Below are 144,179 nucleotides of genomic sequence, written 5' to 3' on the forward strand. Positions count from 1 at the left end.
ATCACATGGATGTTAAATCAACCTTTCTAAATGGAATCTAGAAGAATAAGTATATATTGAACAACCAAGAGGATTTAAATTGTCAAAAAATGAGGATCATGTATATAAAATGAATAAATCACTTTATCAACTAAATCAAGATCCCAAATCTTGGTATTTAAGACTTGACAAATACCTACAAAAACAAGGTTTCAAAAGATGAGTTGTAGACAACAACCTTTATATCACAACATAAAATGGAAATCTATTAATCATTGTGGTTTATGTGGATGGTATCATTTTTGTAAGTAATGTTGACAAAATGAGTCAAAGGTTTGGACAAGAAACGTGGAAAGAAATTGAGGTGCCCATGATTGGAGAATCGTCATTCTTTATAGGTTTACAAATTTCTCAGTCCAGTAAAGGCATATTCATTTCTCAAAGCAAGTAAATCAAGGAGATGTTGAAGAAATTCAAAATGAACTATTGCGCGCATGTCAATACACCCATGATCACAGGATGTTAATGGAGAAAAGATGATGAATGCCTTTGTCTACAATAATGATGAATCAATTCTACAATAATATTGATTCATCAGTTGGGCCATTATCCCAGGAGGGAAGCCCAAGTAATTTCTAAAATTTAATGAAGAGCTATGATTAGGTAGAATCTGTTGTGTCATCTATTTTGTGATTGAGATTGATATATTTTGCTTCTGCTAAATTTATTGTGTTAGGAACCTAGCCAAGAAATTAACTATTAGATCAATAATCCACTAGGAATTAAGTATTTGGTGCTAGTTTAGGAATAATTCTAACAATGACAATTATCATAAACTATTATGCAAGAAATCAATTAAAAACAAGTCGCTAAAATTGATCTCGCTATAGAGTTAAAGCATAACACTAGAGAATAAATGTTTGACAATTATTATGAAATAATATAAGTGACACATATATACAATGGTTAATGAAAAGACAAAAATCACTCACAAAGCTAAAAAAAAATTAAAATTAGATAATCTATTATCTATAAACTAGTGTGGATATTCCACTAGTGTAGTTTGTCGCAATACATCTCACAAAATTTTGCAATCTATTAGTATGCAATTTTTTACTATATATTCAAATTAAACGTTACTCGCTTAACACATGAACATATTGAAATAACTAAAATTAAAATGAAAAATTTAAGAAATTACCAAACTATCCACATAATGAACACAAGTTGTGCCCTGGGATGTAACACCCTTGGGCTAGACCTTGAGTGTTTGTATTGTTAGATGGACTCCTCTATTAGGATGACCCATTGTCGAAACTTAATTACCATAGGACAAATATGTTATCTAATGAATGTATCCTTGATGGTTGATGATCGACTATCATGGACCTAGCCTCTCATGTGACTATCTAGATAATAGTTATTGATATTTCTTAATGATAGAATTAAACATTTTTGATAATGGCTATGAAGTAAGGATGACCTTTGATGATGATTTATTGTGACATGTCATTGTGAGGAGATGATTGATAATGTATACATATGTTGGTGATTTTTCCACTTAATTTTGTACATGTTGTGATTTATGATATATCCATGCCTTTCTATGATGTAAACTCATATCACATACCTTTTCTTTGATGTGGTTCATGATATATGCATGGATTGGATGCCTTGCCATGATGTATAATGGTGTTGGATATATTTCCTTTGATGTGGTTCTTGATATATGTGTGTGTGTGTGTGTGTCTGTGATGACGATGATTAACATCCATGAAGACAAAATGGTCTATTGAACCTTAAGAAGGTAAGAGATTACTTGAAAAAATTATTTCTATAGTTAAAAAGAATTAAAGGAAGTGTTACAAAATCACCATAGTTTTGTTGAGTTAAAGGGCATGACGGTTGGCAGTTTAATAAATATTATGGAATTTAGATCTAATCTGATTATAATCTAAATAGTCCAAGAGAATGATTTTCGTATTCAACCCTCTTAATGTCACAAAGGTGACAAACTCTTTCATCTCATGGTGTTTTTGGAATAAACCAACGCCCAAATTCACTATGGAGATCATGCAAATTTGTTCTTATTTTAGTAATGTTTATTTTTCTCCTAACACTAGTCAAGACAAATATTTCATATTTTCGAGATTTACATTGATCACCTCATTATAATATCTTTGTTTTATTTTTCCCTTTAACTCCATATCTCCCCACAATTCCTCCTCAAACTTTGATGTAATAATATTTTTAGTATTATACTTAATCTACAAAATGATCTCATCCTTTATCCCCCAATCATCTTTCCAAGGCTAGGCATCGTTATGCCATCCCCGTTTGAGTCGAAGCTGGTGGTTTTAGCAAGAGTTAGAAGATTTTTTAGAAAACCTCTTGTCTTCCATGTTGTTTAACATCTTCTTATGCATAATCTACCTAGTAATATTCATGCTTTCAATGGGAAAATGTTTGCTTCTATGAGGTTGATAGGATAGGGTGTATTTCCTTTAATCTTGAGATTATAGGTTATAAATTGCTTTTGGATCTTCTTTATTTGTTGGCATTATGGTTCAGGTGTTGTCCTTGATGGCAACCCATTCAGGTGGTAGATTACTATTCTTCATGTCAGCAGCAAAGATTGATGATCCGCTCTCATTTTATTGAAAAATTATGAAGGACGCAGGTACACCTTACAGAAAGTGCGTACCCGCAGGTAAACCATGCAGCACCCGCGTCCAGGGACGCAGCCCATCCGTTCAGGAGGTGCGTCCACCCAGTGCACACTTTTTAAGGCAGAGAAAAGCACACGTGGGGGTTTCTTGTGATTTACTCCTGGTATCTAGCCGACGGTTTTGTGTTCTTTGGTGTGACTGTCTGTTTTCTTTGTTCATGCTCATTATTTTATGGTACTGATATGCAAGAATAATTCAAAAGATCAAATAAGGAAGATTTGTTAAATTGCTAGATAATACTGATTCACCCCCCCCTCTCAGTATTATTTCCAACAATTGGTATCAGAGCAGGTCCTTCAGAGAAGCTTGATCGCTTGAAGGTAGATCGTTCATCATGAGCAACTACGAGAGAGAAGCATCAATCAGGCCACCCGTTTTTGATGGGACAAACTTCAATTATTGGAAGGTAAGAGTTACTGCATATCTTCAATCTCTTGGTACAGAAGTTTGGGACATTGTAGAAACAGGCTATGCTTTTCCTTCAGCTACTCCTACAGATGCAGCAGAGAAGAAGAAGTATGAAACAAATGCGAAAGCAGTCAGTACTCTATTAGGAAGTATATCCCAAACGGAATTCATGAAGGTAATGCACTTCAAATCCGCAAAAGAGATATGGGACAAAATGGTCACAAGCTATGAAGGAGATGAACAGGTAAAGCGTGCTAAACTTCAAACTCTCAGGATTCAGTATGAGACTCTCAAGATGTATAATGATGAAAGTGTGGCTAATTATTTTCTTCGGGTAGATGAGATTGTTAATTGTATGAAAATTTTGGGTGAAGAAATAAAAGAGGCTAGCAGTTGAGCAGAGTGCGTCCGGACTCAGGCCAGCAGTTGAGCAGGGTGCGTCTGGGACTCAGGCCAGCAGTTGAGCAGGGTGAGTCCAGGGACTCAGGCTAGCAGTTGAGCAGGGTGAGTCCGAGACTCAGGCTAGCAGTTGAGCAGGGTGCTTCCTTCTCTTAAAATCTTTGTTTATCATTGTTGTATTCTGGGTTTGGTCCTATTATTGTTGATCTGGTTACTACAGTTGATTGGGTGATTCTCTTACACTTGATGATCAATTGATGCTTATGGATCCAGTTTGAAAAGTGGTCCTTGTATGAAAAGAAGTAGGGGGTTGTAGCTCCCTTCCAGGAGAGACTGGAAAACAAGAGAGAGTTGTAGCTCTCTGCAGGTTGCAGCCTGCGTACTGGTAAAGGACTGCACCAGTACAAAATCATTGTAAAAAGAATCTCTATCTCTTTCATGGTGGATTATGGTTCTTTGTTGCAGATCTGGTTCATATTCAGGGGGAGCATGTCCTAAGGGGGAGCATACCCCTTTGCCCTTGATGTCAAAGGGGGAGAATGAAGCTGAAGTTTGTGAGGTTGCCATCAAGTCCAAAGGGGGAGATTGTTGGCATTATGGTTCAGGTGTTGTCCTTGATGGCAACCCATTCAGGTGGTAGATTACTATTCTTCATGTCAGCAGCAAAGATTGATGATCCGCTCTCATTTTATTGAAAAATTATGAAGGACGCAGGTACACCTTACAGAAAGTGCGTACCCGCAGGTAAACCATGCAGCACCCGCGTCCAGGGACGCAGCCCAGCCGTTCAGGAGGTGCGTCCACCCAATGCACACTTTTTAAGGCAGAGAAAAGCACACGTGGGGGTTTCTTGTGATTTACTCCTGGTATCTAGCCGACGGTTTTGTGTTCTTTGGTGTGACTGTCTGTTTTCTTTGTTCATGCTCATTATTTTATGGTACTGATATGCAAGAATAATTCAAAAGATCAAATAAGGAAGATTTGTTAAATTGCTAGATAATACTGATTCACCCCCCCCCTCTCAGTATTATTTCCAACATTATCTTCCTCTTTGACTCTCTGAAGACATTTCATTCCCAAACCTCACATTCATTTAAAATAGCAAGGACGATTAGAGTCTCAAATAGTAGTTCCTTTTATCCCGTATCAATAGATCTATTGACTTCTAATTGTTTTCAAGTCCATAACAAGCTTTCCATCCTCCATTTATCATTTTTCTCAATGCTATCATTCCAATTGAGCTTGTGATTGATAGTTATTGCAAGATATTTGTGTGAACAAACTTCCACCAAGTTGTTGTCATATATGAAAATATCATATGTGATATTTCTGGATTTAATTATCATGACTTTTGTTTTTTTATTATTAACAGACATACCCATCTTGGAATAGAAATATTGGAGGATTCGTAGTTTCTTTCCAAGATCGTAAGGACTCCTCACCAAAGGAACAATATCATTGGCACAAGGAAGAAGAGTGGTGACTATAATGGTGAATGTGGGGCCAATGCAATATGCTTCTTCCAAACTCTCTTCTAACTTATCAATGTATGTGCCAAAATGGGTAAGGTACAAGGGACACCCTTTCTTGACTCAATATTGCATTTAATTTCTTTCGACCAACCTTGAATGGTCCTAAACTTTTCAAAAACATTCTCATGCAACCTTGTCACATCAACCCTCAAATCAAGAGGAACCATTATCTCTTCCAACCTTTTCCAAATGTTTGTCCTAGCAATGGTGTCAAAATATTTTCTAAAGTCAATAAAACAACAAAAGAGATTAGTCTTATTATTTGTGACACTCCTCCGCAATGATTATGAGAGTAACAAGGTGGTCCCCAATTGAATGATATCTCCTAAACTTGGCTTGGCCTTTAGCTCTTTTATCATGTATTTCTAGCCATAAAATAATCTTCTTTTCCAAAATGTTTTTTTACAGCTTGGCTAAAATGGGACTAATCATGAATGGTCATATAATTAGAGTGAATTCTTTTATCCCCATTTTTAAAGATACATACAATGAGGCTTTGCGTCCAAGGCTTAGGGAAGCCTTGCTTCATTGCCAAATTAAAAGGCTTACATATGTGATCGATGAGGATAGGCTCCTTTCTCTTAAAAATTTCAGCTTGGTAGCCTTCAGTATCCTTAGATTTCCCATTTGAAAGTTGCTTAACCCCAAACTCTATGTCTTGCAGGAAATATATATATATATATATATACACATATATATATACATACATATATATATATCTATATATATCTATATATATATATATATATATATATATATATATATATATATATATATATATTCTTTATAGGGACATTCAAAATGGTGTACATGATGTTAGGGGATTCATAATGGTTTTTAAAGTATAAATTCTAGTTTTTCACGGAAAGCATATTATTTTCTTAGTTTTACATATTAGAATTTTCCTCCAAACTTCCTAGGGTCTGATTTAGATGATGAAACAATTGCTCTTGCTTTCTATTTATATAGTGCATTTTTTTAATAAGGGATTTGTATATATTTATCTTATCAAGCATTAAAGTAATTTCCTTGGAAGTAACCCTAATTACTCTTCTAGAAATTTTATAATCATTATCATTAAGGGCTAGTTATTCTATTATTCCTTTTACAAGACACCTCAATAGAGAACTTGTTAATGGAAGTAGAGAGGATTGTAATAAAATTATGTTATAGGTCTTCGATGTTGTCCTTATAAGTTAAGAGGTTTAAATACCTATTTAAATCCTTTAAGAATAGATCAACTTTACTTTTGTCAAAAAGTAGGTGCCGTTGATTCTCACAATTCTCTTGCATGAGGTGTTTTTGCATAAAAAAGGTTTAGATTTAAGGTTAAAGGTCTATGATCAAAATGAGGCTCATGGTTATTTAAGAAGTTAAAATTTACTATTTGGTTAGAAATAGGGATATCAAATATCACATAATCCATGATATTGTTGTCAATCCCATAAATACATGTCATCTAGTTGGAGTTTAGCCACTTAGTTATGCCATTGAAAAGTATTAGTTCTTGAGAAATAAAAAGCTTGACTATCTTGGTACCAAATAATTTCTCGATCAGGTCTTCAAAGTTTCTTTTATATATACTAGCTAAAACACGTTCCCCATCTAGCCATAAAGGACTAGGGTTGGAATCATTTCTTAGAAGCATGGCTTGGTTAGTTGTAGATTTAGCATTAAGTCTCCTAACAAGAGGATAATACTTTCATTCCTCTACTTGTGTATATCTTGTTTTAGGGTATTATAAAGAAAATTTTATCTAGATTGTTTTGATTATAAAAGGTATAATTTTTAGGCACAAAATAACAATTTGCAATATAAATCTTTTTAGAATTAATTTCAGATATTTATACCCAAATGTATTGATTGATAGGGTCTCTCTTATTAAGCAGAATGTGAGGAGAAACATGGTTTTTTATATAACATGTTATTCCTCCAATCCCTCTATGATAGGATTTCATGTTCCAGGTGAACCACAAGATGAATCCATTTATGTGAGGGACCTTACACCCATCATGCTCCCACTTTTCAACTATAAAAATAATATCAATTTCACTCGAGATCCAACTTAATGTAGGACCTTTACCTCATGGAAAGCCATGATAGTTCAATAAAAGGATCTAGAGTGTTCCAAATTCCTATTTATTATTATCATTTTGGTCTCTATCCCCAATAATATTATAATTATTGCCCATTTCCTTCCTTTATAGCTTCATTTACCTTTTGAACCTCCTTTGTGTTAATCGTTGGGGCTATATAAAATATCAAAGATAACATTTGAGGGAAAAACTTCCCCCCCCCCCCCCCCCCCCTTGTTTTTATAGAGTTGGCACTCCTCTTTAATAAAGCATGTAAAATAAAAAAAAATGAAAAGGAAAGGTCACAGAGAGGACTAGGCTTGAATATTCACAATGATATGATACAACATCATATAATAATGAATAAAGTTAAATATCATCAAATTTTCAATACAGTGTGTTGATGGGGAAAAGGGTAATGTCGACGGTAAGGGGATCCGGTGTGAAGTCCAAATTAGACCTCACACTGTTTTGGAGAGGAGTCTCATCCAGTATGTGGGTCCAATTGCCATCATGTTTGTTTCTTTCTCTTGGGTTTCAAGTGAAGAGATGTTAACACGAGGGAAAGTGTGAAATACCCAAAGAATGACAACAAAATCAACCCAAAAATAATAAACATGTAATACACAACATAAAATCAAAATAGCACATCAATAAGAAGAAGTATGCCTCAAAAGGAACCAGTTAGCTAACACCATCTAAGACATACAAGAATTAGAAGCATTAGAATTTAATTGCAAATTAGTTCACAATTGGTTACTAGTGTTAGTGTGGAATGGAAGAGCAAAGATTCTAGCAAACATATGAGCAGTAAGCCATGAATTAGTTCATCAACATATATCTTGTATAAAATAAAACATACACACATAATAGGAGTAACAGATAGCCATTACAACCATTAGAAGAGTGCACGGGAATCTATGCTAAGAGTGAAGAGATTCTTATTGATAATGATGCCATCTCAAATACATGTGCTACAGGCCCATCAAAATACAATAGTGGAAGGTGGACTGCTCATATGATCTCCAACATAATCCCCTAGCCTCACCAAAACTCAACCTTAAATTACTAAGAGCAAGAATGCTCAGAGCTCACTAAGTTCCAAAAGACTCAATTACTAAAATCCCCTTTTCTTAGAGGCATGAGGGCATCTTTATACAAGTGGGTGTGTGACTCTTCAATTACCCCATCCCATTTGACTCTTAATAACTTTTCATATTCCTAACAACTCTGGCATGGCTTTTGCATTTTCTTTTTCATGACAAAATAATATTTACAACATATTTTTGATGTCGCAGCATGGAATGGCATGTGTTGTATCTTGGAATATATTCTCTCGTATCTTAGCCAAACTTATTATAGATTATTTGATTCAGTATTTGGTTTCAAAGTTGTTGCTTGGTTTGAGCTTAATGTTGGAAGTGGGTCCAGAATGAAAATATGATGAAAGGTGGACTACAAGTTTCGATGTTTTGAGTAAGGTGGATCCAACATGAAATATTATGAAGCATGGTCCATAAGAGGTGCTTAGGGTTAGAGCCTTGAGTGAGGGAGTCAAAGCTTCCTTCTAATGGTAACTAGTAAATTTGGGTAGAGGGTAGGTGCTCCCTTCTAGTAGGAGTCGGTAAACGTGATCAGGGGGTTGGAGCTCCCTTCCAGTAGGTGTTGGAGAACGATTGGGGGTTGTAGCTTCCTATAGGTGGGGGCGCATGTTGGTAAGAGTTTGCGCTAGTACAAGATTGTAAGAAGATTTTCTTTATATAGTAAGAATTAAGACAGAGACAACGACAACGATGCTTTTCTCCCACATTGGGTTTCCACCTAAAATCACGATGTTCTTGTGTGTTGATATGTTTCTTGTGCGTTCTTTACGGCTCATGGTTTCTTCTTAATGAATTAATAATGAAGTAATGATGCATTGGTTAAAGATAAAAATATGATGGAATTTATGAAGAATTAGTTAACTGTATATACGTTGTTTGCTTTCACTAAAGTTGCGTACATACGTGGGTTTCATGAATAACAATAATGTATAGAAATCAAATGAAAATTTAAAGTGATTTTAAAATATTGATTCACACCTTCACACCCCAACCCCCCCCCCCCCCCCCCCCCTCCCCCCCAAGTATTTTTCCCAACAATTGGTATCAGAGCAGGTCACTTCAGTTGAAGCTTAACCACTTGAAGTGGATCAGGGACAATGGGAAAGAAGCAAAGAAGAAGGCAACTCAAAGGAAGAAGTCAATTTAGGAAAGCAGTGACAGTGATGCGTTTAATGAAGTAGCAATATCTGTGTTTATGGGTCAATGCAGCAAAAGAACAAGGCAAGTCAGAAACAATGGACAATAAAGGTGAAGAAATACAAAAGAATAATAAGGCATTAAGTGACACCATTAATAACATACCTGATTCAACATTAAAAAGGGTTATGCATTATGCAACTGCAAAGGAAGTATGGGATGATCTACAGGCAATCCATGAAGGAAAAACAAAGGAAGATTGTTCATCAGGAGAACCAACAAGTAATCTTGTTTCTAAAGAAAATAATGATGTATCAAAAGATGAGTATGTTATGTCATATGGAGCTACTGATTCAGAAGAAGACAGGTTAAAGGAAGCTCTTAATCTTAGAATTAAACTCGCTTTTGCCTTGAAAAGGATTAACAATATTAAGGATAAGTTGCAGGCATATGATAACATGGATCATGTTAAATCGATAAATGTTGCAGTAGAATATAAACAATATTGTGAAGGACTTGAAGCTGAGATCGTCTCTCTAAGAGAATATTTTGAAAATTCAAACAAGCTAAATGAAGAGCTACTTAAATTATTTGAAGAACATGAGAATGGGTTGAAGGAAGAGAGTATCAAATTAAGGCAACAAGTGGAAGAAGGAAGAAAGGTTTAAGAAGAAATGAGGAAGCAACATGTGGAAAAGGAAGAACAATACTAAGGATTGGAGGTTGAGGTAAACATTCTAAAAGATAAATTAGAAGAAAAGGATAAACATTTGAGATTTCAAGATAGTAGTAAGATTTTGGATAACATTCTTAGTAGTCAAAGATATCCTTCCATTAAATCTCGTCTTGTTTTTTATGAAACTATAAAAGGAGAATCTAGTTCATAAGCTCATGCAAGGAACTTGAAGGATAAAGCAATAACAAGTCAACCAGATCAACATCCAAAGAAAATGATTTTTCAAAGGAAATCATTTGCCCCTAATTAGAAATATCAATCAATTCTCTCCTTTCATCAATGATGTTGAATGTTTTACATGTCATAACTATGGACACATTGAAGGAAATTGCAGAAGCAAATTTTGATCTCAAGCAAATAACCACTTCACAGGAAGATCATCAACTCCCAAGTACTCAAGTTTCTTTAAGGGATATTGCTTTGCTTGCAACATATTTGGTCACAAAGTTATTGATTGCAATAGGAGGAATATGAAACAGAAATATTATAATTCCTCTGCTCCCTTTTTTGGTCATATAAGATGTTATACTTGTAACAAGTTTGGGCATGTAGCAAAAGAATGTAGGAATAAGTCAATGGATCTCCAAAGACAACATGGCAAGCAACCATATGAGAATATTGTTACGAACAAACCTGGGAAAGACTGATCCACCAAAACTTCTCATAATAAGCAAAAAGAAGATAAACAGATAAGGTGTGGCTTTGTTCTTTGCACATTTGAGGATGAAGATGAATGGTATATAGACAACGGATGCTCTCATTACATGACTAGAGATAAGGAAAATTTTGAGCCTCTCAAGAAAAACAAATATGGTAAGGATATTCTTGGAAATAGTTCTCCAAAAAAAGTACTCGAAAAAGGTAGAATCAATCTTGATAAGTATGCAAAAGCAATTGATGCATTATTAGTTCAAGGGCTAAAGCAGAATATTCTAAGTGTAGGTCAAATGGCTGACAAAGGACGTATAATTATATTTACATCAACTAAATGCAAAGTTATAGATGAAGAAGCTAGAAAGGTTATAGCAAAAGGATACGGAAATCCAATCGAATTATATGTATTAGCAAAGAAGAATTCAGGCAGAAATAAGAGGCATAGTTCCTCTTCTTCAGATTCAGAGTAAAAGAAGACATTTTGTACTGCAGTCTATTGTACTCAATGCATACTTCTAACAACAACTGCAGAAGTGAATGTGAGGTACATAACCTTATGGAGAACAAGTGATGATTATCGTGTCCATAAGATCATTGATGCATGATCTCAGGGGGAGTTATGCATGTGTATCTAAATGATGATTCCCTATGATGTTTTGATAGTTTGATGATGTTTATATTACTAATAGTGTATATGATAAAGTAGCAGTGAACAAGAACATATATGATATATTCAGGGGGAGCTGTTGTTATGAAAAGTTTAACATTTTACTTTATGTGCGTGGATCTTATGAAGGACAGTCGCGTGTATACGTTGTTTTTGGTCTAGAAAGTCGCGTATGTCTCTCAATGATGAAAAAGGAGTAGCACATATTCAGGGGGAGCCTCTCATATGCTTTTATCAGTTGGTTATTGGCATCCTGGCACTAACATTGGTTTACTGCAAACTGTTAATAATATGATGCTTAGGAATGATGTTGGTTCATGATGGTTCATGAGTTGTTGCAAAATGTTATAGCTGCTATGGTTCTTTGATGCATTTTTTATTAATGAGATGGATATGATTAGATTTGACGATGAAGAGTTGGCACAGGTTCAGGGGCAGCATTCGCTAAGCTTCTAATAGTGCATTTTTGGTATGGTTTCTTCAGTGTTTCTTGTTGGTTTATGATAAGTACATATCATTGCTAATGTATAGTTATTGTTGTTGTTATTACTGAAGATACATATCTGTTGTTGTCATTATGTCATGGGTTATCAATAAGGCATAGCTTGCATATGGTGAAGAGATAGATGTTGTCTATATGTTGCTTGAGTTGCATTTGGAGAAGTTGTTGTTGTCAAACATTGATAAGGAAGATACATATGTTGTGTTCATTGAAGATGTTGGTTGAGGATGTTGTTGCTCAATTGTATGCTTTGTGATACCGGAGGTACTCTTGGTTCTCACCTATGTTGTTGATTCATGGAAAGAATATGTATATGCTACCTATGGTATTGTGATACAGGATATTGATATGTCCTTGGTAATTGAGGGTTGTGGCTCTTCCTACAAATGGAGAGAGCATATTTGTAACAACCCTGGTGAAAATTCCATGTAATAAAAGTGAATAAAGGCAAAAATAAGACCACGGTTAAGGGACACTTATTCCAAGCTGAATGTTGGGCAAAGATATCCTAGTGGGCATCACTGGATGTGTTTATGGCTAAAGGAAATTGGCAAAGGCAAAGGCATTAAAATGGAAAAAGGGAATTTTTGGCACACTTATTTATGAAAATAAAGGAAAATAAGAGAAAAAGGAGGTGAAAGGTCACAGGTTGCATGTGAGGAGGAAAATGAAGGAAAATAATGGAAAATGAAGAAAATAAAGGCCTCATTGATAGAAAGGCTTCCGAGGATCAGTGGGCAGGATTTGGTCAGTGTAAGCTTGGCCAGTTTAATTTTGGAGATCTCTAGCTTTGGAGCAAGGAAGGAAAAGCAAGCAAAGGAAAGGAAGGAAAGCAAGGAAAAGCAGGATCAAGTAGCTTCAATACGAATACTTGCAGGTGACATATTGCATGTTTGATTTCCTAGCTGGTTTTGAGATGCATGGCTTTGCATGTTGGTGTATGGTTCTCTTGTTTTCGGTGGCATGGTTTTCTCGGGTTATGATAATGATTTTCAGCCTAGCCTTGCCTTTTTCTAAATGCCATGGTGTGTTGGGATGTTGATATTGGTTTTGGACTTTGGAATTGCTGAATGGATTTTGGAATCGGGGCGGAGGTGGTCTCAAGGTTCATTACCAAAGGCCTATGAATCCCTTGAATAGTTTTGGTGGGATACATGGTAAAGCCTAAGGGAGGAGTCTCAGTTTATGGCCAGGTGATTCGGTGTGGATTGTGGTAAAGCCTGAGAGACCGGTGTCTCAGTTTAGAGCCTAGTGATTTGGGATTGGATTGCGGTAAAGTCTGAGAGACAAGGAGATAGAAAATTCCTCAAGGATAGTGATGGATTTTGGATGACATTCCAAGTTCGGTTCGATTTTGTGATTGGAGCACTGGTTTTGGTGTGGTCACAGATTGGTGAGGGTGGAGGTGGTTTAACCTATGGATTCCCTTGGTTGTTTTTGGATAGGTTTTTCCATGAGATCCCACATTCATGCTTGGAATATGGCACAAGGGTGACTAACTGAAAGAAATATTTGGTTCAGCCATGTATACGGTCGGGTGGTACATGGAAGCCTCGAACCTGGTCGAATTTGCCTATGTTTAATAAAAGCTAAGTTCTCTTGCTTTTATACTCATTTATATGTGGATTTAATGGTTGTTATATCACTGTTATTTTCATGGTTTTATGCTAATTATAAGCATGGTTAAGTGGCTAGGTCATGTCATGGTTATTTCATGTATTTACTTGTAATTTTTAAAATGATGGATGCACGACCTAATTGATGTCATAACAATTCAAGGGAGAAGGTGCTAATCCTTCTTGTCATGTTTCGTAAGAGTTTTCAGTCACTCATGCTCTGTCTTGTATCCTAGACCGGTAGATTATATTGATTCCAAGTGTTTGACAGAATGTCAGTCCCGATTAGGGATGGTTAGGCTTAGTCCTGGAGTTAGTTTTTGGTTTATTAGTCTTTTCATCATGTGTTTAATGGATTTCGGAAGTTACAACAAGTTCTGGGCAGTGGGCGAAATTATGGGCTTGAAAAGTGCCTTAAATCTCATGGACTCTAGCACAAGTCTGTTAGAAATAGTCTATGGATGTAGACATGCAGACTTGTGGGAGCGTCCAAAGCTCTTTGGACGCTGACATGCCCATAGCATGGGAGCGTCTAGAGGTTTAATAACTTAAAAACTCAATGGGACCCAAGGGCATGATACTTGTGTAGTTGGGATGGCTCTTGGGAGTGTTGTAGATGATGTGGAAGGTATGTTTGATGGGTTTCCATTAATTCCACTTCCTTAAGGATGCCTAGGAGGTTGAATCATATCATAGTAGACTCTCGTCACATGTTTACCCCGATTTGATGATTACTTAGGTAGATATGGGAGGAGGGCATTATAGAGTGGTATCAAAGTGGGTTGCGCTCTCTTTGGGCCATATCTAATACCACAGAGTGGCATCAGAGAATGGTTCATCCCTAGGACTGGATGGGCGGTGTGTTGGTCATGCATTCATGTCAGTTGCATATGTGTTGCTTATGCTTGTAGTCCATGTGCATGTTGCATTTACATGGTGTTGATCATGGTTGTAGTGATGTCACCATGTGAAGGTTGAGGGCGTTGTTGTGGGATGTGTTGTCATGAGTGTATGGTTGTATATGCATTTGTTATGCATGTATGGTAGGTCGGACATGCATTGTGAGGTCATTGTATGCAATTAGGTCATCATGATGTTGTTGGTTGTTATGATGTTGATGTGTTGGCTGAGATAGAGCAGGAGATGCAGATCATTAAAGTGAAGTTGCAACATTGGACCTTGAGGCAAGAGCATGTCATCATACAAGTTTGGATGTTGGGCATGCAGGTATGTTAGTTAATGGATTGTTATATGCATTAGGGTTATATACATTAGGTTTATGTACATGTCTATTGATGTTATGGTTACATACATGATAGATGCTAGTTGATTAGTGTAGTCATATGCACATGTGTCAGATAGTCATGAGTGGTAGTAACCTGTGGTTGTATGCATTGCTCTTGTTGTTTTATGTTAGATAACTTGATGATTATGTTATATGTTGTTGATGAGTATGTTATAGGTTAACTTGTTGTTGTTATATGATAGTTAGCTTGATGATTAGGTTATATGTTGTTGATGAGCATGATATATAACTTGTTGTTGTTATATGCTAGTAACTTGATGATTAGGGTTATTACATTAAGATCTTGATGTTATATGTATCATGCTAAATTGGATTGGCCTATGCAGATGGTTAGGGTTATGACATTCAGGTATGAGTTGACTTATTTGTGACATTGTGTTGTACTAATCTAGATTGACTGTACATATGTGATTGCTATGCATAAATGACAAATGTTGATGAGTTTATGATGTCAACATGTTAGCTATGACTATTATGGATATCATGACCTTATTTATTTTTGAGCTGATATGTCGTGAAGTTATATCATGCTAATCTGGATCGATTGTGTAGATAAGATAGCCTCTCTTGAGATACATTAAGGTATGAGCTTGCTTATGTCATCTACTTTGTGCTTGAATGTTTGATTATGTCGTTTAGTTGGTGTTTGAGTGTTGGTGTCTACTATGCCGCCTATCTATTGTCTCAATGTTTGATTACTTGCATGATATGAGTATGTGTCTTTAATATTGCTTGAATGAACAATATTGTTTTAAGATGATTATACTAACTCATATGTGTTGAGATAAATGACATGTACTTGAGTGTAATAGGTGACAATTGTAGTATTATGTCTAATGACTATGAGTTGACTAATCCGGGAGCAAGAAAGATAAATCTGAAAACCCCCAACTGCTAATGCCTACCTTCCATATATTTGTGGAGTCACTGACAAGCTGACTAAAGTCCTCATGAAGAAGGATATCAAAACTTCATTCAAGCCCATGACAACCATCAAACAAAGAATGAAATCTGTCAAGGACAACCCGGAACACCTCCAACAGAAAGGTGTTTATAGGATCAATTGTTCTTGTGGAGAGTACTACATTGGGGAAACAAGCAGGTCTGTCAAGATCAGGCTTAAAGAGCATGGTGCAGATATCCGTAATGAAAGAACTTATTCTTCAGCTTTAGTTGAGCATGCAGGCAAGACAAAACACCATATCTGCCTCGAAGACACTAAGGTCATTGCCAATGTAAAACATCATTTCAAACACAAAGTGCGGGAGGCACTCAAAATCATCAAACACCTGCACAACCTCAACAAGGATGGAGGCCTGGAAGTTAGCAGAAATTGGATTTCCCTTCTCCCCCACAATGAATAAAATTCTCCCTTTCACATCATCCTTACCATTCTCCATCCTCCCACATCTTCCCCCCCTCCTCCTCCCAATTCTCGCATATATCACACCCCTCTTCTCCAAAAAACTTCCACTTTCACCCTCTCAGGCTCCACCCCTGAGAATTTTATTGGCCTAACCCTTTTGAACCCTCCCTTCTCTCACCTAATCCTTTGTTAACCCATCTCTACCTCTCTTACCCCTAGTAATAATACTAAGTAATATTATTTATACAAGAACATGATTTAATTTTAGGTATAGTTAAGATTCAAACTAAAACATAATACCAATAAGCTAATAACATAGACCTAAAAAATCAAAAATCAAATTATCAGTAAAATAATATTAATACTACTCTTCAACAAATAATAAAGAACTCATAATTTCATTAAAATGAAATTAAAAAGAAAAATATTCAAATTATTAGTAAAAAATTATTAATATTACTTCAACAAATTACCAAAAAAAATAAAAATTCATTAAAAATGGAATTAAAGTGTAATTTATTAAGGAAGACTAAAAATAAAATTATTACAATATATTGAAAAGTTCATTACAATACATTGAAAGCATTAAATTTAATAAAAAAAATTGCTATAAATTGAATAATACCAAGGTACATATTAAGTGAGTATAATATAACTTAGATTAAAATATATATTAACAAAAATCAACGCATTAATTTATAAAAATGATTATAAATAAAATAGAAACTTATAAATAAAATTTATTAATTATATGACATAATAATAATAAATGAAATAATTTTTTTGTTTTAATAAAATAAGTAATTATTCACTTTGCACTGATCGGCTCTCCACTTTGACAACACTCCTTATCATATTTATAACGCCTATTTCTCTTCTTTGTAGATTCAGTCCTGAGGATGAGTCTTGTTCTAGACTCAAAACGTAGACAACATAAAAATGCACACTGTGGAATATTTGAGCCCAGAATCTCAACAACCACACCACATAAATCTACAAACAATTATGATTACTAGTCTTGGTAAAGATGGATTTCAAATTGATAGATATGATTGTCTTGTTATTTGGAACATGTGTTTGACATGTGTAAACAGAGCAGGAAACATGCTTGGTATTAACATGACAAGGTAATAATTGATGTGTTTATATAACTAACAGTTAGGTGATGTGACAATGCATAGTAATAATCAATTGCAACAAGGAAAAGGTCAAAGAAAGGAATTAGGCAAGAATTCTTTTGGCTATGTTTGGAAACCCTAATTCCAAACGAAAGAGTGCTTTGCATACAGAAAGTCTTCTTAACCTTAATCTTGTCTGACATTATGTGGATATGTGTTAGAATCATGAACTTGTATTTGACAGGTATATTAGCTAGTCTCTAGTTACAGGTGGATCTGTCAAGGGAATTGGAGTCCCTTGAGAGATGACGTGGATGTGTTCAGTTGCAAGCAACGTGCTTGGCACAAAGTAAGCAGTGTATTGCTATGTTTATTTAAGCAATAATAATTATGAGTTGATGGCAGTATGATGCAAGGGATTGCATGGAAAAGAAATTGCCATGAAATCTTGAAGAAGGCTCAGGTTGAGCTTTCCCTTGGAGGCTTTAGGAACCATGGGGATGAAGTCATGGTGTTTGTTGCTAGTCTTGTGCTTTTGGTCTTTTGGTGATTTGTTGTGCTTGATTGTGGTTTTGTTTGCATCTTGTGCATGGCCATGCCACTTTGTTTGTGGTGTCGTATTGTTGTTGGTTTGCCATGGTTTTCTTCTTGTTTGCTTCTCGGCCTTGCCTTTATTATTTTCAGAGTCTTGGGATTTGGTTGGGGAAGGAGGAAGTTAATGGAGCTCAAAGAGTGCTGGTGGTACCCGAAAGGTAAGGTAAGACCTGGATGAAGCTCGGTGCATGTATAAGTGCAGCTGAAGGCAAGCGTATAACAACTAATTGGATTGGTTGGGTCCATTGGTGTAAATGGATGATGGAAGGACAATCACGAGAAAAGTAATTAGGAAAGGTAAAGTAAATAGATTTGAGGTGTCAGATGCCTTAGCTACGTTGGGAATTGTTGTTCTCGATGTTGTACATGCATTGCACGAATAAAGGAAGTTCTCTTAACCTTGACCTTATGATATCTAGTAATTATGTTGTGATCCTGATTGTGTCGGTATATGTGTGTGTGTGTGTGTGTGTGTGTGTAGGTATGTCGTTTTTTGATGATATCATGATTGTTTTGTGCTAATGTTATATATATGTATGTATATGTGTCATTGTCTGACAGGGTCATCAGGAATCATTCTTATGGAGGAATGATTGCTTATGTAGGTGAATGGCATGAAGAGATTCCTGGTTTATGAGGAATCAAGTGGGAAGAGTAGCCTAACAGATCTCTGAGGTCAGTATCATGTGGATATGAATTGATATTATGTGATTATACTATGTCTATGTTTATGTTATGGGCAAGCTAATGCTAAGAGATACATCAACCAAATGAAAACAATGTGATGCGCGACATGCTAGGATAAGCATGGATAGCGAAGAGACACTGGAATCAAGATTGTTTGATAGAGACAGTGTTGTTTTGGATGTGTGGTACTACCATTGTGCATATATTGTATATGTTGTACATGTTGCATCTGTGATGTTGTGCGCATGTGGTGTTGTGTATATATAGTGTGTGTACATGTTGTTATGCAATGTTATGTACAGGGTGGTACAGATAATGTTGTGTGAATATTGCATATGCAGTGTTGGGCATAGATGGTGCTATGTACATGTTGGATATGCGGCGTTGTGTGCATATGGTGTTGTGCACATGTTGGATATGCAATGTTGTGTATAAATGATGCTATGTACATGTTGGATATGTAGTGCTATGTACATGTGGTGTTGCATGCATGTTGTACATGTGGTGCTATGTACATATGGTGTTGTGTGCATGATTGTACAAGTGGTGTTGTGAGCATGTGGTGATGTGTACATGTTGTACATATGGTGTTGTGTGCAGGTGGTGTTGTGTACATGTCGTGCATATGGTATTGTGTATATGTGGTGTCGTGTACATGTTGTTCACATGGTGTTGTGTATGTCTAGCATTGTGTACACATTGTATAGGTGGTACAATGTACATGTGGTGTTGTGTACACGTTGTACAGGTGGTGCCATGTACATGTGATGTTGTGTAAACGTTATGCAGGTTGTGTCGTGTATAGGTGGTACTGTGTACATATTGCACATGTGATGTTATGTGCATGTCGTACATGTTGTATTGTGTACATGCGATATTATGTATTTGCATGGTGTAGTCGTGGTATCATGACATGTGTATTTTTTGTGTTGTACTCTGTGTATGTATATGTATTGTGTTGTACATCGGGCATAGGTGTATATATTGTGTTGTGGTGTACACCGAATGTAGGTGTATATATTGTGTTGTGGTACACTGGATGTAGGTGCATGTATTGCATGGTGTTGTATGTCGCTTGTGGTTATATGTGTGTGATGCACACTATGTGTATGTGCACATGGTCGAGGATAAGGCACTAGGTGTTTGTCAGGTGTGGCAATCGATCCGGTGTGCGTACAAAATAAAAACAAAGGTAGAAGCTAAGGATTAATTAAAGGATAAGTATCATCATTTTATTTCAGTTTTATTATGCATGTGATTTATGATTCTGGTCTATGTTGATTACATGTGATCTATGATTATGGTTTATGATGATTGCATGTGATTCATGATTTTGATCTATGATGGTTGTGTTTTGAGCTAACCTGATGTGATATTTTTATACATGTTGATTTGGTCAAAGATGCTAGTTTGACTTGTTGTGACAGGAAGTAAACAGGATTGCAAGTGTACCTTATTGACAAGCTACCAATGAGGTATGATTTGAAGTTATTTCAATTTATTTTAATCTAATGGAAGTTATGTGCTTGGTACATGAAGCACGGAAATGCCTGGTTGGGTGGTTGAAATCGACTGCAAGCATTAGTAGCAACGACAAAAGGAATTGGAACATGCAACAGTATGTTGGTAAAGCACTTCAGGAGCAGGGCCATTATGGGACACTGGTACCCAATAGTGTCCATTGATTTCCATGAGCATACTATGGTCGGTATGATGGTTTGAGGCAGGTAGATGCCTTGGTTGTTTGACTTTCAAATGCGAGGAAGTCTTGCAAAGGTATGGATCGCTCGGGATAGGGGATGCAGAGGAACTTGGAAGGCGAGTGGCTGCACGAAAGGGGTGAATGGATTGCCCGAGGGACTGTGTAGCAAAGAAGGGAAGGTCGCGTATATATTTGTTTTGGTCATTAGCATTGCCATATGGAATCAAATGCACATTGGGAGTGCGCCCTAGAACAATGAGCTGGTAACTGCTCACTAAGAGGAAAAGTCGCATAGGATTATAGCGTTGGACATTGGATGCAGTTTGACTGTGGCAGTGGATTCTAGACTTCTTGGGAAGGAGGTGAATCCTAGTATTACTTTAAGGGTGGGGGTGTGAGCCTCTGGATTCTCTTGTTGATTGATATAGGCATCATATCCTTTTATTTGTTGGTTTAGTAAATGTGCACATGTATATACGTGGTTATTGTAAATACTGTAATGAGTTGTGTTATAAAGCTCCAGTAAGCGGTATGGTTGTTATCTTGTCATGTTGTCATTATGTTTTGCTTTGAGCAGGTCATTCATTGTAAATACTGTAACGAGCTAAGTATAAAGCTCCATGGGCAGTATGTTTGCTTTTCACCGGCTTTGTTGAGGTCATGGTGTGGTTTAACACCAATGATGGTGTTCCCCAAGGGGGAGCGTTCTGTAACAACCCTGGTGAAAATTCCATGTAATAAAAGGTAATAGAGGCAAAAATAAGACCACGGTTAAGGGACACTTATTCCAAGCTGAATGTTAGGCAAAGATATCCTAATGGGCATCACTGGATGTGTTTATGGCTAAAGGAAATTGGCAAAGGCATTAAAAAGGAAAAAAGGAATTTTGGGCACACTTATTTATGAAAATAAAGGAAAATAGGAGAAAAGGGAGGTGAAAGGTCACAGGTTGCATGTGAGGAGGAAAAAGAAGGAAAATAATGGAAAATGAAGAAAATAGAGGCAGATTCCTATATGGTGCATGGTGGTTACTGATGACTATCATGGTCTTGTTGCCTCATTGTTGAGGTCCCTGGTTTTGGTTATAAGTGTCATATATGTCTCTTGATGTAAAGGTCATGAAAAGGACCCAAGTTGTAGTTATTGTAATACTTCGTCATGTATGGGCTATTGGGATTAAGTACACATGTAATCCCATTATTTTTGGAAATTGATGTAATGTTGGGTCAAATATGTAATCCCAATGTGTTGGGTGATTGATGTAATCATGAGTCATTGGTGACATGAAATGTCATATTTGTTTTAGTCTTAAAGACTCGTACTTTTATTGCATATCGTTAGAAGGTCCAACATATGCTCAAGGGGAGCATGGTCAAAATGCAGATTTCATGTTTTATATTCAACAGATAATACCTACAATAATCAACACTACAAGGGACATACTTCATTCAACCTGGTTCAACCCTATGCCCTTGATGTCAAAGGGGGAGAGAAGCTTGGTGTTTAGAGAAACATGTTTGGAGAGAAGCTCGATGTGTTTGGGATAAGACTTAGTGTTTGTAGGTGGTGTCTAAACACTAAAGTGGTTGCCATCAAGTCCAAAGGGGGAGATTGTTGACATTATGGCTAATGTGTTGTCCTTGATGGAAACATGTTTGATAAAAATGTACTTTATGTTAACATTGCGATAATATGATCTCATGTAGTTTGGTACATATACTACTGAGGACATGGACAAAGGAATGACAGGTTAGATAGAGATGGATGATAGATGTGAAGTTTGAGAAAGTATACGTGGATCCTAGGAAGAAGGGTTGTGTACATATGCATACCTGGCGAGTAAAAGTTGCTTACATAATCCGAACCATGGAAATCTAGATACCAAGGATCATTACCATGGTATTGGTCCATAGTAATGGTTGCGACAATGGTTATTTAATCTTGTCAAAGAAAACTAACGACATTACCAAGGGATTTACCTAACGTATTGGTTAAGGCAAAGACTGTATAAGGAGATGGACATCAAGGTGTTAAGGGAGTCAAAGATTCCTTTAGTGGTATCTGGTAAATTTGGGTAGGGGGTAGGTACTCCCTTCCAAGAGGAGCTAGTAAACGAGATCAGGTGGTTGGAGCTCCCTTCCAGTAGGTGCTGGAGAACGAGTGGAGGTTGTAGCCTCCTGCAGGTGGGTGCCTGCGTGTTGGTAAGAGTTTGCGCCAATACAAGATTGTAAGAAGATTTTCTTTATATAATAAGAAAGAAGACAAAGACGATGAAAACAATGCTTTTCTCCCACATTGGGTTCCCACCTAAAATCTGGGTGTTCATGTCTGTTGATATGTTTCTTATGTGTTGATGATTTATTTGCTCTTTACTGCTCATGGTTTCTACTTAATGAATGGATAATTTAGTAACAATGCACTAGTTAAAGATAAAGATATGATGGAATTTATGAAGAATTAGTTAGCTGGATATACACTGTTTGCTTTCACTGAAGTCGCATGCATGCGCGGGTTTCATGAATAACAATAGTGTATAGAAATCAAAATGAGTTTAAAATACTGATTCACGCGTTCCCCCCTATTTTTCCCAACGCCCTGAAAAATTGAGTGTCTTATGAAAATCTTAAGGCCAAGAGAGATTTGATACATTGTACCCAAAGTCAGGGAACGAGACTTTAACATTTAGGCTTAAGAAATTCCAATCCCCTTTGCCTTCAACTCACATAGACACAATGGGCTTCTAAACAATCAATGACAAATTTAGAAGGAAAAAGTAGTGGGTCTAAATTAAAACCACCCAACTTTTGAATGGAAAAGCACCAACATAATATGTCGTGTAATGGTGATAACAAAGTCCCAAGTTATCATTAAATTGTTGTAGAGTATCCCCAAGTCAAAGTGTTTTTCCTCCTTGCGAATTCCATTATTTGAATGCCTCAAATGCTCCAAATTATATTGGCTCAGAGAACAAGTGTTAAAGTAGGTCAAGACAAGCCAAAGAAGGGTGACAAGGAAGGCTCAAGGCATTTGGCTTCTCACACATATAGAAGGCTATCAAAACGGCAACTAAAACAACTTAATAGAATACCTAGGGCATGATGTTGGCCTAAAATTTCCTAACACTCAATCCTTGATTTTGTCATTACCCCACCTTGGATGTACCAATACATAAATTTGCATTCATTTACCATGAACCAAGGATTATTTACCATGGAAAGGAGGATGTTCAACATCCTTGGATTGCCCTTCCCAAGGCTTTACAAAGTTGCAATTTTTAGATTTAATGTGCATAAAAGCACACTTAAACATAAATTTAGGGGGTGACCTTATAGTCATGAACCCCATTTTTGTATCATGGTGTCAGGGTTAAACTCATTTGCTTGTTTGAATCATTGATATTCTTCCTCAATCAAATCTTTCTTAACATGAAAAGCAAGACTCCAACAAAGAAATTCACTTTTTACTTGATTCCGGAGACAATGTTTTTTAATTTTTATCACTTAGAATAGGATTTACCAATCATTACTTTAATGATGATTTTTTTGAATTTTCATCCCATAAAATAAGATTTACCAATCATTACTTTAATGATGGTCACCCCGTTCTCAAAAACAACAGAGAAGCCCTACTATAAAGTATATGCTATAACCAAATTATTTGAAATGTTTCCTCAAGTCTTGAAATGGAAAATTATTGGAATTGCTTCTTAAAAATTAACCACATCATCATGCATTTTTTCTCTCTTTTTTTTTCATATGGAAAAACCTTTATACTTCTATGAAGAATCTACATGTTGGGGTACTCTAGGGACTATTTATTCTCAACAATAATGTCCAAAGACATTACATCAAAATTCCTCATGTCACTTGCAAATATTAAACCTAGATGAAGAAGATCCCAATCATTCCTCCAACCATCTAAATAAACCCAATTTACCTATATACATATTTAGCAACACACCCTCCAACCATCGAGATAAACCCAATTTACCCATATACACATTTATGAACGTAATTCCTTTTTTTTAATAAAATTTGGTTATCAAAAATATAAATATATTATAATTTTTATATCAATGAAATGTAAAAATGACACAAGTATAACTATAATTATTGATTAGATGAATATTCCTATTAACATAATTGTTGATTAGCCTATATGCTTAACCTACCCTTCGGTCGATATACCAAAATATTTTTTAAATTTTATGAATTTAAAATTTAATCCCGTCTTCCCACGTCCTCTCCTCTTCGATTAAACAGCTTCCACCTGGCACTCGCAACTGCAAATAGTTACACACCGAAAAAAATCACCCTTTTGGCGGAAGCCCTTACACTCGACATTCTGCAGTACTTCAACTGTAATACCTGAACTTCATCCTCATGAGATTTGCAGTTGCAGGCTCCTTATGCTGTTATAATAGCTGAATCCTGAAAGAAGAAGGGGCCACTGCGCAGCAGGCTATTTTCCATTTCCTGTCTAGACGGTTTGAGCATCATCATCATCGAATCATTGAATCGGCAATGGGTAAACTCTTACAGTTCTTTCTTATTATATTCTTCGATGGCTGATGGTTGGTTGCTTATGATGTGAGCTGCTTCCGGCAATTCTATCTGGGTTTGTGCTTTCAGTTACAGAGTAGGGTTTTATCTTATTTTTTACACTATTCATTAGTTTCCCATGGCACGGTGGGCCTCATCATTTATTGAAGTGTGATAACGATACTTGGAGGACTGATTTAATAGGTTTTTAATACTGCCTGAAGGCTGTTTGATTAGCATAATTTTCATTTTGAATTCATGTTTTGTATGAGCGTTGTTGTGTATGTGTGACATAGTGCATTTCCCCATATAGCACCAGTGAAGTGGGGCGGTCGGGGAGAGGGGTGATATAGTAGTGGGGCGGTGGTGGAGAAGGGTGCTGTCGTGGAGCAACCTTATTTTAGGGTTAGCGCATGCTAGATACCGCGCCATGTCATTATTTTAACTTATCAGGGCCTCTGAAATATCGAACGAACTTGGGACTTTGACATTTTAATATGACACACCATCTCAACAACATGAAGTGTTTAATCATGAAATGTTGAGGCTTTGGGTGTTTTGGTAGTTAACTATGAGACGATTCTCTAAAGGATCACATATTGCTTGTTTGACAACACTACCAACGCTTCCACCCTCTCTTCCCCATTTGTAGTCGAGCGTGCCGCAAGTGTTTTGGCACATGGATGGTTGTGGTTAGTGGGCCGTTTACTAGCTGTTTCTTCTCCGAAACATTGGGCAAGTAGGAGTCCAATGTTTGATAATATTGTGATAATAACTGCAGTAATTATTGCAATAATTTAGGTAGGGGGAAATCTATTGTTTTCATTTCCCATGATTACCATCAATTGACTTAGGATTTTTGAGAGTGCTTTCAATCTTATTGGATTTCATGTGGAGAAAGTAGAATTTCAGATCCCACTCAAGATCCAGCAGATTCAACAGCTTTTAGGATTTCAGGATTGACGTGATTGCATCGTTTCAATTGGATTCTGTGATTTAGGAGCATATGGAAGTAACATTTAATCAAGATCACCAAGTCCTCTATGTCCTCTTTCATGACCCTAGTAAAATTGTACACTTCACTCTAGCAAAATCATTGATTAAGATGTTAAGGTTTTTCTATCCTATTTTAATGCTCAAAGGGTGATCTTGATAAGGAGGATCCTAAAATAGGCAATGATTTTGATGTTATGTAGCATGATTTTCTTTGGATTTCGGAGGCCATTTAGAGCCTTTCTATTGATCTATTTTGATTTAGAGCTATGTAACCTTGCTATATACATGATTTTTTTTTTTTGTATATTTGTGTATAATAATTTGGATTCATATGGATGCACATGAATTATATGTTCTCTTCAAAATTTGAATATTTTATGTCTTTTTTGGTCGATCAATCTTTTGGTTCAGTTCTAATAACGTTGTTGAGGGTGTTGTGACCATTTTTATATCAATTTTATTTTTATATTTATGTAGCAATGCGTTTGTTTGATGTTGATGTTGTTTAAGTTAAAAATGTTGGTTTTGAAAGTTTCCCGATAATCTCTGATATTTTCCGCAATATTGCCAATAATTTAAATTTTGGACCCCTCGTGATAATATGTCGATAACGACAAATGTAACGTTAAGTAGGACATCAACATCCAAGCCATGTTAAGTAACAAAACATTATGAGATCCTTCCTTGGACATCCCTTGCAGTGGTGTCCTTGTCCATTGCCTTTGGCCTCATTGTTCTCCTATTTAACACACATTAAAGCTATTTGAAAGACTTGATTTGGTGCTTGCAAATGGCGAGGAAATTTTACTCAAGCAAATGTTCTTCAAAAGACATAATTATTAGTCACAACACGCTTGTACTACTCTTACAAAATAGTTGTACATTTATTAGTTATACGAGTTAAAGTATGGCGAATGTTGTTAGTAATTTTGCTCATAATTAGCAAGTCCGAAACCACCTTATGGCTATCTTGATATATATTCATCATCCTAAGAAAAATATGATTAGTTATGTTGATCCTTAAAGGTGGTAATTGAAGGTTTGTACTATGTATTGTATTATCATGTGAATAAAATGATGAATGATGATTTGGCTTTGTGCCTTTCCACCAATTCTTGGTCTTCCTTATATCTTTCAATTGGTATTAGAGCAATGTATGATACTTGCTTGCCTGAATGTGATTGAATGAACTGAATCATTGCACGAGAGCAATCTTTGATCAGTGTTCTTGATCATTGTATGATAGCAATCCTTAATCAAGGGCCTACGGTGCATCAATTCATGGACAGTGAGGTGAGGTAATTGTGATAGTTTTTCTTGGATGTAGATTATGAATTAAGCTAAAATATGAAGAATTAAGTTGATGAATAGTTGTTAATTTTAGATAACAATGGTATGTTCTATGCTTAGCACAATTTACTTCAATGTTCCGTTAGAAACCCAATAACAATTTCCAATTATTTCCAGTAACAATCACATTAACCTTTAATCACATTGACAGTAAATGCAGATAAAACATAAAACAAGTGCAGAAGACAAGCCAAGACAAGAGAACACCAGATTTGGCAGATACCAGGGAGAAACACCAATATGGGGAAAACCCTTTGATCAATTCTTCTTCTTATTATTCAATAGTTCAGCAGAGAGAGTACAAAAGTCAAATTGACTAATCCAATACAAAGTCAAATCATCCCCGTCAAATTCTGCAGTCAAATTTCAGCCCTAACGAGAAAGTCAATGCTGGTCAAAACAACAGTCAAACACCTCCTTTGAAGCTCAGTCAAAGGCAGTCAAACTTGGCCTCCAACTATGGTCAAAGTCAACCTAAAACGGTCACAAAAGTTATGGTCAACCTGTGGTCAACTCTAGGGTCAATGCAGGTCAAACAACCCAAAAAACCTTGATTTTTGTGCTAGTCAATGTGGCCTAAGAAAATAGAAGTTTTGCCCCAAAAACCGCAGTGAAAACTAGTCAAAATCTCCTCGGTCAACGCTTGTCAAACTGTCCCTGAAGTCTGAAATTCGGCTTGTAATTTCTCCTCAAAAATTCTGTCCTCCTAGTCGCACATGTCAGAGAGAGAGAGGTTGCCCAAGCTGTACGAACCAATCTGATGAAGGGAGAGAAGAATGAGTGAGATGATGATGTCCAAATGAGGTGTGTGGTCTCTTGTATTTATACAATTCGTAGTGGGTGAAGAGACACATACAATGGGCTTCTTGAGCCTACATTTAGTTGAGGCTGACCTGAACAATTTGCACATGTGTGGTCATAAATTCAAAATCACACTTTTGCTTGTCTTAATGAGATGATCTTTAGATCAATTTTGGTCCTCTCGAAAAGAGGAATTTAATACAAACATCATCTCCATCAAATGAGCTATCCCAAAGTGGATTTGGCCCTAGTTGTCAATTTTAACACTCCCTCTCAACTAGGGAGAATGCCACTTGCCAATCCATCTGTCGTCGTGTACCATCTCTGTCATCTCTGCTCTATTGAACCATGAAGTAATAATGAAGAAGAATTGATCGAGAGTGAGTCACAAAAGCTTACCACTCTCCACTGACGAAGGGCAGTCCTCAGTTGATCCCAGATCAAGTTGTTGAACACCATGCATCCTAGACATAGGGAGTATGACAGTACATGATGCGTCCATCGGTAGTGCTATGGTCCCTATCCATGTTTCCCAACTCATTGGCCAGATGAGAGGTACTTCCCATGAGTCCTGGACTACATGGGTAGGATGTATGTTGGGGCATCAGCAGGAGAAGGTGAACCACTCATCTTGCTCATATGCCATAGGAGAAGGTGAACCACTCATCCTATGCATATGTCAATCGTAGGGGAAGGTGAACCACTCACCTTACATACATGTGTCCGCAATCGTAAGGGAAGGTGAACCACTCACCCTACACACATGTCAACCATCATGGGGTATCACAGGGGAAGGTGAACCACTCACCCTGTACATAACGCACCACTAGGGGAAGGTGAACCACTCACCCTATGGTCGCTCATAGCTCCAAGAAGTACCCCAAGCCCCCAGGAGCTCTTAGAGCTCAGTGTCCAACTCATGTGGGACCCTCATAGGAGGGTCTTTCCATGACTCCAAGTCTCTCACGGAAGCCTAAGAATTTGACCTTCCCTAAGGCTTTGTGAGAATGTCTGTGACTTGCTCATCCATCCTGATGTGATGGAGCCTTATTGCTCCCCACTGTACCATATTCCGGATAAAGTGGTACCTAATATGCTTGCAGCGGTCGTGGAACACGGGATTCTCTAAAAGGCGAATCTCGCTTTGGTTGTTGCAGTAGATCACGGTGTTTTCCAACACATGCTCAAATAGCTCACTAAAGAGCTTCCTCAACCAAACAACTTCACAATAGGCCATACTAGCAGCAATGTATTCGGTCTCTACGATGCTTAAAGCAACCGATTTCTGCTTCCTACTCATCTAAGATATTGAAGCAGACTCCAATGAGAAGTAACATCCAAATGTGCTTTTACGATCCACCACACTGCCAGCCCAGTCAGCATCAATATATCCATGTAGCCTCAAATTCTTGACAGTGTATCTCAAACCATAATTAATTGTGCCACGAAGATATCTCAAGAGATTCTTGGCAGCAATCCAATGTATGTGACGAGGCTTGACCATAAATTGACCCAATGTATTCACGACGAAGCATATGTTTGGACGAGAGCTTGCCAAGAACATCAAGGCCCCCACAAGTTGTCGATACTCGGAAGGATTTGCCAATTCAAGCCCAACAACACTTCCACATAGTTTCTTGAAATCAAGTTCTATCGGAGTAGACACAGAGTTGCATTCCACCATCCCAAATCTCTTGAGTAGCTTCACAATGTATTTTCCTTGAGAAAGGAAAATCTCACCTTACTTTTGCCAAACCTCCAATCCTAGGAAATAGTGCATCAAACGTAGGTCCTTCATCTCGAATTCGGAAGTCAACTCCCTCTTGCATTGATAAATGAGAGGGTCTGCACCTGTCAGAAAAAGATCATCCACATAAAGGACCAGAATGAGAGGCCTGTCCTTTTCAACCTTGAAGTATAGGTTCGGGTCAACTTCACTCTTTGTAAAACCCAGCGTCATAAGATAGCTATCAATCCTCTCATACCAAGCCCTAGGGGCTTACTTCAACCCATAGAGGGCTTTCTTCAACCTGCATACATGTGTCTTATGATCTTGAACTTCAAACCCCTCAGGTTGTTCTACATAGACTTCCTCCTTAAGCAAGCCATGCAAGAAAGCAATTTTGACATCCATTTGGTGTAGGCTCCATCCTTGAGAGGCAACAAGAGCAATGATGGATCGAATAGTGGTGTATCGGGCAACCGGTGCAAATATCTCATCATAGTCCACTCCTTCCTTTTGAGAGAAGCCTCGAGCAATGAACCTGGCCTTGAACTTTTCAACACTCCCATCAACTCCATGTTTGATTTTGTAAAGCCATTTTGAAGTGACCACTGACTTGTCCTTGGGTCTAGGAACCACATCCCAGACATCATTCTTCATGATGTTGAAAAGTAACTAGGTTTGGTTTTCATAATGACATGTGTAATTGTGATTTTATGTAATTGATGAAAAGAAGAAAAATAAAATTATTATTGTAATGCTTGTCTCATGGGTTTCATGAGAAAGGAATTTTATTTTAGTGATGGCTCCCATTGTGAGCCTTTAGGATTTGTCATCTAGTCATAAAAGTCAATTTGAGTCTATGTCATGTATGAAGGACCCTTCTTGGGCATATTACATTTTGTATGAGTCATTAGATAAGTATAATTAGCCCTCCAAGACCAAGCAAAGTCTCCTCCTCAAGTTGGCTTCAAAAGGAATAATAAAATCTCTACAAAAGACACGTTGGCTCATCCTCCTGTCATGTCGGCTTATTATGATGACAAACAACTATAAATAGGGTTGTTCATACTCCATTACAACACAGAATTTCAGAGATGAATTCGGTCAAGGTCTGAAATAGCAGGACTGCAATAAGTAGTGCAAAGTCACACAAAGGAAGCCTCTCTCCAAGCGAAGAAGGAAGGAATAAAAGATGAGTTGGTTTGGGTTGTTTAAGGGCTGATATATGTCACGTATACAAGAAGAAGGATCATATGTTGCAAGGAAAGCGGAGACCACATCAACCATCATAGAAGGACAAGTCATGCAAAAGGTCAAGTCTAAAGTGAAAGCCGAAGTATAGTAGAAGTAGTCTCCATCCTGTATGAAGGAATTAAGGGTACTTCTCACGTGCTAGGGCTTCTAAAGAAACCGAGAATTATAGATCTGCAACAAGAGGTCGATAATCTGAAGTATAGCTGAAGTGCAGAGGAAGGCAAGCTTTTGGACCGAGTGTTAACTTGAGCACAAAGGAGAAGCAACGAAAGAGAAGCTTTGTGTCTTGGTCTTGGTATTCATCAATTGGAATCTCTATAAGAAAAATAATTTATTTGGGTTTTGCTCTCAGAGTGAGAGGTTTTAGCCTTGGATGATAGTTTATATTCTGTGTCTCTTGTCTCTTTATGGTTTATGCATTGGTAGCTGTTTGATGAAGAAGAACACTAATAACTTAAGTAAAAGAAGATCCTAATCTAAAGAAGTAAAATGTACTCATAAGCAATTACTAATAGAAGAGAAATCACTTAATCTCTATGCCCTAGATTTCTCAACACATGATTGATTCATATTCCTCATTCATCTCATCCTTCCATACTTGGTGCTTCACAGCTTCTTGGAACATACATGGCTCAAATTAAACAATGGTACTCATAGCAGTAAGTACCCTTGGTACTTGTTCGACTTTTTGCTTTCACGAAATGTCCCCCTTGGTGCAACATGTCTTTCAGCGTCTTCAAAAGTATCTTTGAGCCACAAAGGTCTCTTCCTTGAAGTAGAGTGCTCACCAGGAGGTGGATCAATGGGATCCATCGGGCATTGGTTCATCTGTCGGAGATTCATCCTGCTTTCCTACATCATCATCATTGTCCTTCCTTGGGATAGGAAGATCTCTAACTTTTCCAAGGGCAGAATCTTCATCAAAGGTGACATCATGACTTATCTCTACTTCTCTTTGACCAGGCACATAGATTTTATATGCCTTCGAAGTTTCACTGTAGCCCACAAATGTTCCTTTCTTCCCAGATGCTTCTAGCTTGTTTCTTTTCTCTTTCGTCACATGAAAATACACAGGACAACCAAATATTCTAAAATGAGAAACATTAGGTTTCTTATCGGTGAAAACTTCTTCGGGTGTCTTGAAGTCCAATGCTTGATGCAGGCACCTATTTTGAACATATACAACAGTGTTGGCAGCTTCTCCCCATAAGAACTTCGGTAGGCCTTGGTCATGAAGCATAGCACGGGTAGCTTCTATGATTGTTCGATTCTTCCTTTCAACAACTCCATTTTGCTCAGGAGTATATGCAGTAGTGGTCTCCCTCTTAATGCCAGCTTCTCTACAATAGTCATTGAATTCATTTGACTCATATTCAGTTCCATTATCAGTCCTCAATATTTTGATCTTCTTCCTTGTTTGATTTTCGACCAAGGCTTTGAAAGAGTGAAACCATTTGAACACTTCGTCCTTGTTATTTAAGAAATAGATCCATGTTTTGTGAGAGATGTCATCCACAAAAATTGCATAGCATAAGTATCCTCCCAAAGATGTTACGGACAACATACCAAATAGATTAGAATGGACTAATTGAAGAATGTCGATAGGTTGACTTTCACTTGAAGGGAATGGTCCCCTAGTATGTTTTTCAGCCGCACAACCTTGACAAACTCCTTCACGATCTATGTTGATTTCGGGCATACCTGTGACCATCTTCCTTACATCAAGTAAGATTTTGTAATGAAGGTGAGCAAATCTTCGGTGCCATAATTTAGACTGAAGAGAAGTATCGCAAGTCATAGCTCCCATTGTAATTCTTCCAACCTGATAGAGACCTTCAACCCTAAATCCAAGTGTAAATGCATCTTTCGGGTTCCTTTGCCAAACACGTACCTTCCCATCAACGAATGTTACCTTGAAGCCTTTATCTTCCATTGCAGAAATAGATACCAGGTTCTTTTTCAAATCAGGTACATACAATACTTCTTGTAGATGAAGGATTTGACCTTGATTCAAGTGAAGAGTGACAGTCCCAATCCCTTTCACGGGGTAGGTGGCATTGTCCCCAAGTATGATCTCCAAATTTGTCTTCTTTTCAACCAAATTTGAGAGGGCCTCCTTGTACCCAGTGAAGTGCCTTGAGGCACCACTATCAATCAACCAATTATCCAAATGTCTGGAGGAGAGGCAGTGGTGAGGGTAGAAATAAGATAAAATTCTTTTTGCTTATCTACAACATTAGTTTCCTCATACCTGGAGTTTCTTGATCTTTTGGGAGGACGACCATTTCCATATCGAGCAGCGAGAGCATTCCTCTTTCCTTTGTTGTTGAACTTGTTGTTCCTTTGATTGCCATTGCCTTTGTAGTTGTTGTGGTTGTTGTTGTCATCATCCCTTGGAGTATCCTTCTTGTGAGGACACTCTCTAGCATAGTGGCCAAACTTGTTGCAATTGAAGCATCTTCCTTTTCTTCCTTCTTTGAATCCTGGCTTAAATCCTTGACCTTGTCTTCTTGGACTAGCATTGTTCTTCCTTTTAGCATGAGCGGAGAAAGTGGTAGGATTATTTCCATTTGAGGGCTTATCTCTTTCCATCATCCTTATTTCTTCTTGAGTGCATCTAGCCAATAATTCATCAAAACCCGGAATCCTGTCATTGTTGAGGATGGTGGTGTTAAACACATCCCATTCTCTTGTAAGACCTCCAAGTGCAATAAGAGTGAGCTCCCTGTCACCAACAACTTCTCCAATAGATAGAAGATCATTCTTGATTTTGGTAATCCTCATGAAGTAGGATTGAATGGACTCTCCTCTATCCATCTTGATGTCTTTCAACTTGTTCTTGAGAAAGAGGACTTGATTTGCATTGTTTACTTTGAACATCCCAACCAGCTTGTCATACATCTCCTTAGATGTTTCCAAATCAGAAATATAGGCAACCAAAGGCTTGTGAATGGAATCTACAATAATTTTCTTAGCTTTGACCTCACCTTTCTTGTACTTTGTTTTTGCAGCAGCAGGTGCATTTGAAGGAGGCTCCACCACTCTTCCCTTTACATAGTCCATAGCATCATTCTCTTCCAAAGTCAAATCTAGAGACATCTTCCATGCATGATAGTCGGATTTGTCCTTGAGCTTGTCCTCGGATTTGAAGTATGATGTAGTCGTCATTGAAGCTAGCTCAAAATTCTTGTCCAACAACTTTCCTTAGTGATTGCTTTTCTCACTCTTGCTTGGGCTTTGTCTTCACCTGAGCTCTAATACCATGTTAATTTTAGATAACAATGGTATGTTCTATGCTTAGCACAATTTACTTCAATGTTCCTTTAGCAGCCCAATAACAATTTCCAATTATTTCTAGTAGCAATCACATTAACCATTAATCACATTGACAGTAAATGCAGATAGAACATAAAACAAATGCAGAAGACAAGCCAAGACAAGAGAACACCGGATTTGGCGGATGCCAGGTAAAAATACCAATGTGGGGAAAACCCTTTGATCAGTTCTTCTTATTATTATTCAATAGTTCAGTAGAGAGAGAGAGTACAAAAGTCAAATTGACTAGCCCAATACAAAGTCTGTTGGCATTATGACTCAAGTGTTGTCCTTGATGGCAACTCACTCAGATGACAAATCTCAGTGCAGCAGGTTAACAACACAGAGTTACAGATCAGACTTCACAGAATGAAGAAAGAAAGGTATACACAGGTTCACCATTGTCCAAGCTGCGTAAACACGTGGGTTTACTGTATACAAGTTGCGTATACGTACACACACAGTTTCACAGAAGGAAAGGCGCGTATACCTTGGAAAATTAAATTGTTGGTCCTAAGTATTTGGTCCATGGTATTTTGATCCATGGTATTGGTCCTAAATGGTTTTGGTCCATGGTATTGGGAAAGGCCTAAAACTATAAAAGGAGGAGAAGATCATTAGGCCAAGACACTCAAGCATTGAATATCTGATGAAGGGTGAGATCTAGTATGTAGGTTATTGGGTTATGGTGCATTGCTGGATCTGAACCAAGGACGAACCTTAGCGCTTGATGAAGGATAAGATCTAATGATGTATCAAGATCTTAAGGCTTGAAGAGAATTATCTTTATGTGGTTTGATCATTTATTTGAATAACTGGCGCATGTTGTAGTCTGTAAATGTGATGATTTGGGTATGACTGAAGTCTGGAATTGTTGTAATATTTAAATCATCATTTATAGATCTGTACGCAGGTTCACTTTAGAAAAGGTGCGTACACACGCTGGTTCTACATATCGAAACAACGTATACATCATAAATTTGATTTGCAGATCTGTACGCAGGTTCGCCTTGAGGAAAGCGCGTATGCACGCAAGTTCGACACATGGAAGTAGCGTATACCTTATAAAATATGTTTTAGTTGCTTCTGTTTGCTGTTGCAGTGTTCTGGGTTCAGGCTTGGGTTCTGGTTACTGTATTCTAGTGATAGTATCTTGGATGTTCAGATTGATGGGTTGTCAAAGTGATTGATTGATTTGGTTGTGGTTGGTTCAATAGGAGATTGGTTGATGCAGATATACTTGATGATTGAATGATGTTGTTGATGGATCCAGTCTGAAAATTTATGAAACGTGGTCCCTGGAAGAAAGGAGAAGGTTGTAGCCTTCTGTAGGCCGACACCTACGTACTAGTAAACATATCAGCTAGTACAAGAGCTAGGGGGTTGTAGCTCCCTTCCAGTAGAAACTGGAGAACGAGAGAAGGTTGTAGCCTTCTGTAGGTAGAAGCTTGCGTACTGGTATAAGGCTGCACCAGTACAAAAATTGTAAACATAATTCTCTTATTATTAAAAGAAGACAGAGACGATTGCAACAGGTGGTTTTTCATCCACATTGGGTTTCCACCTTATATCTTGGTGTTTATGCGTGTTGCTTATGTGTGGTGCTTTATTCTGCCTTTACTGCATTGTCTAATGAATTGTTGATATATTGATTAAAGTTCACTACATGATAATTTGGGTAAATCAAAAGATCTTTGCATATACGCTGGTTTCATTAAATATAGTTGCGTATACACGCTAGTTCACTACGGTGAAGTAGCGCATACAAATCAGTTTTGAAAATTAAATTAATGATTTGATAATACTGATTCACCCCCTCTTAGTATTATTTCCAACAAAGTCAAATTAGCCCTGTAAAATTCTGTAGTCAACTGCAGTCAAACTTCAGCCCTAACCAAAAAGTCAATGTTGGTCAAAACAACAGCGAAACACCTCCTTTGAAGCTCGGTTAAAGGTAGTCAAACCCGCCCTCCAACAGTGGTCAAAGCCAACTTAAACAGTCACAAAAGTTCTAGTCAAACTTGGTCAACCTATGGTTAATGCAAGTCAAACATCCCAGAAAACCTCAATTTTTGTGCCAGTCAATGCGGCCTAAGAAAATCGAAATTTTGCCCCAAAAACCGCTGTCAAAATTGGTCAAAATCTTCTTAGTCAACGCTGGTCAAACTGTTTTTAAAGTCTGAAATTCGGCCTGTAATTTTTGCCCAGAAATTCTGTCCTCCTATGAGGTGTGAGGTCTCTTGTATTTATACAATTCATTGTGGGTGACGAGACACATCCATTGGGCTCCTTGAGCCTACATTTAGTTGAGGTCGACTTGAACAATTTGCACATGTGTGGTCATAAATTCAAAATCACACTTTTGCTTGTCCGAATGAGATGATCTTTAGATCAATTTTGGTCCTCTCGAAAAGAGGAATTTAATGCAAACATCATCTCCATCAAATGAGCTGTCCCAAGGTGGAATTTGGCCCTAGTTGCCAGTTTTAACAATAGCCCAATTTGAGATCAATCATAACCTTGGAAAATTGACAGTGATAAATATTGAATCTATGCCTTCTCGATACATCGTTGTTCAATTGATGTGAACCATGTTCTTATTCTTTACTATACCAATGAAACTGCTTGGATGTTTTTTTTTTTTTTGTTAATTTATTATTATTATTATTATTTTCTTTCTTTAGCACACAATTTGAGTTATAAAGATCTTTGATATCTTCATATTGTTAAAAAGCAATACGTATCAAGATGATTGTTGTGCAAATTTTAATGCAACCAAAATGCTATGAGTCATATGAGAGTAGCAACCATAGTAGAAGATGCTTGCAAATATCATATTAGATTAGGATATATTAAATTCAAGGTTTAAGTACCAATGATAATTGCTCAGAGATATTTTTTCGGAGGATGCCAACTCTGTCGGGAAAAATTCTAAGAGGGGGGTGAATCGGTGTTTTAAAAAACTCACTTAAACTTTTCTTTTCTTATTCAGATTTCTGTACGCGACTATACTGAAGTAAACTTGCATATGGACATGACTGTTATGCAGACAACTAGCATATATCCAATTAACTAACTTTTTCAAATAATTCATCATCTGTTTAACTTTAACCAGTGTATCAGTATTTCATTAGGCATTAATTAAACAATAACCATGTGTAGTAAGAACATAATAAACCATCACACATAAGCAACACATCAACACACATGAACACCAAGATTTTTTAGGAGGAAACCCAATGTGGGAGAAAACCTCTGCTGTTGTCGTCTTTTCTTCATCTTTTATTATAATGAAAAACTTCTTACAATATTGTATTGACGCAGACTCATACCAGCACGTAGGCACCCACCTGCAGAAGGCTACAACTTTCAGAAGGCTACAACCTTCTTTCGTTCTTCAGCACCCATTGGAAGGGAGCTCCAACCCCTTGATCTCGTTTACCACCGGAAGGGAGCTCCTAACCCCAATCTCAACACATACTGTAAAAGACACACATCATAACATCATCATCACAAATCTATCAACCCACAAACAAATTATTCAATATGTAGTCATTTCAGATCTATAAGATCTGATCCATCATCACATTCCCAGGTGCACACTTATTTAAGATCAAACAATTCATCAATAACCCATATCATACACAACCCAAAACACTTTGATCTCCATCTCCTTATATAGTTTAGGTCTTAGCCAATATATTAGGCCAATTCCATAGTTATGTCAATGGTATTCTTTGATGGGATCAAATATCTGTTGTCACGCTCATTACTATGGGCTACTACCATTGTAAAGACCTCTAGTATTAAGAATACTATGGTGCGAAAACTATACGGAACTTTTCTTCACCATAACTGCGTATGTACGAGGCTTTGCTTCACAGAACTTGCGTATACGCGACTTTGCTTCACCATACCTGCATATACGCGACTTTGCTTCACCATACCTGCGTATGTACACAACTTTACTTCACAGAACCCGCGTATACTTCTTCAAACTTCATCTTTATCAATCCTCTGTCTCTGAACTGATCAATCTTTCTGTCACATTTGTACTGGCCTGAATACTCATCCTGCTACCATCATGTTGGCATCTTTATTAAGTAGGTTGCCATCAAGGACAACACATTTTTCATAATGCCAACAATCTCCCCCTTTGGACTTGATGGCAACTACTTTGGTGTTTGGTCACCATCACTTGTAGATATCTGTAAACACATTCGTATATATACCAAGTTTCTCGCCCAAGTCACCAAGCATTCCCCAAACACCAAGCTTCTGGGCTGACCAAAGCTGAATGAAGGCTTCTCTCCCTTTGTTGACATGAGCGTGGTAGAACTGATCTGCTGAGAACTCTGAATACTGACCATTCTCCTCTTGATCACCTGCTGAATTTTTTGAAGATATACAAAGAAGTACACGACTCTATGACTCAACCAGACATGACCTTTCCTATTACCAATGAACTAAGTAATCGGATTCGTTATATAGGGGCCATGTGTCCGAATCCTGTGAATCGGACACGATTCGTTGGGGATTCGAATCCTAGAAGGGGACACGTCGTGTCCTAACGGGATTGGTATGAATCCCGTACAAATCCCGTTAGTACACAACGTGTCTCAATTCTGCAGGACATTAAGATTGATCTCATCACTTTAAACAGATATTATAAGACAAGAATAAGTGATAAGTATAAGACAAATGCAACCTGCAAGTGAATTAGAAAAGCTCACAAATCAATGAGAGATGACAAGGATGGATGAGATACAACAAGCTATCAAGAGAGAAATGGAAGAGGAGATCACAATTAGGATTTGCTTTAATGAAACTGCAAATGTGAAAAGTGCTTGTATCTAATTTAGCCAAATACCATTTGTCAATCAGGATTCAAATAATAAAACGGTGATAGCAATACTTCCTTGTTGCCTATGTGTGCTTTATTAGGATTTCTCTTTTACTTATCAGATTATCAAGTAGAACAAGAGAAGTCTTCAAGATTTCTTAAGCACAATCAATAGGATAAGCTAATCATGTAATGAAATGCAAGAGAGAAGAAATATGCAATTCAACTAGTGAAGAAATGAGAGAGGGACAAATAGTAATCCAACAAGGCTATCTTCAAGAATCAATGCAATCTGTTGTCTAATATATTTTCAACATGTCACAATAATGCATGAGAAAACCAATGAAGGACTAATGAATGCACCAGACTTTAAGATATACCAATGTTAGTCCACTGTCAATAAGAGATCAGAGTGCTACAGTTTATTGCCAAGTATATAACAGTCAATTAAATGATGAGATTAGCCTTAATGATGACTTGATGAGAAAACTACAGTTGCCAGTGTCTTTATCTTACTATCTTGTAGTTGTAAGTTGTCTTTCATTTATGAATCATGATTTATGTGACCACTGACATGTATTTGAATTTTGTATGTACTATGCATGCTATAGATGAAGATCTATGTTTGAAATCAATGAATTTGTATCATTAATTAGAATTTGTGTAAGAAATAGCTAATTTTTAATATATATATATATATATATATATATATATATATATATATATATATATATATTTAAAATATATATATATTTTTAATAAAATAATATATAACGAATCCTACGTGTCTTGTTCTGGGGGGTCAACGTGTCCGAATCCGACACTTGAATCCCCGTATCCTATGAAGCTCGAATCCCTGTGTCAGGTGACTTAGCCAATGACTCATGCTTACATTGATCACCCAACACAGTGGGGTTACATATTTGACTCAACATTACATCACATTCCCAAAATGATGGGATTACATGACTTGACCACAATAGTCCATACATGACTGAATTTTACAATGATTTATAACATAGGTCTTTACATGACCTTTACATCAAGAGACAAATATGGCATTTATAACCAAGTCCAAAGACCTCAATAAGACCATGATAGTCATCACCATATAGGATTTGCACCATAAGCATCTGTCAGCAACAACATGAACAACAATATGCACATTTTCATCATCAATTTGCAAGATAAGACAATGTAGCTTTAATATCATCAACCTGTGACCAAGTATGCAACATAAGATTTTCCATAGAGATTTGCTATCAACTCATCCTCTTGACCTCATCAAGGTCAACTTGCTCTTTCCCTTAGTAGGAAGAGCCTCAATCCATGTTCATCAAAGGCATATGGATCTTTTGTAGCATAGCAACATATCTTTTCATGCATCAATCAACATATGTGAGAACCAAGCATATCATCATAAAGTAAGATAGGGAAAAGTAGCATCATTCCTCAACATCATCAATATGTGACAAAATATGCCATGTCTCCAAGTATCATTTAGCAGATGTAGCAGTAGTATATTAATAACCATGTCTTCATGAAAACCTACAGTAACATCATTCTCTTGGCCCATTTTCTTCATGCAAGAAGAACTATCACACCAACACCACTTCATCAACATGCAACTTAAGTAATCATCCATAAGATCCTTATTTGTAAGTCACCCATCAATGATATCCCATGACATAGAGATAGTAGTATGTATCTAGCTTCTCATCAATGAGAAAAATAACAAACCATGAGATCACCATCATTTATCAAACTTTGTTAGTAACCCATCTCCTTGATACCATCAAGAGCAACAATCCTCAAACAATATACCATGTGCAACATATCATGTACATGTGAGAACCAAGCACTATAGGCATCATCATCCATAACTGCACCATATGCAACTTATGCATCTTTGAAGGCATAATGACAACAACATAAAAGTAATGAGTGACACTCATCATCATCAAATAATGAGGTTGTATAATCAAGCTCTGTTTATCTCCTTGAACTTATGAATATCAACATGTAAGCAACATAACATATGTACCATATGCATCATCAAAAGAATCTTCTATCATCATAAATTTGATCAGTAGCATCATAACAACTATGTGGCTCAAGCAATATATAAGTATCATCATAGGCAACCCATGATAGCAGCATAGCATGATGCAACATATAGTCATCATTCAAAAACTTCAACAACATGAGTATCTTCAGCAACATCATTATGTAACAAGAAATTCTCAAGCAATCATAATGCCAACAATGCACTATTAGAAGCATAGAAAATGCTCCCCCTGAACCTGTGTCAACTGTTCATTGTCAGGTCTGATCACATCAACTCATCCATCAATAAGGTCATCAAAGCAACTTCATCAATTAGTAAATCCATGTCATATTGCAGTAACTCATAAACTATTATAAGCCAATACCATTTCTAAGTAGCATCCACTGACTGTAACCAACCAAAGTCAAAACCAGAAAGCCAAATAATAACTAACTGAAGCATATCAAAAATTTTCCTCGGGACAGTCCTATTGTTTCTTCGTCATATAAAAACATACGCGACTGTCTGGATTTGAACTCGTGTATATACGCCACTGTCCTTCATAGGATCCGCATGCATAATGTAAATTGTTGAATTTTCATAACCACAGCTCCCCCTGAGCCTGTACTGTCTGTACCTGTTCACTGTTTCTACATCAGATGTATTGTTAGTAATCATGAATATTAAAACAACCATGGGAATCATCATCAACATATGTATTGCCCCCCTGAGATTATACATCACTGATCTTGAGGACCTGATAATCATCTTCTATTCTCATGAGGTCATGTACCTCACATCACTTTTGCAGTCACAGTTAAAACTTAGAAGTATTCTTTTAAGCATGATGGACTGCAATGGGCACGATCTTCTTTTACTTCGAGTCTGAATCCTCTTCATATCTACGAGAATTCAGTTCTTTAAGCACATATAATTTGTTTGGGTTTCTATATCCTCTTGCTATAACCTTTCCAGATTCTTCATCTATAACTTTGCACTTGGTTGATGTAAACACAATTACATTTCCTATATCCGCCATTTGACCTACACTTAAAATATTCTGCTTTAGCCCTTGAACTAATAAAGTATCAGCTTCTCCTCTATGTTTATTAATTCTGGCTCTACCTTTTCCCAAAACTTTTATTGGAGCATTATTTCCAAGAATAACCTTACCATATTGGTTTTTTAAGAGACTCCATCTTACTCTTATCTCCAGTCATACCTTTTCCCAAAACTTTTGTTGGAGCATTATTTCCAAGAATAACCTTACCATATTGGTTTTTCTTAAGAGACTCCATCTTACTCTTATCTCCAGTCATGTGATGAGAGCATTTGCTGTCTATGTACCATTCATCTTCTTCTTCAAATGAGCAGAGAGCAAGACCACACCTTATCTGTTCTTCTTCTTTCTGCTTATTATGAGAAATGTTGGTGGATCCATCTTTTTCAGGTCTTCTGACATCAATATTCTTATCTAATTGCTTGCCATGTTGTCTGAGGCGATCCATAGATTTGTTCCTGCATTCTTTTGCTACATGCCCAAACTTGTTACAAGTATAACATCTTATATGAGTAGAGGAATCATAATATTTTTGTTTCATATTCCTTTTATTGCAATTAATAGCTTTGTGACCAAATATATTGCAAGCAAAACAATATCCCTTAAAGAAGCCTGAGTACCTGGAAGCTGATGATCTTTCTATGAAGCAGTTATTTGCTTGAGATTGAAACAGTCTACTTCTGCAATTGGTTGCAACGTGTCCATAATTATGACATATAAAACATTCAACATTATTGATCAGAGGAGAGAATCGATTAACATTAGGAGTAAATGATTTTCTTTGAAGATTCACTTTCCTTGGTTGTTGATCAGGTTGACTTCTTATCTCTTTGTTGAGCATTTTAGGTTTTGCATTGTTATCCTTTAAATTCCTTGCATTAGTTTGTGAACTAGATTCTCCTTCAACAGTTTCATGAAAACCAAGACCAAATTTGATGGCGGGAGACCTTTGACTACTAAGAATATTATCCAAAATCTTAGTACTATCTTGAAATCTCAAATGTTTATCTTTTTCTTCTAATTTACCTTTTATAATGTTTACCTCAACCTCCATTCTTTGATATTGCTTTTCCTTTTCTAGATACTGCTTCTTCATACCTTCTTCAACCCTTCTTCCTTCTTCCACTTGCTCCTTTAATTTGAGAATCTCTTCTTTCAGCCCATTTTCTTGTTCTTCAAATGCTTGAAGTAGTTCTTCATTTCGCTTATTTGATTTTTCAAGATCTTCTCTTAGAGAGACGATCTTAGCTTCAAGACCTTCACAATATTGTTTAGATTCCATAGCAGCATTTACTAATTTAATATGATCCTTGTTATCATATGCCTGCAACTTATCTTTAAGATTAACAATCTTTTTCAAAGCAAGATCAAGTTTTGTTCTAAGATCAAAAATTTCTTCTAACCTGTCTTCTTCTAAATCAACAACTCCATCTGACATAACAAAGGTTGTTTTGTTATCATGTTCATTTTTTGACACATTGTTAGGGATAGGATTACTTGGTAGTTCCCCTGATGAGAAATCTTCCTTTGGGATTTATTCATGGATTGCTTGTAGCTTATCCCACACTTGCTTTGCAGTTGTATAATGCATAACCCTATTTAATGTTGAATCAGGTATGCTATTAATGATGTCACTTAATGCCTTACTGTTCTTTTGCACTTCCTTGTCTGATGGAGGAATTTTGGTGTAGCCATTGCATACTAGATACCAAACATCATGGTTCATTAGATTAGACTTCATCTTTTCTTTCCATTGGTGATAATTATCATTGCTTAGCATAGGTACCCCTTCATTGTCCATTGTTTCTGACTTGCCTTGTTCTTCTGCTTCTAGGACCATCATTTTTGAATCTGTTTTCTCTTTAAAATGCTTACTTTCACTTTTACCCATGAGTGCAAGTTCAGTTGTTTCACTGTCATCATCACTATCATTATTACATAGACAAGGAAATGGACCATAATTAGAACAAAAGCTCATACCTGATAATTCTTTGTTACTGTCTTCTTCATTCTTGATCAATAGAAAGCAGGGTGCTCCCAAACCTGAATATTTGTTGACATCTGTAACTGTCATTGCATCTAATATATCATTGTCACAGTTTTCTGAATCCCTCCTTCAAGCTATCTTCTTCTTTCCCATCATCTTGACGGATCTCCTTCAAGCGATCAAGCTTCTTTTAAAGGACCTGCTCTGATTCCAATGGTTGGGAAAAACACTGGGGGGGTGGATCAGTAATTTAAAAAGCTCACTTAAACTTTCTTTTTCTTATTCAGATTTCTATACGCGACTATAATGAAGTAAACTTGCATATGTACACGACTTTTATGCAGACAACTAGCGTATATCCAGTTAACTAACTTTTTTCAGTTAATTCATCATCTCTTTAACTTTAACCAGTGTATCCGTATTTCATTAGGCATTAATTAAACACTAACCATGTGCAGTAAGAACAAAATAAACTATCACACATAAGCAACACATCAACACACATGAACACCAAGATTTTTTAGGTGGAAACCCAATATGGGAGAAAACCACCGCTGCTGTCATCTCTATCTTCATCTTTTATTATAATGAAAAACTTCCTACAATCTTGTACTGGCGCAGACTCATACTAGCACGCAGACACCCACTTGCAAAAGGCTACAACCTTCTCTCGTTCTCTAACACCCATTAGAAGGAAGCTCCAACCCCTTGATCTTGTTTACCACTGGAAGGGACTCCTAACCCCTGATTTGATTTACCATCTACCACTGGAAGGAAGCTTCGATTCCCTTATTGAAGGCTCCAACCCTCAGCACTTCTGTGGACCACATTTCATAATTTTCATACTGGATCCATCTAACTCAAAGCTCGCAACCGGTAGGCGACCTTTCATCATATTTTTCAGACTGGACTCACGACCATCATTTAAGCCCAATATCAAATAACAAACTGAAACCAATAACTGTATCAAATCACTAAACCAACTTAATCGTCAAATCATTGAATAAACCAATTATCAAATCTCAAACATCCAAAGTAGCTAGATCATCTCAAATCATTGTATACTCTTCATTAGAATGTCAGACTACTTACTGTTCATCACAGAAACTAGATCCTGTCATTGCAAACCCTAGTCAATCAGAATATATATGCTACTATTATGAGACATACTCAAGTATGTATGCGCTTTCTCGTCAGATAACTCAAGTACAAAGCTCAAATTATTGAACCCTGAAATTGAATCACTACACTACTGAAATCAATCACTGAAACACATACTGACCTTGTCACAGATCTTTGAACCAAATACAGATCATCTCATAGCAACATCATTACTATTCAACATTTCATAACATAATCAGTTCAACCTCAATCAACACTATCAAACACAAATCATCATGGAAGACTTCATCGACAGACAATAGCAAACACAACAAGACTGATCAGACATCATATACAACAAAACCCTAACATATGTATGCGACCCTTATAAGATACTTCCGCATATGTACACGCCTTTCAAGAAGCATACCCGCGTATAGATCTCTCCATATTGCAGATTCGATATGCTACTACCCAAAAAGTTGATCTGCGTATGTACGCGACCTTTCTAAAGAAAAACTGTATATAGTTCTGTAACTACTAAATAATACCTTAGCTGCACAACAAATCATCAATCAAACCCAAATCTCGACACATACTGTAAAAGACACCTCTTAACATCATCATCACAAATCTATCAACCCATAAGCAGATTATATCATCCCAAATCTATCAACCCATAAGCAGATTATTCAATATGTAGTCATTTTAGATCTATAAGATCTGATCCATCATCACATTCCTGGGTGCACACTTATTTTAGATCAAACAATTCATCAATAACCGATATCATACACACCCCAAAACACTTTGATCTCCATCTCCTTATATAGTTTAGGCCTTAAGCCAATACCTTAGGCCAATTCCATAGCTATGTTGATGGTATTCTTTGACGGGATCAAATATCCGGTGTTGTGCTCATTACTATGGGCCAGTGTTACTTGGGAGCGGGAGCGAAAATGGGTGCGGGACCGACATTTTCAGAAGCTTCCGGTTTGGGAGTGAATCTCAGAGCGTTTTTTATATAATATATATATATTTTTATATTTTGATACATATATGTCAACAAAAACATGTAGAATGATGAATTAGATATAAAAAACATAAAAAAAACATAGATTGAACCATATAACAACAATCATCTAGAAGTTATAATCTTCATCAACGATGTCCACAAGTTAGTAACATAGTAACATACAACATATTGAGTCTCATGATTCATCAATCTTAAAGTTTCAAGCTTTCAAAATTCAATATATAACATTTATCATAATTGATCGCCAAAGTTGTACTTGTAAACTAAGTGTAACCATTACAACAAATAATATAACACTTTGATCTCCATCTCCTTATATAGTTTAGGCCTTAGCCAATACCTTAGGCCAATTCCATAGTTATGTCGATGGTATTCTTTGACGGGATCAAATATCCATTGTTGCGCTCATTACTATGGGCCAGTGTTACTTGAGAGCGAGAGTGAAAACGGGTGCGGGAGCGACATTTTCAGAAGCTCCCGGTTTGGGAGCGAATCTCGGAGCGTTTTATATATATATATTTTGATATATATATGTCAACAAAAACATGTAGAATGATGAATTAGATATAAAAAACATAAAAAAAACATAGATTGAACCATATAAAAACAATCCTCTAGAAGTTATAATCTTCATCAACCACGTCCACAAGTTAGTAACATAGTAACATACAACATATTGAGTCTTATGATTCATCAATCTTAAAGTTCAAAGCTTTCAAAATTCAATATATAACATTTATCATCATTGATCGCCAAAGTTGTACTTGTAAGCTAAGTGTAACCATTACAACAAATAATATCTAACATGAAATGAAATGTTATAAAATGAAATGAAACAAAACAACTTTCAACTTTCATGAAGCATCATATTCATAATTCATTACTAATGAGTTATAATTGCCAACTTCAAACTTAAATTGTCATATATTGTTAAAAAAAATAGCATAATAAATATGAAAGAGTCAATAGTTATAAAAACTACTAGAAACTAGAAAAGACAAGTAAATCTATTATCTATTGCTTATGCTTGGGCCTCTTGCCACCACGAGAAATGTCTAATTTTTTAGTCTTGTTGGAAAATCAGGATCTTTGTCATTAATATCACCCTCTAAGCATTAACATAAGATAGAAAAAGCAAAGCATGTCAAGTCAAGATTTTGTTTGAAGGATGCGTACATTTTTAGGAGGGTCATGATAGAGGAGTTCGACAACCAATGTCACTAACATGAAGGCACATAGAGGGATTGGTGCTCTTGATTAAATACGAGTTCCATACCCTAATACATGACAAAATTCAATGGAAACATTACAATCCCCCAATCCTGAAATCCTAAAAAACTGATAAGTTTGCTAGATTTTGAATGAAATCTAAAATTCTACTTTCTCCATATGAAATCCAATGAGTTTGGAACCACTCTCAAACATCCTGAGTCATTTCATGGTAATGTTAAAAATTTAAGTAAAAAGCACTTTTACTTTTAAGAATTTAACATTACCATGAATCGCATATCAATACTAGGGCCATAGGCTTGATCATTAAGCTGCCCCACTCAAAACTTATTTGTTTCTTTGAAAAAAATTTGCATTTCGAACATTACTGCAATTTTTTTTTTTTTTTTTTTGCAAAAAAGTCTAAACACTCCCGAAAAGACAGGGAGCGGTTTTTTTAGGGAGCTCGCTCTCGAGGCGCTCCGGAGCCACTCCCACTCGGAGCGCGAATTGGGAGCGGGAGCAAGAGGGGGGGGGGGCCCTCCCTCTCAACCCTGCTATGGGTGAATACCATGGTAAAGACCCCTGGTATTGAGAATACTATGGTGCAGAAACCGTACACGACTTTTCTTCACCATACCTGCGTATGTACGCGGCTTTGCTTCACAGAATCTACGTATACGCGACTTTGCTTCACACCTGCATATGTACGCGGATTTGCTTCACAGAACCTGCATATACACAACTTTGCTTCACCATACCTGCGTATGTACGTGGCTTTACTTCACAGAACTCGCGTATACTTCTTCAAACTTCATCTTTATCATTCCTCTATTTTTGAATTGATCAATCTTTCTGTCGCATTTGTACTGGCCTGAATACTCATCCTGCTACAATCATGTTGGCATCTTTATTAAGTAGGTTGTCATCAAGGACAACACATTTGTCATAATGCCAACAAACTCGTGCTTGGTATCTGCTGGCAATGTTGATTTCTCTTGCACTTGTTAATATCTGCAACATTATTTTTTGACCCTTGGAGTTGTTAGTAGATTTACAAATGTTGATGCTCTTGCACTCCTGAAGATTTTGCAACTGAAGGTTTAACTTTTTTTATTTTTTATTTATTTTATTTGGTTATAACAAAAAGATTTACAAAATTAATCCTAGTTTCATTGACCCTAGTACCCTACTTGATCATGTGATCATTTCTCACTTTTTTTCCACTCACTCCTTCAGTGTTCAAGCCATTGGCCAGTTTGTGAACATAAATTTCTAACCCTTGGCTATGTGGAAATTTCATGCACTTGGGCAATTAATCGAAAACTGAAATTTCATCTTCTTCCTAGAAGATTTTCCTTATCTTAGCCCTAGAATTTTCAGCCTTTAGGATTTTTGTAAATTAGAGTATAAAATGGTAGTGGAAAGATCATAATAATTCACTTCAAACAATGCCAAACTTTCTGGCATTTTCAGGAGAAAAGATACCAAACAAAGAGATAAGTTTCAATTCCTTTTAGGGCAACTTATCAGCAAATAATCAGATCTGAAAATGCACCTTTATAGTAGTAGTTACAACAGTATGATGACAGTAAAATCAGCCTCCTTTCTTCTTCCTTAGATGTCAAATCATGGAACAATTTGTCCTTTTACTTATGTCCAATCAACAGGACATAAGTGATTGTAAAAAAGCAAAGTATAAAGAACACATATAGCTGAAATTCAAATCTGAAAATAGCACAAGTTGTGGAAAATTAGAAACTTCATATACATGCTCAAGTCGAAGTATAAGTACACTTCATAACCTTCTCTCAAGGGTAATACAAAATCTTGAACTATCCAAAAGCCCTTGCTAGGATAAATCATCAAATCTTAGCTCAACCAAGCAGATCCGAGTGCAAGAATCTCTCAGACACAACCTCAAAGGAAATACAAGATGCTCTTCTCTTCCTTTTCTTTTTCACATATGCACCTTAGAGTTTTCTCTCGAAACTCTAATATTCAATCTCTAAGGGATAAATCCTAATCCTAGAACTCCAAGAGGCTTCGAAAAACTTCAAGAAGACCAAGAAACCTTGGTTTCCCAAGCGAGAGAGAATACAAGTACAAGTGAGCCTTTGAGAGAGAGAGAGAGAGAGAGAGCACTCTCGTCTTAGTCACATCTCATCACAAGAGTGTATAATTTATTCAACGGATATGTTATGGGAGATTCTCTCCTTCATCTATTTATATGAGAGGTAACAGGGGCCAATAATACTATGTAGATCTATGTCCTTACAAGCAACCTACATGAGCCTTATAGTGCACACAAATAAGATGTCCACTCTAGAGCACAAATGTCATGCTCCAATGGTGATGTGCATAATAATGACTAAGGTGATGTTGCTACGCAAGAAAATCCCATGCTAGTCCATCACGAGCCTCTACAGACTCCATCTATCCTCCAAAGCAGTGTACTCCATTGGGTCAGCTACTACATGCAAAAACACTGTTGAAGCCCTACTTCGAAAAAGAAACCAGGTTGTTACATCTCATTTAGGGCTTGAATCCCTCCTCCGTGATGCATAATGCTTTGCATCCCCATTAGGGCCTGCACTAAACAAGTGGCTCCTCCATGAGCCCTTAATGAAGGATGTCCACCAAATTGCCATGATATCTCAAAGATTCAAGGGAAGAACACCAAGTTTGCTGTCAACTAAGGTCAAGTAGCCTTTAAGCAAGCTATCTCAACCAAGCATTCCATTATGGATCACCGCTCATGTTGCAATCCATCTTAGACTGCAGGGGTTAAATATACACCATGTAAGCCAAATCTCATAAGCACTCCTAATTTTTTGGGGGTTACATTTCCAATGTGTTTTAGTTTTTGATACACGTTCCTTTTTCCCCATACTGTGCAACATAGACTTTGATAAATAAATTGGGGCACAATACTGTGGGCTTGTTACCCATCTGTAGATATGGGTAATCCTAAGAGATATTTTTTCTCATATGATGCAACTTACCAACTAGCAGCCCCTATTGTGATCCATATATAACCAACCTTAGATGCCTCTCGCCAATTCTTTGGCTAGTGCATTAATTGGTCTAACCTACTCTTCTGATGAAGGTGGGTCATCTATTGTGAGTTACATAACCAATTTTGCATTCAAGTGATTTTAGTTAATGTTTGAGGCATTCTTTTGTGGATCACAAGTTGAAATTGGATTATAGATCACTTTTGGTTGTGCACTTGTTCCCTTACTTCACCTTGGTGGTTATAATTTTCCCCTGGCCCAGTGTGACATTCTTGAGGGTCTTTCTTCTATTGTGTAGGAGAGGCACGAATAGGAGTTTGTGACGATGATAGCATTCCATGCTATTCATACTTGTCATGATTCCCCTCATTTCGTTATTCCTTCCTTGGGTTTTTGTTAATCGTTTGTTTTGGTTCTCGATTGGCCTTATACTATGAGTAGAGATTAGAAGTACTCGGGGTTGATGCAACTGCAAGAAAAGAAGAAGCATTTGACAAAAATCAAAATGCAAATGAATGGCAAGGATTGAAAACAATCAAAATCCAATTATAGCTTGAGCTCTACCCTCTCTTATATAGTCCGTCATCCTCGAGAATATCCATGTATATCACGACTATCAAAGTAAAAAGAACTCTCAAAGAGCTTCCTGATCTCGATGAAGTGATAAATTGCCCAACATTAAAGGGGGGTTATATTAGCATTATTACACAATAAATCAATGAAGCTTGTTAAACAAGCCAAATCAAGAAAGAAACAAGTAAGTATGGGGGCTTGGAATTACAAAGGTGAGGGAAGGTAACTCAAGCAACTGATGCACTCCCTTTGTAGAGGTGCTTGTGGACAATGGTTTTACATAACTCAATATATAAGATTGAGACACCTTTCATGAAGTAAACCCCAAGCCATAACACCTATCACTTGCACCTATCATTTGAAAGGGTTGGCTTAGGAACAATTCTTTAGGGTTGGAAGTACCTAATAGGGTCACATGATAACTCTCCCATAACTCGAGCAACTAATGCACAACCTCTGTAGAGGTGCTCATGGACAATGATTTTACATAACTCAGTAGTCAGTATATAAGGCTAAGACACCTTTCATGAAGTAAACCCCAAGCCATAACACTTATCACTTGCACCTATCATTTGAAAGGTTTGGCTTAGGAACGATTCCTCTCTTTAGGGCTGGCAGTACCTAATAGGGTCACATGATAACTCTCCCATACCCAAGTCTAGACATTTCAAGATGATACTTGTGTGAAGTACTTTGATGACTTTGGCATTGAATATGGTCAACCTTGACGCTCTTATGGTTCTTATACTTGTGATGTTGTTCTCACTTGATTCCTTGAGAATGTGCTAGATGGTTCTTCCAGGTACAACCACAATCCATTGAGGAATGACATGATATTTCTCCAATGCTTCATAGATGACGTTCAACCACTTTGATGATGATGCAAAGCACTTTGATACAGGACGTTGGGCACCTTTTGAGGGACATTGACCTTGAGGTTGACTTGGCATAGTTGACGAGACCGTCCCTCACCCTCAGGAACTTGGACATTAATGATCTAGTCTTGGTTGTTGCTTGGAGGTCAGGTGAAACTAGGAGATGATAAGACATCCCTAGGCTGGCATTATATCTTCTTGATGGATATTTCTCTTTTCTTGATCATGATAATGACTTGGAACCTGTTTGGAGGAGATTTTACACCTACCGTAGTAACATCATGCCCTAGCATAATGATGTTACCTTTGTGATGCATTTGAGGATGATGTGGCCTTTTTAGAGGATGACGTTGGTCTTGAGAGGATTTCTTTGGTGATGAGGCACCATTTTCATTTTGATGAGAAAACATGACTTTTAGGACGAGACAAACCCCTTGGGTTTCCCTTGCACCTTTTCATGGAGAGACATGCCGTTTGGGTGATGATGTCACCCTTGGAGGCTTTTCTACTCACACGTGTGGGTTAATTTAAGCTTATTTTTATGTTATTGCATTATTCTGGCTATCATTGTGGTTCGATGTGATGAACTATCCACCTTGCATCATGGATAATTTGTTTTTAGGGGCTCTTAGAGCAAAATAGAGCTAAATTGACTTGGTTGCCCTAGTATAAATAGGGAATTCGATTTGTCTCTTGGTTCATTGTCACACTTGGATCATAGTTTCTCTTGATTAGTAATTTCTCTCTTGTGCGCTATGGAAGCTTAGTTGAGCGACTTTCTTGGTTGGATTTGTGATGTGATGTGATATATTTTCACGGATGCTTATGGTGGATCTTGGATGCTGCATGGTGAAGTAACTTTATTTGCTTTATCTTGGTACTATGTTCCATGGTATTATATTATCATAGCTTCTCTTGGTTCATAATTTCTCTCTTCTGCACTATGGAAGCCTAGTTGAGTGACTTTCTTGGTTGGATTTGTGATGTAATGTTAATGATTTTCACGGATGCTTATGGAGAATCTTGGATGTTGCATGGTGATGTAAGTTCATTTATTTGCTTTATCTTGGTATTATGTTCCATGGAATTAATGTTCTTGTGCTAAGTGTATTTGGTATTTGCTTGATTGTCCTTTCTTGAGGTAAATCTTTCCTCCAAGTATTTGAGGAATACAGATAGGTTTTTCTTTCCCTTAATCATTGGGAAAATTGAGAACATAAATATCAAATCCTAGGGTAAGTCTATTATTTGCCCTAGTTTTGTTTGGATTTTGAAATACTCCAAAAGAACCCTAAAATTGTTTGTATCCTAGACTCCATATGCCCTACATTGAGAAGGCACTAAAGTTTATCTCAGTTGTGGCATTCTTGTAAATATAAAAATTGTTTTTCTTTTTATTTTATGGTAAATAGGGTTAAATCACAACAAAATTTTATATTTTCAGCATTTAATGACTTGTTGATTTATGCCCTAGCATTAGACATTGTTTAAAAGTGTATTAGAGAAGCAAAATTGAAGTTTTTCATGCATTTTCAGCATTTTTTAGGGCTGACGTTAAGGTGTTATATGCTGTTATATGCCTTATTAACCATCAGCATGTGTTGTAACTTTGTCCTTAGTTTGCTCTCAAATTAAGCCTTATTTCTGATAGTTAAATCACTATTTTTACGACCAAAGTTGCTGCTGTAATAAACTATTGTTTTGCTGCAATTTTTCTGGTATAAAACCCTATTTTATAGCAACCTTCAGTGTTTTCTTGATTTGATGTGTTTGCGAAACCTATTTGAGACTCTTTAGGTCAAACATAGCCTTTAGATCGATCCATAGCTCCCTTGAACCCAAATTTGGAATTTACTCCATCCACCTCAAACCCTAATTTGCTTTACCTTCATCTAGTGGATTTAAATTGTAGGATCCTTTGGGGGCACTTAGGTTAAGATCCTTTGGTAACTTGATCTCTAATCCCTACCAAGGAAGCCTCCCTTGTTTTGACTTGTCTCTTTCACTAAAAAGATGGGACTAGTTGCTATGGTGACACTATTGTTTGTTGCACATTGTCCAGGTTCATGAGGCTTTTTACTAGATGTTAGATTGTGCTGTAACAGGGCCCACATGGAAGAATGTAGTTTGTTATGATTTAAATTTTGGAGTTGGAAAGAGGGGGGCACACCCATCAAACATGCTTATTAGATACTTTTATGAACCTCATTTTGTTAAAAGGGTAATTTTGTTGGCCCAACTTCTAAAAGAGAGACCAAGATCTCTCTAGAAGCCATCCTCCCCCAACCCTCCCTTGTAGCTAGTTGTTGGAATCATCTATTTTAATATTTTGTGTCAGAAAATGATTATTTTATTTAAGGAGGATCTTTGGCTCATTTCCTATATAGGAATCTTCCCTCTTCTTTGTGTCTTATGGATAGCTAAGTAAGGCACACTTCTAGGGCTTTCTTCTCCAATTCTTTGTTGGGCACTTGCTATGCAAGTGTGATTTTCTAGCGCGGGCATATTTTAATTTGGGAACATCATTTTCATTTTTTGGGTTTTCCATTAGAAGTTCTTTGCAATGGTTTGTTTCTCAAAGAATGGTTCCAGATTTGAAGAAGAATTTCTTGGGCAAATGCAAAATCTCATACTAGATTGAGGGTTATTTACGTATGTAATTTTTTGTAAAATATCCAGAACCACAGGGCAACATTATTTGTATGATTTTAAACCTATGCTTTGTGGTTTTAGATCTGAAAAGAACTCTGGTAGTGCCCCAAATGGACCCGATGAGCTCAATGGATCAAACAAGCATTGAAATTGTCCCTATAGTCATGCCAATTTTTTATTTCAACTAAACTTTTATGGGCAGTGGATCTAAAAGTCGCCTTGAAAACCTTTTCTTGAGATCTGTTGCTTCAAATATTTGCATACATCTTGTTTGTAATAAACCTCAAGTTTGCGGTACCTTTGTATGACATGCTAGAAACAAAACTATAATATGTTGAAAAGTAGGCAATTACAGGGGGGAGGGGAGGGGGTGAATCAGTAATTGTATCTTTTAAACGACCGATTTTATATTATTTTACCATCCTTTTAATTCTTTCTTTAATGTATTAGCAGATCTATATATGTGTTCAACAATTAACCATGAATTCACAGGAAAACATACAAGCAGCTCATGCAACACATTGCAATATTATAGCTAGAGAAATACAGTAAATATCAAAACATGAACTAGCTACAGCAAGTAAAGAAGGCATGCAAATCTGAAACTTCACACTTGCAAATAACTTCAGAACACCATTGAGCAGAAATAACCAAGCTGAGCCATTTGATTAGATTTTCAATGCCAAATTTGAGTACAAAATAAGTGGAATGAATGCACCTGGGCTTGCTACAACAAGCATGCAAAACCCAGGTGAATATGAGGAAATTTCCATGCTGAAACTGGCACAACCTGCTGTATGCTCTGCTCAGAATTTTGTTGCTGCTGCTGCTCGAGGCAAATTGGGATTTGGGGCCTCAAATCTGCTCCAAAAATTCTGCAAAATTAGAGTAATGCTCTTTAGCCCCCAACTAACCAACCTAGAAATAATTTGGGCTACCTCCAACTCCCCGAAATTACCCAAATTAGTGCGAATTTCTCCAGCTGCCTAGCTCTGCATCCCACCCAGAAACACTGCTGCAATTCTGCTCCAAATTCTCCCTCAAATGGCTGGAATTTTCTCTGCAAAATATCTCTGGAATTGAGTGTGAAATTCATCCCCCACTCCGGCACAAATCCTGCTCCAACTTTGCTCTGCAATTTCTCCTACATAGACTGCTGCGCAGGCCCTAGAAGAGGCAATTTCGACCCTCCCAAAACCAGCAAACTCCAGTTCTGCAAATCACCAAGATAATTTGTCCTTCCTCAAGGAAGATTTCTGCATTTTTTCCAAGTGTTTCTTCCCCGACAGTCTCCTCAACCAAGCAATGCAAATTGCTGCCTCGGCGTCCTCCTCGAAACTCGCACTAGCTGATGCAAGGGATGGAATGGCTCACAATAATTGGAAATCAGTCCTCCAATCAACTCCAAATTCACTCTTAGGGTGACACTCTTGGTTCACCGAAAGAGAGTTGGGATTTTCTGCTTGGAAATCCCTATGCTAAGCAGTACTAGTTGACTTGGCTAAACAACTCAAGCAAACTCTGAAAATGCACAGTCCAAGAACCCCCAAAATGAGTTTGCTTCTCCTATTTATAATTGCTGCCCCTTCTCTTCCTTGTGGGCCCACTAGTTCATTCGAACTCTCCTTTTTCCTTCTTCCTCTTGTGGTGCGAATTTCTCCAAGGGGTTCAATTTCCCTCTTTGGGTGGCCCCCACAACCCACCAACTTTAGTTTTTCATTTTTCCTAAGTTGGTAACCTTTTCCTTGAAAAAATTTAGTTTATGCCTCCAACCCCTTTCTCCTAAGTCAAAAAATTGATCAATTAGCAAAATTGCAAAATTGTGAATTCTCCTAAGCAAAATTATTTGTTGGAGACATGACAGCCCTCCCCTCCCAAATGTTGCTTGTCCTCAAACAACTGTAGTGCTGGATGCTGCAAAATTTGCTCTCCCTCCCAGGTGGCATCCTCCTCAGGTAAGTCCTTCCATCTCATAAGAAACTCCTTGATTGTGCTGCTCTTGAGCTTCCTTTCTCTCTCCTATAAGATAGCTTTCAACACCAAAACTAAGTGCCCCTCATCATCCATGGGTGGTAACTCAGTAGTAGCTATCACTTGTTGTCCCAAGGCCTTTTTGAAGCAGGACACATGAAATACTTTGTGCACCTTACTCTCTTGTAGGAGCTCCAACTCATATGCTACTTCTCCTACCTGCCGAATCACCTTGTATGGTCCATAAAAGCATGGCTTGAGCTTTTTAGTTCTCTTCTGCTTCAGTGTGGACTACTTGTATGGCTAAAGTCTCAGAAAAACCAAGCCCCCCACTTGAAAATGCCGCTCAACTCTACCCTTGTCCGCATACAACTTTTGCTAGTTTTGAGTATTTTGCAAATTATTCTTAAGAGCTATAAGGATATGCTGACTTTCTTGTATCCAGTCCTTGGACCCTGGGGCCATGCTGTCTCCAAAGACCGTATCAGCAAAAATTAGTGCATCATAACCATTTAAAGCACGAAAGAGTGACATACCTATGGACAAATGATAAGTGGTGTTGTAGCAATACTCCCCAAGGTGTAGCCACTTCACCCACGCTCTCTGCTGCTCGGTCACATAGTTGTGCAGGTAGCCCTCCAACCACTTATTTACTATCTCTGTCTGTCTGGGGATGGTAGCTAGTGTTGGTGTTGGGGGTAAGCTTTATGCCCATAGGGCGAAATAGTTCTTGCCAAAATCCTCCCATGAATCTGCTGTCCTGGTCACTCATAATCGTCTCAGGCAGCCCATGCAACCTGAACACCTCTTGGAAAAAATATCAGGACTACTTGTGAAGCTTAGTATCTAGCAGGAATGGCAAAACAATGGGGAAATTTAGCCAATCTGTCAACCACCACAGAGATGCAATCTCGCCCTTGAATTGCCGACAACCCCATAATAAAGTCCATAGATATGCTCTCTCATTTTCCTCTCAGGAATAGGAAGAGGTTGTAGTAGACCAGCCGGATGAGTGTGCTCTCCCTTGTTCCTTTGGCAAACATCGCACTCCCTAACATGCCTCAAGACATCCTCCTTAAGACCCTGCCAAGTGAAACGCTCCCTAATGGTCGTGTATGTCTTGTAGAATCCTTGGTGCCCCGCCAATGGTGAGTCATGAGCTGCGCGCAAGATCTTCTCCCTCAACTATGAGCCTGGCACCAAGTAAATTTTGTCCTTGTAGTAAATAACCTCATCCATCACCCGGTACCTGTCATCTCCATGAGTACCATCCAAGATCTTGCATGCCTATCGATCCTTGGAGTACTCCACCAATCATTGTGCTCTCTAATCTTGCGTGATATCTATTGATGAGAGTGTAGCGGGCCTCTATGATAGTGCATCGACCACTATGTTTTGCTTGCCCTCGTACGCTCGGATTTTGCTGACGCATTTTTGTTGCCTCTCCTAAATGTTCTGCTGCTCCAAGAAAAAGTAAAGACTATTGTGGTCAGTCTTCACCTTGAACCTGTTTCCCACCAAGTACTGCTGGAACTTGGCCAATGCATGCATAACTGCCAACATCTTCTTGTCATAAAGGGAATACAACCTCTCATGTGGCTGCAATTTCTGACTCTCAAAAGCTATAGGGTGGCCTCCCTGTGTTGAAATTGCTCCAATGCCCTCTCCAGATGCATCACACTCTAGAACATATGTCAATGAAAAATGAAGTAAGGCCAAAACAGGACAACTACTCATCACCCTCTTAAGGTGCTCAAAGTCCTCCTGTACAACGTCCGTCAACTTGAAAGCCCCTTTCTTTGTCAGATCCGTGAGGGGTGCTGCTAACTAGGAAAACCCCTTCACAAATCTCTTGTAATATGCACAGATGCCTAAGAATCCTCGTAACTCTGTCACATTCCTGGGTGTAGGCCAATCTAGGATGGCCCTGATCTTTTCCTGGTGCACTTGTACTCCATCCCCTTGATCACATGTCCAAGGTACAACATTTCTATTATCCCAAACTCACACTTGGACATCTTAGCATACAACTGTTGCTCCTCCAGAATGCGCAGTACCTCCTCCAGGTGTTGGAGGTGCTCCTCCCATGTCCTGCTGTATATCAAAATATCATCGAAGAACACCAAAACACATCGGCGCAACTGCTTGCAGAACACATGGTTCATGCAAGACTGAAATGTGGCCGGTGCATTGGTTAGCCCAAAGGGCATCACCAAGAACTTGAAGTGTTCGGAGTGGCAACGAAAGGTAGTCTTCGGATGTCTTGCTTCCTCGTTGAATCTGGTGGTATCCCGAGCACAAATCTATCTTAGAGAAGTACTTAGCTCCTCTAAGCTCATCCATTAGCTCATCGAATCGCGGAATCAGGTATCTGTTCTTCAATGTCTTCTTGTTTAGGGCCCTGTAGTCTATGCACATTTGAAGGGACTAGAATTGGGCCTAATGTGCCCCAATCTTAGCAGCTCTTGTATCGCCCTCTCAATCTCATCCTGATATGCCTTGGGATGCCTATAGGGAGTGGTAATGATTGCATGTAGCAATGATGATAATATCGGTGATATATCGCTAAATATCGAAAATATCGCGATATTTTCGGCAAACTGAAATATCGTGATATTTTCGGCGAACCGAAATATCGCGATATTTTCGAGATATCGCCGATATCTTGGCAAAATATCGCTAGACGACAGAAAATATCGCCAGGCGTGTTATGCCGCAGCTAGAAAAAGGGAAAATCGTTTTTTTTCTTCATTTTTGTTTCTGAGTGTTGGAGAAGGAAGGGGAAGAGTTTTGTGGTGGTTGTCAAGGAGGAGGATCAAACAACGATTATCACCACCAAGATTTTTTTGTGGATCAAAGATTGAAGAACAATGACACAAACTTTATTTCTTCCATTAACAGGTATGTTCTTAAAAAACCTTATGTTAATGATTTTTTCATAGATTTAGGGTTATGCTTGCTTGCCTCTTTGCCTACCAACATTTTGTTTCTTTGTTTTTTTCCATTTGCTATGATTTTCATGCCCATGAGCCAATGCAAGGGTTTTCTCCATATTTGGACAATAAGCTTCATTTTTTTTTCAACTTTCTTATGCACCCTCTTATTGCCATTTTTCATTCACATTGCAAAATGCAAATAATGTAGTATTTTTTTTTTAAATGAGGTAGTTATTACTTATTATTTTTTGTGTTGGGGGGTTTAATGCCAATTTTTTGTTTTTTTTTTTTGTGCCCTAGGTTTGAATTAGTTCACTACAAATGTCAAATATGCCAAAAGCCTTGGACCCATTTTGGGAGTATGGGGAGGCTGTTGGTAGGGCAAATCGGGCATATATATCATGCAAATTGTGTGGGACCAAGATGTTAGGAGGGGTTACACGAGAAATACCATCTGGCTAGACTCCCTGCACATGATGCAGATGTAATGCCTTGTATGATTTCTAGTGCGGAGGTTATACAAAAAGCTCTTGAAGAAATTACTGAACAAGACAGAAAGAAAGTTGCTAGGGAGAGGCTAATGGTCTCAGATAGATCGCTGCTAGTTTTATTTGTTTTGCAACTTTTGTTACATATAAGTTTATAACTCATGATGATGAAATACTTTTAAAGTTTTATATATGTGATGTTATTTTGTTTGAGTCCTTGATTGGACAATTATCAGGGATCAACAAGATATGTGATGTTATTTTGTTTGAGTCCTTGATTGGACAATTATCAGGGATCAACAAGATATGTGATGTTATTTTGTTTGAGTCCTTGATTGGACAATTATCAGGGATCAGCAGGATTTGGTATCGCCTTTGAAGTTTGATGTATCATTTCTATTTGACATCATATGTATCAATGCTTTCTTCATATTTATGTGCCAATGTGTTTAGTTCATGTTGTTATTGCTTTATATGTTTAGAAATCTGAAAAAAATGAATATATTATGCATTTTTTAATGCTTGCCGATATTTGCCGATATTGCCGATAAGATGTTTTCTGGACTCTCGCCGATATTTTGTCGATACTGATATTTCAACACTGGCATGTAGCCCCTCCTCCAACTCGATCGCGTGCTCGAATCCTCTATCTGGTGGTCAACCTAGAGTGACCTCTCCAAATAGTGCCCGATGCTTGTCTAAGAGAGACATTATGTTTGGATGTGTTTGCTGCGCTGATCCCCCTATCTCAGAAGTCCTCAACTCTACAACCCAAGCTATATCACCATGCCTCAAATCAACTTCCATCCTATGCGCTGACACCGTCTGGGGAAGATATGACTGCATACCCCTTAGCAATACCATCTTCCCATCTGGGCTTACGAACTTCATCTCTAATTTCTTCCAATTTGTAGTGACTCATCCAAGAGAATACGACCACTGAACTCCCATCACCACATTGGTGTTGGGAACGTCAACTACAAAGAAGTGATCCATCATCAATTAGTTCCTCATGGTCACACTCAAACTGGGAATGTATTTAGTGCACTGGATGGTCTTGTCTCCTAGCACCAATATTGAAAACCCTCAAAGGACTTCGTCTAAATGCCTCTCCACTTAGCCAATTGCGCATCTATAAAATTGTGGGTAGTCTCACTGCCCACCAATACTTGCATTTGCTGCACTTGTATCGTACCCTTGATCTGTAATGTCAAGTACTTCAGAACTCCCCGAAGTGAAGCAATAACCCCTCCAGTGGGCAAGAATGCTCCTCCACTAGGTGGGGCTAGTGGGCCACTTCCTCCCGTGCCGTAAGTTCCACAATCTCCTGTATCTACCTCCTGCTCTGCATTCTCCTCCTTTGGCTCACTATCTGAAAATATCTCTATGTAGTGAGCCTTGCCCTTGGTACATTGATGCCTTGGTGCCCATGGTTCTTGGCAAGTGAAACACAATTTCCTCCTCCGAAGGTCTCTCCTGGTCTCATCATCCAACTGTCCTCTCCCTGTCCATTGCTTCTAAGGAGGTCTGTTGTCTTTTCCCTTCTGTAGGAAAGTGGGTCTAGTAAGTGATGGAGCTCTCGTCTTTGGGACTACATCAGTCATGTTTTGTGCACGGCTAATGGCATCCTATAGTAATACTGGTTTGTATGCTCGCACCCAACCATGTAATGGCTCTGCTAACCCCCCAATAAAATGATCAACCTCGCCTCAAAAATTTTTGCGACCATCACTACAAGTCTTTGAAACTCGGCTATATATGCCTTTGCGCTGCTTGTCTGCTTCAGGTTAGCCAACTCCCTGAAGTGCAGCTCCGGGTCCTTCTTGTCAAACCTCTCCACCAGTCTGCGAGTGAACTCGGTATAAGATGTGATGGAGGCATGCCTGAGTGTGATCAACCCATGGTACCACCACTCTTGTGCACCCTCGTCCAGATGTAGTGTGGAAAATTTGATGGCATCTATCTCCCTCATAGGGTTCAAATTAAGGTAAGTATCTAATTTTTGAACCCATGCTCTCGCTGAATGTAACGGATAAAATATATATAAATAATTTAAAATAATGTAAATGATAATAAGCATAAATAATTATTAGTTAATTAGTAATTAGGTTGAAGAGGCATGTTTAAATGAGACATGACTCTTCATGAAGACACACATGCTTGATATATAAGCAAGCCTCTCGTTTTCATTGTAAATAATTCTTATTTCACACATTTAATATATAATTTGTATCCTCATGGATATCTTTATATTCCAAGTCTTTTGGAGTAATTAATTTAATCTGAAGAACTAACTTTGTTCGTTCCATTTGGTATCAGAGCAGTCGACCCTTTGGCTGTTTCACGGCTGCACAAAGCTCGTTCTCCAGTCACCGGCCCTTGGCCATCAATCGTCATCAACCTTGTTGTTGTCAAATTGAAGTGTTTCGCTACATGTTGGGAGATTCTCCATTTTTCAGCCATCTACAGCCATCTACGCCCAAAGTGGAGTAGTTGCCTCTGCCTTCTCGACCAGGCCTTGATGTTATCGGTCATTCACAGCCGTACAGCCATCCATAGAACAATATATATATATATATATATATATATATATATATATATATATATATATATATTACAACATTTAAATTGTGTTTTAATTCCTGCGACTGCCAACTAGAAATCGAGAGCGCTACATTCAACAACCATTCGGCCGCCTTTCTGCTTTCCGACCTCCGTTATCTCCACCCTGATTCGTCTTCGTGCGTTGCCATCATTGTGTATTGTTCGTTAATAGAAAAACCGTCGCCACCCAACAACACTCCAACCTTCCACGACATACCACACCACCTGACCCTCTGCAATATCGATGCTCATCTTTTGATTGGTTGTTCGCTCCATTACTACGACCATCCACCACTGCTGCCAACAGACCGACTGCAGCGAACCGACCATCTCCAACAGCACTCCAACTTTCCACGGCATCCAACTGACCCTCTCCAACAGCACACCGTTGCCGCGATTTCTGCACACCACCAGCACACCGTCAATCAACTTGTCATACCACAGTCGTTTGTTGTCCACCACCACCGTTGCCTCTGTCTTTCGCATTGCTTGTCCGTCCGGTAGCCAAAACCCTTATTTTAGTCAACCAATTGAAGCCATTAATCGTCGCCATTGTTCCATTAAGTTGTGGCTCAATTAAATCATAAAAGTTATATAATTTATATAAATTAAAGATAAATTAATGATTTATATAATTAAATCATTAAAGTTATATAAATTATATAATTAAATAAAAAAACTTAATTATATATAAACTTTTAATTATATAGTTATATTTTATAATTATACAATTATAATATATAATTTACAACTATATAACTAAAATTAAATAAAAAAATTATTAAAAAAAAGGGAGAATATTTGAAATATATATATATAAAGGAGATAAAAGAAGTGAAAAAAAAAATATACGAATTCATATATATAAAAAAAATTGGGAAAAAAAATATTGAGAAAAAAAAATTATAAAAAAAGGGACCAATTTATTATTAAAAAAAAAGGAAGTGAAACTATTATTATTATAAGATAATAAAGTTATTTTGAAAAGGGGTCTTAATATAAAGAAAGGCATACATATATAGAGGGCAACAATATAAAGGAGTATTTTTTTTAATAAAAGGGTATTCAAGTTTTTAACAATCCACATTAAAGGAGAATATTTTAAAAATATATATAGAAGAAATAAGGGACACATAATAATAAAAATAGCTCAAGTTGACATATTGTTTACGTAAAAACATCAACGCAAAATGGAAACTAGTGAGGGAAGATTTCCTAAAACCTTTAGTAAATGTGTTGACACACTATTTAAAATCAAAGGATCACTCGCAGGAAGAGATATCATAATCTCTATCAGTCCTACTGAAAGAAGTAATTATGTTAGTCCTAAATGTGCTAACCAATTGGTGATTCCTGAATCAAATATAGTTGAAACGATTTTTGTTGACACATGTGACAAACAATACGACATAAGCAATCTACACCTAAGTATTGGAGATTATACTTTTACCTCGCAATTCACCGTGAAAACCTTATTTTTTGACGATAGTGACATTGTTTTGGGCTCACCCTGGATGGAAACTCTAGGGTCCTTTATTTTAAATACGAAGAAAAAGTTTTTAACATTTTCTTACAAGAAGAAGAAAATAACACTCCAAGATGTTACACTGAAACCAAATTCAGTAACACCAGAAGATATATCAGATATTTCAAAAGTAATTTCTCAAGAAGGTAAAAAAGTATTACAAAATATGCAAAATGAAATTGACAAAATCACTGTTGACAAAAATGGAGTTTCTTGACTTAAAAACCATAGTGAAAAATCACTGACGCAAGTTGAGAAACTTCATATACATGCTCAAGTCAAAGTATAAGTACACTTCATAACCTTCTCTCAAGGGTAATACAAAATCTTGAACTATCCAAAAGCCCTTGCTAGGATAAATCATCAAATCTTAGCTCAACCAAACAGATCCGAGTGCAAGAATATCTCAGACACAACCTCAAAGGAAATACAAGATGCTCTTCTCTTCCTTTTCTTTTTCACATATGCACCTTAGAGTTTTCTCTCGAAACTCTAATATTCAATCTCTAAGGGATAAATCCTAATCCTAGAATTCCAAGAGGCTTCGAAAAACTTCAAGAAGACCAAGAAACCTTGGTTCCCCAAGCGAGAGAGAATACAAGTACAAGTGAGCCTTTGAGAGAGAGAGAGAGAGAGAGAGAGCACTCTCGTCTTAGTCACATCTCATCACAAGAGTGTATAATTTATTCAACGGATATGTTATGGGAGATTCTCTCCTTCATCTATTTATATGAGAGGTAACAGGGGCCAATAATACTATGTGGATCTATGTCCTTACAAGCAACCTACATGAGCCTTATAGTGCACACAAATGAGATGTCCACTCTAGAGCACAAATGTCATGCTCCAATGGTGATGTGCATAATAATGACTAAGGTGATGTTGCTGCGCAAGAAAATCCCGTGCTAGTCCATCACGAGCCTCCACAGACTCCATCTATCCTCCAAAGCAGTGTACTCCATTGGGTCAGCTACTACATGAAAAAACACTGTTGAAGCCCTACTTCGAAAAAGAAACCAGGTTGTTACATCTCATTTAGGGCTTGAATCCCTCCTCTGTGATGCATAATGCTTTGCATCCCCATTAAGGCCTGCACTAAACAAGTGGCTCCTCCATGAGCCCTTAATGAAGGATGTCCACCAAATTGCCATGATATCTCAAAGATTCAAGGGAAGAACACCAAGTTTGCAATCAACTAAGGTCAAGTAGCCTTTAAGCAAGCTATCTCAACCAAGCATTCCATTATGGATCACCGCTCATGTTGCAATCCATCTTAGACTGCAGGGGTTAAATATACACCATGTAACCCAAATCTCATAAGCACTCCTAATTTTTTGGGGGTCACATTTCCAATGCGTTTTAGTTTTTGATACACGTTCCTTTTTCCCCATACTGTGCAACTTAGACTATGATAAATAAAGTGGGGCACAATACTGTGGGCTTGTTACCCATCTATAGATATGGGTAATCCTAAGAGAGATTTTTTCTCATATGATGCAACTTACCAACTAGCAGCCCCTATTATGATCCATATATAACCAACCTTAGATGCCTCTCGCCAATTCTTTGGCTAGTGCATTAATTGGTCTAACCTACTCTTCTGATGAAGGTGGGTCATCTATTGTGAGTTACATAACAATTTTGCATTCAAGTGCTTTTAGTTAATGTTTGAGGCATTCTTGTGTGGATCACGAGTTGAAATTGGATCATAGACCGCTTTTGGTTGTGCACTTGTTCCCTTACTTCACCTTGGTGGTTATAATTTTCCCCTGGCCCAGTGTGACATTCTTGAGGGTCTTTCTTTTATTGTGTAGGAGAGGCACGAATAGGAGTTTGTGACGATGATAGCATTCCATGTTATTCATACTTGTCATGATTCCCCTCATTTCGTTATTCCTTCCTTTGGTTTTTGTTAATCGTTTGTTTTGGTTCTCGATTGGCCTTATACTATGAGTAGAGATTAGAAGTACTCGGGGTTGATGCAACTGCAAGAAAAGAAGAAGCATTTGACAAAAATCAAATTGCAAATGAATGGCAAGGATGTAAAACAATCAAAATCCAATTATATCTTCAGCTCTACCCCCTCTTATATAGTCCATCATCCTCGAGAATATCCATGTATATCACGACTATCAAAGTAAAAAGAACTCTCAAAGAGCATCTTGATCTCGATGAAGTGATAAATTGCCCAACATTAAAGGGGGGTTATATTAGAATTATTACATAATAAATCAATGAAGCTTGTTAAACAATCCAAATCAAGAAAGAAACAGGTAAGTATGGGGGCTTGGAATTACAAAGGTGAGGGAAGGTAACTCAAGAAACTGATGCACTCCCTTTGTAGAGGTGCTCGTGGACAATGGTTTTACATAACTCAATATATAAGATTGAGACACCTTTCATGAAGTAAACCCCAAGCCATAACACTTATCACTTGCACCTATCATTTGAAAGGGTTGGCTTAGGAACAATTCTTTAGGGTTGGAAGTACGTAATAGGGTCACATGATAACTCTCCCATAACTCGAGCAACTAATGCACAACCTCTGTAGAGGTGCTCATGGACAATGATTTTACATAACTCAGTAGTCAGTATATAAGGCTAGGACACCTTTCATGAAGTACACCCCAAGCCATAACACTTATCACTTGCACCTATCATTTGAAAGGTTTGGCTTAGGAACGATTCCTCTCTTTAGGGCTGGCAGTACCTAATAGGGTCACATGATAACTCTCCCATACGCAAGTCTAGACATTTCAAGATGATACTTGTGTGAGGTACTTTGATGACTTTGGCATTGAATATGGTCAACCTTGACGCTCTTATGGTTCTTATACTTGTGATGTTGTTCTCACTTGATTCCTTGAGAATGTGCTAGATGGTTCTTCCAGGTACAACCACAATCCATTGAGGAATGACATGATATTTCTCCAATGCTTCATAGATGATGTTCAACCACTTTGATGTTGATGCAAAGCACTTTGATACAGGACGTTGGGCACCTTTTGAGGGACATTGACCTTGAGGTTGACTTGGCATAATTGATGAGACCGTCCCTCACCCTTAGGACCTTGGACATTAATGATCTAGTTTTGGTTGTTGCTTGGAGGTTAGGTGAAACTAGGAGATGATAAGACATCCCTAGGCTGGCATTATATCTTCTTGATGGATATTTCTCTTTTCTTGATCATGATAATGACTTGGAACCTGTTTGGAGGAGATTTTACACCTTCTACCGTAGTAACATCATGCCCTAGCATAATGATGTTACCTTTGTGATGCATCTGAGGATGATGTGGCCTTTTTAGAGGATGACGTTGGTCTTGAGAGGATTTCTTTGGTGATGAGGCACCATTTTCATTTTGATGAGAAAACATGACTTTTAGGACGAGACAAACTCCTTGGGTTTCCCTTGCACCTTTTCATGGAGAGACATGCCTTTTGGGAGATGATGTCACCCTCGGAGGCTTTTCTTCACAATTACACAGAGAAGTAATTAATAAGGATTTTATTATAAATAATTGAGGACACCAATCCTCTTTTACAAAAAAATGTGTACAATGATAATTGCGGGCTCCAACCTCTAGGGCTCCAACCCTATCTTTTTCTGTTTTAGATTCTCCAACCACTGGGGCACCAACCCCTCAGATTTCTCAAAATAGATTATTCACAACTTTGTTATGCTCTTCACATGTTTGTTTGCTTCAACAGAGTACAACTAGATCCATCTCTTGATGCTACAGGACCTTTCCTTATTGACGATCTAAGGCTTCCTTCACCCGTTAATGCGCTAGCTCTTCAACCGAGCTCCTTCACAAAATTGCTCTTACGGTTTGCACTTCTGTTGAGCTACAAAAGATCTGCGCCTTCGCACATTCGTTGTAACTCCGAGTTACTCACATATGCTCACTTCACTTGGTCCGATCCTTTCGAACGTGCTTGTCCACAGAACAAGACTTTACCCAAACTTGACAAATGTCTCACAGGTCTGAGCTTTTACGATTTCATCTGTTTCAGATATCCAGTGATCGACCTCTCTGTCTTTTGTCCTCCTTTTTTAAGTTCACGAGTTGTGAACTGTCTCTTCTTTTCTGTAATAATCCCCAAGACTCACACTTGAAATGAAGCATTTAACTTGTATGTATATGTATATATATATATATATATATATATATATATATGAGTTTCGCCAATAAACAAAAAGACACGTTCATTGGAGGAGAGGCCGACTTGTGCATGAGGTGGCACATTAAAAATATATCGAAGGGGCGTTTTGATGATATTCAACCATAGACTTGTTATTTATGGAAGCCACATAGTAACATAGCTAAAGCCACATTACGCTGGATGACGGTTGGTTCCACCTGCCACATCATCACCTTAATCCCGCAATCACAACCTCTTGAATATCGAAGGTTTTTCCAAGTTGTGCACATTGTTCTTTCCTCCAATTCAACATCACCGTTGCCCCTACTTCTGACGGATGTGATATTCCAATAAGCTTTTTTTGATACTTCCAATTGGGTCCGCATCAAGCCCTGACCATTGACGGATGCGACATTATATTAAACCTATTTTGATAAGACATCGGGTCCGCAACCAAATCGCAATCGGCGGTTTTATGATGTCATTCCTTTGAAACCTGCGATACGACGGATGCGATATTATATTAAGTCATATTATAATGGAGCAGTCGGGTCCACATCTCATATCGCAATTGGAGATTTTAATGTGACAAGGCTTCAAAACTTGTGATGCAGGCGAATGTGATATTATATTAGAGCCGTTATAATAAAATCAGTCGGGTCCACATATTAGAGGTCCCATTCAAATCAGAGATTGGAGATCAGGGTTTTTGAATGATAACACATAGTAAAGTGCCGATATGATTTCTCTGATGTTCCTCCATTATCGTTGTTTTCTTCCTTGTATCGCTTCTTGGCTTGGCTTTCCTGTGGGTTCTCGTTCCTGTGATTTAGCTTTCCGATGGATTCTTCTCTTTACTCTTTCTCTTTCTCTTCCTATGGCTTTCGATATATTTCCTCCTTGTGTCCACTGCTTCTATACTGTCTGTATATATATTCAATTCATATGTTGTATTCAATCCTTATGGCCATAAATGACAACACTGATATCTCAACAATCCCCCCTTTGTCATTGATGGCAATATACTTCTTTTCATGGATCCTTTCCTTGCTATAATCTCCTTTTCCTGGATCCTCTCCTTGCTGTAATCTTCCCCCCCCTTTGGCATCAACTCCAAATGGGGTGCCGAAATACTCCCCTATCAAGCTGCTCCCCCTGTCATGGCGCTTCTACTCGAGTCAATGTGTTCTCTTAATGTGATGCAAGAGCAATGATCCCCATCTTCTAGCGAAAATGTTCAAATGCTTCTCGTGGTAAGGGTTTTGTGAAGATATCTGCAATTTTCTCCTTTGTATTTACATATTCCAACTTAATATTCTATTCAACAACTTTCTCATGAAGAAAGTGGTATTTGATTGGAATATGTTTGGTCTTTGAATGCATTACTAGATTCTTTGAAAGACTGATGGCACTGGTATTGTCACAGTAAATGGTGATTGGTTGATTAGTCTCTATGTTAACATCTTTCAATGCTTCCTTCATCCACAATATTTGTGTACAACAATCTATACTAGCTATATATTCGGCTTCAGCTGTGGAGAGAGATATAGAAGATTGTTTTTTGCTGAGCCAAGATACTAGGCAATTTCCCATGAAGAATGCATTTCTGCTGGTGCTTTTTTGATCATCTACGCTTCCAACCCAATCAACATCGGTGTAGGCTGTCACAGTAAGAGTAGTGCTTCTGGGATACCATAGACCAAAATCAGAAGTACCTTTCAAGTATCTGAGGATTCTTTTTACCGCCAACAAATGAGATTGCTTAGGAGTTGATTGAAATCTTCCCACCATTCCTACTGCTTGCATAATGTTGGGTCTTGTAGTAGTTAAGTATAAGAGAGCTCCAATTATGGACTTGTAAAGAGTTGCATCTACCGAGGGAGATTCATCATCTTTGCTCAATTTACAATTTGTAGTCATCGATGTGCTCATAGGTGCACATTCTTCCATCCCATACCTTTTAAGCAGGTCTTTAAGGTATTTTGCTTGAGATATGAACATACCTATTGTAGTTTGAGTTACTTGTAATCCAAGGAAGTAAGACAACTCACCAATCATTGACATTTCGAACTCTTTCGACATATTTTGAGCAAATTCATGGCTCATCTCATCATCATTGTTGGCAAAAATCAGATCATCAACATATACAAGAGTGACTAGCAGTTTATCTTCGTCCATCTTCATGTAGAGATTACTTCCTGCCACTCCCTTTTTGAAGCCTTGTTGTTGTAGATAATGGTCCAGTCTTGCGTACCAAGCTCGAGGAGCTTGTTTTAATCCATATAGTGCCTTTTTCAGCTTACATACAAAGTCTTTTCCTTCTGCCAGGTCGAACCCTTCCGGTTGCTCCATGTAAACTTCTTCTTTTAGATCACCATTTAGGAATGCAGATTTCATGTCCATTTGATAAACTTGAATCCTTTTGAACAAGAAAATGCCAAAAACATTCTTATAGCCTCCATACGAGTTACAGGTGCAAAGGTTTCTTCAAAGTTGATTCCTTCTATTTGTGAATAACCTTTACAAACAAGCCTTGCCTTATTTCTGATGATTTGTCCATCTTCATTCATTTTGTTTTTGAACACCCACTTGGTTCCAATTATATTTTTATCTTTTGGACGAGGTACAAGTTCCCATGTTTCATTCTTTTCAATTTGAGACATTTCTTCTTCCATTTCTTTTACCCAATGAGGATCCTTACTCGCTTGAGGAAAGTTTTCTGGTTCTATCATAGATAGTAAGGTGACATCTTCTTTCCTTGGCGTATTAGTCATCCTTCTTCGAGTTTGTACTCCATCATCTGTATTCCCGATAATTTGTTCTTCCAGATGGTGCTTTTGAACAAACTTTACTTTTGCTGGAGTCTGAGATGGTTCCTTTTGATTTTCTTGATCTTTTTCTTCTTTTGTTGTATCTTCTTCGAAATCTTCAGGGAAAGAATCTTCTTCATATATTTCAATTTCTTTTTCTGGGTGTCCCTCATCAATCTTTACATCAATGCTTTCAACTATCTTTCGTAGTCGATTATTGTAGCATTTGTATGCCTTGCTCATTGTAGAATATCTAAGAAATATTCCTTCATCAACTTGAGAATCAAACTTGCCTGGTGAGTCATCATTGATCTTCATTAAACACTTACTTCCAAAAATCCTGAATTATTTTACCGAAGCATGTCTTCCTTTCCATAATTCATATGGAGTTTTGTCATTATTTGGTCTTAACTAGACTCTATTCAAAGTATATACTACTGCACAAACTGCTTCTCTCCAAAGTTTATCTTGTAAATCAGCTGCTAGTAACATTGTTCTTGCCATTTCTTGCACGGTCATTGATCTTCATAAAGCACTTACTTCCAAAAACCCTGAAATATTTTACCGAAGCATGTCTTCCTTTCCATAATTCATATGGAGTTTTGTCATTATTTGGTCTTAACTAGACTCTATTCAAAGTATATACTGCTGCACAAACTGCTTCTCTCCAAAGTTTATCTTGTAAATCAGCTACTAGTAACATTGTTCTTGCCATTTCTTGCACGGTCATTGATCTTCATAAAACACTTACTTCCAAAAATCCTGAAATATTTTGCCGAAGCATGTCTTCCTTTCCATAATTCATATGGAGTTTTGTCATTATTTGGTCTTAACTGGACTCTATTCAAAGTATACACTGCTGCACAAACTGCTTCTCTCCAAAGTTTATCTTGTAAATGAGCTACTAGTAACATTGTTCTTGCCATTTCTTGCACGGTTCTGTTTCTTCTTTCCACTACTCCATTTTGTTTAGGGGTTCTAGCTACGAGAAGTTCTCTTTTGATTCCATGTAGATCACACAAATCATTGAATTCCCATTTCTTGCCATTTCTTGCATGGTCATTGATCTTCATAAAACACTTACTTCCAAAAACCCTGAAATATTTTACCAAAGCATGTCTTCCTTTCCATAATTCATATGGAGTTTTGTCATTATTTGGTCTTAACTGGACTCTATTCAAAGTATATACTGCTGCACAAACTGCGTCTCTCCAAAGTTTATCTTGTAAATCAGCTACTAGTAACATTGTTCTTGCCATTTCTTGCACGGTCATTGATCTTCATAAAACACTTACTTCCAAAAATCCTAAAATATTTTACCGAAGCATGTCTTCCTTTCCATAATTCATATGGAGATTTGTCATTATTTGGTCTTAACTGGACTCTATTCAAAGTATACACTGCTGCACGAACTTCTTCTCTCCAAAGTTTATCTTGTAAATCAGCGACTAGTAACATTGTTCTTGCCATTTCTTGCACGGTTCTGTTTCTTCTTTCCACTACATTTTTTTTAGGGGTTCTAGCTACGAAAAGTTCTCTTTTGATTCCATGTAGATCACAAAAATCATTGAATTCCTTGGAAGTAAATTCTCCTCCTCTATTTGTTCTAAGACTCTTGATTTTTGATTGTTTTTAATTTTCCACAAGGGCTTTGAAATTCTTAAAACACTCAAATGCTTTAGATTTAAACTTTTTTCCCCCTTGGAAAAATCGCGATTTTATTCATAAGACAAAATTACATGTTGTAGATGCTAGAAAGCATATGCATATAAGCTGTCCCTGTTTTCACAGGACACAAAAAAAATAAAAAATTACAGCAAGCCTATTCTTTTCTACCCTTCTTCTTTTCCACTTTTCGCCAACTTTCAGTGTTGGGAGTGGATGTTACAATGGCCAGCTGACTTTCATTAGTATTTATGGGGTATTCTTTGTCGGAGTCAGATCCTTCTGATCCATGAGCTCGTTTGCTGCCACTTACTTCCATTTGGGTCTCTTGTCGCTGCAGGGGGTTGTAGGGCCCCAAGTTGCAGGGATTGGTGGGGTTTTTCTCTTCCTTTGGTGTGCTGTTCTGGCCCTTTTGAGCATCCGATTCTGCTTTATTTCTTGTTGTTTCTGCTCTTTCTACTTCTTTTGCTAGGGGGCCTGTATACTACTAGCCTTTTGCCTTCTTCTGTTGCTTCCTATTCCATTTGGGGTCTTTTTTGGCCTATGGACAAGCACTATGGACGTGGCCTGTTTGTAAACATCCACGACATCGAAAAGCTGTATTTTCGTAGTCTAATGGTTGAGTCCACTGTGTGTTATTGAATTTCAATTTAATATTGTCTGGCAGTCCCTGGCTGAGATCTACTTCAACGCATATTCTGGCAAAAGTAAATATTCCCCTTGTAAGTCTATCCCCATCAATCTTTAGGAACTTTCCCAGGGAGTTCCCAATGGCAATTAAAACATTATGATGCCAGAAGTGTAATGGAAGGTTATGCAGCCTGACCCAAACTGGCATTTTTGATACCACCATGGTGTTGGCATCGAACTCTGGGAACCAAGGGGTCATGAAGAGTCCAGCATTGCCCCAGAACCATGGTCCCTTATTAAGGATATGTTCCCGTTGTTGTGTTGTGTGAAATCTGACTATGAAAAACCCCTTTGGGCATAGGTATATTTCACAATTTGGTGACCCCGCAACAAAAATCCATTGGTGTAACACATCAGATTTTAGAGATCTACATATAACTGCTTTGTTATATAGATCTGAATATAAATCATTTACCTCAGGCATTGAGACTGTGAGAACATGAGTCTCAGATTTTTGTTCCACGATGTAGGGCCCTGGTAGATTGGGCAATGTTGCTGGTTTGGTTTGTGCTTTTTCCTTTCCTTTGACTGCATCTTTAAAAGAGCTTGTGCTCTTTGAGCTGGTTCCAGAGCATTCGCCCCGCAGACGCAGATTGATTGTGATAGTTGAATCTTTGACGATGTCGTAATCCTGTAGTGTGTGATTATCCTGCAGTGTGTGATTGATTATCCTGCAGTGTGTGATTATCATGCAGGCTGTGCCCTGAATAAATCAGATTTTTACTGCTTGCTAGTATACCGAGGTGAATCTGTATTTCATGCCTTAAGTCTTGGATCCTCATCCCTTTCTGGAGCCTCCAGTAGATATGTCTACCCTCCAACATTTTGATGAAAATTTGTATCAAGTCCATCTCAATAATGTGTGAATCTGTCTGAGAAAGGGCTCGATCTGTTGCCAATGTGTCTGGATTTGTTGGATCTGGGCATATCAGTGCTTTGTCGGGTTCTTGCTTTGCCAGATCTGGGCCCTGTAAGCATTGTAATGGATCATATGCCAGATCTGTCCATTTCTTGTGTCCATGTTCCTCCAGGGGGTCTATTTCTCTATGTGTTGTTAGAAGCGGCGATCGATTTTGTACACCCCAGATTCCTGGTAGTGTACCCCTTGCATGCCCTTCTCTGCCTTTAGGGATTGGAGCCCAACTCTGTGTCATGCACCGATTTATTTTTCTCACGGGATCGAACCCAATAGTTTGATAATCGGTCTTCTGCTTGGACAGATCTATTGGATCGCTCTGGCAATAGGCTGATGAAGGAGGATCGTATGAGATGACGACAGGTACGGGTTCGACTCCAGCTGGTTTCTGCGTCCCGTCTGTCAGCCACAACAAATCTAGGGTAATGACTGCTGGACACTTGACTGTGCACTTCATGGCGTTGTGGAAGACCTGGTTTTGGATGGACAACCGTTCTGACTCTCTGTTGTGAGTCGAAAGCAGGGTTTTTGCCTTATGCTCCACAATATAGTGCTTTGTGGTGCATGAAAGGGGTAGATTAGAAGAGATACAAACCCAAAGGATGCCCCAAGCTTTACCCTGTGCTACCCAAATCTTCCAGAAGGGTTCTCTTTTGCCTTTTGTCTTTGGATTAGCGGATCGATAGCAGACATAGTCAAAACGTTTGTAGGCTTTTGGATCTGGCCCGGATATGAGCCGATCTACTAGCTCGGTGCCCATTCCTGGAATCCCTTGACCCTTTCTGCCAGATACACCTTGTTTCAGGAGAGGGGAGATCGTTCGTAGCCAGAGTAGGATTCGATCTGTTGCCTGAGGGTCATTTTCTGGTTCGTGGAAGAGCCAAACGATTGGTTGTTTGGCAATGTCAGTGTGCGGGTCTTCAAATCGTCTGACGTGGCAGTGTGCTCCCCTCCTTCGTTCTCCATTGACGCTTAGATCGCAGGTCTGGAGCGCAGTGTCAATGCAGTATGCACTCTGAGAAACCCTCGCCTTCGAATAAACCCTCACCATCGAATCCATAATAAAAAATATGTTATTTCAATCCTTTAGATTTAAACTTTATACAATATACCCACATCATTCTAGTATAGTCATCAACAAATAGAGTAAAGTACCTTTCGCCTTGTAGAGCTGGAGTTCTGGTTGGTCCACATAAGTTAGCATGTATGATCTCGAGAGGTTTTGATGTTGAGATCTCCATAGTCTTGAAGCAGGTTGTAGTTTGCTTTCCATGTTGGCATGGACCACACTCAACTTGATCTGGCTTAACAATTTTTGGAGTGTCTCTTACTGCATTTGTTTTGCTGATATTGACCAGGTTGTCAAAGCTTAGATGCCCCGATCGTTTGTGCAACAACTAGATTTCATCTGCTCGACTTATATAACATCTATCTTGAATTTTACTCAGTATATATATGTTGTTAGGTGTTCTAACTCCTTTTGCCACAAGTTTTCCAGAGGAGGAATTCCTTATCTCACAATTTTTAGAACTAAAGACAACATTATGTGCTTGACTCCTTGGTCATAAATCTGGCTGACACTTAAAAGATTGTGTTTTAGTCCATCCACCAGTAATGCATTTTGAGCTTCTCCTTTTCCATTAACAAGTGCAACAATCCCTTTTCCTGTAATTTTAGCAGATCCACTTCCAAAGGATACATTTCCATTCTTTTTATTCAATGTGATAAACTTCTTTTGGTCACCTGTCATGTGTCTTGAGAATCCACTATCCACAAACCATTGGTTTCCATTGGTTTTCATCACTATGTGCTTTCTTCAACGGTTTCACCTAGTCCTTTGGGTGAGTTGACAACTTCAACTACTTGGAGGAAATAGGCTGCAATATCCACTTCGTCATCCATCTTAAGGCTCTGAAAATGTCTTCTATGTGTTTGGAGTTTCACCTTTTTGACCTTGGAGTCTCCATCATAGATACCAATAAGCTTGTCGCATACTTCCTTGGCAGAATTACAATTCATAACTTTTGTAAATTCTGAATCAGTAATTCCACTTGTTATGGAATTTAGTGCTTTGGCATTTGCTATATAGGCTTTCCGTCTGTCTTGATCTGTCGGTAGAATGGTTGGAACAATATACCCATTGATAACTGATTGCCATACTTCAGGTCTAAGAGACATTAAATAGAATGTCACCCTACACTTCTAAAAACCAAAGTTTGTTCCATCAAACTGAGGTATTTTCCCTGCATCCTGATTCTTCGTTGTGACTCAAGAATCCTTCTTCTAGTTGTTAGGATGATTATGAAGAAGCTGGATTTGATACCAATTGTTGGAAATACTGAGAGGGGGGTGAATCAATATTTCTTTTCAATTGTTAAATTTACCAGTTAAGATTCTTCACAATTACACACAGAGAAGTAAATAATAAGGATTTTATTATAAATAATTGAGGACACCAATCCTCTTTTACAAAAAATTGTGTACAATGATAATTGTGGGCATCAACCCTTTTATCTTTCAGGCTCCAACTTGTTGCCAAGCACCAACTTGGACTTTCGTGAGGCTCTGACCTCTAGGGCTCCAACCCTATCTTTTTCTGTTTTAGAGGCTCCAACCCCTGGGGCACCAACCCCTCAGATTTCTCAAAATAGATTATTCACAACTTTGTTCTGCTCTTCACATGTCTGTTTGCTTCAACGAAGTACAGCCAGATCCATCTCCTGATGCTGCAGTACCTTTCCTTACTGACGATCTGAGGCTTCCTTCCCCCTTTAATGTGCTAGTTCTTTCACGAGCTCCTTCACAGAACTGTTCTTATGGTCTGCACTTCTATCAAGCTACAAAAGATTTTCTCCTTCGCACATTCGTTGTAACTCTGAGTTACTCACTGATGCCCGCTTCACCTGGTCCGATCCTTTCGAATGTGCTTGTCCATAAAACAAGACTTTACCCAAACTGGACAAATGTCTCACAGGTCCGAGCTTTTACGATTTCATCTGTTTTAGATATCCAGTGATCGGTCTCTCTGTCTTCTGTCCTCCTTTTTTAAGTTCATGAGTTGTGAATTGTCTCTTCTTTTCTGTAATGATCCCCAAGACTCACACTTGAAATGAAGCGTTTAACTTGTATATATATATAAGTTTCGCCAATAAACAAAAAGACACATTCATTGGAGGAGAGGCCAACTTGTGCACGAGGTGGCACATTAAAAATATATCGAAGGGGCGTTTTGATGATATTCAACCATAGACTTGTTATTTATGGAAGCCACAGTAACATAGCTAAAGTCACATTACACTGGATGATGGGTGGTCCCACCTGCCACATCATCACCTTAATCCTGTAATTGCAACCTCATGAATATCGAAGGTTTTTTCAAGTTGTGCACATGTACTTTCTTCCAATTCAACATCGCCGATGCCCCTACTTTCGACGGATGCGATATTCCAATAAGCTCTTTTTGATACTTCTAATCGGGTCCACATCGGGCCATGACCATTGACGGATGCGATATTATATTAAACCTGTTTTGATAAAACGTCGGGTCCACAACCAAATCGCAATTGACGATTTTATGATGTCATTCCTTTGAAACTTGCGATTCGGCGGATGTGATATTATATTAAGTCATATTATAATGGAGCAGTCAGGTGCGCATCTCATATCGCAATCGAAGATTTTAATGTGACAAGGCTTCAAAACTTGCGATGCAGGTGGATGCGATATTACATTAGAGCCGTTATAATAAAATCAATCGGGTCCGCATATCGGAGGTCCCATTCAAATCGGAGATCGGAGATCGGGGTTTCTGAGTGGTAACACATAATAAAGTGCCGATATGATTTCTCCGATGTTCCTCCGTTATTGTTGTTTTCTTCCTTGTATCGCTTCTTGGCTTGGCTTTCCTGTGGGTTCTCGTTCCTGTGATTTAGCTTTCCAATGGCTTCTTCTCTTTACTCTCTCTTTCGATGGCTTCCGATTTCTTTCCTCCTTGGGTCCACTACTTCTATTCTATTTGTATATATATTCAATTCATATGTTGTATTCAATCCTTTTGGCCATCAATGACAACACTGATATCTCAACAAATAGTTGCTGCTTTAGGATGATTCACTATCCTAAATGAAATGCAACACCTAAAATCTAAATGAAAGGCAGAATCTTGGTTTATTTTAAATTATATGCCTACCTAGATGAATCCTTCCTCTCAACTATTTTGAAGTTAGTCTCTAGAGTAGGTTGTGAGGGAGAAACTCAAGGAAGATAGTAGAGGCTATATTAACGATACCTCCCCTTGGGTTCTGTTGTGGCCAGCAACAACCCCCCTTCTTATTTAGTTTTCTCACTAATACTAAATAAGTGGGGACCCTTATCCATAAAATTTATAAAAATAAATTAGGACTTGTATTTCCTTTTTGAATAAATATTACTATCATAAACTTAGGAGAATACCCGAAATCTAAAAAGACGTAAGTTTTATGATAAGTTCGAACAAAACCGTTCTCTCAATAAAAAGCGTCGCATCGCAAAAAGGTAATAGATGCTTTCCTACAAACCGAATCCTAAGATTGCGAAATCGCGATGCGAGATCACATACTAAAGAACTTCATCGCATCGCAGTTTTCATGTGTTTCAAGTATCGCTTAAAGTGAAACACCTTAAATTGCCGATATGCGATGGCTTGTCTCGCAAATCGCATTTTGCAGAAAACATATGGTAATGAATGATTGCCATACTTAACGGATCAACGATATTGCGATCTGCGATATTGCGAAGCAAATCGCAGAATCACTTTATCGCAGATCTGTAGGGCTCGTCGTTCAAAAAAGCTTTTCCACAAACCGATGCCTGTTTATGCGCGTTAATGTTAATTTAATGAGTTAGTTGGAAATCATTAATGAAATATGGTTTTGATCTGATCAAAGAGCCATTTCACGTAAGGTGATATATTTTATATGATTTCGACATTTAAAGCTTTCTCATCACCTTTTTCTTATCATTACTCTTGCCTCATTTGCAAATTGCAGGAGCGAAAAGCAGAGAGGTATACATAGCAGTGTTCAGAATATTATGGGAAAGAAAGAAAAGGCTCCGAGTTCTGAAGACAAAGAAATGATGCCCTTATACACAGAGACCCCTTGTAACAGAGATGCCGACATTACTACTTGGGAAGGCATGCACAGTCTACTCGAGGAAGAAAATCCTAGAGTCATGGAGGTTACAGCGACTGCAGATTCGCGCGGGTCGTCTGAGGCGTCAATTACAGAACTAGCATGCTCGTTCTTGCACCGGATAGCGGCAAGGCCCAAGATTCTTCCATACACGAACATGGTCAAATGGGTACTGGATAGCGCTGAAATAACAAATAGACAGTTTAAGACTCAGAGCTAAGGAATCATGGAGTCATTCTTTCCACAAAATTTAAGGTTTACATCCTCTAACAAAAAACACGCAAGAGGCGAAAAATAGCACCAGGGAAGCCCGGATCAAGAAACGGAGGCAGTTTCTGATGCGCAATTAGCGCTAATCGCGCATCGCCAGGCAAAACCTCTTGAAAAGGAAAGCCTCTAATCACTTAGTCACCTGTAAGCCCGGAAAATTGTAGGAAAAAGTACTAAAGGCGAAAGGCAAAACCCGAGCTCTAAAAACTAGTGGTATTTATCAGAGATATCTTCAAGTGGTATGTAAATTTCTACCAAATGTGCAACATCTACAAACAAGCTGGAGACAAAAGGCTCAAGAAAGAGCAGAGTCCATCAAAAGGTTAACCAAGTTAAACTGGGATTCTTACTGGCAGTACTTGGTTAAACCACACAGTCAGTGCATGACTCTCAAATGTCTCACTAACTCTGCCAAGAAGATGGCGCCAGCACTTGTCGATTCCGTTTTCGCAGGACAGCTAAAGTCGGAGGTCGGCCAGCCAACTCTCCTCAAGCCGATGCTGGATGCTTGCGACTACAAAGATCAGATACATAGATAGTTAATTGCCAGTTTTACTTTTAGATTCAGTTTTAGTTTTAGTTTTGCTTTATTTTTGCCTGAAGTGAGGACGGTCATTTAAACCGCCTCCTATATTTTTGTAATAAACTATTTTTAGATTTAGCTAGTAGTATTTAAACCCTTCTCATGCATTTAGAGAAGGGTCCTGAAATTTATCAAAAACTTGTCCTCAGAACATGCACTTCTGCACCCTCCGAGGAGGTTTTGATGAATGAATGGAACAAGATTTATTGACATCTGTGTTTAATATCTACTACTGAAATTTCACTTTTGTACTCTTAGTAGATGTTGAATTAAGAAGAAGATAAATCATTATTGTTGGAAGCTCATGACTAGAACTCGTTATAAATGGTACTTTTATCTCTTAACAATTTCTGCTTATGTGTTAAGGTGATATTCCTGTTCAGTTATTTATGTATGAATGCTTGAGTTATCATTTGGCACTTCTGTACGGTGATAGCCATTTATTTATGCTTAATATATGAGTGACTTATTATGCGATATGTTTTTCATAACTGTTCGGCTAACTTTTTATACGAAACAGTTCATCTTTATTGAATTCTTTTCTTATAGCAATTGAATGATCTTTATTACCAATTGCTGTAGAAACCATTTTAGATCGCATAATTGAAAGATTAAATCTTGGTTTAGTTTTAGAATTAGATATTTCTATTCATTAGAATACAATTGCATGTTGTTAAATTAGATTTAGAATAAAAGCATTTTACTTAGAAGTTATTAGAAAGGAAATATCAATTATCAACACACACACACATGAATTGGGAAATTGGTCCCATATCATCAGTCGGACCCACTACACCAAACGGAAAAGGAGTTGCTAATCAAGGTCCGGACCGGGTGGGTACCCCCCTTGTTGTAGACCTGATTTTCGGGGCTTCAACATGTTCTAACCACCCAATGCCTCCAACGTTGCAGAGACTGTGGCTTTGACCACTGCAAGGTCACCGTGTTAACCACTAAAGAGGGTCTAGACTTTGCAAGTTGGGTGAAAAAGGTGGTCCTATCTATCTATCAACCAAGCTTATGCTTGGAGGTAAATTAATTAGTGCAAAACTAGTTCTAAAATGCAAATGCACAATCTGAGCGATTATTCTTAAGGTTCTTAAGTACTCAATGATATCTCAATTTAGAACAATGAAGAATTTAACAATAAATAGCGACAATCTTCACCACAAGAGAAAGTGCTCAAAATAAACGATGCCAAAACATGTTACCAAGATTACCAATAGGCAATTGTTTATGAAATAGACAAATCCAATGCTTCTTTCACCAATTAGATAAGGATCTTTATGCACACTTAACAAATCTTCAAAATTATAACAATGGAATGCCAATATGCCAATTAGATACACAAGAAAAATTGAATTCCCCTTATCACAATTATGATTAGACTTGATTAAGTGCTTTAAGAATGTCTTTGATTAACAAGATTGTAAATCTACAAGAGATATTTATTTCCACAATATCAATGAAGACAAAGCATTAATCCACAAGCCAATCTCATCAGATAATTATCGATTCAATTGAAGCACTTGTGTTTGTTAATGCAATTAGAGATATGCTTATGGAAGAGTGCAAAGGGACTCAATTCCACTGGACAACACCTTTTCAAGATGCACAAGATGCAAGGAAAGATTGCTAAATGAAATTGGATGGCTTTCAACACTTTTTTCCACCACTGTAATTTTTATATCAGACTTTAAATTATTATGACAACCTTCAATAAATGACAAGAAATGCAAGCCCAAAAAATGTAAATAATTTGCCAATGATAAAATATGCTTGTAAATTGATTATTATGCCAATATTGTGCAATTTTACTGCTGCTGTAGATGATTTTATGTGGCTGTAGCAAACATATCAGATTTGGAAATTACCTAAAAGTCCACAAAAATTCACTTATATGCACTCAATTTGACTTTAGATTAATTCTTAATGCCTTAGGTGAATTATTTAGTAAATTTAGGCTTATTTTAAATGTATTTAGGCCCTGAATATACTGTTGTCATAAAATGCTTCAGAATTCAAGATGAGGACAGTGATGAGAATGAAGGATTATAGTGCAAACCAAGATACCTAATGGCCTTGTAGGTGGCTAGAGAAACTCCCATTGAACTTGAATACCTGCAACAACCAAGTTAGCTCTAGGATCATAGCAAAACCAAGAGTTAGGGACAAAATACTAATGCAAACTAAATCAATGATTGGAGAATGGCTAGATGAGGGCTAGGAAACTCCAACGCTAGGGCTAGGAAGGGGTGATGAAAGGTTAGAAAGACCAAGAAGGGGCTGAACAAGGGGAAAGAAGGCCATAGAAGGCCACGACCAAGAAGGAGAAGCCCACAAGGGCTGACGTCAAACTGAAAAGGGCTGACGTAGGGCAAGGAAATGCCCTTTTAGAGCTTGCGACTAAGTGTTAAGCCCCTTAGGGGCTGTGGTCAAGGCAAAGGAAGGGGGTCGAGGCCCCTTAAGACCTGTGGCCTAAGGATATGACCCTAAAAGGGCTGCCTCTAAGTCTAGAGGGCTAGCAGCCTAAGGGAAATCCTCTTAGGGGGTTGTGGCCAAGGAAAAGAGGGGGGCCAAGGGCCTAGAACGACCACTAAGGCTCACGACTAGGGCAGAGGAGGACGATTAGACCTTAGGGCCTAAAAAAAATTGAAACCCCTGCAAACACAAAAAATTTCGCCTTAAAATGCCAATAATAAGCTCAAACTGTTGGACGACTTTCCTCCTTCAGTTGGACGTTGAGTTGATGGAGGCTGGGGAGGTTAGATCTTACCCTCAAGGGCCTAGATTAGCCTTTCTTGCTTGGATGAGTAGCCCATAAATTTTTGCTGCTTCAAACCCTCAAACCCTTGAGCTATCACCTGCACAAATGAATAAAAGAATTTCCAAACCCCAAATATATGTATACAAAATGATAAAATCCCAAATATCCAAGTGATACAAAATAACAAGGGTTAGAAAAATAATTTGCAAATATTTACAATATTTACAAATTAAATTTACAAGCTCTCATTAGCAAATTAATTTTTTTTAGCCCACAATCAAATAATAATTTTTTAAAATATTTTTTGAATAAATGACATGGATGAATAATTTTGAAAGATATATTGGCTAAAACCCTTCTGCAAAATTAATTACCACAACGAAAATCAGAGCCCAAACATAGTTGGCTCTTCCCCACTGTGAACTTGGAGCTCAGGGGTTAGCATACCTGTAAAGCTCTATAATTTTCTCAAGATAAACTTGTTAGATCATATGGTGAATCAGATCACCTAAGATAGCATATACCAATAAAATGTTCTTATCACCGACAAATGAAATAACAATTATAAAAAAAATTATTCAACACAATATATCCCAAATATCCAAGTGATGCAAAATAACAAGGGTTAGAAAAATAATTTGCAAATATTTACAATATTTACAAATTAAATTTACAAGCTCTCATTAGCAAATTAATTTTTTGTAGCCCAAAATCAAATAATAATTTTGAAAATATTTTTTGAATAAATGACCATGGATGAATAATTTTGAAAGATATATTGGCCAAAACCCTTCAACAAAATTAATTACCACAACGAAATATTAGAGCCCAAACATCTTTGGCTCTTCCTCACTGTGAACTTGGAGCTCAGGGGTTAGCATACTTGTAAATCTCTATAATTTTCTCAAGATAAAATTTTTAGATCATATGGTGAATCAGATCACCTAAGATAGCATATACCAATAAAATGTTCTTATCACCGACAAATGAAATAACAATTTATAAAAAAAGTTATTCAACACAATATAGGATCACACATAGATAACAGATACCACTGATCAACAGAAGAAGAACACTATGAATTGAACTCCAAAGTCTTTCTATTATGATAAAAATGTTCCCAGCAGAGCAACAACTCAATACCAGCGTGCAAATTTTTTCTCATCCAGAGATCATACAAAGATATCCTATAGAAGCTCAATAGCTTCTTTATATAGAGAAACCCCTCCAAGTGAAAATAACGGCTAGTTGCCTTGATCCACGTCAAAATAATCTTGACCATCATTCTTTAATCTCCACCGTCGAATTTTTTATTTAGAGGAAAAATTCGAATTTTTCTTAAAAACCACTTTTAATTAATCCAAAAATTAATATCTTGTATTAATTTCTTAAAAAATTGACTTTGACTTAACCACCAAGGTCCAAGGGCTCAATTTTTTTTAAAATATCCATTTTTCCCTTGGTGGAGGACCTCCAAAATTTGACTTTCCTTTGACCTACGAAATTTTGATTATTTTCCACTTGGAGAGAAATTAATTTCTTTATAATTATTTGACTCAAAATTAATTAATTTTCTGGCATAGGATTTTAATTTGATTTAGCCAGAAAAATTAATTAATTGACACTAGAGGGGATTTAATAATTTTTCCACCTTCAAATATTTTAGCCATGGTGTCTAACTATGAGGGACCATGCACTCAAATATTTTTTACATCAAGTTATTACAAATTCAACCCTTGAAAGGGGAAAACACCTTTATGCATAGACCTTCAATAATTTACCTAATTCTACGACACAATATGATCTAGTATGCAATCAATTGTGCTTGTAATAAAATAATTTAGCCATGGTTTCTGATTGCGAGGGACCATGCACTAAAATTATTCCTAAACACACTTTTACAATAGACTTAATATAATACTAGGACTCACCTAAGACCTTGTCAACGAATTCCACCCTAGCTTTGGGGTTTAAGCTGGAAGAAAAACTCTGCCGATTATGTGTGTTTACAAACACACATAATTTGGGGAGGTTAAAAACTTCCTAGGATGAAATCCTTTGCCAAAATCAATGGCTTACCTAGGTGTTGTTACATAATTAAATGGTCATACTAGCATCATTTACAATAAAACTTGCAGAAATTGGGTTTACAATGATATAATCATGTTGGCTGATGACTTTGATCTTTGAAAAATATTCTTCATCTGGGGTGGGGCTGAATTTCTAGATTGAAGCAATATTTGAGGAGCTGACACTTGGTGACTTTGGCAGAGTTTGTCTACTTGAAGGAAGGGTTGGCTTGGTGATTGGAGGAGGTCTTTATCTAGGTCAAAAGGGTCTTGGATTGTCTCATCTTGATTTGAATCTACTAGAGGAAGAGTTTGATTGGGTTTCCCCTTCATAGGGGTTTTTCCCTAGCTGAGTGCCTACATCTTGTGTTTCTTGTTCTTGTGATCTTCATGCATTTTTGATTTGGTAATTGCTTGATGAAAGACAACATAATAAAGAAGTAAAAGAAGCCAACACACATCACAAGTAATTATCAAGAAAAGAGGAATCAAATCCTAATATCTACATGCATTGATTTCTCAATAGCTCGCTGGAACTAACTATTTGCAATTTTGCATGACCTCCAGGGGACAATTGTTAATCCAAGAGTCATGAGAAAGCATGAAGTCAATATTCCAATTTTTTTATCCCCATCATTGTCTAAATCAAAATATCCAATACTTGAGTCCAAAATCTTGAGTTCCAAAGTTTCCCAAAACTCTTTTTGTGGTAAGCCAATGTTCTTCATAAGGTTTTTGCATAAACCTGTAAAGAATCCCCACAACAAATGAAATGTTTTGTCTAGTGGTGGTAAGGTAGACAAGACTTCCAACACACTGTCCGTACTTGGTTGCATCATCAAGTTCATTCCCTTTTTTGATGTGAGCTTCAAATTTTGTTTCATCGGATTAGGAAGAAGGTTATATTCAACCATGCCAAACTTCTTCAACAATTCTCCATTGTACTTTTTTTGGGAGATGTACTTTTGATGTTGAGTCACTTCAATGCCCAAGTAATAGTGAAAATGTCTTAAATTTGTCATCTCAAAGCCCTTCTTGAACTCTTTCTTTATGGATGCAATATAATGTTTCATTGTTCCTAGTCATCATCATAACATCTACATACACTGCAAGATATGCGAATGTTTTGTCAACTTTCTTTATAAACATCGTTGGTCATCAAGATTAAAGTGTTTGAAATTCAATTTCAGAAGATGATTAGTTAGCTTTTCATACTAGGCTCGTGGTGCTTGTTTCAAACCATATAAGGATTTGATGAGTTTACATACTTTATATTCTTGTCCTTTTACCATAACCTTTTGGTTGAGACATGAAGACATTCCCTTTCAAATGATTTTTTCAAGAAGGAAATCTTCATATCCATTTGATGGACTTTCAATCCATTCCATGCTGCCAAGCCAAAGAGAGTACAAATGGTGGCTCATTTTGCTGTGGGGGCTGTTGTCGCACAAAGTGTCTAGGCAGCACGACAATGCTCAGAGTAAGGGTTGTCACTCTTAATCCTTACTCACTCCATTTAGACTCTCTCCTAGGCAAGTCAAGGGGGGTAGTCCCTAAGGTAAATGGATGAGAAAGCTTGTGGATCACGGGCTCTAGGAGATTTTAACGATGGACAACTTGATGAATCTCAACGATTAAAACAAATTGATAGATTAAATGCCAATGTAAACCAGACACGACCACAAGATAGAAACAATTATAGACCAGTGCCTTTGATATTTGAATTAACCATCAATAAAACAAGTTATCCAGAATGATTTTCAATATGTGACGAAAAGTGACAATAATCCATATAAATGCCCAACGTTGTAGCATGCAAGAGAATTCCAGATTTAAAAATGATTACTGTTAATGACAAGATCTAGAACAACCAATATGATTTATCGCGCCTTGACCATAGAAAAATCATGAGAAATGCATTTAATAACACTAAGGAACTTTAAATTTAAATTTTAATTATTCCTTAGGCAATAATGTGAAAAATGAATAAATCAAAGGATTAAATAAATCAAATTTTTAATGGGCCATAGGCCACATCAAAATTTTTGATGTAGTTCCTTTAATTTATTTCTCTAGTTTATTTCATTTTTTGATATATATATATATATATATATAAATTTTTTTTTTACAAGTTTTCAAAATTTTTTATGATCTTTTTTTAATATTTTAGATTTTTTTCTTAAATTTTTTAAAGGGGTTTTTAGATGTTTAAAAAATTAAAAGCAATAAAATGTCAAAAGATTAGTTTAATTTTTTTAGATTTTTGAAACTTTAGGATTTTAGAATCAATTTTTATTTTTATTATTTATTTTATTTATTTTTTCTCTAATGTTTTGAATTTAAATATTTTTGAATATCATAAGTAAAAAAAAGAGAAAAAAGATGTGAAATAAGAAAAACAAAACACAGAAAATAAAAATAAAATGAAATGAAGAAAGAAACCAATCAACCAATCGAAATGAATTATAAATAAATCAAACCAAAATCTAACTGAAAATCAATTTTTTTATACTAATCCTAAACTAATGTATATACAATACAATAATAAAAAAGAAATAGAAAAAAGAAATTGAATGCTAACCGTAACAAAACCCAAAAGTAAATATAAACAAGTGAAACTTAGAAAAAAAAATCAGATATGTTTTGTTTGTTTGCTGTAGGTTTACGGAAGAGGGAGTTCGGGCTGCGGATAGGGTTGGAGCAGCAGCCGCGGGTTGGCGATGATGAGGGACGCAGAAAATCGAGGAGGCTGTGTGAGGGAAGACTGAGGAAAAGATATGCAGTGGCAAGGAAAGCCACGATAGCATTGAGGGCTTCTGTTTTCTTTTTTGCAGGTTTGGATGGAGTGACGCTGGAGAAATATGGCTGCGGCAAGGGAAGCTGAATAGTGTGGATAGAGCAGCGGAAGAAGGTTTGCAGTAGCGTGAGGAAGGTTGGGGGAATGACAGGTATGAGGGGTCACACGTGGACAGCAAGGGAAGAAGTGCAAAAATGGAGTTGCGTGAGGGTTGGATAAGCCGCAGAGAGATGGGAGAGCAGCTTGGATGGAGGGGGAGAGCAGAATGCAGTGTGTAGCTGGAAATGAGCTGCGTGAGGCAGACGAACTGTATAGTGAAAGAGGTTGCGTGAGGGTTTTGTACAGAGATGAGGAAATACGCAGGTCTGGCAGCTCGATGGAGCTGGGGGAAAGAAAACATAGGCTTATGGGGCTTTAGATCAGAGAAATGAAAGCGGAAAGTGAAGAAGGGCAGCGATGGGCAACAGACAAAGGATTTGCAGTAGTGCTTCTTCCACAAATACGTAAAACTTCTTCAGCAAGATGCGAAACCTCAACCCCAGGCAGCAACAAAAATACCCAGAGACTTCCAAAAAATTTATGTTTGAAATTTTCAATTTAAATACCCAGAGACTTCCAAAAAATTTATGTTTGAAATTTTCAATTTAAATGTCGAATCCAATGCTTCAGATTTAAAATATTTTGGAACTCTTAAAAATTTCTCTAGATTTAAAGAAATTCAAACCCTTGGATTGCAAAATGCTGGATAATTTCCTGCAAAAATAATGCTGATGGACCCCAGAGATCCAGATCTTGCCCTCTAGGCCCTAGATCTAGACTCTGCACAACTTTCAGCTTTAGATTTGTAGTTGCAATACAACAACAACAACAACAAAAAAACCCAAACGATATACACAATGACCCAAAAAACCCGAAAACCCAAGTCAGAAAACTAAAATTAATTACAGATCTATGTACATAAATGATAGATCTATCAGATCTAGGGAGTGTGAGTTCGACTTCGCTCCCAGATTTGATGATCTGCGGCTCCCAACAGCCAGATCTGACGATTTAGCACATAAAAATGTTTTTTTTGAATTTTAGAGGAGGTACTAAGCTTGAAACCCTTCATGCATCACCCATAAAAATATCTTATGATAAGCTCGGGATCAAATTTAAACTGGGCTCTTCAGAAAACACGGATTGGGAGTTGGCTGGTTCAGCCGAGAACTTCCTCGAACGCCCGATGATCTAATAATCAAGGATTTTCCTGCAAAACTCAATTCAGCCATCAACATAGAGCGAGAAAATGATAATAAAATTCAGATTTAATAGAGATACCTGTTATTATATTCAAAACTTAAATTACCATTCAAACCCCAGCGACTGAGCAAGATACCTGTACTCAAATCGCTCCTTAGAAAGCTATATCAATGGCCAAAAAGAAATATATGCATGAAATTAATACATCTTACAACATTTCCATGAAGAGTAACACCAGCAGAAATTAATCCCAAAGTCTTTCTGTATTGCTCATAAAAAAAGATTACAAGAGAGCTTTTCGCTTAGTACACGATCAAAAGATCGGTGACACTCAACTGACAACTGAACTCCTATTTAAAGACAAATATTCCAACGGCTAGTTTGAGTGATCCTTGTAAAAGTGATCTCGACCGTTGATGAGGATCAAAATTTCTTTTAATCTCATCCGTTGAAATTTCAAATTATTGAGAAAATTCGAAATTTTCAATTAAATGCATTTTAATTAATTCAAAAATTAAATTTTTGAATTAATTTCCTCAAAATTTTGATTTTGACTTAACCCAAGGGACCAAAGGCATAAAATTTAGCAAAATAATCAATTAACCTTAGTCCCTAGACCTCTTAAAATTTAATTTTTTTAAAGGACCCACGAATTTTGCCTCTGGAAAATTAAAATTTACCTAGGACCTATGAGGGGATAAATTATTTTTTTAACCCTCAAGACACTTTACATCATGATTTTTACATTTTTTACATCTCAAAGGGGGAAAACCCATTTGCAAAAGACCCTCACAGACTACCCAGTTCTGCAACACAAATATAATCTAGCAGATCAAACAATTTGTAATAAAATAACCTAACCAAATAGTTAGGATTATCCCCAAATCATTTTTACATAGATTCGATCTAGCACACTAGGACTCCCCTAACATTCTAATGACAAAATCCATCAGGCTTTGGGGTAAGGTTGAAGGAAAACTCTGCCGATCATGGATCGGTGAGACAAAAAGCCTTCCGGAATGTAGATCATCACCAGAAAATTAGGTTTACCTAGGCAATTACATACATGACACGGATTTGCTGAGACTATTTACTATTTACACATGCAGACTGGGTTTACATTATAAGATGATCCTCATGCTGATGATGATAGCTGGATGGCAGGAACACATCGATCAGGCGCCATCTCTTTTGCGAAAAAGGGGGTGTACTGCTATGGGTCGTTGACACATAGTGGTCAACATCTGGCTCTACTTGGGGAAACATTGCTGCACTGTAGGAATGTGAGAATCCAGAATTTGCATCCACGCAACACACAACAGAACATAAGTAGCGTCCATCCAAAAATCATCATCTAACATTAAGCACAGGAAATATATAAGCTCTTCATTTATTAACTATCTAGTAACATGAAAAGTAAATCTAATCCTAAAACATAAATGAAATGCTAAAATGAAAAGCTGTAGGGTTAGAAATACAATACAGAGGATGCCCCATGGCATCAAATGCGTTCAATATAGTGCATACTGAGCATTTGCCTGCTTTCAGGCAAATTTGTCAGCTGTTTCTCAGATGTGCCATGTTCAATCTTGCATACAGTAGGAATTTTTACTATGCAAAAATCAAGCTGCTCGCGACCATCTGGTGCATCAAATCGCTTTCTCATTCTCTTTCTCTTGCGTTTTTTCTTTGTGGCAGGCTGTATCACTGACGATATGGAACATTCTGCTTCAAAACTCTCAGATGAAGTATGTAAGATATGCATGATATGTCTCTCTTCATTCTGCATCTGATTCTTATCAATTTCAATTTTGTCCGGGTCACTCTGAGCGTTGTCGCGCTGCCTAGACACTTTGTGTGACAACAGGGGCAAAAGTCTCCTCATAGTCAATGTCTTCTTTTTGTGCAAATCCTTTTGCCACAAGTGTTGCTTTGTGCTTGTCAAATGAGCCATCGAATGGAGGGTCCACCAACTTCCATGTCCCATTCTTGAGAGGATCATAATACTCCTACATTGCTTCTTTCCATTCATCATGAGAAATAACTTCTTCAAAGGAAGTTGGTTCAAAATTAGTAGATAAATTCAATTCATAATCATATGAAGCTTCCATATCATCTACATAACCTGAATTAGAATGATTACATCACCTCCATCTTGTCTGGTAGAACCTTTAGTTCCTTTCTTTTCAGCCTCATCAAGATGAACACTTTCAAGTGTTTTGATGAGCCACTTTGGTGGACCTTTCTAGGATGGTCTAGAGATTGATCCAGGATAGGGATCCCGCCTTCAAGATTTGGAATCTCATCATCAAATTCATGATATGTCTTTACATGAGTGAATCTATACAAATGATCATGCTGCCGTTCAACAATTTGGTTAGTCTTGGAAGATTCAAGAAAAAATACATCTCTAGAAAGAATAAACGTTTTGTTTACCTCATCATAAAATATGATATGCCTTGGTGGTATTTGAGACCCCAAGAAGATGCACTTTCATTTTCTTGCATCAAAAGCTTGTGCATGACAAGGACACCTGTTTTTCACATATACTACTCATATAACCGCTTTAGCCCAAAACATCAGCTTTACATTTTTAAAAAACATCACGGAACAAACCATATTCAATATGGTCCTATTCATTATTTTACCTACACCATTTTATTGAGGATTGTATGGAGTTGTGGTTTGATGTTGAATCCCATGGTGGCAAAGATAGTTTTCAGATTCATTATATGTATATTCTCCTCCATTATCAATATGAAGAGAGCCAATATGTGATTGTGCTTCACTTTGAATCCATACATGAATTTTTTTAAAAGTTTCAAAAGCTTGAGATTCATCTTTCAACAAGTACACCCAACACATCTTGGTGTGATCATCAATAAAAGTGATCATAGATTCATTGGTCGTTAGCAGATGGAACAAGCATGGGGCTGTACGAATCAGAATGTGTTAGTCTAAGTTTCATACATTCTCTTGAAATGAAATTATGGAAGGTTTGTTTGCTATACTTTCCAAGAATACAGGAATCACATTGCTTTAGTTTCCTAGGAATAATAGATGTTGACTACACTTTGTCAACAGTCCAAGAAGCAAAGTACAAAGCACCAGATTTTTTCAAGAATCAATGTCATTATTAAACTTCCAATGTTATCATTGTAAACCCAATTTCTGCAAAAAATATTGTAAATGATGCTAGTATGACCATTAAGCCATGTAACAACACCTAGGTACGCCTCTGATTTTTTCAATGGATTTCATCCTAGGAAGTTTTTTAACCTCCCCGAATTATGTGTGTTTGTAAACACGGATAATCAACAAAGTTTTTCTTCTAGTTATAACCCCAAAGCTAGGGTGGAATTCGTTGACAAGGTCTTAGGTGAGTCCTAGTGTTTATCGAGTCTATGTAAAAGTGTGTTTAGGAATATTTTAGTGCATGGTTACTTATATTTAGACACTATGGCTAAATTATTTTATTATAGACACTTGGTTTCATACTAGATCAAATTGTGTCGCAGAATTGGGTTGTGTCTTGAGGGTCTATGTTTAAATGTGTAATTCCCCTTTTAAGGGTTGAACTAATTTATAATATCTTGATGTAAAAAATATTTTAGTGCGTGGTTACTCATAGTTAGACACCATGGCTAAAATATTTGAGGGTGGAAAAAATAATTAATCTCCTCTAGTCATTTAATTAATTTTTTTTGGAAAAATTAAATAAAAATCCTAAGCTAGAAAATTAATTAATTTTGAGTCAAAAAATAATTTGAGAGAAAATAATTTTCTCCAACTAGAAAATAATAAAAAAATTGTGGGTCAAAGAAGGATTTATTTTTGGAGGACCCCCACCAAGAGAAAAATGGTTTTTTAAAGAAAAATTGACCCCTTGGACCTTGGGGGTTAAGTCAAAGTGAATTTTTTGAGGATATTAGTCGAAAATATTATTTTTTGGACTAATAAAAAAAGGGTTTTAATAGAACTTCGAATTTTTCCTAAAAAATAAAAAATCAACAGCGGAGATCAAGTTATTTTCAAAGGAATATCAACAAATGAGATTATTTTGACAAGGATCAAGCCAACTAGTCGCTATCTCCACTTGGAGGGGTTCTATTCTCTCATTTTCCGTATAAGGAAGCTATTGAGCTCCTCATCTCATCTTTGAGTCTGGATAGTCTTGAAAATCATTTGTAATTGAGTGAAGCTCTGCTGGATATTTTTTGTACTTAATAAAAAGTCTTTGGGGTTCATATCAAGGCTTATCTCATTCGCTGATCTATGGTATGTGTTGGATGTTTATTTGATATGCTTTGAGCTACAATATTGTTGATTATTTTTCAATTGCTGTATGATGGAACATCTATTGGTATACTTGCCTTAGGTGTTGGGTGAGAGTAAATACTCTAGATCTAGCGAAGTCTGGCAGGTATCTCCAAAACTTATAGATCTATTGTATGAATGAAGCCCCTCTTGTTTAATAATTTATCGTTGGAAGTGCATTGTTACAGACTGCTCCAGCCCTTGGCCTCCAAGTTCATAGATTGTGAGGGGATCACACCCTTGTTTGGCTCGAAGTCTTAATCTAATGATTTTTATATGCAGGAGGGTTTTGCCATCACACAAAACTTTTAAAATTCTATTTTCTCAAAATTATGTCAAGTTCATTGCTGGGGTTTTAAAGATTTAGTTTGCTAGTAAGACCAAATATTTTAATTTTATAAATATTGTGAATGTTTGTAAATAAATCTAACCCTTGTTGATTTTTGAAGTTTTGTAAATAATTATTGCGGTTTTATTCCAATTTTTGTATATATTGGGCTCTTCGGTTTTCTTCTTTTCATTTGTGCAGGTGATAACTCAAGGATTTGAAGCAACAATTATTTTCTAGGCTATTCATTCCAGAGGAGGAGGCTGATCTCGACCTTGGAGAGTAAGGTCTAGCCTTCCCGTTCCCCATAAACTCAACACTTAGCTAGAGAAAGAGGTTGCTAGCCTTTTGTGACCTTTTGAAGTGGTTTTCAGGTGAAATTTTGCATTTTGCAGGGGTCTGAGTGCTTGTGGAGGGCAGCTGCTGCCCTTGTGGGCTCTCTCAAGCTAGCCACAACCCTTTTAGGGTGGCCGCAACCCTTTTTAGGGTGGCCACAACCCCGTCTTGGGGTTTCTACCCAAGCGACAACCTCTAGAGGTTTAGCTACATGCCCTAGATAGTAGAGGCCTATTTGGGCTTTCCACAAGCCCTAGGAGGCTTTTTCCTCTTGGCCGCAGGCCTTAGAGGGCATTTCCTCTTGGCCGCAGGCCTTAGAGGGCTTCTAGCCCTAGACCGCAACCCTATTTGGGCATTTTTCCCCTTGATCTGGTCTTGTGTGGGCTCCTTGTGGGGTTTTGCAGTCATTTTAGGCAAGTTGTGGGGTTTGGCATCATATTTTGGACTAATTTATGTGGTTGCAGGCCTAGGGCATCATTGGAAATTATTTTGAGTTGATTTCTATTGACTTGGATCATAAATTTTGAGTTTATTGGGCTAACAATTGGTTTTGCAGATTATCTAGCCTCTTGGGCAAGGGTTTCAAGGGCCAAAGTTGCCAAACAAGCCATCAACCAGCCCTAGAAGCCCTAGTTTCAGTCACAAGAGGGCTGATCCATTTGATTCAAGGCTAATACTTGTGTTGCAGGTGTTTAGAAGAGCTCTAGTGCACTTTGGAAAGTCAACTAGCCAACTAGCAAGGCCTTAGGGCCAAGGGTTTGCTCTCTAGCCCCAATTTTCTCATTTCTGTTTAATGATCAGATCTGATATATCCTAATAACAACAGTAAAACTCTGAATACACACCCTAAATAAGCCCTAAAAATCATTGGCATAAGTCTACATTCACTTCACAATTAATCTCAAATGATAAGAAAGGCTTATTTCATGATTTCTATGGTTTTCTAGCTAATTTTGGGTAGCTGATGTAAGTACTTTTGAATCTGATATAAATGCTAGAACAACAAAGTTTGTGAGTTTTGGTGCTAAAGTTTTGATCTAAGTTGTCCTAATACATTTAAGAAATCATAATAAGCTTGGTAACAAAAGTAGTTTTGCTTTAATTGGATAAACTAATCATTGTTGTCTTGGTAACATAAGTAGTTTTGCTTTAATTGGATAAACTAATCATTGTTGTCTTGCTGGTCACTCTTTGCATTTTGCATCATTGGCATAATTGTGCATTTCAAGATTTGCATATAAGTGTGCTCTAATAAAAATCAACCTCATTGTGAAGAGAATCTAATTGCATATCTTGTTGAGGAGCTTGAATAATGGTTAATGCTCTTGTTTATTAAGGAACATTGTGTCTAATTGCTAAAGTGATATAACATTGTTCTTGTTCCTTGTCATCAACATTAAGATTGCTAATTGATAAAATCACTTTACATTCCTCACTGTCTCACTTGGTTTCTAATTTACACATTGAATTGGTGCTTCTTGTTCTTCATTGTCATTATTTTAAAAGCACTTGTATTATTAAGTCATTGTGATTAATTGATTGTCTCATTGTTACATTGTTTCATTGGTTTTGAAGCACTTTAATTAGCAAATCTTGTTTCATTGGCACTATTGCTTTAGTGAGATTTGTTCTTGTAATTTCACTTTAAGTACTTGATTCATGCTCTTGTATTAAACATCTAATTTCAAGTAATTTAACTCAAAGTACTTAAAGGGTCATTAATAATCTCACTTAAAGTTATCACTCATAATCTTGCATATCATTCTAGGGCTAGTAGTGCATTAATTAATTTACCTCGAGGCATAAACTTGGTTAAAAGAAGTTAAGACCACCTTTCTCACCTAGCTTATGAAGCTCAGACCCTCACTTGTGGTTAACATGGTGACCTTGCAGTCATTAGGGCCACAGTCCCTGCAGCGCCGAAGGCATTCGGGTGGTTAGAACTCCAGGGGAGGTATCATTAATCAAGCCATAACTTGCTTCCCCTGGGTTTCTCTCCACAACCTACATTTGAGACTAACTCCAAAATAGTTGAGAGAAAGGATTCACTTAGAATAGACATTTAATCTAAAATTAACCAAGAGTTTGCATTTCACTTAGTTCTAGGTGTTGCATCTCATATAGGATAGTTTTCATCCTAGCAACAACTGTTCATCCGGTAACTTGGTATCTTAATTCACATTGTGCAAGTAATTTGACTCCTAAGGCATTGGTCTCATACTTAAGAAATTCTTAAATCTAATCAAATTGTGCTAAATAATCTTAACTTGCCAATCATTTTCAACTAAGTTGCTAGGCCATTCAGTTGTGTCTCTCGAACTCATTGTTTCATCCATAGGGACTACCCCCCTTAGCCTGCTGTAGGGAGACAACTTAAACAAACTAAGAGGGTTGGGATCAAAGTGACAACCCCTGCCCTGAGTTGTTGTCGCACTCACCTGTACAATTTGGGCGACAACATTAGGCAAACTAGAAACACCATTCCTTTTCAGTAAACGAAGGCTGCCATAATTATTATGTCCAAATCTAGCATGCCATGGAAGGCTAGATGGCAATATACTTTCATTGTGATGAGAGAGGTATGCAAAATTCTATGCATGTGTAGATGTTCCTTTCAATTCCAACGATCTTTCATCCTCCACTCTAATCATGACAACCATGTTGTTGGAAGCCTTCATTATTTCTACTTTGCCATCAAACATATGAATAGAGTGGCCTTGCTGTTGAATGTGCACAAGGAACAACAAATTCTTTTGCAACTTTAGAAGATATAACGCATCATGTAGAAGAAAATTAGGGAATGCAGTCTTCAAAGAAGTCTCTCTAGAACACATTGTCACTAAAATCTTCAAAGAAGTCTCTCTAGAAGGTCATGTGGCATGTTGCACCCATGTCAAGCAACCATGCATCTCTGCAAGAAGTAGATGAAATATGAAACAAAATTCAATTACTACAATATTGCAATGGACATCCATCAATGTAATGAGCAGGTTCAGATGCTAAACGTTTTGTCAAATCTGCTCTTTCTTCATATTCTTGTTTGTCTTTAATCTTCTCCTAGGGGATTCTGCATGTTGATGATTCATGTCCATTTTTCTGAAGCGAACAAAGTTACTTCTACAAATTAATTACTCCAAAAGACTTGGAATATCAAGATATCCATGAGGATACAAATATTATATATTAAATAGATGAATAAGAATGAGAATAAATTACAATGAGAACGAGAGGCTTGCTTTTATATCAGGCAAGTGTCTCTTCACGAAGAGTCATGTCTCATTTAGACATGCCTCTTCAACCTAATTATTAATTATTATTAACTAATCATTATTACAATTATCCTCGTTATTTATATTTATATTATTTATATATTTTATTCGTAACATTGGCTCCTTCCTCAAACAGCTTTGTCCTCAAAGCTTGTCGATGAAAAAGGCTTGATCTCTTTTTCAGCTTCAAACGAATTCCTTTGTCGGAATAATCATCTTCATTGATACAAGCTGATATGATCTTCTTAGTGACAAACAAAATTGTCGCACTGAGAAGGGATCCGACCATCCTAAATTAATCTTTTGTGGAATATTCTGATCACTGCAATTTTGTAACGACTTGTCAGCATAAGACAGAATTGATGTTATGTCATTTTTCTCTGGAACATCAGGTTGTTGTTTCTGGTTTGAATGGTACCGATACGTAGCATGGTTGAGCTCTCTATTCTCGTGATTCGGATGTCGATAGGGAACTTTTTTGGTTTGATTTTCCCTTATTGGGCATGCGGAAATTTTTATATTTTCTTCTGGCAAAGATGTTGTAGAGTTGGTTATGAAACATTCTCTGGGGATGTTCATTGTCTGAACTGCAACATCTAAGTCTGTCGTTTCTTCTACTGACTTGTCTTCTTGAGTTGTCATATTCACTGGATCAGTATTCGTTCCCTTATTTTCAACTTGAACTGTTGTGACCGGAGATTTTGATACTTCTTCTTGAGTGAATTGTTCCAACTTATCTTTTAATGCATTCTTATCATCCTTAAGCTTCTTAATTTGAGTGAGTAGACTTTGATTATGGGTTTTCAGTCGTAAAAGTTCTTTGATTTCTGATTTATCAACCTTATTTTCAGTGTTTTGAATTTTAAGATTTTCATCTTTTAGATCTCTGATTTGTTCTAATAAATTTTTATTAAGGTTCTTTAAACGCAAAGTTTCATCTTCTTGTTCTGATACGTGCTTCTTGAGTTATTTCTTTGTGACCTTAGTCTTCTTCACTTGCGCCAGTAATTTTTTGACGTGGTCCTTGAGGCGAGACATTTCTTCGTCCTTTTCCATTATTTCTTTGTAATGCATATTCTCAAGATCTTTATGTTCATGTTCTAACGCTTCCTTGTTTTGCTGGATTTTGGCTATTTTGCCATTCTCTTGATTTTTTAGCTGCACTTTCTCGGTACACTGTATTACATCATTCTGTGGGAGTGATGATGGACGTCTATCTTGGAAGATTTGGAATAGGGATTCCATTCTCTTTCTCTCCTTTTTGCTCAAGTATTGTGATTAAGTGTTCTATATCCCTTTTGTGTTCATTACTTAGAGGTTTCATATTTATTTATTTATTTTTTCTCCCCCCTTTTTTTTCCAACAATATATATATATATATATATATATATATATATATATATATATTTGTTTGGTTTTGTTTTGTTAAATATAAAACCCTTTTTTCTATATATATTTTTCAAATATTCTCCTTTAATGTGGATTGTTAAAAACTTGAATACCTTTTTTTTATTAAAAAAAATACTCCTTTATATTGTTTCCTCTATATATGTATGTCTTTCTTTATATTAAGATCCCTTTTCAAAATAACTTTATTATTATTATTATCTCATAATAATAATAATTTCACTTTCTTTTTTTTGTCCCTTTTTTTATATACTTTATTACTCCCTTTATACTATTCTTTTGAACTTTTTGTAAAATATTCACTAGCGAATATTTGTTTTTAGTGTATTCTTTGGCTTTAAGTTAAGTTGTATAAAACCTTTAATAACCTTTTTCTGTTTATATACCTTCGAGCCTTAATAATGATTCTTTAATACTTTAATAAATCCTTAATCCTTTTTTCCCTTATATCATATGCGTTAACCTTATTCGATATATGTTTTACCTTACAAATAATATATGTTTTACTTTACAAATATCTTTGCTTTAATATTTGCAGGGTCGTAATTGCTTCTGGTATAAAATTTGTAATCCTTTGCAACCCTTAAAAAATAATTAATGAGATGTAATGCTTGGAACGTCATGTCTCTTCAATTCGTTGTCATGTCCCTTCTTGAAGCAGCCCTTCGACTCACTTAAGAGAACACACTGAATTCAATCGGTGGTCAAATTAACCAGATTTGATAATAGATGGAATCTTATAACCCTGGATGGCGAGTGCGAGGCCCCTACGGGGGTGGTGACTATTGCCGTGTATGGTTGTCAGTTGATGGCGGTGCTAAACTACGGTGGTGATGGCATGGTCAAGTTGGTGGCAGCGTGAACATACGTTTTGGTAGTGGATACACTGTAGGGCTTTGGGAAAGTCTGCATGAGAATTTGATGGCGTGGGTTTGGGCTGCTACAGTGATTGCATACGGTGGATTCGACTGTCGACAGGGTTAGTCTGCGGCTATGGAAGATTCTCTTGCGGCGTTGAATGAAGACTGGGTGTCGGGGCAATTGAGGTATTATGATATCGACAATTTTTTTTTACTTCTTTTACTTTTTTTTCTTGGTTTTCTGAAATATTTATTTTATTCAACCTTTTTTGATTTTTCTAATATTCTCTTTTTTTTCGAACACTTTTTTTTTATAACTTTATTTTATATGATATATTTTTGCTATTTTATTTTTATTTTTTCAAATTTATTTTATTTTATTTTATTTTTATTTTTATTTATTTAATTTTTTTTTGTTATGGCCAAAGGCCTGATAGCGAAAAGAGGAGAAACTCCTAAATTCTGAGCAAAATGCTTCAATTATATGGCAACGGGTTGACGAATTTCGATAGCCAAAGACTTGGATCGGAGAACGAGCTTTGTGAAGCGTGAAGCGGCCAAAGGATCGAGCTGCTCTGATACCAAATGAAGCAAACAAAGTTCCTTCTACAAATTAATTACTCCAAAAGACATGGAATATCAAGATTCAAGATATCCATGAGGATACAAATATTATATATTAAATAGATGAATAAGAATGAGAATGAATTACAATGAGAACGAGAGGCTTGCTTTTATATCAGGCAAGCGTCTCTTCACGAAGAGTCATGTCTCATTTAGACATGCCTCTTCAACCCAATTATTAATTATTATTAACTAATCATTATTACAATTATCCTCGTTATTTATATTTATATTATTTATATATTTTATTCGTAACATTTTCCCTTTGGCTTTGCTCTGAAGGGCCTTTGTTTTTCCTCCTGAGAGTAACCCTCTCTCCACCAAATATTCTCTAACAAGCTAGAATCACCACTAGCAAGTCCTCTTTCCCCCCATACAAGGCATCTCCTTTTTTTTTTCTATTCTCAACGAGTACAACTTAGGGTTTATGGCCAAACTCTAGCTCCAATGCCCCCTAAGGGTGAAAACCTTAGCCGTAAACTTCTAGAATTCTTCAAGAAACAATAGCTCCTTAAGATGGAGGTAAAGTACAAAGACGAGAGAGAGAGAGAGGCTAGCACTCCTCTTACATCTGTAACCCAAGTGTAAAGAAGAATAAGCACAAGTGGATGTGATTATGATAATGACTATCGCCTTCCTCTACAAGAGGTAAGTAAGATTTGTTATGACATATGGAATTAGCCCACTACAAGCATCCTATAAAACACAAGTAGGTCCACACATGTTAAGTGCTCTACTCCAAGTGATAGATGTCAAACTCCAAGGTGATGATGATCAACAAGGCACCAAGGCATGAGTGCTACTCTTCAAGGTTTCTCCTCCAGGGCTTGAAATTTCCAATGCATTTCCAAGGTCACGTGCCTCCTCAGGGTCCACCACACCCATATCTCCACTCATTCAACTCAAGTTAAGTGTAAGCCTCCATGCCAACAACCAAACAGCCCCTTTCTGTCTAGGGATTAATGTGTTCCATTGGAATGCGCAATGTTCCTTCTCCAATGCAAGGTTTTGTCTAAGCAAGCAACCTCCCTCCATGTGTTGGGTGCATGGAGAAGTCAACAAGCTCTGTTCTCCCATGATATAATTTTCTTTTGATATCAGTCTCCTATAATCATTTATGCTCTTGTAGCTCTTTCCAAAAAGCTTTTGAGTTCTTTCCTCTCATTGAGAGAGTGAGAGAGAGAATAGCATACAATATTTCATCTATAAATGGAAGAAACAAAAAGAAATGCAGGGAGGAGACAATATCCAATATTTGGATATCAAGAAGTTTGTGCTATCCTTCTGGATTTGACCCCAAGGGTGGGTCACCTAATGCCATTTGGTGAACTCTCAGCAACTTGTCTCCGGTGCGCACCATCCTTGCTGCTCTCTTTGCCTATCCTCTACGTGGTTCTCCTAGAGTGTGGCTTCCCAACTGCATTAAAAATATGAAATATCTTAAAGGAATTTCCATTTATTTCAAAGATCCGCATAGTGATTTGTAGAAGAATAAATGGTTTAGTAAATGAAAATAATCATTGAAAGATGAAAAATTGCTCAAGCTAAGGGCTTTCTGTATTGAGAGTAACTAAAGGAAAGTATGTCTCAAGTTTTAAGTTTTTAACCCTGAAATTATTCCAAGGGCATTATTTTTTGTGGTTGACCATTGAACATGAAGTGAAGAAAGTTAATGCTTAATCATTGTGTTTTCATGCTTGACTGCATACAAATTAATGTATACAGAATTGTATATGATATTGATGTCTCTTTTGATTCTTTGTTACGTACTAATTACCATAGTATTCATGATGATTAATTGATTTGCTTTAAATTTGAATTTTCCCATCCTTTTGTTAATGCTCAAAGGACGTGCCTTTGTTTTTGCAGATCAAAACAGTAAAAGAATTGTCATGGCACTACAGAGTGGGTTAAAGAGTGAGCTGACATGGGCCTTAAATACTCTTACAGTGCTGTCCTTCAAAGAAAAGGAGGATCTTCGAAAAGATTCTACTCCTCTTGCAAAGCTACCTGGAGTTTTGGATGCCCTTTTGCAAGTTGTGTGTACCATACTTCCAGGAATCCTGTTTAATTAACCTGGGCGAGTTTGTGGCAAATATGGCATTACTTAAAATATTTATATAGTTTAGTTCAAGTTTAAGATTCTCAAATATGCATGCCACACGGAATGGCTCCTTATCATCATTTGTTCTTGGGTGCCCATTGTTGTGCCCTAAATTGTATCTACCCAAATTTTTTTGGTAGCATTTTGTGAGTGGGATTGACAATATTTTCTCCGGAATTGTGCTTCGTATTTACTGGCTTCAGATATTAGCAGAGCTTGAGCAAAGAGTACCCTTCTCGTGCCCCTAAGGATAAGCTGTCTGTGCCCTTTTAGCTCAGTTTGTTCCTCAGAAGACAACCTTAGGCTACCATTGGTTCCTTTATTATAGTCGATGGTGGTGCTAGCTCCTGTTCTGATTCTTGTGCAGATTACTGTCTCTTCTTACATAGGATCTGTTCCTAATTCTTTGTCTAGGTTTTTACCTCCTGGGGTTATCTTTTGTACTCTCTATTTTTTGATTTTACTTTATTTTTGCATCTAGGAGATGCCTTGGTATTCCCATATTGCCAGTATGGCATGTTGTACTTTTAAGACCCATTGACCTATTTAGGTCATTTATAGGTCTTAATACAATTTCTTTCTTGAAATATATTACACTGTACAGCTAACAATTATGTGGTCCCAAGGCTCTACTGATGTTTGGGAATTCTTTTTTGTGTTAAGTTTACTGCATAAGTTGGTAGAATGCTTCTTTCATGCTTCCAGCATAAACATGCCTTTTTTATTTTTTTCCTATATCATGAGTTACTAATCGGTATTTTGTTTATTGGGTGCTCCATTCAATTACATATCGTATTTCCTTCCCAGGTTGATGATTGGCGTGATATTGCACACCCAAGGGAGGCTGCAAAACTGGCCAGGCCAAGGGTTTTGGGAGCAAATTGTGTCTTCACAGGTTTTGGCTCTGAATATGAAATAACAAGCCCGAATGATCCACTTTCACGCATCAGGTAATTTTTCCTTATATGATTATGCCAGGAGTTGAGGAGATTTGGGAACTAAAACATATGTTTGAACGTGGTCTTTAAGTAGCATTCATGCATTGGTAGAATGAATATCTCATATTTGTTATTGAGGTTCAACAATGGCTGATGGGGTACACGTGCATATGCTGGTATATATCTTCAGGACACTAGAGACTTTTTGTTGGCATGATGAGTTAACAATAACAGATACTGATAGAATAGTAACAAAATATTAATAAAGTTATACTATAAATTGGCAACTAATTTTAAATCATTTCAATAAAAACATTGCATTTATTGGCAATGGGGTGACATCCATTTAACCAAAATAGAATATAGAAATTTTAGAATTTATACTGATTTGATGTAGACAGAACAGTAAAATGATAAGGATATAATGCTAACATATGAATATAATACTACTGAATAATAAAATTGAAGTGATCTATGTCTTTTTAAATAAAGTGTCTCCTTCAAAACATTGAGGGCGTTCTGATTTGGTTTATCAAATTATATGGCTGTGATTCTTGATTAATAGTAACAAGATTGGATTTAACTGAGGGAAGATCTCCTTCAGGAGGGTAGTTACAAGATGATCAGGCAGATTTACTTTGGTGAAGTTGTAGCAGCTGGTGAAGAATTTGGTAAATTCAACAGGAAAACTAGGTACAGTGCCTTTGAAGAAACTGAAGGCAGATGAGAATCTAATGTTGGATTAAACTGGAGGGTTGTAGTGGATGAGGCAAAACTGTTTGAATAACAACACCCTTATTTGTAAGTTTCTGGTGCTTCCACTCCATGAGGGTACTAAGAGCTTGCATAGTGCGTGATTAGAATTTAAAGGGAAAAACAATGATTATACTCTGTGCAAGGGTTATTAACTTATTACATAGATGTCTGTATAATTGTCAAGTACAGAGTGCATTTGTTTTGAAGAGGACCTTATTTTTTTAACTGAACAGGTTCATTTATGAAATATTGGATAATAGGATCCAATTTGGCACATGAATCTCCTTTGTTGGCATCAGTATGGATCTGGTTGTGTTCCTGCCATTAGAATTCTGGTGTGATGAAATGTTTGAACTTTGAACTAATAGGCAATCCGTTGGGAATATGTCAGATCTGCAAACCTTAATCAATAAAGAAATAAGTTCCCGCTTTTGCCAGGATTTGTGTTATTATTGATTTAGACAGGATCTCTTCTATCTTGTTATAGCTTTGGTCTTCCCGTTTTCTCCATTCATTGTGCTCTTTACACATATCTATCACTATTCTAGATCTTGCTGGCGGCCTACCAGTCTCCCTCTTTATTTGCCTTTGCCTATTTTGCTTTCCCTCTCTTCTTTACCACTGAACACCTTTCCAGTGCCATACATATTCAACCTTGCTAGTCTTCATTTCCATCAAATCCCGTTTCTTCCCCAAGATATCATATTTATTCAACATGTTTACCTCGTTTTGAGATTCGTTTTCTTCACATTCTTCCATTTCTTCTTGCATTTTAACCTCCCATTTATTTGTTGTTTCTTTTCTTGTGATGCGACAAGTGGCACTGAAGGGAGGGCTAAGGCATTTGAACATTAAACTCAGCAGGCATGAAGCCTTGGATTAGTAGTCATCTGTGTTAGATGGGATTCATATGCAGCATTAATGCAATAAAATAAAAATATCATTTTGCATACCACTCTAACATAGATAATGAAATTGCATACTATTTCCTAATTCATAGGGAAAGAAAAGCACAACTGCAGAATTTAAACATCGAAAGGCAAGTGAATAGCCTCAGTGAATCCATCCATCACAGAACCATCACCATCATCATCAACTTGCTGTGCATCTTCTAGATCAACATCCTATTAAACTATTGAAAAACGATCTTCCCAACCCTCAATTTCACATTATTTTACCTCTTTTTTCTTTCAGAGTTTGGAGGCCAATGTGGGTACCTCCCAGCACTTTTTATTATCTTTCTGTTTTCAGCTTCACAAAAGGAAAAAAAAAAATACAGCATGTGGCGCTGGAAACAGCCGGGAGTTTCTGGCCAAGCTGAAACATTTCTGGAAACTGCCAGAAACTGTTTCCGGATATCACTGAATAATTGTAACTTAAAATTTTGAAAGTCAGAATGATAAAGAGAAGTTACACAATCACAATGCTGGCCTTTCTTACCTTGAAGTTTCCTTTTTTCTTTCAAAATAAAATGGTATCAGTTCCGCCCAAGATTCTCTTCTTTTGAAAGAATCAAAAAGATTATGGGTCTAACACCTGTTGCAGATCTCATCTTGTGGAAGCTACTGACTTTTTTATATAAATGATTGTTGGATGGTTTGGATAGGTCAGTATCTGATGCTTTAACTTCAGAGGACAAAGGAGATGGTACTAAAAGTAGGGGTTCTGATTGGTGGTATGATGAAGAGGGATTGTTCAACCTTGATGAAGAGGGCCGAGCAGAGAGACAGCAATGTGCTGTTGCTGCTTCAAATGTTATACGCAATTTTTCGTTTATGCCAGATAATGAGTCAGTAATGGCTCAACATCGGCATTGCCTTGAGACAATTGTTCAGTGCATGGAAGACCATGATACTGGTAAGCATTCTGCAACTTCAAAAGCCTTCCTGGCCTGCTGGATTTATATTTGTTTTAAATTTTATAATGGGTGATTATAGCATTCTTCTGAAGAAAAGGAAACAAGTCCTATCCATCATCTGCAATGTTTATCTCACGATTGCTACTCTTTCTTGCAGTTAATTGCATAATATCTTTTACCTACGTCACTTGTATGATTATATTATCTTATATTTATTTTCTTCATGTTCATCAGCATCGTCATTACTACTATTATTTACTTCACTTGTATGATCATATTATCTTATAATTATTTTCTTCATGTTCATCAACGTTGTCATTACTACTACTATTTCATTTATCTTTTGACATGTATATCTCTGTTCATTTTACATTTTATAGTTCCTTTTTGTCAAGAAGTGCTCAATAATGAAATATAGTCTAGTTTTATGCAACCCATTTCTTTAGATGGGCAGACAGGCATCTGAGTTTCTTTTGTACTTTTTGCATTAATAAGAGGACGAGGAACTTGTCACAAATGCAATCGAGACAATTGTCAACCTGGCACCTTTTCTGAATTTGCGAATCTTCAGTTCGTCAAAGGCATCACATGCTCCCATAACGTAGGTAACTACCCCTTAGCTTTTGATATTTTGTTTACATGGTCCCAAAAGTCGAATGTTCCTTTAGTTGAATGTTTTATAGAGAGTTGATAAAATTTCAATGCTCAAAGTTTCATAATGGAGAAGGTGAATGGAATTGCATGATGTTAGTGATTGATTCTTTGTTTAGTTAACATTTGAATTGGGAAGAAGATTTAGCAGATGCACCTATGTTGACATTTTTGTACATACTGTACGAACTTTAACAGTGAGAAGAGGGCAGTTGAGGCAATCGTGGGTATGCTAGAGTCACCTGTTAAAGCTTGGCACTGTGCTGCTGCGGAGTTGGTTGGAAGATTGATTGTCAATCCAGATAACGAACCATTTGTTCTTCCTTTTGCACCTCAGGTTGACTTGGTTAAGCTATTGCTTCAGTTGGAGATTTGCTTCCTCCAGATTTGGCTTTCCAATAGCTGATTATATGGTTCATCTTTATATACATGGCAGGTGTATAAGCGCTTAGTTGATCTACTGAGTTTTCCTGGGGCAGATGCACAGGCAGCAGCTGTAGCCGCCCTTTACAATCTTGCAGAGGTCAATATGGACTGCCGATTGAGGCTTGCTAATGAACGCTGGTAGCTTCCTTTCCTCAGAAGAGATTACTGTCGAGACTGGATTTAGAAGTGGCATTGGGCACTGTGTTATTTGGCATGCAAAAGCTGCATGTTTGTATCAATATCATTGATAAATTTCAATTTTGCATTAGAGTTAAATTAACTATCACAGTAATAATTTCGTATATTTGTTGTTTACAGGGCAATAGGGAGACTTCTAAAGATAATTCAGTCACCTCATCCTCTATCAGAAGTATGCCGGAAAGCTGCATTGACGATAGAAAGTCTGGCATGTGAGCCTCAAAACAGAGCTCAACTATTGACCTATGAAAACAAGTTTGCCGAAATTGCTTTCTCTGATGCACGCCTCTCTGATACCTTTGCAAGGATATTGTATGAGTTGACTTCAAGGGCCAACTCTAAACTGGGGGCAGTTCGTGGTGTATGGGGAGTATAGTTTGTGGATTCTCTGGGATTCTGACTCAGCTTTTAGGATGTTGCCTCTTTTGAAATTTGGGGACTTGTGAGATTGTAAGTGAGCAACATTGGAAAATAATGTATCATGAGTTTATTGGTATTTTTGCCCTTTTCCATGCCTTCTGTGTTTTTAGGTGTCTAAGCATACTTATTCCCCAACAAAAACTGCCAAGTTAAATGACTTTTCCCTTTTGCTATTGACATGCAATAGTGCTTCTTTGGTTGCTGTTCATTTGAAACTAAACTTTCCTAAATTATTCAAACTACAAGCTTTTAGGAAGTATGCTGTAAATCGAAGATATCATAATCGTTTCTTTTTTAGCAAGCTAATCTCCAAAAAATTAACGACAAATGTTTGGTCCCAGATTTTGTTAATTCAAAATCATGTTATGTTGTAAAGTTAGTTCTATTTAATTGCACTGTTATTTTGAGACTGCATTAAAAATGCCAAACATTTTTCTAAACCAGAATAAGAATATTATATTAAGAAAATTCTGTATTATGGGTGCAGCGATTATATTGGAGAAGGGTTATTTTCACTAGCTGAGTAAAAAACAATGATTGTCCAAGGAATGGCATCAAAAAGCCTGTTTTTTTGATATCCAAACGATCTACCTAGCCAAAATACTAACAGAAATTTACAAAACATATTAATTGGCAGGGGTGTTGGTACTTCTCCAGCCCTTGAGCCTCAGGGGAGATTGGGACATTTAAATCTGGCAGTACTTGTTCAGTGTTGCAGATAGTATTGCCGGAAGAGGAGGGTTTTGAACCTGCTAATGGATTATTGTAGTTCTATTTGGTGATGGAGACTTGACATTTCATCTTCAGTCCTTTGCATCATTGTTTGCTGGTCAAGTAACATTCCATGGTTGCAGTCATACTTGATACTAATTGATTGTACCTCATTTGCAGTGAGAGGATTTCTTTCTGGAGTCGAGAAATGCTCTCCATTAGTTCTCCGTAATCCTCATTGCGATGATGCAGCATGACTTCGCTTGTCCCCTGACTGCAACTGTCCAGAGATTTTGAGTGAAACGGGATTGGATGATTTGGTGCATTCAATTGTACGTACAGCACTCATGCAAAGACAGAATGGCTGTGGGGTCTCCAGGCTTGGGCTAGTCCTTCCTTCCTGGACACGCCTTTGAGAATAAAATATTTGATGCTGACTATATATCACCAACTTTTGTCACACCCATCCTGAATTATGAAACACAATCCACAGATAATGCTGGGCAGGGACAAAGATGTTATGAATAAAATATATATAAAAAGAATACAAATATAATAATGATGAAAATTGTAATAATGATTAGTTTATTACTCTGAAACCGGATTCGTCCAAAACAGGCCACGTGTCCGAATCCCACGAATCCAACACGATTTGATGGGAATTCAAATCCAAAAATGGGACACGACGTGTCTTAACGGGACATGATAGAATCCCGATCGTGTCCCGATTTTGGGATTTGAATCCCAAAAAAGTGAAACCCGCGTCATAAAAACGATGCTGTTCTTTTCATTATTTACCATTTCTCTCATTCGTTTTTGCAAATAGTGAGCTGTGGGCAAGGGGCTAAGGGTTTGGAGCAAGGAGCTAAGGGTTTGGAGCGTTTGGCAAGGAGAATCAAGCACTAGGTAAGTGCATTTCATTTCTATTTTTTTGCATTTTTATTACAGCAGTTTGTATATGATTTTTTTACAAATTTGTGCATTTTTTTTTAGTTTTTTTTTACAGTATTCATGGCTCAATCAAGGGCCACAGGTAGGGGGCAAAGGAAGGGGAAAAATGTCTCCATTGGAGATGCCCCTCTTCCCCCAATATAATCAGTGTTTGCTGCAAGTAATGTTGAGGGAATACTTCCTCTTAAAGACAACATTGAGAAATATTCCTTGTGGAAATATGTCGCAAGAGAGGATGGAACAAGCACCAAGGGAAAGGGAGGAGGCAATGTGCAATGGAGATGCAACTTTTGCCACAGTTCTTTCAAAAGCACATATTACCGTGTGAAAGGCCATTTGTTGGCTTTACCAGGTTGTGGAGTTGGAGCTTGTAAAGCTATTCCTTTACAAAAAAGGAAAGAAATGGAAAAAGAGTTCACTGTTGGTATGGCAAATGTGGTTGCAAAATAAAAAAAACCAAGAATGAAGACCCCCTTCCATTTTTGAGGAAAGGTACCACCAAATTTCCATTTGAGAGTTCTATTGGGGGACAAGCAACAAAAATAACAACAATTTCACTTGGTCCAGTGGACAAGATTTTTCAAAAAGAGAAACGAAAAGAGCTTGATCTCACCATTGCCTTATTTTTCTATCAAAACTTCATATCATTTAATGTTGCATGCTGACCTCTATTTATTGAAACGTGTCGAGCTCTAACTCACGGGTCTCCATCATGGTATGTGCCTCCTGGTTCAGAGAAGCTTAGAACCACCTTGTTGACGAAGGCAAAAAAAGAGGTGCAAAAAATGCTTGAGCCTATTAAAGCAATCATGGCCAACATTTGGGGTTAGCATTGTTTATGAAGGATGGACATATCCAGCACGACACCCACTCATCAACTTTATGGTGTCTTCCTTGAATGGTCCAGTTTTCTTGAAAGCAATGGATACACTTGGAGAATACAAAAATGCACAATTTATGGATGAGTTATTTATTAAAGTTATTGAAGATGTAGGTGTTGATTCTTATGTGAAAATCATTACAGATAATGCAACTGTTTGCAAGGCTGCTGGCATGATTGTGGAAGATAAATATCCACAAGTGTTTTGAACACCTTGCATTGTCCATTCATTGAACTTAGCATTGAAATCCATTGCTTCTGAGGTGCTTTGGATTGGTAATATTATTAAAGGTGCATGACATATCCGTAAATTTGTGCAAATTCATACAAATGCCCTCACTATATGATCCAGGAGGATCTCGTTAGATCATTGCACAAGTGTTCAAGTGTCGTCGTCAATTCAGTTTAGCTTCGACAGTGTTGGTTATGGATCAGGTTGTTCAGGTAATATGGTTTTTCATGGCATTTAGTTGAGATGGTTTAGCGTCTCGTTGTCGACATGAGTTCATCGAAAGTTTTGTCAGTACTGGTCGACGACATGTGTCTTGTCGTTGACCTCGCAGAATTTGGTGTCGACATGGGTTTGTCGTCCACTCACAGGGGTTGATGTCGACAAGTTTGTCATCATGCGACAAATGTCATTAATATCGCTTAGTGACGATAGATTGTAAATCGGTTGATAAACTTCATGTATTAAACCCTAATCTACATCTATAACACCTAATACTATCAAACCTATCTCCTAAGTCATAAACCTTAATGCATTGAAAAATGTATTGAAAACATTAAAAAACCTAATACTAAAGACCTAAACCTATGATCTAACCATCACATTCAAATTAGGTTACATACACCTAAGTTCTATGTCTAAGTCCTAAACCTAAGACTAAAACCTAGCTCTCGGCCTATTTTAACAAACATTACATTGTAAAACAATTAAAAATACAGAGCGAGTTGACCGTGCGGGCAGCGTAATTGCGTCGGAGCTCACGTGACAGGGTTAGGAAGGCCGTCGGAGCTAAGCCATCAGGTTAGCAGTTAGTTGACCGTGTCGGAGAAAGGCGGACATGTGACCAGTGTTAACCATCGGAGTATTAAACCGCAGAGTTTCACCGCAGCATGGAAACCACAAGGTCTTAGGAAACTGCAAACGGGCATGACATGTGAACAGAGAGGATTAACCATCGACGGGTTGGTCGTCGGAACTGCGGGGATAAAACCTCCAGGTGGCCGCCAAGGGTTAGACTGCTTGGTCACATGCCAGCGGTCCACCCAATCCGTGCTGCCATAACTGCTAGCGGTTTGGAGTTTTAATACAATGTTTTATTTTGGGTTTTATATGGTTTGTTGTTAAGTTTTGTTACAAAACTAATTCGAGGACCTTATAACCATCATCCTAGGTGTCCTCTTGCAACTAGACCGAGCTCAAAACCTATCCATATTGCAACCAAATTCATTCTGAATTTAGCCAAGGTGGTTTTGATGAACCTACAGGTCTATAAGAGGCGGATTTTCTTCATTGATAAGAAAGAGAGTGGTTTTGAATTCTGTTTGCAGATTCTGGAGGTCATTTTGTCTTCAGTGTAATAGGAGCATCCAGAATCGGAATTGAGAATTGTGACAGGGATTGGAACACTGGTTCAGAGGGCTATTTGATGATAGTGATCAGAAGTGCCTACGTGCACATTTAGACTGTTCAAATCTCTGTGTAATCAACTTCATCTGTTTCAATCCTAATAAAGCAGTCGCCCATCTTGAAAGTGGACCTGGAGACGTAGTCCATCAGGGACGAACTCCGTAATCAATTTTGCTGTCTGGTATCGTTGTGTTTTTATTGTTTTCACTTCTGTTATGCATCTATATTGTGTTTAATAAGCTATCGTAAAGTCTTCTTCTCAAGCAATTTTCCTCTATTTCCGTGCTTTGCGTTAACATTCAAATCATTAATGGTTAATCAATTCTACATCAGTTTAAGTTTATGATAATTTTCAGATCATGTAATTTGGTATCAGAGCATGTTGCGTTTGTAGAATTCGCTGTTGAATGTTAGCCAGGTCAAAGTTGCAACGAGGAGAAGGAATCCTTGAGCAGTTCGATCCAGAGGTTGGAAAGCGACGTGTTGTTCATAAATCGACCATGTCAGGACCTGATGCAAGTGAAAACACTGAAACTAAGATGAGTGAAGAATAGTTTCAGCAAACATTCTTGACTATGCAGTAGATGTTGGGAGAATTGTACGAAGACAAGAAGGCGAGAGATGCAACTTCTTCTTCAAAGACATTGAAGAAGGACAAAGGTAAAGGAAAGGCTGATAAACCACCTTCACCTCCATCATCTCCATCATCATCATTTTCTTCTTCTTCTTCTAGTGCGGAATCTGAAACGGAAAATAAACCTAAGAAAACATCTCTTTTGAAACTTGATGTAAAATTTGAGTTACTTGTTTATGATGGCGAAATGAATCCTGAAAAGCTAGATAACTGGATAAAGTAGTTAGAAGTGTATTGTCGCATTCAAAACATTTCTAACGATAAAACTAAAATTCAGTTAGCTACACTTAAAATGGGGGGAACAACTTTAATCTGGTGGGAAAGTAAAACTCAAATAGATGTAAGCGTAAAGGAAAAGTCATCTCTTCATGGTCTAAGTTTTAAAAAGCTCTTAGGAAACAGTTCTATCCTTTAGGATACATGCAGCACGCTGTTATTGATTGGCAACATCTGAGGCAAGGTAAAGGGCAGAGTGTTTAGGAGTTTACTCAGGAGTTCAGAAAGAAAGCATCAACGCTTGGTATTTCATTGGATACACGTGAAACTTTGTTAAAATACATTGAAAGTTTACATTCATATTTGCAGCATACATTACTGATGTTTAATTTTGATGATTTTGATGAAGTTTGTGTTCAGGCCATACATATTGAATTAGGTGGCAGACCCTTCAAGTTTTCATTGCAGTCATCCAAAGAGTTGGAAACCAAAGGTTCCAGTGACAGTAAGGGGAAGAACATTTCGAAGAGAAAGAAATCAACGATCGTTCAGAAGGAAAGACCTACTTGTTCTCATTGCCAGAGAATCGTTCATGATGAATCTAAGTGTTGGAAACTTCATCCAGAACTTAAGCCTAAAAAGTTCCTTAAGCAGAAGGATGAAAAGAAGGCCATTGCAGCAGTCCAGTAAGATCTAGGTTCAGATTCAGGTGATGAAAGGAGGATAACCGTCATAGTTATGATAGGTAAAACTTCAGACACTGGTTCAAGTTCGAAAACTATTGCATCTCCATCAAACATAAATCCTTCAAATGAGGATAAGAGAGTTGAATTGTTTAACATAAGGATAACTTTTAAGCATACAAAGATAGATACAATGTTTGAAAGTGGATCACAGGCGAATTTAATATCTGAATGTTTAGTTAAGGGTTTGGGTTTGGAAACATGGAATCATCCAAGACCTTACCCATTAGGATGGCTAAATAAATCAACTCAGATAAAAGTCACAAAACAATGTCGATTAAGATTTGCTATTAAAGCTAATTACATTGATGAAGTGGAATCAGATATGGTTTCAGTGGACATATGTGGAGTTGTCTTAGGAAATCCTTATCTTTATGATCGTGATGCAGTGTTTTATATGAGAGAACATAAATATCACCTTAAGAAAGACGGGGTTGACTTTATTGTCAGGGCACATCAAAGTAAAAATCACTTGAATTCAGTTAATGTTAATCGGATGAAGCGATTAATAAGTTCAAATAAAAGATTGGTAATCATGTGTGTAAGGAGAAACATAACAATCAACATGATGCTTGTTTAAGTTATGATACTAAGCTTAAAGATGGTTTGATTAAAGAGATAGAAACTTTTCTAGTTCTATGTAAAACCAAACATCTTACTCATAAGCAGGGAATACAACATGAATTACAGTTTGTGCCTAAAACTCCTCTTCCTAATGTTAGAATGAATCAATTCAGTTTAAGTTTGGAAATTAACAGTTACAGGGATACAAATCAGTATCAGGGAAAATCAGTGTTCAATTTCTCTTGTATTGTGTCGCCATTTCATGTCTTGAATAGTTAGGAAACCTCTTTTCAAGTGGAGAAGAAACCTATTTGTTTTCATGTCAAAGCCTTTTCTAAAGCAGTCTCAAAGTGTCTAATGGGAACTTATGCATCAGAGGAAAGTGCTAATCAATGGAAACATCATTTAATAAATGAAGGAAAAGTGATTCAAACAAATCAACAACTAATTCAATACTTTCAAAGACAAACTAAGTTGCAGCAGATTTCACCTTACAGTTTGATAGGTTCATTGCAGCAAGTTCACTTAGTAATCAGGAAGCAGGAAAGTATGTTTAATCAAGTAGCTGGTTTGATGTCAAGAGTATCTTTGATTGTCTTTGTCATTCCGCAATATAGACTGTTAATACATGTCAATAGTATTAAACAATGTCCAGTAGAGACTGTTTTCAAAGATGATTATGAAGCACTAACTCATGGTTCTTCATGGAAAGAATTCAATTGCCATGTTCATAATAGGTTGTTTGCCCATTGTCGCAAGTTGTTCATACTGCAGATGGATGGAACAGGTCACTGAATCAAAAAGTGCCATGGTCAGCATCGTCAGGGTCATCACTTGCAAGTGATTGATCAAATGTATTGGTACATCATCAGAACAAGGTTGAAAGTGAGGGAGCTCTACCCTCATCGACTGTTTGTTTAGTCAAACTTTTGGTGGTCCAAAAGCTTTCAAGTGGAGAGGATTGATCTAGGAGGATCTCGTCAGATCATTGCACAGGTGTTCAAGTGTCGTCGTCAATTTAGTTCAACTTCGACAGTGTTGGTTCTGGATTAGGTTGTTCCGGTAATATGTTTTTTCATGGCATTTAGTTGAGATGGTTTAGCGCCTGGTTGTTGACATGAGTTCATTGACAGTTCCACCATGATTGGTCAACGACATGTGTCTTGTCGTTCACCTCGCAGGATTTGGTGTCGACATGGGTTTTGTCGTCCACTCACAGGTGTTGATGTCAACAAGTTTGTCATCATGCGGCAAATGTCGCTAATATCGCTTAATGATGATAGATTGTAAATGGGTTGATAAACTTCATGTATTAAAACCTAATCTACATCTATAACACCTAATACTATCAAACCTGTCTCCTAAGTCATAAACCTTAATGCATTAAAAAATGTATTGAAAACATTGAAAAACCTAATACTAAAGACCTAAACCTATGATCTAACCATCATATTCAAACTATGTTACATAAACCTAAGTTCTATGTCTAAGTCCTAAACCTAATACTAAACCCTAGCTGTCGGCCTATGTTAACAAACATTACATTGTAAAACAATTAAAAATACACAACTAGTTGACTGCGCGGGCAACCTAACTGCGTCGAAGCTCATGTGACAGGGTTAGGAAGACCGTCAGAGCTAAGCCACCAGGTTAGCAGTTAGTTGACTGCGTCGGAGAAAGGTGGACATGTGACCAGTGTTAACCATCAGAGTATTAAACCGTGGAGTTTCATCGCAGCATGGAAACCGCCAGGTCTTCGGAAACTTCAAACAAGCATGACATGTGAACAAAGAGGATTAACTGTCGGCGGGTTGGTCGCCAGAACCGCGGGGATAAAACCTTCAGGTGGCAGCCAAGGGTTAGACCGCTTGGTCACATGCCAATGGTCCACCTAAACTGCGCTGCCATAACTGCTAGCGGTTCAGAGTTTTAATACAATGTTTTATTTTGGGTTTTATATGGTTTGTTGTTATGTTTTGTTACAAAACTAATTCGAGGACCTTGTAACCATCATCCTAGGTGTCCTCTTGCAACTAGACCGAGCTCAAAACCTATCCAGATTGCAACCAGATTCATCCTGAATTTAGCCAAGGTGGTTTTGATAGGCCTATAAGAGGCGGATTTTCTTCATTGATCAGAAAGAGAGTTGTTTTGACTTTTGTTTGCAGATTTTGGAGGTCATAAGCAGTTTTGTTTTCAATGTAACATGAGCATCCAGAGTCGGAATTCGGAACCGTGATAGGGGTTGGAAAGCTGGTTGCGAGAGGAATTGGAGCACATATGAGAATTTGTATAGTGTGAAGAAGAACAGGCTTGAGCAGTCCACAGCAGAGATAGTGGTGTATGTGCACACCAACCTTCGTCTTATTTACCAGCAGAGGGAAGAGTGGTTGAGGGGAAAGACAAAGATGTGGGATGTCTTTCCTGATGATATGGGTCTAGACAACAGTGTTGAGTTGGCATTGGCCAACATGGATCTTAATGATTCAGTGTTAGAGCTTGTTAGATTTGACGACAGTGATATTTTAGAGGGGTCATCCTCCACACTAGTAGACGCAGAGGCGACTATGGATACAAGGGAGGAGGAGGATGCAGAGGAGAGTAGTGGTGACCATGATGATGAGGACATTGATGCTGATTTTGATGATGAATATGAGGATTGATGACTCATGAGTCATGGGTTACCTATTGCCTTGAGGCTTGTATACCTGTACTTGTTTTATATCTTCTATTTCTATTTGCCATTGGCATTGCACTACCTATGTAACACATTTTGATTTGATGACTTAATGAGAAAACTACAGTTGTCAGTGTCTTTATCTTACTATTTTCTAAGTTGTCTTTCATTTATGAATCATGATTTATGTGACATGTATTTGAATTTTGTATGTACTATGCATGCTATAATGTTATTAACTTACTTTGTAAACAATAAAACTAACATTTAGATGAAGATCTATGTTTGAAATCAATGAATTTGTATCATTAATGAGAATTTGTGTAAGAAATATCTAATTTTTAATATATATATATATATATATATATAAAATAAAATAATATATAACGAATCTTACGTGTCATGTTCCGAGGGGTCAACGTGTCCGAATCCGACACTCGAATCCCTGTATCCTACGAATCCCGAATCCCCGTGTCAGGTTACTTAGGTTTATTAGTAATTAGTACTGAAGATGCATGTTTAAATGCAACATGACCCTCCATGAAGAGGTACATGCCTAGGGTACATAAGCAAGCCCTTATTCTCATTTGTAACATCATTGTCATTCATACATTTTAATATATATTCTTATATCTTCAATTGAGATCGACATATTCCAAGTTTTTTGGAGTCTTTAACCTATTATAACGAATTTTGTTCGTTATATTGGTATTAAAATTGTTCGATCCTCTGGCCACTCAACCGCTGCAGAGAACCAATCTGATTGCACCTTTGACCATCAATTCCTTCTCAACGTTTCACTACATAGTTTTGGAGTTTCTCGATTCAAAATAATATTATTAAAAAAAAATGTTAAAAAAATTCAACATATACCATAATAATAATAATAATAAATTAAAAATTATTAAAAAGACTTATATTAAAAACAAAACAAAAAATTTAATTACATAATTTTGTTTTTTAAACATTTATATATATGCGTTACCTGAACCGACACTGTCGCGGCTGAATAAGTTTGACGAACCACCTCCAAACGTCCTATTGACCATTGAAAACTTGGGTCGTAGATCACTCAACCAGAGGCAGTGGCCCCAGCCGCATATCCACCAACTTAGCCAACGACTTACCTACTAGACCGAGCACCCTTGTTAGATGCTTGTCTTCCATCGCCTTCAGAGCCACAACAGTGGGACCTGTCGCCACAGTGGCTGGCCGAAACCGCCCCACCGCACAACTGTAGCACCAGTCGACGTCACTGCAGACCCCTTGACCTCACTTATTCGTCAGTCGTTGTGTCAATATGCTCTCATCCTTTGCCCTTGCCGCCACTCGATCGATCATTTGCTGCCTCTCTTCCATCGTTCATCGTGGATGTAGATATTCATGAATTTGTCTGGCCATAGACATCCATTAACTGTCTCGAATCAAATCGAACCCAGTGAAGAGTAACGTCTGTCCCATCTGTGCAATAGTTTCACCAGTCTAATAAAGCACAACGACCTGTCAAACAATGCACTATGCTGTAACTATTACCATAACCACCATATCATTTTTCATTAAACAAACCATCGATTTGATTTCACGGTTATGATCAGAAGGCAATGTTATGAGATTGAATTAATATTCATAGAGATCCTGTAGGCGTGCATAAAAGAAATTAATGGTATAAGTCGAAAAAGTTAGGTATTTTTTTTTTTTTTTCCATAGTTAAAAAAGAAGAAGAAGATAACAATAGATGAGATTAATAAATAAAAATATGGAAAAGGTTAAATAAAAATGGTGATTTAAGAAAGGAAAAGGTAAAAAAAAAATTACTTTTATAACTTTAAGATCATCTCAAAAAATTAAATAGAATGGAATCCAAGACAAATGGCTGAAGGAAAATTTCTAGAAACCTCACATAATTACATTTCAGTGCTATTTAGAATTAAAGGGTATATTGCAGGAAAAGAAGTTACTATTGCTATCTCGCTCGCAGAAGGTAAAAACTATATAAAACCTAGAATCGTAAACCAATTAGTGATTTTCAAGTCAAATATAATCGAAAATTAGACTGTTTTGGCAACAAAAATATGACAACCAATTTGTTGAGAATTTGATAAGGCAGTGAATATGTTAATTCTTTTTAACTTATTGTTTGTGTTACTTTTTACCTTATTAGCTTTGTTATTTATTATTATAGTGTGAGATACATCAAACAACTACCAAAACAATAAGAATAGTGACACAGTATATAGGCTGCAAGCTAGGGCCAAAACCGCTCCTCTTGAGGGGAAAACCCTTAAATCTCTTCTTCTTATAGATCCTTCAATTGACAAATACTATGACCTAGTGACTTAGACAAATATTCTCCAAGATCAAGATCAACTCGGCCTCCTATTGCAAGAACTTCGATCTCCTACTGAATATCCGAAATTTTGTCTCCCGGCAACTGTTGTTGGTCCTCTTGAAGACTTTGACCTTTTTCGTATGGTCTCTTCTTCCCTTCACTTGCCTTTCCTTGAGACTTAGGGCTAGATAGACACTCTAGGTGACTTTCGCTTGACTCCTTTCCTCTCTTTCTTCCAAGATCGAACCAAAGATAACTCTTGTGTAGAAACCCTAGCTTCGATTTTGCACGTGGGAGAGAGAACAAACCTAAGCACTTCAAATTCCTTCAACTTTTTCTTCATCCTTCTTCCTTCTTCTTCGACCTCTTCTTCGCATAAAATGAGAGATGAGTGAGTGATGCTTTGGAGGACGAGTTCCTCTCTTTATATAGGTCTTCAAGGGGTAGACGTGGCTCTTCACTTAGGCCAAATTGACAGCTTCTAGGCTGGCTTGATCTTGGAGGGCATTTCGACAATTCAAAGACAATTTTTTTTTTTTTACAAGATACAATGTGCCCATTGGAGTCTTCAATATATGACAATGACTCTTAGACTTAGGACAAACCCTAGAAGCACTCAATGGGTGCTTGACCTATAAAATAAAAGAACTTGAGCATGAAACCCATGCTCCAATAATAATTTATTTTTCATTTTATACTTTACTAGAATACATTTCATACTTATGAAGTCCGAACCTAGTTACACATTTTTCAACACTTTCTTAACTAGGGAGGTATTCAATAAGATGTACATGGTCATTCTCAATATGAAGAGATCTTATAAAAATAGTCGGATTGATAACCCATCTGTCTAGCATCATATTAACCAACATTGTCATATAGGAAGGCCTTGACTAACAACTCTATCTCTCCACATGATCAGAGTATAATGCTGACGAGACCAATGATTTATAAACACCATCATCGTCTCGCAAGGTACATACTCCACCCAGGTGTTCACCGAGTATGACCTTCTTTGGACTATTCTTATCTTGGATAGCTAGTCCTTAAAGAATATCGGTCCACAACTACTCTTGTCTTGAATGCCCTACCACATTCACACAGAGTATCAAATGTTGTCCAATCCTCCATTCTTTCTTCCCAAGTGAAGACAAGAATGTAGTGTCTATCTCTCCCTCTCAATTAGGGAGGATATATCTACCAAGCCAAGCTTGTCTCTCAAGTACACAAGCTTCTTGTTTGGGAGTGACTTTGTCAATATGTCAGTTACTTGCTCATCAGTGGAGATATACTATAGTTGCAACACACCATTTTGTACTAGCTCTCGAATATAGTGATACTGGTTGTTTATATGCTTTGTCTTTCCATGAAACACTGGATCTTTAGACAAACATATGCCACTAGTGTTATCACAAAGTATCATTGTAGGGTTCATCGGTCCTTCAAACAGGTCAGATAATAACTTTGTCAACCATATTGCTTCTCTGCTTACTTCACAGGCTGCACCATATTCAACCTCAACACTACTCAAGGCAACTGTGTCTTGATTTATGCTCATCCATGAGACCATGGAGGATCCCAAACTGAAACATCCTCCTGTTGTGCTCCTTCCATCTTGCTCACTACCTCCCTAGTCGGAATATGTATATCTAGTCAGTTGGACGTCATTCCTTCTATCATACTTCAGACAATAGTGGATGGTTCCTCGCAGATATCTTAGAATATGTTTTGGTACCAATATCCAATAATCATGCTTTGGCTCCACTTGGAACTGGCTGAGAATATTTACTGCAAAGCATATGTCTGGTCGAGTATTCACCAAGTACATCAGTGAGCCAATAAGTTGTCTATAATTGGGAGGATCCACAAGGCTTGATTCAAATCTCTTTAGTCTCTTTAAGTTTGTGATCATCAGAGTAGTTATAGGTTTGCAGTCCATCATGTCAAACCTCTTCAACATCTTGATCACGTACTTTCCTTGACCCAAATAAACTTCATCAGGTCCTTGCTAGAGTTCTAGTCCCAAATAGTAATGCATCAACCCAAGATCCTTCATGTCAAATTCTGCTGCTAGTTGCTTCTTACATTCTTCAATTCGACCTTCTACACCTGTTAAGAGAAGATCATCTACATGTAGAAGAATGATTACAGGTTCTCCATTTACAACCTTAATATACAGGTTCAAATCAACATAACTTTTTGTGAAGCCTATTCTTTGTAGGTATGCATCCATTCTAGCATACCATGCCCTTGGTGCCTGCTTGAGGCCATATAATGCTTTCTTTAACTTCAAATCCCAATGGGTTTATCTATATATACTTCTTCATCTATTGCACCATTCAGAAATGCAGTCTTGACATCCATTTGGTGGATATTCCATCCCATTGATGATGTGAGAGAGACTAATGATCGAATCATTGTATATCTTGCTGTTGGAGCAAATGTCTCTTCATAGTCGATGCCTTCAAGTTGAGAGAATCCCCTAGCCACAAATATTGCTTTATACTTATCTATACTTCCATCTGCTACATGTTTGATCTTATAGATCCACTTGGAAGTAACCACAAATTTGTCTTCGGGCCTAGGTACGATCTCCCAGACTCCATTCTTCATTATAGATTGATACTCTTCATTCATGGCATCTTTCCATTCCTGATTATTTACAGCCTCTTCAAAAGTGGATGGTTATGCTTCTATTAGTTTTGTCATGTATGCAACATACCCAAAATATCTCTTGGGTTTCTTGCTTTCTCTAAATGATCCTTTCACTGCCTCATGACCTTTTGCATCAAGTAGAGTAGATTTCAACCAATTAGGTCTTTTTCTTGTTTCAGGGATGACCACAGGTTGAACAGGCTCACTAGGACCTTCTTCTTCATGGTGTGATTCTTCTTCCCCCTTGTCAACTTCCTCCTCAAATACCGGAAGTTCTTCATCATCAGAGTCTATGGAAAGTTCCTTTGATTTCTTGAATGTTATGCTTTCATCAAATATGACATCACAACTGAATTCTATGTGATGCCCATCTTTCATGTAGATCCTATAAGCTTTCGATGAGTTGTTGTACCCAACAAATTTTCCCTTCATGCTTGAAGGATCCAACTTCTTTCTTTTGTCCTTTGGTATATGGATATATACAGGACACCCAAAGATCTGAAGATGATCTACAAATGGCTTCTTTCCAGTGAACACTTCTTCCAAAGTTTTGTTGTCTAGAGATATGTGGGAACTTCAATTCTGAATGTCGACAACTGTCTTCGTGGCTTCTTCCCACAGAAATCCTGATCGTGTAACATTGCTTTTACACTTTCTTCAATGGACTTATTCCTTCATTCTACAACTCCATTTTTCTCGGAATTATATAGGACTATCAACTCCCTCTTATTCTCAGAATCCTTGCAGAATGTTGTAGTCTCTTTAGATGTATATTCTCCTCCATTATCAGATCTTAGTATCTTGATTCTTCTTTTTGTAAGGTTTTCCACTTCAGCTTTGAATTCTTGAAATTTTGTAAATACTTCGTCCTTGGTTTTCATTAAGTAAAACCCAGGTTTTTCTTGAATGATCATCAATAAATGTGACATATTATAGATGACTTCCAAGTGATTTAGGAGTCATAGGGCCACATACATCAGAGTGAATGAGATCCAAGATTTCTTTTGACTGCGAAACACTGCTTCCAAATGGTCTCTTGGTATTCTTACCTAATGCACATCCTTTACATCTTCACAATCTTCCTTTAGATCAATAATTCTATCTACTTATGGAACTTAGATTTGGAAGGATTTTGAAATGTAAATGACCAAATGTTCTATGCCAGAGTTCACACGGGCTAATTTCAATGTGAACTAGGGCTTTGGCCACAACAGATATCAGTCCGTAGAGTCTTCCTTTTTGAATGCCAATGACTTTAGCTTGATCTATACTTGAATGTTTACTCCATAAAACGACCTTTTCATCAATGTAGGTTACTCTTTTACCCTTATCCTTTAAACTTGAAGTGGAAAGTAAGTTCTTGTGAAAACCTGGAACAAATAGAATGTTGTTGAGTTGAATGTTGCTTCCATATTCTAGCTTTATGGAGGTTGATCTAATACCTTTCACGGGATAGTTCTTGTTATCTCCAAGTTCCACTGAATAAGTGGATTTTCCTTTTGATAAGGTCTTCAATCATTTGGAATGGCAAGTCATGTGCCTTGATGCACCACTATCAATTACCCAAATGCCTTCATCTTGGAATGTTCCAGAGAGAGCCGAGAAGAGACCTTAATCTTTTTCTTTGATTGATGCCTTCTTTGAATAAGATAAGAAACTCCATGCTTCCTTGATACTTTTCTTGAGATGGCTCGTAATATTCTTCATGAACTTCTTCACTGTAGAGGAGATATTCATGATGCCCTTAGATAACCTTAGCTCTGATTCCATGTTGAGAATTCGATAGGGCAGTGTTACCTTTTACCTTATTAGCTTTGTTCCTTATTATTATAGTGTGAGATACATCAAACAACTACCAAAACAATAAGAATAGTGACACAATATATAGGCTGCAAGTGAGGGCCAAAACCCCTCCTCTTGAGGGGAGAACCCTTAAATCTCTTCTCTTCTTATAGATCCTTCAATTGACGAATACCATGACCTAGTGACTCAGACAAATACCCTCCAAGATCAAAGATCAACTTGGCTTGACACTGCAAGAACTTTGACCTCCTACTGCATATCCGAAATTATGTCTCCTGGGAACTGCTGCAACTCCTCTTGCAGACTTCGATCTTCTTCGTATGGCCTCTTCTTCCCTTGCTTGCCTTTCCTTGAGACTTAGGGCTAGAAAGACACCCTAGTTTACCTTCACTTGACTTCTTTCCTCTCTTTCTTCCAAGATCGAACCAAAGATAACCATTGTGCAGAAGCCCTAGCTTGGACTTTGCATGTGGGAGAGAGAACAAACCCAAGCACTTCGAATTCCTTCAACCTCTTCTTCATCCTTCTTCTTCGACCTCTTCTTCGTCCTCTTCTTCGTACAAAATGAGAGATGAGTTAGTGATGATTTGGAGGACTATTTCCTCTCTTTATATAGGACTCTTCAAGGGGTAGACGCGGCTCTTCACTTAGGCCTACTTAACATCTTCTAGGTTGACATGATCTTGGAGGGAATTTCGACACTTTAAAGAAAAAACTAGTTTTTCTTTACAAGATACAATGTGCCCATTGGGGTCTTCAATATATGACAATGACTCTTAGACCTAGGACAAACCCTAGAAGTACTCAATGGGTGCTTGACCTATAAAATACTGATCCAGTCAATATTAGAACTCAAGAAAATGACAACCCAGTTGAAGGGAAAACATATTCAAATATCACAATTGCAAGTGAAAATTCTATAATTAAATCAATGACGAAAATTCCAAGTGAAGATTCTATGATTAAATCAACAACATTAGTTTCTGAAGTAAATCAAGAAAATTCCAGGTGCATGATAAGGGAAAATCAAACAAAAAGAAATATTTATCTACATACGAATTACAATAATAGACATCTTAATCAATCTATGAATCCGTATCACTCATAACATAACAACAAACTTATGTTCAGAAGAATATTGAAGTGCGCACAATTCAATCTAGTGATAACGATTAATCACAAATTTCCAGTAATTGAAAGATTCCACAAAAGATTAATTTAGGATGGTCAGATCATTTCTCCATGCAACAATTTTATATGTCACTCCAAGGATCACATCAACTTGTATCAACGAAGATGAAAATTCTAAGATGAGAAGACATTTGAAACATAAAAAGAGATCAAGCCTTTTCATCAACAAGCTTTGAGGACAAAGGTTTTTGAGGAGGAAGGCAATGTTATGAATAAAACATATATAAAAAAATAAATAATGATGATAATTGTAATAATGATTAGTTTATTAGTAATTATTACTGAAGAGACATGTCTAAATGAGACATGACCTTCCATGAAGAGGTATTTGCCTAAGGTATAGAAGCAAACCCTCTCTCATTTGTAACATCATCATTGTCATTCATACATTTTAATACATATTCTTGTATTTTAAATGGAGATCTACATATTCCAAGTCTTTTGGATTCTTTAACCTCTTATAACGAACTTTTTTCATTACAAAATAGTACTTATTGTTGTAACATTATTTGGTTTTGATAAGTTATTACATTTGTCAAAAATAAAATTCAAAATGTTAAGTTAGGATATGGATGAAAAAGAAAGAAAAATAATTTTTTTTAGGACAGTTGTATATTTTATATGCATCCATATCAAATAAAAAGTTAGGAGTTAGTTTCCCTAAAGAAAGAAGGCAAAAGAAAACAAAAAATGTTAGGGAAGCAAAAGAAAATAAAGGCTTCGGTCTAAAAAATAATAAATTCAAACGCTGCATGTTTAAATGCACCACATTAGAAATGTTAATTTTTATTAATTAATGATTAATTCCCCTAAAAAGGTATTAATCCTTGTTATAATCTGTTGGCATTAGATTTTATTTTATATATCGCATATGTTTGTTTAAGCCAAAGTCAATAGACAACACAAATGTCTTATCGAATTTCAATAAAAAGCGTGCATCATTGGACGGTCGATCTACTCACCACCTAGATCAATGGCGAGGGAGAGACTTCGCACCCTCCTTGACCATTTCTCGTTAACGCGGTGGGGCGGGTTCGCAAAGTAGTTTTAATGGCAGACACCCCAACCCTACGTGTCACCATCTCATTACTCCGCACCCCCTGCTCAAAACCACAAACCGTTCACTACCCCCTCTGCAATCCGCTCATGGTTTCCTTCGGCTACTAGTCCTACATCCCATGACTTGACCATTATCCCTTGACTAATCCAATGCCGCCACCTCACATACTCGTTGCCAAGTCATCCTATCTATTGCCATATGACATACCCATTGCCAAGTTATCCTATCCGTTGCCATCTCACATGCCCGTTGCCATGCTGTCATACCTGTTTCTATTCGTCTGTTGCAGCTCCGCTCTTGTACATTAAAGCTGCTACGGTCATAAATAAAACCATTAGCCCATCCCTGCATGTTATAAATACACCTAAACCCGCCTCTTTGTCACTTTCCTCTGACTCTTTACTGTTATTTGCAGGTGAAACAGTTTTCTGCAGAACCTTTTCCTATTCGATCAATCTGTCACCAGAATCATTCTTTCTTTTGTCTATCAGCATGGCCCCAAAAGGGAAAGCTAAAAAGCAGAGTATAGAAGAAAGCACTGCTACTACCACCCAACTCGATCTTGACCATGTTCCTCTTGTTGACTCACTTTTCAAGATTGTAGAAGCCAAGTGTGAGTTTGATTTCCATGAACTACACCTATGGCTCAAACAAAAATACCTTGACCAGCAAGACCCAATCAAATTTTGGGAATCACTGTTGCCTTTCTTCAGTTTCCCAAAAACACATGATTTCCTTGACCTAATTACCTGGTGCCAAGCCAAATATGACCCTGTAAAAAGAGCAGTGGTGGCTCAGAATGGAGACATTCTGATCACCATCTCTGCTGAAACCATAAATCAGATGCTCCTAATCCCTCAATTAGACTCTCTCAACCATTTTTCACCAGCAACACTTATGGATCTGTACCATAAGTTAACATTTCCACAGAGAGCCCAAATCTTTGAAATCCTTTTACCTGAGGATGCAGAATTACCAAAAATAAATCCACCCTACTCATCTTCAATGTTTCCTGAAGCCTCTGGACATTGTATTTCTCTCCTTTCCTACTTTTTAGGACATCCAAATGACTAGTCTGTTGATGAAACCATCCTTGGATTCCTTTCCATCTTCAACAAAGATCAACAACCAACATTCATGTATAATTACAGCCAATTACTGGCTGATAATATACACGAACAATTCATGAATTTTACTGTACAGGGGGTGTTTAGCTACAACTCTTTAATTGTTCACATATTTATTTTTCAACAGGGAGATATTTTTCCTATCAAGCTCAACAAACAGGATGAATAGGGAGTGAATCAATCAGTGATTCATTGGACCGAAATAGTCAGGACAACTTCTACCAACTCTTAATTTTCAGATTTTATAGATACATTCATACATCCAATGGCACAAATTCTCAATAGTCAGACATAGCCAAGGATTGGAGATGAAATTAAGAGGATTTTACACTTGAGTGAACAAACTAAAACTAGTGACTGGTATTTATACCAAAACTGTACAAAGATAAGGATATATGGTTGTGAGCTTGTACCATATTAGCTACCCAAGTATGTTCTTATTAGAATTTTTTCTTTGGAATATATTAGGCAAATGACCAACATGGATGACCTGCACTTTGTGTCAGGAAAAAGGAAATATCAATTCAAGATCAAGGCAAAGATTGGATCATTCATTTGCAACACCAGATCAATTGGTGTTGAGGCATATACATTGTTAAAGAAGATGAATTTCCAGCCTAGCTTTACATGGTCTTATGACCCTTTTGGTATTATTTCTGCCTTAAGAGTTGAATTAAAAATGACTCCTTATAATCATACTCCAAGACCAGAAATAGAAAAGTTCATGAATCAAGAGCAGTGGGTTGATGGGACACTTCAAGAGGTAGATGAACAGGTTGTATCCACCCCCACTGAATAGACTCCAGTTGCTCAGAGCAAGCAACAGAAAAGGGTGAGAGAGGAGACTTCATCTACTGAGGAGATTATGAAAGGATTCATTTTTCAACAGAAGAAGCCAAAGGTTGGCTTGGTCACATCAACAAAAGAAACTCAACCAGTAATAATTGATCTCAGAGATTCAGAAGTTTCTACATCAGCAGGAGCTAGTGTTTCAACCACTCCTCCTACAACTAGTGTTTCAACCACTCCTACAACTTCACCTTCTAGGGAGCCTCTAGAAATCATTCAGTCCACAAGAACCAGTTCCTCAGATGATCAGAACATCTTCTCAAGGTTCCTTGAGATTAAACAGAAGAATGAGACTTTGAAGTCTAATGTATACAGCCAATTCTGGAAATAAACATCAACTTCCCAACATAGGCTTCTTTATGATTTTGACAATGAGAAAGGTAGAATGGAAATGGCTTTCTTGCAAGCCCAAATTCCATTTCCTAAGTCTCCATGAGATTATAAGAAGACTATGTTTTCATTTGATACCAGTCAAATCCATCCAATTGACCAGATGGATATGCACAGAGAGACTGGTGAAATGTTGTTTTCTACCATGACAACTACAACTATGTCTCTTTCTAAGCTTAGGACTGCCCTATCCAATGCTCAAGTTAGAAAAGGTTTCTTCCTTAGCCAAAGAAAACAGGATAAAGGCATTGGAAGACTTTGTAATTAAATTAGGATATGATCCCAAAGATGTAAAAGATGCAGAGTTACTCCTCAAAAAGAAAGATGCAGACATTGCTGCGCTCAAAAAACAGTTGAAGCTGCCTTCTACAGAAGATCCTCTAACAAAGGACATAGCAGAAAATGAATAGAAAAAGGAGGACATGCTCAAGCTTATCATTGAGAAAAATATACAGCTAAAGAAAATGGAAGAGCAGATTGAAGAGTTACTAAAGGAGAAAGAAACAACACAACTTGCTATGGTTCCAGTCACAACAATCCCAATAGCAGTTGTAGGTACAGAGCCTAGTTCATCATCAACAACCATTGAGTCTACATCATCAACAACTAATCCAACAAGATTATCACAAGAATTGGCCATACAGAAACAGGAAAATGAGAAGTTACTGCAAAAGTTCCAAAGTTTAGAATTGCAGAAAGTCAAGAATGATACTTTGTATGTGCAGGAGATGCAGAAGTCCCACAGATTAGAACTTAAGATCCAGAAGTTGGAAAGTGAGTCCCTAATGGTAGATACTTTGGCCCATGCCAAGGAAACTATTTGGACACACATCAACCAATCTATGACAGATGTATTTCCATCCATACAAATTATTTTTGAACAACAAGAACTTATCACTAGATGCAGAGCAATGGTAGAAGAACATAAAGCAGCCTTTGAACACCAAGGAAGCATAAGCCACATATATGATCAAGGTGTTAAATTCAAAAAGCAGAGAATAGATGGAAGGAATAAATATTTCTGAGAGAACAACTGCCATTTTAGAGATTAAGAAGGTCTTACAAAAGAGGAATTTGATTAACCAGTTAGAAACAAAATGTAAAACCTTGTATATTGCTGTCCAAAGGTTTCATTCAAAATTTAATGTGTTAAATCAAAAGGGACTGCCAGGATTGGTAGATATAAATGACAAGTTGATCAAATTAGAGGATTATTGCAAGAAATTGTATACTATTGCAGTAGACAGAGTGAAGTTTGCAGGAATCAAAGGTCAGATAACAAGCAAGGCCTTTATGGAAGCCTTGGAGTTTGATCTGATCATCAAGCATGAAATTAGACATTTATTCCTCACCAAGCCAAATTTCGAGAGGTATATAGAAGTGCATGAAACATTTAGAAATATGGTGAATGTGGAAATCCCACATGGAAAAAGATGGGATCAATTGTGTGAAACAATTGAGTAATTTCTGATTCTAAAAATATGATAGCTTATCAGCTTTTTCAGGCCAGATCATCAGTAGATTTCCAAAAGATAGATCCACCTCTTCAAAAGTTTCTCGGTTCCTACAAAATTGTTCTATTTTTGTAATTTTGTCCTATTTTGGTATATTGTTCCAAGAGAACGTAGATCTTTTTCAAATTTTTGTATAAATAACTCCTTCTTTTAGTTATTATGGGTTGAACCCTTGAAAAAGATATCAGGCATATTTGTCTAAGCTGGAGCAATTTTTTTTTTGGAATAATAAAGGATTTTGGATTTATCTCATATGGTCTGTTTCTTAGTGAGTTATATTTCATGTTGTTCATTCACTATGTTTTCTTCATATAAATTAAGTCTTTTACAACTATCTGATTCAAAATTTAACTGAGTTTTAGTCTCATTTTGAATCCTCTGTGAAGATGTGATTATAACAAGAGAATAATTTACATGATTGTTTGTTGTTGTAAGTTCCTCTTTAATTATAAATCACATTAGATATCTGTAACAATTTAACTATATTTTGTTGAATAAGAAAACACTGTTTTCTTAATTTCTTCTTATAATTGGTTAAGTATTCAGTTTGGTTATTAAATCAATTATACTTCTTCATGTTCTGCTTTTCCACCCCATTAAAATCAAATTAACTATGTGCAGTTAAAGAACAACCTTTTATTTTACTTGGAAATCTATCTAAGTTTGAAGCACCTGTTTATAAATTGTTCATTGGTCATCTAACCATTCAAAAAAAAAAACATTATAGATGCTTTGGCATAACTAATTGACCTAGATTTATCTCAAAGGACAACGCGTATGATTTTATTATAACAACTATATGCTTCTCTGATGGGACCAGAGGAATTCACACAGAGGAATTTCTTCCTAGACGTTTGCGTTTCTCTTAAAGCATAATTTGTTGGAAATAACACTGAGAGGGCGGTGAATTAGTATTATCAGATCAATAATTTTTCTTTTTCTTTTTTCAAACAGATTTATATACATTACTTCAGTGAAGTGAACTAGTGTGTACACAACTGTGATTAGAGAAACCCGCGTATATCTAGAGAACTTGATTTAGACAATTTATCAAGTGTCGATCTTAAACCAGTACATCAGTAACTTATTAGACAATGCAGTAAAAGTAGAATAAAGCATCACACATTAGAAACACACATGAACACCAAGATTTAAGGTGCAAACCAAATGTGGGTGAAAACCACCTGCTGTTGTCGTCTCTGTCTTCTTTTAATAATAAGAAAATCTATTTACAATCTTGTACTGGTGCAGACTCATACTAGTACGCAGGCACCCCCCTGCTGAAGGCTACAACCTTCTCTCATTTTCCAGCTTCTAATGGAAGGGAGTTGCAATCCCCTAGCTTTTTGACAAGCCAATTTGTTTACTAGTACGTAGGCGTCGACCTACATAAGGCTACGACATTCTTTCTTCCTCTAGGGACCACGTTTCATGAATTTTCAGACTAGATACTCCTGGATCACAACACCACAATTTGAAGGCCACGTTTCATCCAATTTTCATGCTGGACCCATCAAAAACTTTCAAACTTAAACTACATCAACCAACATTCAGTTAATCTGAACAATCAGATCACTGACACCAGAACAATGTGCTGAACCCAGAAACCCGCATCATCATTCAGAACCAGTTGTAACCTAAAAAACATGCATCAGAGTGTATACACTAGTTGGCTGAACCCAAACTATGTGTATACGCTACTTGCGTTAATCAAACCTGCGTATACCTTCAAAACATAAACTTTTGAATCAAGTCTATACCAACCAAGAATATACTGAATATCTATTGTCAACTTACAGAGCTTTACACAGGCAGCGACAGAGATCACTTCTCACTTATACAATCAATCAATCAAATACCAGCCTCCTTATGCATTCAGTTTTACTTTTAGATCTAATAAGACTTCATTGACATACAACAATAAAACAACAACACTGATATGATAGATCAGTCATCCTTGAACATCAAGATTTTATTTTGCATACGCTACTTGGAAGAGCCGAACTAGCGTGTATATGCACCTTCATCAAAGTGAACCAACATACAGATCTATAAATACTTACTTCATAACTTCGCTGCACCTCTGGACTTCAGACAAACCCAGATCATGATATTTAAGGAATAAAACAGGTGTACATAATTAGATCTAGCCCAATATTAGATCATTCAATAATAATAAGTCATTATGATCCTGATCTATCATTAGATCTCATCCATCCTCAAATTCTCGGGTGCATATTTAATCTAGATCAAGCAAAGCATCATAAAGCCATAACATGCATATTTGTTTTTGATATTACACTTCATAAGATATTCATTACTTGTACAATTAGCCCTTTGATCTTCTCCTACTTATATACTTAGATCCTTTGTCAATACCTTGGACCAAAACCACTTAGGACCAATACCTTGGACCAAAATACCTTGGACCAAATACCTTGGACCAAACCTTGGTTTTCCAACATGTACGCGCTTTTCCTCCTGTGGGAGTGTGTTTATACATATACACTCTTTTTGTTCTGTGGACTAGAGTGTATACGTTGTTTTGACTAAATGGACCTGCGTATACTTCTTAAACTGCTTTACATCAACCTTTTTTTTTACCTTCTTTATTCTGATCAGTAGACCTAAGTTCCATCTTCATGTTCTTCTGTACCAATGTTCAGTTACTTCTGAATAGACCTGTTACACTGTAATTTGCCATATTACTTCTGAAATGATTCGTTTGAACTACCATGCATTCTGTCACATCTGATATCTCTCCTGCAGATTCATCTAGTTACGTAGATTCATCTAGTTACCATATACTGTTAATCTAGGTTGTCATTGATGTCAATATAGTAGTGTTGTGATGGCAAATTCTTTGATACATGATTTCCCATTGATGCCCATTGATCATAATGCTCATAGTGATGAAAGTTTGATATATGATGATATGATGAGATGGAGGACCCAAGTAGATTGAATATATATATACAAATAGAATAGAAGTAGTAGATTCATGAAGCAACAGGAGCAAGAAGCCAAAGAGGAGAAGCCATCGTGAAGCCCAAGAGTAAGATGAAGTGTTATCGAAAGAACGAAGAGCAACAATGATAACAGAGGAGTAAAGAAGAAAACATCGAAGGAGCTATATTGGAAGTATCACATGTAATATATGCCCAAGAAGAACAGATAGGAAGAAAACAACGGAGGAGCATAAACAGAGTTATAGGAGGTCACAGGAAGATAAGCCACAGGAGCAACAACTATCAGAAGAGCGGGGGTAGGAGTACACTGATGTTTTGATCGTCGCTGAAGGCTTGCACTAAATCCTAGCCGTCGATCTCATTTTCAAATGCTTACGTCACTATCAACGCTTATGTCGATCTCATTTTCAAATCCTAGCCGTCGATCTCTGTTTTTAACCCATGTGATACTTGAAGACCTGCAGGCCGTAGATTTGATGACCTCATATATCCAATGGATATCGGGTCATAAAGTGATCGGACATTAAATCTCAAAACTGACCCGAACTTTTATAGATCAAGGATTTATAATCCTTATCGGCTCCGTAAGGGCGGTTAAGCGTCACGCAAATTTCCCAGCCGATATCGTTGTGAACCATTGGATCCAGTGTGCCTTGATCAAACGGTGGATGATCGACGATTGGGTTTGTTGATCGGGTGAATCAACAACCATCAGATTAATGATGAGATCAATGGTGGAGAATTAATTCGATAAGACTTGGGACTGAGTGGACCCGAGAAGTTTATGGACAAGAGTTTATTTTATTTGGGGTCCAGTCTTGTGCATTCAGGGGGGACCGACATTCGTTTGCGGGATTAAAGGAATAACTCTGTTTTTTCATGAAGTTGCGATTGCGATTAAAGGTGATGACGTGGCATGTGGGACCTCCATGTGGGTATAGTAGTTCTTATATGGTTTCCATGAATAATCAAGTCTATGGATAAGAGACTCTCCGATATATATTTTTAATATACAAATTAGCCTCCCTCCAATAGATGTGTCCTTTGGTCATTCATGAAACTCGTATAAAAATGAGTTAAAACGCTTCAGTTCTGAGTATGTATCTCGAGCACAAAAATAGAGCATAAATAAGTTCACAACTCGTGAACTTGAAGAGATAGAGGAAGCTGAAGGAACAGTAGAAAGGAAGCTGAAGGTCCAATGGAAGAAGAAGGAAGTCGAAGGTCCAGCGGAAGAAGAAGGAAGCCGAAGGTCGAACATTCTGTTGACTGGGTTATTTATTGAAAAGCTCAGACCTGTGTTTGACAGTGATTCATATATCAGTTCAAAAGGACACTCTGCGGATCTAAAAAGATTATCTGAGTATGCACATGGTTTTTTTTTAATTGAAAGCACAATATAAAACTACGACAGTCACTCCTCTAAAGAATTCATTCTCGAAGCAGTTACTCCTGAAGCCTCACTCCCAAAGCAGTTACTGTGACAGTTAGGACAGAGGGTTGAAACAAAGAGTTGTCTTTGTGCAGAGCTTAGTGCAATTCATTGTAGACACATTGAAGTTGTGTGGAGACTATTGAAGACCATGATGTATTAGTCATCATGATGTGACTTGGAGATTTTGCTTGGGTATAATGAAGAGAAATGGTGATATCTTCTATGAGACAACGTTGTCATTAATGTAGCAGTGAAGCTGTAGATTGATAGAATTCACTGAAGAAGATTTTGGGAGCAGAGAATTACTATCAAACATATCTAGACAAAATATAGCAGTGGGTTGGAGCCCAGAGGGTTGGTGCTCTGGAGGTTGGAGCCTTGAACAAACAAAGTAGGTGCCTTGACAAGATAGGGTCGGAGCCCTTGGGGTTGGTGCCTCAGAATTGGAAGGATTGGTGTCCTTGGAGTTGGTGCTCCTAAACACAAGGTTGGTGCCTTAGAGGTTGGAGCCTCACAAAAAACCAAGTTGGTGCTTGGCAACAGGTTGGAGTCTGTGAGATTGAAGATCGGTGTCTTCATTAAGGGTTGCAGCCCTATATATATTGTACCTGATTTATATTGTAAAGATTATATTTTTAAAAGCATTTATTCCTATTGTTCATTTTGTGTTCTAAATATAAATGATTTAACCGGTAAAAATAAAAATTGAAAAGGAATACTGATTCACCCCCCTTCTCAATATTTCCGACATATACAAGTGAGTTGTTCTGCTACAAGTGGGTTCCCATCAAGTACAACACATGTATCATAATGCCAACAATCTCCCCCTTTAGACTTGATGGCAACCATGTTGGTGTTGATTACTGCATGATGTAGAAACTGTTAGAGATAACAAGCAACACCAAAATACTCTCCCCCTTTGACATCAAGGGCAAAGGTTAGACCAAGATATTCTCCCCCTTTGATATGAATATTTTCATATCTGAACAGCTGAATATAAACATTGATCATGCTCCCCCTAGGCACATGTTGAATTCTCTGATTAAACTCCCTCTTTGTGCATGTGTTGATATCATTGTACATGCTGTGATGCACTAACCGTCCATGCTCCCCTTGAGCACATGTAGAGTCTGCAAAAATATTTTCCAAAAGAATAACATGACTCTATAAATCAACTATGTGAGTTTGACTTTCCTATTACCAATGACTCATACATACATCAATCTCCCAATCAAGTGGGGATATACCAAATTTGACTCATTCACCCAACCAAGTGGGGATATACCAATTGTTTATTTGTGAGCTCCAGTATTGCAGCAATGATGCTGCAACTCCTAGGACTCCCTACTTTACTTTTATCAACCCAGTAGTTCGTAACAAACTTGGAAGCGACGGTGCTATATGCACAAGTACTAGTTCTTACTGCAGGCTGTCAATTGATCCACTCGCACAAGTTCGCTAGGAGCTTAAGAAAACTTCTATGAGTTGTCAGAAGAAGCTTTTAACTATGATGGAAGAAAGCTAACTCAAAAGAGGCTAGTCTACTTGCAGAAAGAAGATGAAAGCTGAAAGGAAACACAAATCCTAGCAAACCCTAGTTTTACCCACTAACCCTATTTGTGCAAGAAAAGAGATGGAAACTACTGAAATGGATGCCATTGACTATTGAAAAGGAAAAATGCATGTATTCAAGCTACTTCTGAAGGAAGATATGGAAAAATCATCTTTTTGTACTTTTGAGCAATTTTATGCAGAGTTGTTATGCTTGTGTTTTAACTATTTATGACTGTGCAGAGGTTTAGTGGCGAAAGGAAATAGAGTGGGCATTTGCAGGAGGTTGGGAAGGTGTAGAGAGGACCTAAGGAGTCCCTAGTACCTTTCTGGAGATTTCCACTATGATCAGACTTCGAACAATCGCTCGCATGAACTTCTACAGGAGGTTGCAGGGGATCTACAGGAAGTTCTACAGGAGGTTCTACAGGAAGAGGCCGAAAGTGGTTTTTGGGGGTTTGAAGGTGGAAAAACGGTGGGAAAAGGAAAATGAACGCTGGATGGAGATGTTAAGGGGTCTAGGACCTTGTAAATGAAGATCAGGAGTGAAGGAGATGGTTGGATTTGTTCAAAGGTCAAGGAAGCAATTTTTTGCACAAGAACGTAGAAATTAAAGTAGTTTGGGAAAGTATGGCGAAAAGTGAAGGAAATGTTGAGAGAGGGACTGGAGCAGGTTCTATGATGGAAGAATGATAAGCTGGAGTGTCTTACAAGTGAGCTGCACGCTTCTTTTCAAAACTGACCCAAGCAAGAACTAAGAAAACAAAGTTGTACCTATTTTTAACCTAATTCTGACCTAAAAACCAGAAAAGTGCTGAACATAACTTTATGGACAGGAAGTTATGCAAGAAAGCTATGGAAACTAAAGAAGAACATATCTGAGCATGTAAATATCGCTGATATCAACTTCTCCAACTTGAAATCCCACACTAGCAATTGCATTGGAAAGCAAAAATAGTGTTTTGGTGGCAGCAAGAGTGCCTTGGTCTCAATTCATGGTCCCAAGGAGGGAGAAAGGAGATCAAGGCCTGCTTGGTAGCCTTTTTTTGGATCTTTTCCTGTTATCAAATGATGTAATCAACCTGAAGCAAGAACAACTATTCTAATCATAAAAAACAACCTAAGTAACAAAACAAGATTTAACCTAAATAACATAGATTATTTCATAAATGCAAGAAAACACATATAAATACACAAAGGAGGTGCTGGGAACTTGGGTTGGGCCCAACCCCAATAGCTACAGCCCCATAGGAAAGATCAGTGCTGGTTCAAACCTGGATTCATCTTCATTGATCAAAAAAATAATAGTTACATCACAAAACTGTCTGCAAAAAGAGCTCGAAAATGAGCTGAGTACAAGGCTGCACTAAAGTGTGAAAATAGACTATCAAATGGCTAAAATCTAACTAAAATATGACTAAAAAAACTGAGGCCCTAAGCCTTCTTATTTATACAAATGGGGACTTCCAACAGTCCTCCTAAAATCAAGGAACTCGGCTTCCTGGAACTGAAGATAAACAACAATCCTACTTGACTTGCTCGAATGCCCCTTGGAATCATCAATGTGGCTACTTGTGATCCGAGTTTCTGATGGAGAATTTGAGGTAAGCGTTCATAAATGAAGGGGACACCCTTCTACAAATCCTCTCCCTTGTTCTTCCTCGAATTTGGCTACCAAATGCTCATTAAACCTTTGATTTTGTCTCAAAATTGACCAAAAATTTGCATAAAGCACACATTAGACTTTTTGGCATAATGACTAACCCAATTCACTCTATTAGCATAAATATAATAAAAAACATGCAATAAACTAATGAGAATGGTGGATTAAGTCGAAATAAGAGGCAAAATGAGCCCATATAATTACCCATTTTTAGGGCTCATCATCACCCCCCTACTGAAGGTGTTGCTCATCCTCTAAGCAACTAATCTATCTCTTCATCTTTGATGGCCCTGGTGGCCTCCCTATCATCCCAAGCTTCTGATGTGGTCTACTCATGTGTGCCATAAAATTCTGCCTTCTTGTCCATGTCCTTCCACTGCTCCTCCTATTCTGCTTGTTTGAATTCTTGTGCTTTTCCTGGCCTTGAAATACATGGAGGCCTGCCTTTTTCTCTTTTCTTTTGGCTTAATTGGTGTGCTCAGGGCAGTGAGACCAACTGCTGCCTCTCTTTCCAGAGTCTCAGGGGACCCTTTTCTTGGTTTTGCCTCTGCTTCCTCTTTTTCTCCTCCTTCTGTCTCTTTTTCTTTCTCTGTTTGCTCTGTTTCTTCCTGTTCTGTCTCTTCATCCTTTTCCTCTTCTATTTTAGTTTCTTCCTTCTCCTTTTCTTGTCCTGCTGAGTCATCAGTTGCTTCATCTTCTCCCCCTTTCTGCTCTTCTTCCTCACTGTCAGAAGGACTGATATCATAGGTGAGGGCTTTTATGTCACCTTCTGCTGTCATGTTTCTGAAGACTTCCCAATTAGGGAGTGTGAATGTATGGAGGGCTTCTTCCACTAAAATTTTAATTAACCCATGGTGAGCCAGCTGATCTAGACTCCCTGCCTTAAACTTAATGTTGGAGTCTATGAATCCTTCTGTCATGATGTTTAGTGACTGCTGGAAATTCTCAGGTGAGGAGGAAGGCAACAAACTTTCAAGACCAAAAACAGAGGAACAACTGGGGTTTGTCTTTCTGGAACCAGAGAGGGAACTTTTTCGTGTTTTTTCACAATAGAAATTTGCAATTTCCCTCCCTTCAAACTGTTTCCAACCTGAATTTGCTTCTCGGTTTTTGAGAAAAATCAATACTTTTGACAGAACAGAGAATATTTATAACACAATTTTTTTTTTTCTTCAGAGGGTGGACAGTCTTGCAAATTTGGTTTTTTTTTTCACAGGTTGGCTGCTATGGTTGCATCCCTTTTTCAAGAAGAACGTGAGGAAGAAAAGGCAGATTTTGAATGCAGAGAAGAAAAATAGAGAGACTGTGTAGAACTCAAAGAACGAAAAAAACACAAGTAGATTTTTAAGCTTCAATTTCCTTTCTTTCAACCTAGTACTGTGTTTTTAATCCACCACGTTATATAAATATATCATATGCAGAGTGATTTCCCGAGCCAACCTGTTTTCAAGCTTTGAATTTGGCTAAAATTCTGAATTTTTCCTCTGCAGAGCTGCTCTCTGGCCTTCCTGTAGAAAGCCTCCTGTAGACGGTGTTTTCCGCTCCTGTAGATTGTGTTTGCCGTTCCTGTAGAACTCGATAAGGAGGAGGGTTTTGAAAAATGGCAGAGAATGATTGGTTCGCTGCTATGGAGGTGGTATAGAGCTTGCTGCAGCTGCAGGGATGATGCTAAAATGGAAACAAAGGTGGTGAGAGTGTTTCAAAGAGGAGTTCTTACGGCTATTTATGGAGACTTCTGGTGATGGAGGGTGAGTTGGCCAAGTGTACATTGGCCCCATGTAGACCGTTGGTTCCCACTGTAGTGCTATTATGAGACTTTACGCTTTCTATCTGTAATCGCTTCCCATTATCTGCTCTGGAGTTCAAAACATCTGCCACTACCTGTTTTTTAAATTTCCCGTGAGTTGACTAGACACGTGTGTTGTATGATTTCCAGCTGAGCGCTGTAGAACTGGACGAGGTGTTGTTTGAACTGGATGAGGGTGGCTAGTTAGCTAGCCACCGATCTTGTTTAATCACAACCATCTCACTGTCCATGCAATTTTTAAATTACATTCATGCAATAGAGGAACGGGTTTAGTCACTTACCTGGAAGTCGAATGCGTTTGCTGTGAGGTGCTGTGGCCTTTCCTTCTGCTGCATGCCTTTGTTTCTGTGGATGCATGCTTGTCTGGTTGCTGATATGTGGCTATTTTTCTTGTGCAGGTATCCTCTAGCTGGATCTAAGCTGCAGGAGTCTACTTCAACCTTCAGATTTGCACCCTCATGCTGCTGATGCTAGATTTTTGCAGGACAACGACTTGTTTTGTCCATAGCTCCCAAACGATAGACTGGATTGACCTAAATTTTTTTGAGCATGTTTCCATCGTCATTATGCACCTCCCATATAAAAATTGTGGTCAATGGATGCACGGATTTCGAGAAAAACTGAAAATGGCTGAAGGTGACGGAGGTCAATTTCTTGGAAACCGTGCATTGGAATTGGCTGAAATTGCTTGGGTAGGTTACTATCACCCATATGCATCTCCCCATGAAACAGGTTTTTAAATGGATGCATGGATATGGAGAAAATGCAAAAATGGTTGAAGGTGATGGAGGCTGATTTCTTGGAAACCGTGCACTAGAATTGGTTGAAATTGCTTGGGCATGTTTCCATCATCCCTATACAACTCCCCATGAAACAATTTTTTAAATGGATGCACAGTTTTCAAGTTAGGGAAAAAACAAATTTCTGCTCTATGTATTTTTGTATCAGAGCATTCTGCAGTTTTTTGGACAGTAAGAAAAAATGAGCTTGGGCTGTAATGCAGACTTGGAAATGATGGAAGAGAGTTTTGAAGATTGCAGGGGGATTTATAAACCCTTTATGAAGCTTCCATGTTCCCCAAACTGCTTTTAAAATCCATTTCTAGCTCTCTGTAATTTCTACAGGAGCCTCCTGTAGAAAACACAGTTTTCAGAAAAGAAGCATAGTGAGGTGGAAAGAATGTCAAAAATGATGGAGAAGGGTGAGGGAAGGTAGGATAGGTGCTGTTATTGGTTTCAGAGCTTTCTTGGCACCTGTTGTTGCTTCATGAAGTTCTCTTGCAGACCTGCAATACAACTGGAAATTCATTTTTCTTTTTTCTTTTTCTCTTTTTTTTTGAAAACAACTAGGGTGCCTCAAGGAGGTTTTCACCCTAATTGCCTGCCCTAGGCACCTCCAAGGGAGGTTTTCACCCAGGGATCTTATTCCCTTTTTCTTTTCTCTTCTTTCTAACCCATTGACCGCCTCATGGAGGTTTTCAATCAATCAGTCAATCTAAGGCGCCTCCGAGGAGGTTTTCACCTTAGATTTTTTATTTTTTTTATTATTTATTAATTTTTAATTTTAATTTAATTTTAATTTTAATTTTTAATTTTTTTTCTACCCTTCCCTACTTGAAAAACAAAATCATTTTCAAGTATAAGAATACTTCCAATGAACCCATGTGCACATCGAGATGAGAGGCAAAATGATGTGGAGGCTTGAAATGCATGCTTTGACAGGTATCCAGATTTCAGAGACCAAATGATTTGACTTTGAAGGGATCAAGGATAGTTGAGGAAGAGAGTGATGCTGCACTTTAGTGACCGTTTGGAACCATATCTCAATATAGCTATGATGTCCTTGGCCTTTTTGTTGATCTAGATCATTCTTCACGTCTTCTTCTACCATGACCTTCATATCTTCCTCTTTTTGCTGATTCTTCTCTTTAATACATGGAGGATTTGATGGTAACCATGAGGGAGCTCTCTTAATCTCTGATCTTGTTATCTTCTCTTTATCAAGTGCAGCCAATGGTTCTTTGACCTTCTCTTTTGCATCTTCTTCTGCTGGATGTGGTCCTTCAATGACATCAATATAATTTCTTTTTTGTAATACTCTTCCTGAGCTATGGTGAATATCATTGAGCTCAAGAGGAGTTGTTTGGAAGTGTTGTACCTCAGCTTTGCAATTGGTTTGAGCTACTCCAATGTGCGGGTTTGGAAATGGTGGTACGGGTAGTTGAGTGGGGGTGTATATTTGAGATGGATGTGGATGGGGTTGTGGTTGGGCAGGTGGTTTCCCACTATATACTTGCTGAGCTTGCCTGTTATTTGGGTTCGGGTTCAGTTGAGCAGGCATTTGGGGCTGCCTTGGTGGAGCAGGAGGCGATGGTTGCGGTTGAGCAGGTGGTGGAGGCAAAGGAGCGGGAGGAGAGTTGTACTGGGGCCTCCACCCCTGATGAGGTGCATTCCACTGAGGTTGTGGCTGAGCATAGGGGTGAAATGGATGAGTAGCTGGTTGAGCATGATATTGAGATGGATACGACCAAGGAGGGGGTGTGGACCAGGAAGGATGAGCAGGGGGACCCCAAGAAGGCATGGAAGTGGCTTGATAGGGGTTGTAATAAGTCTGGGATGTCCCTTGCATTCCCTGCTGGTAAGGTCTGGGTCCATGTGGCCTCCTTTGGTTCATGAAATAGAGTGGTTCAGTGGCTCCTTCAGCCCCTTGGTACATAGCTTTAAATCTGGGTAAGGAAGGGCACTGGTTTGTAGGATGGTCTTCTTCACAGACAAAACACACTTCTATAGAGTGCAATGGACATTCGTTCCTAGGATGCTTTCTAGTGCACCTGGGACAAAAGATGGCCAAAGCCCTCTCTGCTTCCTCTCGATATCTTTTGATATGCATGGTAAGCATTTGCCTCATCTCACTCTTGAAATCTTCCCACATGTTTCCAATTTCGCCTTCAATGCATGAGTTGGAAGAAAAGGTACTGCTCCCAACATTTTTGTTTTCAGCCATTGGCTCCAGAGGAATGTTTTCTTCTTCTTCTCCCCTATAGGTTCTTCAAATGTGTCTTGCTTTCCACCTAAGGGTTCTTCTTAATCACAGCCATCGAAGAAGAGAGAAGGTTGGCTATGTGAAACAGTGGGGGTGTTGGGAAATTTTTTTCCTGAATTATCTCTATTCCTACGAGGCATGAAAGGAAATATTTTGGTTGATTTTTGTGTTTGTTTTTCTGCTTGTACCTGCAAAAACTGAAATGGATTGAACAACAAATTGCAACTAACTAAAATAAACCTTGCTGAAATGAAAATTGCAGAATTGAAATGAAAGCAGGAAATGACTAATCTATTTTGCTGGAATGGAAATTGCAGAATTGAAATGAAAACATGAAATGCCTAATCTACGCTTGCTGAAATGAAATTGCAGAATTGAAATGAAAGCAGGAAAATTTTAATCTACTTTTTCAGAATTGAAATGAAACAACTACTCTACTCTTGCTGAAATAAACTACTTAGCAGAAGGTTGCAGTGGAAAATAGAAGAAAAGCAGCAATCACAAAATACTCTGACACTTTCCCGCCAATGGCGCCAAAAAGGTGGTGAGATCCAGTATTGCAGCAATGATGCTACAACTCCTGGGACTCCCTACTTTACTTTATCAACCCGGTAGTTCGTAACAAACTTGGAAGCGACGGTGCTATATGCACAAGTACTAGCTCTTACTTCAGGTTGTCACTTGATCAGCTGGCACAGGTTCGCTAGGAGCTTAAGCCAACTTCTATGAGTTGTCAGAAGAAGCTTTTAACTGTGATGGAAGAAAGCTAACTCAAAAGAGGCTAGTCTACTTGCAGAAAGAAGATGAAAGCTGAAAGGAAACACAAACCCTAGTTTTACCCACTAACCCTATTTGTGCAAGAAAAGAGATGGAAACTACTGAGATGGATGCCATTGAATATGGAAAATGTAAAATGCATGTATTCAAGCTACTTCTGAAGGAAAATATGGAAAAATAATCTTTTTGTACTTTTGAGCAATTTTATGCAGAGTTGTTATGCTTGTGTTTTAACTATTTGTGACTGTGCAGAGGTTTAGTGGCGAAAGGAAATGGAGTGGGCAAAGGAGGTTGGGAAGGTGTAGAGAGGACCTAAGGAGTCCCTAGTACCCTTCTGGAGATTTCCACTGCGATCAGACTTCGAAAAATTGCTCGCATGAACTTCTACAGGAGGCTGCAGGGGATCTACAGGAATTTCTTCAGGAGGTTCTACAGGAAGAGGCCGAAAGTGGTTTTTGGGGGTTTGAAGGTGGAAAACGGTGGGAAAAAGAACATGAAGGTTGGATGGAGATGTTAAGGGGTCTAGGACCTTGTAAATGAAGATCAGGAGTGAAGGAGATGGTTGGATTTGTTCAAAGGTCAAAGAAGCAATTTTTTGCGCAAGAACGTAGAAATTAGGGTAGTTTGGGAAAGTATGGCGAATGAGTGAAGGAAATCTTGAGAGAGGGACTGGAGCAGGTTGTATGATGGAAGAATGATAAGCTGGAGTGTCTTACAGGTGAGCTGCACACTTCTTTTCAAAACTGACCCAAGCAAGAACTAAGAAAACAAAGTTTTACCTATTTTAAACCTAATTCTGACCTAAAAACCAGAAAAGTGCTGAACAGAACTTTATGGGTAGGAAGTTATGCAAGAAAGCTATGGAAACTAAACAAGAATAGATCTGTGTATGTAAATATAGCTGATATCAACTTCTCCAACTCGAAATCCCACAGTAGCAATTGCATTGGAAAGCAAAAACAGTGTTTTGGTGGCAGCAAGAGTGCCTTGGTCTCAATTCATGGTCCCAAGGAGGGAGAAAGAAGATCAAGGCCTGCTTGGTAGCATTTTTGTGGATATTTTTCTGTTATCAAATGATCTAATCAACCTGAAGCAAGAACAAATATTCTAATCATCAAAAACAACCTAAGTAATAAAGCAAGATTTAACCTAAATAACAGAGATTATTTC

General features: G+C 37.5%; 1 protein-coding gene across 1 annotated transcript; it reads left to right on the plus strand.

Annotated features, from left to right (window-relative positions):
- The first annotated feature begins 24,585 nt into the window (after positions 1 to 24,585).
- On the plus strand, positions 24,586 to 107,911 carry LOC149257261 (armadillo repeat-containing protein LFR-like). The gene is made up of 8 exons (XM_089413868.1): positions 24,586 to 24,837; positions 102,354 to 102,523; positions 103,396 to 103,538; positions 105,889 to 106,139; positions 106,636 to 106,741; positions 106,990 to 107,128; positions 107,228 to 107,355; positions 107,536 to 107,911. Exons 1-8 carry the CDS (start codon positions 24,834 to 24,836, stop codon positions 107,789 to 107,791), a joined length of 1,197 nt encoding a protein of 398 aa, XP_089269994.1. The 5' UTR covers positions 24,586 to 24,833; the 3' UTR covers positions 107,792 to 107,911.
- The last annotated feature ends 36,268 nt before the right edge of the window (positions 107,912 to 144,179 follow it).

This window comes from Pinus tabuliformis, chromosome 6 (genome assembly GCF_031772625.1).
Source record: "Pinus tabuliformis cultivar Carrire ecotype Pingquan chromosome 6, CPIR1, whole genome shotgun sequence".
Taxonomy (NCBI): Eukaryota; Viridiplantae; Streptophyta; class Pinopsida; order Pinales; family Pinaceae; genus Pinus; species Pinus tabuliformis.

Bases quoted from the DNA above. Each gene is read 5' to 3' on its own strand.
- LOC149257261 (XM_089413868.1), top strand. The intron at 106,742-106,989 runs GTAGGTAACTAC...GAACTTTAACAG, and splicing joins GCATCACATGCTCCCATAAC to TGAGAAGAGGGCAGTTGAGG. The intron at 107,129-107,227 runs GTTGACTTGGTT...TATACATGGCAG, and splicing joins TTCTTCCTTTTGCACCTCAG to GTGTATAAGCGCTTAGTTGA.